Here is a 144,179-nt window from a genome sequence, read left to right on the forward strand (position 1 = left end):
CAGAATTGAGCGGCAAAATCATAGACGTCAAAATGGGTTGTGCTTTTACTGTGGTGATTCAACTCATGTTATCTCAGCATGCTCTAAGCGCGTTAAAAAAATCGCTAAACCTGTCACCATTGGTACTATACAGCCTAAATTCATTTTGTCTGTTACTTTAATTTGTTCTTTGTCATCCTACTCGGTTATGGCTTTTGTGGATTCAGGTGCTGCCCTGAATCTGATGGATTTGTCGTTTGCCAGGCGCTGTGGTTTTGTCCTGGAGCCTTTGGAATTCCCTATTCCACTGAGGGGAATTGATGCTACACCATTGGATGAGAATAAGCCTCAATATTGGACTCAAGCGACCATGTGCATGACTCCTGTACATCAGGAGGTGATTCGCTTTCTTGTGCTGTATAATTTGCATGATGTTGTCATGTTGGGTCTGCCATGGCTGCAGGCCCATAATCCAGTTCTGGATTGGAAAGCTATGTCTGTGTCAAGTTGGGGTTGCCAGGGGATTCATGGCGATGCTCCTTTGGTATCAATTGCTTCTTCCACTCCTTCTGAGGTCCCTGAGTTTTTGTCGGACTACCAGGATGTATTTGATGAGCCCAGATCCGGTGCCCTGCCTCCTCACAGGGATTGTGATTGTGCTATAAATTTGATTCCTGGTAGTAAGTTCCCTAAGGGACGACTTTTTAATTTGTCTGTACCAGAACATGCCGCAATGCGGAGCTATATAAAGGAGTCTTTAGAGAAGGGACATATTCGCCCGTCCTCCTCCCCTCTTGGTGCAGGATTCTTTTTTGTGGCCAAGAAGGATGGTTCTCTGAGAACTTGTATAGATTATCGTCTTCTAAATAAAATCACAGTCAAATTTCAGTATCCTTTGCCATTGTTGTCTGATCTGTTTGCTCGGATTAAGGGGTCCAGTTGGTTCACCAAGATAGATCTTCGTGGTGCGTATAACCTTGTGCGCATTAAGCAGGGGGATGAATGGAAAACAGCATTTAATACGCCCCGAAGGCCATTTTGAGTACTTGGTGATGCCTTTTGGACTCTCTAATGCTCCTTCTGTGTTCCAGTCCTTCATGCATGACATCTTCCGAGAATATCTGGATAAATTTATGATTGTGTATCTGGATGACATTTTGGTCTTTTCTGAGGACTGGGAGTCCCATGTGAAGCAGGTCAGGATGGTATTTCAGGTCCTGCGTGCTAATGCCTTATTTTTGAAGGGCTCAAAATGTCTCTTCGGAGTACAGAAGGTTTCCTTTTTGGGTTTTATTTTTTCTCCTTCTACTATTGAGATGGACCCAGTCAAGGTCCAGGCTATTCATGACTGGACTCAGCCTACATCTGTTAAGAGTCTTCAGAAGTTCTTGGGTTTTGCTAATTTTTACTGTCGCTTCATTGCTAATTTTTCTGGCGTGGTTAAACCCTTGACAGATTTGACCAAGAAGGGTTCTGATGTGACTAATTGGTCTCCTGCGGCCGTGGAAGCCTTTCGGGAGCTGAAGCGCCGGTTTTCTTCGGCTCCAGTTTTGTGTCAGCCTGATGTCTCTCTTCCTTTTCAGGTCGAGGTTGATGCTTCTGAGATTGGAGCAGGGGCTGTTTTGTCGCAGAGAAGCTCTGATTGCTCTGTGATGAAGCCTTGTGCTTTCTTTTCAAGAAAGTTTTCGCCTGCCGAGCGAAATTATTATGTTGGTAATCGGGAGTTGTTGGCTATGAAGTGGGCATTTGAGGAGTGGCGACATTGGCTTGAGGGAGTTAAGCATCGTGTAGTGGTCTTTAGGGTTGAGCGACTTTCATTTTTTTAAGGTCGAGTCGGGTTTTGTGAAACCCGACTTTGTCCAGAGTCGAGTCGAGTGCAGTCGGCCGATTATCGCTAAAAGTCGGGGATCGACCGAAACACGAAACCCAATGCAAGTCAATGGGCAAGCATAGTCAGCATTGAGTGGAGGCCAGGAAAACACCTATAGTGCCCATTTTAATGCCAAAAACATCCATTCTTGTTTCTGAAGCTTGTCAATCTTAATTAACTTTATAATAATAGTTGTTCAATGGAACTTGGGGGTCATTTGGCAAATTTGTGGGGGGTAGGGCTGGTTCAAGGTTTTAGTGGGCCCAGGAATCGTGGACTACGTCACGGCGGTGGAGCAGGGAGAGGAAAGTATTTCAACGTTGCAAGTGCTGTGATCCTGAGCAAGCAGGGGGGCACACTTGTTCGCATTGGCACTGGCACAGGGCCCCTCAAAGTACAGCGGTGTGTTTGCACGGCGGGGGCGCCTCCCACCAGCAGCGACACTTTTGCGTACTCTGAGGTGCCCTGTGCCAGTGACATCGCCAATGAGTATGCCCCCCACCTGATGAAGGAACCTGCACTTTCATCTGCACCTTCCTCTTTGTCCCTGTGTAAGGTGGTATAACATGCGGGAAGGGGAACCTTACTTTCAGCAGGGTCAGATTCTGGCTGTGTAGAGTGCAAGGGGAATGTAGTGGTCTAGGTCAATGTACCAGCAGACTCATCTAGCAGTGGCTGGGCAATGGGCAGGATGAGGAGGAAACAGATATGGGGCCAAAGAATAAAGTAGGCTAAATGCAGTTCAAAATTGGTAACAGGACAGGACTAAACAGGCGGCATTGCTTTGTTCAGTGGAGTAGCAAACCCAGGAGCAGCAGACACTGTTTTAAGGGCCCAACCACACTAGTAGGCCAAATGCAGTTTAATATCTGATACTATAGGCCCAAAGCCAGAAGGTTGAAGCTCAGCTTTCTTCAGTTGAGGGCAAACACCAGGGAGGGGCAGACACCGTTAGTAGGCCCTAACCACCAATTTTTAAAAAAACAGCCCTTAATGAGAGCCAGAAGGTTGAAGCTCAGCTTTATTCAGTTGAGGGCAAACACCAGGGAGGGGCAGACACCGTTAGTAGGCCGTAACCACCAATTTTTAAAAAAACAGCCCTTAATGAGAGCCAGAAGGTTGAAGCTCAGCTTTATTCAGTTGAGGGCAAACACCAGGGAGGGGCAGACACCGTTAGTAGGCCGTAACCAATGTTGAAGGCCAAATGCAGTTTAATATCTGATACTATAGGCCCAAAGCCAGAAGGTTGAAGCTCAGCTTTATTCAGTTGAGAGCAAACACCAGGGAGGGGCAGACACCGTTAGTAGGCCCTAACCACCAATTTTTAAAATAACAGCACTTAATGAGAGCCAGAAGGTTGAAGCTCAGCTTTATTCAGTTGAGGGCAAACACCAGACAGGGGCAGACACCATTAGTAGGCCGTAACCAAAGTTGAAGGCCAAATGCAGTTTAATATCTGATACTATAGGCCCAAAGCCAGAAGGTTGAAGCTCAGCTTTATTCAGTTGAGGGCAAACACCAGGGAGGGGCAGACACCGTTAGTAGGCCCTAACCACCAATTTTTAAAATAACAGCACTTAATAAGAGCCAGAAGGTTGAAGCTCAGCTTTATTCAGTTGAGGGCAAACACCAGGGAGGGGCAGACACCGTTAGTAGGCCGGAACCAACAATCTTTTAAAAAACAGCACTTAATGAGAGCCAGAAGGTGGAAGCTCAGATTTATTCATTTGAGGACAACTTGAATTAGGGACTGCAGACAGACTTACCAGGCTGTCCCCTGTGTGGACCATGCATCCAATACATTAACCCATTGCGCCACAAAGGACACGTAACCTTCCGTGGCCATGCCTACAGGTCCATGTGTCTGTTGTCAGGTGTACCTTTGGACTCACAGATTGACAGAATGCAAGGACAATGTGGTCTTTAACATGCTGGTGGAGGGGTGGGATGGCTTTTCTCGCAAAAGAATTGTCAACTGGGTAGCTCATAGCGTGGTACAGCGTAGTCCATCATGGCTTTATTAATATTAAATAAAATAAAAAAATAGGCTCTATGCACTGTAAAATAGGTTCCAGGGGTACACGGGCAGCAGTGGTCTGGTCAGTGGAGGCCTAGTGGAAGGAGGGACCGCAGACAGGCTTCGAAGGCCTAACATAATAAAATGGGCTGGCTGTAGGCACTTTATAATAGGTTCCAAGGGTACACGGGCAGCAGTGGTCTGGTCAGTGGAGGCCTAGTGGAAGGAGGGACCGCAGACAGGCTTCGAAGGCCTAACATAATAAAATGGCCAGGCTCTATGCACTGTAAAATAGGTTCCAGGGGTACACGGGCAGCAGTGGTCTGGTCAGTGGAGGCCTAGTGGAAGGAGGGACCGCAGACAGGCTTCGAAGGCCTAACATAATAAAATGGGCTGGCTGTAGGCACTTTATAATTGGTTCCAGGGGTACACGGGCAGCAGTGGTCTGGTCAGTGGAGGCCTAGTGGAAGGAGGGACCGCAGACAGGCTTCGAAGGCCTAACATAATAAAATGGGCTGGCTGTAGGCACTTTATAATTGTTTCCAGGGGTACACGGGCAGCAGTGGTCTGGTCAGTGGAGGCCTAGTGGAAGGAGGGACCGCAGACAGGCTTCGAAGGCCTAACATAATAAAATGGGCTGGCTGTAGGCACTTTATAATTGGTTCCAGGGATACACGGGCAGCAGTGGTCTGGTCAGTGGAGGCCTAGTGGAAGGAGGGACCGCAGACAGGCTTCGAAGGCCTAACATAATAAAATGGCCAGGCTCTATGCACTGTAAAATAGGTTCCAGGGGTACATGGGCAGCAGTGGTCTGGTCAGTGGAGGCCTAGTGGAAGGAGGGACCGCAGACAGGCTTCGAAGGCCTAACATAATAAAATGGTCTGGCTGTAAGCACTTTATAATTGGTTCCAGGGGTACACGGGCAGCAGTGGTCTGGTCAGTGGAGGCCTAGTGGAAGGAGGGACCGCAGACAGGCTTCGATGGCCTAACATAAAAAAATGGCCAGGCTCTATGCACTGTAAAATAGGTTCCAGGGGTACATGGGCAGCAGTGGTCTGGTCAGTGGAGGCCTAGTGGAAGGAGGGACCGCAGACAGGCTTCGAAGGCCTAACATAATAAAATGGTCTGGCTGTAAGCACTTTATAATTGGTTCCAGGGGTACACGGGCAGCAGTGGTCTGGTCAGTGGAGGCCTAGTGGAAGGAGGGACCGCAGACAGGCTTCGAAGGCCTAACATAATAAAATGGGCTGGCTGTAGGCACTTTATAATAGGTTCCAGGGGTACACGGGCACCAGTGGTCTGGTCAGTGGAGGCCTAGTGGAAGGAGGGACCGCAGACAGGCTTCGAAGGCCTAACATAATAAAATGGCCAGGCTCTATGCACTGTAAAATAGGTTCCAGGGGTACACGGGCAGCAGTGGTCTGGTCAGTGGAGGCCTAGTGGAAGGAGGGACCGCAGACAGGCTTCGAAGGCCTAACATAATAAAATGGGCAGGCTGTAGGCACTTTATAATTGGTTTCAGGGGTACACGGGCAGCAGTGGTCTGGTCAACGGAGGCCGATTGTAATGAGTGTCTGCCAGTTAGTAGTCCAAAACAACAAATAAATGTGAATGTCTCGCATTAAAACAAAACAAAAACACTAAAGGGTGCAATCATTAGGTTCAGGGGTGGGATCCTCTGCGTTGTTTCAGACCTACTAATTTAGCGCAAAGTATTTACTGTGGTAAATAGAGGACACTGCCCCTGACTATGTTAAGTACCATCATACATGTCAACACAATGGTATTGTCAGTGGCAGGTATGGAAGGATGTCAGCACATAGACTAAACATTGGTGGAAGTGTGAGAGATAACTGTGGAAGTGGTAGAGCAATGTTTGACCTGGGGGTGGGTGAACTCTCTTGTGGCCGGCGGTACAGGCCCAGGGCCCCTCATGTTACAACAGTGTGTCTGACGTTGGGTGCGCACCACCACCGCCAGAGACACTTTATTGTACTATGAGGGACCCAGTAGCAATGCCGTCGACCAAAAGCGAGCACACCCACCTCTTCAGACAAACAGCAGTCTCACGGGTGCTTGCGCCAAGTCGCGATACCACGGCCCCGTGTGGGGAGTTTGGCCATTTAGGGAGGTGTAAACATGTCGTATGCTGGACAATCAGCTGCAGCAAATTAGACATTAGAAAAGTAAATCACAGTAGTCCACAGGCAAGAGCTTTTCATAGGAAAGCTAGGTGTCGGCCGGGCAAGGTGGGGCAAAAGATTTCGAAATCCAGTTGTGGTTCATTTTAATGAATGTTAGATCATCAACATTTTGGGTAGCCAGACGAGTCCTTTTTTCGGTTAATATTGAACCTGCAGCACTGAATACTCTTTCTGATAGGACACTAGCTGCCGGGCAAGCAAGCTCCTGCAATGCATGTTCTGCCAATTCTGGCCAGGTGTCTAATTTTGATGCCCAGTAATCAAATGGGAATGACGGTTGAGGGAGAACATCGATAAGGGATGAAAAATAGTTAGTAACCATACTGGCCAAATGTTGTCTCCTGTCACTTTCAATTGATGCAGCAGTACCTGTCCTGTCTGCGGTCATAGCAAAATCACTCCACAACCTGGTCAGAAAACCCCTCTGTCCAACGCCACTTCTGATGTGTGCACCCCTAACACTCCTAGTCTGCTGGCCCCTGGAGCTCGTGTGAGAACGATCACGTGCGCTGTGTGCTGGGAATGCCTGAAGCAAACGGTCAACAAGAGTTGATTGTTTGGTTGCTAATATTAGTTCCAAGTTCTCATGTGGCATAATATTTTGCAATTTGCCTTTATAGCGTGGATCAAGGAGGCAGGCCAACCAGTAATCGTCATCGTTCATCATTTTCGTAATGCGTGTGTCCCTTTTTAGGATACGTAAGGCATAATCCGCCATGTGGGCCAAAGTTCCAGTTGTCAAATCTCCGGTTGTGATTGGTTGAGGGGCAGTTTCAGGCAAATCTACGTCCCTTGTGTCCCTCAAAAAACCAGAACCCGGCCTTGCCACGCAACCAATTTCCAGTGCCCGCAGGAAAGCTTCCTCATTAAAAATATACTCATCCCCATCATCCTCCTCATCCTCCACCTCCTCTTCGCCCGCTACCTCGTCCTGTACACTGCCCTGACCAGACAATGGCTGACTGTCATCAAGGCTTTCCTCTTCCTCTGGTGCAGACGCCTGATCCTTTATGTGCGTCAAACTTTGCATCAGCAGACACATTAGGGGGATGCTCATGCTTATTATGGCGTTGTCTGCACTAACCAGCCATGTGCATTCCTCAAAACACTGAAGGACTTGACACATGTCTTGTATCTTCGACCACTGCACACCAGACAACTCCATGTCTGCCATCCTACTGCCTGCCCGTGTATGTGTATCCTCCCACAAAAACATAACAGCCCGCCTCTGTTGGCACAGTCTCTGAAGCATGTGCAGTGTTGATTTCCACCTTGTTGCAACGTCTATGATTAGGTGATGCTGGGGAAGGTTCAAAGACCGCTGATAGGTCTGCATACGGCTGGAGTGTACAGGCGAACGTCGGATATGTGAGCAAAGTCCACGCACTTTGAGGAGCAGGTCGGAGAACCCAGGATAAGTTTTCAATAAGCACTGCACCACCAGGTTTAAGGTGTGAGCCAGGCAAGGAATGTGTATCAGTTGGGAAAGGGAGATGGCAGCCATGAAATTCCTTCCGTTATCACTCACTACCTTGCCTGCCTCAAGATCTACTGTGCCCAGCCACGACTGCGTTTCTTGTTGCAAGAACTCGGACAGAACTTCCGCGGTGTGTCTGTTGTCGCCCAAACACTTCATAGCCAATACAGCCTGCTGACGCTTGCCAGTAGCTGGCCCATAATGGGACCACTGGTGTGCAACAGTGTCATCTGCCGATGGAGTGGTTGGCCGACTGCGGTCTGTGGAAGAGCTGTTGCTTCTGCAGGAGGACGAGGAGGAGGGGGTGCGAACGCCTACAGCCAACTGTTTCCTAGACCGTGGGCTAGGCACAACTGTCCCGAAATTGATGTCCCCTGTGGACCCTGCATCCACCACATTCACCCAGTGTGCCGTGATGGACACATAACGTCCCTGGCCATGCCTACTGGTCCATGCATCTGTAGTCAGGTGCACCTTTGTACTCACAGATTGCCTGAGTGCATGGACGATGCGCTGTTTAACATGCTGGTGCAGGGCTGGGATGGCTTTTCTGGCAAAAAAGTGTCGACTGGGTAGCTCGTATCGTGGTTCAGCGTACTCCATCAGGGCTTTGAAAGCTTTGCTTTAAACTAACCGGTAGGGCATCATCTCTAACGAGATTAGTCTAGCTATGTGGGCGTTAAAACCCTGTGTACGCGGATGCGAGGATAAGTACTTCCTTTTTCTAACCAGAGTCTCATGTAGGGTGAGCTGGACTGGAGAGCTGGAGATCGTGGAACTTTAGGGTGTGCCGGTGGACATGGCAGACTGAGAGACGGTTGGAGACGGTATTGTTTCTGCCGGTGCCCTAGATGCAATATTTCCTCATACAAAACTGGTGATTCCCTGACCCTGACTGCTTTTGGCTGGCAAAGAAACCTGCACAGATACTGCCGGTGGTGCGGAAAATGGTGGCCTTACAGTGACGGAAGGGATGTTGCGTTGCTGACTAGCTTCATTGGCCGAGGGTGCTACAACCTTAAGGGACGTTTGGTAGTTAGTCCAGGCTTGAAAATGCATGGTGGTTAAGTGTCTATGCATGCAACTAGTATTGAGACTTTTCAGATTCTGACCTCTGCTTAAGCTAGTTGAACATTTTTGACAGATGACTTTGCGCTGATCAATTGGATGTTGTTTTAAAAAATGCCAGACTGCACTCTTCCTAGCATCGGATCCCTTTTCAGGGATTGCAGACTGAGCTTTAACCAGATGGCCACGCTGTCCTCCAACAGGTTTTGGCTTTGACATGCGTTTTGGCCCAGATACGGGACCGGCAGATGGAACCTGTTGCAATGTTGATGCCTGCTGCGGCCCCTCCTCCACCTCCGCTTCTGAACTACTGCCGCCTGCACCCTGTTCCCCCAATGGCTGCCAATCGGGGTCAACAACTGGGTCATCTATTACCTCCTCTTCGAGCTCGTGTGCAACTTCGTCTGTGTCACCGTGTCGGTCGGTGGTATAGCGTTCGTGGCGGGGCAACATAGTCTCATCAGGGTCTGATTGTGGATCAGTACCCTGAGAGGGCAATGTTGTGGTCTGAGTCAAAGGAGCAGCATAGTACTCTGGCTGTGGCTGTGCATCAGTGCACTCCATGTCAGAATCTACTTGTAATGGGCATGGCCTGTTAAGTGTTTCACTTTCTAAGCCAGGGACGGTATGTGTAAAGAGCTCCATCGAGTAACCCTTTGTGTCGCCTGCTGCATCCTTCTCTCTTGTTGTTGTTTTTGCTGAAGAGGACAAGGAAGCGACTTGTCCCTGACCGTGAACATCCACAAGAGACGCGCTGTTTTTACATTTACCAGTTTCAGAAGAGGAGGCAAAAGAGCTAGAGGCTGAGTCTGCAAGGTAAGCCAAAACTTGCTGTTGCTGCTCCGGCTTTAAAAGCGGTTTTCCTACTCCCAGAAAAGAGAGCGTTCGAGGCCTTGTGTAGCCAGACGACGAACCTGTCTCCACAGCTCCAGACTTAGGTGTAATATTTTTATCCCCACGACCACCTGATGCTCCACTACCACTACCATCATTACCAGCTGACAATGAACGCCCACGGCCACGGCCTCTTGCACCAGACTTCCTCATTGTTTCAAAAACTTAACCAAAGTAACTTTATTTGTTGCTGTCAAACAACTTACACGGTGAGCTATAACTTCAGTATGATTTCAATATCCCTTTACAGGTTGGTGAGACCACAAGGAAAATCAGGCCCAATGTTACACACTCTGTTTTCTGTGGCACCAAATCACAGAGATGCCACACACGCAGGACTGTCACTCACGCACAAATGTCAATATTAATCTCCCACTGTTTTATTTATTTTTTTTTTTTCAGGGAGACTTTAGAAACCAAATAAGATAAAATGATTTTTTCAGGGACAATTTAGAAACCAAATAATAATAATAAAAAAGGCTTTCTATGGCCCACTGAGTGAGAGATGGCACACACAGGAGTCAGGAGTGGCACACAAGCCCTGAGGCCAATATTTTTCTCCCACTGATTGATGTAGTGATTTTTTTTCAGGTAGATTTTAGAACCCAAATCAAGCAAAAAAATAAATAGGCTTTCTATGGCCCACTGAGTGAGAGATGGCACACACAGGAGTCAGGAGTGGCACACAAGCCCTGAGGCCAATATTTTTCTCCCACTGATTGATGTAGTGATTTTTTTTCAGGTAGATTTTAGAACCCAAATCAAGCAAAAAAATAAATAGGCTTTCTATGGCCCACTGAGTGAGAGATGGCACACACAGGAGTCAGGAGTGGCACACAAGCCCTGAGGCCAATATTTTTTCCCACTGATTGATGTAGTGATTTTTTTTCAGGTAGATGTTAGAACCCAAATCAAGCAAAAAAATAAATAGGCTTTCTATGGCCCACTGAGTGAGAGATGGCACACACAGGAGTCAGGAGTGGCACACAAGCCCTGAGGCCAATATTTTTCTCCCAATGATTGATGTAGTGATTTTTTTCAGGTAGATTTTAGAACCCAAATCAAGCAAAAAAATAAATAGGCTTTCTATGGCCCACTGAGTGAGAGATGGCACAAACAGGAGTCAGGCGTGGCACACAAGCCCTGAGGCCAATATTTTTCTCCCAATGATTGATGTAGTGATTTTTTTTCAGGTAGATTTTAGAACCCAAATCAAGCAAAAAAATAAATAGGCTTTCTATGGCCCACTGAGTGAGAGATGGCACACACAGGGATGGTACTCTAGCAGAAATGCCAATCTTAATCTCCCACAAAAAAAAAAAAAACAGGGACTGTCCTACAATTACTATCTCCCTGCAGTAATCTCAGCCAGGTATGGCAGGCAGCAATAAGGAGTGGACTGATGCACAAATTAAATAAAAAGTGTGGACAAACAAAAAAGATAGCTGTGCAGAAAGGAAGGAACAAGAGGATTTGTGCTTTGAAAAAAGCAGTTGGTTTGCACAGTGGCGTACACACAGCAATGCAGCTATCAGGGAGCCTTCTAGGGCAGCCCAATGAGCTACAGCGCTGATGAAAAAAAAAAATGTAGCTTCCACTGTCCCTGCACACCGAAGGTGGTGTTGGACAGTGGAAATCGCTACAGCACAAGCGGTTTGGTGGTTAATGGACCCTGCCTAACGCTCTCCCTGCTTCTGACGAAGTGGCAGCAACCTCTCCCTAAGCTCAGAGCAGCAGCAGTGAGATGGCGGTCGGCGGGAGTGCCCCTTTATAGCCCCTGTGACGCCGCAGACAGCAAGCCAATCACTGCAATGCCCTTCTCTAAGATGGTGGGGACCAGGACCTATGTCATCACGCTGCCCACACTCTGCGTTCACCTTCATTGGCTGAGAAATGGCGCTTTTCGCGTCATTGAAACGCGACTTTGGCACGAAAGTCGCGTACCGCATGGCTGACCACGCACAGGGGTCGGATTGGGTTTCATGAAACCCGACATTGCCAAAAGTCGGCGACTTTTGAAAATGAACGACCCGTTTCGCTCAACCCTAGTGGTCTTAACTGATCACAAAAATCTGATTTATCTCGAGTCTGCCAAGCGGCTGAATCCTAGACAGGCTCGTTGGTCGTTGTTTTTCTCCCGTTTCGATTTCGTGGTCTCGTACCTGCCTGGTTCGAAGAACGTGAAAGCTGATGCTCTTTCTAGGAGTTTTGTGCCTGACTCTCCGGGAGTTTCAGAGCCGGATGGTATCCTCAGAGAGGGAGTGATTTTGTCTGCCATTTCCCCAGATTTGTGACGAGTGCTGCAGAAATTTCAGGCGGATAGACCGGACCGTTGCCCACCAGAGAGACTGTTTGTCCCAGATAGATGGACCAGCAGAGTTATTTCCGAGGTTCATTCTTCGGTGTTGGCAGGACATCCTGGGATTTTTGGTACCAGAGATTTGGTGGCTAGGTCCTTCTGGTGGCCTTCCTTGTCGCGGGATGTGCGTTCCTTTGTGCAGTCCTGTGGGATTTGTGCTCGGGCTAAGCCTTGCTGTTCTCGTGCCAGCGGTTTGCTTTTGCCTTTGCCTGTCCCGAAGAGGCCTTGGACGCACATTTCCATCGATTTTATTTTGGATCTTCCAGTCTCTCAGAGAATGTCTGTCATCTGGGTGGTGTGTGATCGTTTTTCCAAAATGGTCCATTTGGTGCCCTTGACTAAGTTGCCTTCCTCCTCCGATTTGGTTCCTCTATTTTTTCAGAATGTGGTTCGCTTGCACGGCATTCCTGAAAATATTGTGTCTGACAGAGGATCCCAGTTTGTGTCCAGATTTTGGCGGATCTTTTGTGCTAAGATGGGCATTGATTTGTCTTTTTCGTCGGCCTTCCATACTCAGACGAATGGTCAAACCGAGTGAACTAATCAGACCTTGGAAACTTATTTAAGATGTTTTGTTTCGGCTGATCAGGATGATTGGGTGACTTTTTTGCCATTGGCCGAGTTTGCCCTTAATAATCGGTCTAGTTCTGCTACTTTGGTTTCGCCTTTTTTCTGCAATTCTGGTTTTCATCCTCGTTTTTCCTCAGGTCAGGTTGAGCCTTCTGACTGTCCTGGGGTGGATTCTGTGGTGGATAGGTTGCAGCTGATTTGGAACTATGTGGTGGACAATTTGAAGTTGTCACAGGAGAAGGCTCAGCGCTTTGCCAACCGCCGTCGCGGTGTGGGTCCCCAACTTCTTGTTGGGGATTTGGTATGGCTGTCTTCTCGGTATGTTCCTATGAAGGTTTCCTCTCCTAAATTCAAGCCTCGCTTCATCGGTCCTTATAAGATTTTGGAAATCCTTAACCTGGTGTCATTTCGTTTGGACCTCCCAGCGTCGTTTGCCATTCATAACGTGTTCCATAGGTCTTTGTTGCGGAGGTATGTGGTGCCTGTGGTTCCTTCTGTTGAACCCCCTGCTCCGGTGCTGGTTGAGGGCGAATTGGAGTACGTGGTGGAGAAGATCTTGGATTCTCGTATTTCTAGACGGAGGCTTCAGTATTTGGTTAAGTGGAAGGGCTATGGTCAGGAGGATAATTCCTGGGTTGTCGCCTCTGATGTTCATGCGGCCGATTTGGTTCATGCCTTCCATGTGGCTCATCCTGATCGCCCTGGGGGATTTGATGAGGGTTCGGTGACCCCTCCTCAAGGGGGGGTACTGTTGTGAACTCTGTTTTTGGGCTCCCTCTTGTGGTCACAACTGGTACTGTGTGAGTGCTGTCTTTGGGCTCCCTCTGGTGGTTCTTTGTGTCATTCTGCAGGTCTGAGGTAGGATCAGCTGTCTCGTTATCTCTTAGCTGGTTTCCTATTTAGTTCACCTGGACTCTCAGTTGTTGCCTGCTGTCAATGTCTTCAGTGCTCTTTTGGAGCTTTCCTGCAGTCCTTCGTTATCAGTCTCTTCAAGAGAAGCTAAGTTTTGCTTGGTTCATTTTTTGACCATCAGTGGTCACATGTTTCTTGGTTTATTTTTGTCCAGCTTGCTAATATGTGATTTCCTTGCTTGCTGGTAGCTCTAGGGGGCTGAGTTTCTCCCCTCACACCATTAGTTGGTGTGGGGGTTCTTGTATTCTCAGCGTGGATATTTTGCATAGGGTTTTTTACTGACCGCACAGTTCCCTATCTGTCTTCTGCTATCTAGTATTAGCGGGCCTCATTTGCTTAATCTGTTTTCATTTCTACGTTTGTGTTTTCCCCTTACCTCACCGTTATTATTTGTTGGGGGCTTCCTATATCTTTGGGGTGATTTCTCTTGAGGCAAGTGAGGTCTTACTTTCCCTCCAGGAGTAGATAGTTTCTCAGGCTGCGTCGAGACGTTCAGGATTTTAGGCACGTTCACCGGCTTCCTTTAGTGTGTTGGTTAGGATCAGGTTTGCGGTCAGTCCAGTTACCACCTCCCTAGAGCTCGTGTCTATGTTCATAAACTTAGCTAGTCTGTATTGTGATCCTCAGCCACTAGGATCATAACAGGTGTCCACCAAATCTTGACGGATCCGTTGCATGGCGGATGGAACGGACGACCATCCGCCACAATCTATCGCTAATGTATGTCTATGGGAAAATAGCGGATCTGCCCAAGAAAATGGCGGATCTGCTATTTGACGAAAATGGCGGTTTCAGACTGATGCCAAAAGACTGTAGTGTGAAAGAAGCCTAACCCTAATGCCAACCCGATCCATAATCCTAATCACAACCCTAAGGATAATCGCAACCCTAACCCCAAAATAACCATAACCCTAATCAGAACCCTAAATCCAACACACCCCTAATCCTAATCTCAACCCTAACCTCAAACATAACCCTAATCCCAATACACCCCTAAGCCCAACCCTAACCTTAACCCTAATCCCAAACCTAACCCTAATCCCAAATGTAACCCTAATGCCAACCCTAATCCAAACCCTAATCCCAACTCTAACCCTAACTTTAGCCGCAACCCTAGTCCTAACTTTAGCCCCAAACCTAACCCTAATTTTAGCCCCAACTCTAACTCTAGCCCTAACATTAGCCCCAACCCTTACCCTAACCCTAAAATTAGCCCCAGCCCTAACCCTAAATTTAGCCCCAACCCTAACTCTAACCCTAAATTTAGCCCCAACCCTAAACCTAAATTTAGCCCCAACCCTAACCCTAACCCTAGCCCTAACCCTAACCCTAGCCCTAACCCTAACCCTAATTTTAGCCCCAACTCCTCTCTCCTGCCGGCCGGCAGATGGCAGCAGAGAGCATTTTCTTTCCATAGGAAGAAGCCGGCGGGCAGGAGGGGACGCAGGAGGACCCAGGGACACCGGTAAGTATGATAGGGTCCCCGAATCCCCCTATTTCTCTTTCCTCTGATGTGCGATCACATCAGAGGACAGAGAATTACACATCGCTTTTTTTTTTTTTTTTTGCGGTCGCCGGTAAACAGTTAATTACCGGCTATCGCAAAACAGGGGTCGGTAAAAACCGACCCCGATCATGTTCTTTGGGGTCTCGGCTACCCCCAGCAGCTGAGACCCCAAAGATCTCCCGGGTGCCGGCCGGTGGGCGCACTGCGCATGCGCCCGCCATTTTTTTGCCGGAAGAAGATGGCGGCGCCCATCGGGAGACAAGAGGAGCACCGGGGGAGACAGGTGAGTATCGGGGAGCCATCGGGGGCGATCGGGGACCCCATTTCTCTGTCCTCTGATGTGCGATTACATCGGAGGACAGAGAAATTAAATGGGAAATCACATTTTTTTTGGCGACCGCTGGTAAACGGTTAATTACCGGCGATCGCAACTCGGGGGTCAGTAAAAAAACCCCGAATCATGTTCTCTGGGGTCAATTAACGGCGCTGTGGTTTAAGTACCCTTAGCGGCCGCCGTTAAAAGGCGTATCGACGGTCGTTAAGGGGTTAAAGATCATTTTTATGATTAAAAAGTTAAATGTTAATTTTTTCCTTCCATGTTGCTTCTGCTGCTGTGAAACACCTGAAAGGTTAATAAACTTATTGAATGTGGTTTTCATCAGCTTGAGGGGTGCAGTTTTTAGAATGGTGTCACTTTTGGGCATTTTCTGTCATATTGACCCCGCAAAGTCACTTCAAATGTGATTCGGTCCCTAAAGAAAAAATGGTTTTGTAAACTTTGTTGTAAAAATGAGAAATCGATGGTCAACTTTTAACCCTTATAACACCAAACAAAAAAAAAGTTGTTTCCAAAATTGTGCTGATGTAAAGTAGACATGTGGAAAGTGTTATTTATTAACTATTTTGTGTCACATAACTCTCTGGTTTAACAGAATAAAAATTCAAAATTTGAAAATTGCTAAATTTTCTAAATTTTTGCCAAATTTCTATTTTTTTCACAAATAAATGCACAAATTATCAATCTAAATTTACTACTAACGTGAAGCCCAATATGTCACAAAAAACAGTGTCAGAATCACTATAATCTATTAAAGCATTCCTGAGTTATTACCTCATAAAGGGACACTGGTCAGAATTGCAAAAAATGGCCAGGTCATTAAGGTCAAAATAGGCTGGGTCATGAAGGGGTTAAAGCAAGTTTGCAAATACTATTTTTAAATTGGTCAAAGCAACATGGGCTGCTAGCACAGTGAGGTGTCAGGTTAAACAGCATATTCAAGTGGGAAGAGGAAGGGGGTGGGGAGGAAGAGAGAAAAACAGAGTGACAAAACAAGCATAGGGTTGGCTTTTATCCTAAGTCATATTGCACGACTCGTTAAAGGGTTGATTGTGACTTGTAGGATCGCTACTTCCAACAGGTGGCGCTATAGAGTTTAAGTCCTCTTTTTCTCAGAAGAGGCAATTTGAATATATAAAACAAGCAAAGGCAGAAACATGTAGATTTTGCTGAGGAAGTACATGAATTGGTTTATTCTAAAGCTCGATTCACACTTATACTGCTCAGTATGTCTGAATGAAGGTTAAACAAATTAAGAAGCAGGAGTTCCACTCTTCTTGAGTACTGTGTATGGGAGATATCATAGCAGCTAGTGTCCACCCACTAGCTCAGCAAAGAGAACAGAAATCTAGAGATCAAGCCTACAGAAGAGGAAATTGGTAAAAAAAAAATCATCAAGTTATATAATGACCAATGGTATTATTCCTTATGTACACACACAGGACAGCTTAGAGTGAAATGTTAACTGAAGGTAAACTTTCATCTTAGGCTATTTTTAGGCTGGGTGGGCCAATATCCATGGCTCCTTACCAGCCTGGGAATACCAGCCCTCAGCTGTCAGCTTTAGCTTGTCTGGTTGTCAAAAATGGGGGGAACCCCATGCTGTTTTTTAAAATGAATTATTTAAATAATTAAAAAAACAGCATGGGGCCCCTCTATTTTTGATAACCAGCCTTGCTGAAGCTGACAGCTGAGGGTTGCAGCTCCCAGCTACGAGTTTTGCCTGGCTGGTTATAGAAAATACAGGAAACCCCACGCTGTTTTTTTATTTGTTTATTTATTTATAGCACAGGCGGTGGCTAATGAATACCCCCATCAGCCGCTCCTGCTGTCACTGTTATTAGCAGCAGCAGGGATAGGCTGATGGGAGTAATAGTCCCATCAGCCGCCGCCTGCTCTTTTATCACTTAAATGTAACTCATCATTCTCTTCTGCTAGCATCGATCGCCGGCAGTGCAGGGGAGAATGATGAGAGCCGAAAAATATGGTGTGGGGACCCCTCTATTCTTGATAACCAACCTTGCTGAAGCTGAAAGCTGAGGTTTGCAGCCCACAGCTGTCCGTTTTGGCTGACTGGCTATCAAAAATACAGGGGAACCCACATCAATTTTTTTAAATTATTAATTTATAGGACAATTGATGGGAAAATTGATGCCACTTTTCCTGGTGCCTGCCCCTAATTTTAGAAGTTTTAACAGCTTTTAGGCCCGCCTAAAGGTGTTGTCTATGTTTTTGATTCTGGTATGTTTGGCGAACATCTGGACATTTACCGATAGGAGCTGAACCGAGCCTTGAAAATTCATTCAGCTCTAATAAAGATACAGCAACAAAAAAGTCCTTTGTTTGAAATAAAACTCTCCACTCTCTTTTACCCATTATTTTATAATCCATATCTGTCCCACGATGATCCTGATGATTTGAAGAGCAGTTATATCAGTGATGTGACTGCTCTCCAAATCATCCAGATCATTGTGGGACAGATATGGATCTGATGGAGCTCCAGGGGATCTTGCGTAATTTTTTTTATAACCCAACCTTGACTTGTGCTTGTCAACAACTTTTTCCCTGACTTGTTTGGAGATCTCATTGGTGTTGTTTGGTTAGTGGTTCCTCTTAATTGTGTTGCAGCCTCTGTGGCCTTTCAAAAAAGGTATGTATATACTGACTGACAGTGTTTTTATTTACCATATAACTATAGGACTAGTGATGGATAGGTGTCTTATAGACAATTCTCCATTACTAAGCTGTGGGCTTGATGTTACCTAATGGTACAAAGGTGACATCAACCCCACAAATATGGACCCCACTTGCCACCGCTACAAGTCAAGTAAGTAAGAAGAGCCGGGCAAAGCACCAGAATTGGCACATCTAATAGATGTGCCTTTCTGGGCAGCTGTGGGCTGCTGTTTTTAGGCTGGGGGGCCTATATCAATGACCTCTTACCAGCCTGAGAAAACCAACCCCCAGTTATGAGCTTTAGCAAGGCTGGTTGTCAAAAATGGGGGGAACCCACGCCATTTTTTTAATTTATTTAAATAATTTAAAAAACAGCATGGGGACCCCTCTATTCTTGATAACCAACCTTGCTGACAGCTGAAGGTTGCAGCCCCCAGCTGTGAGTTTTGCCTGGTTTGCTAAAGAAAATAGGGGGAAACCCAAGCCGGGTTTTTCATTCATTTAGGTATTTATATCTCAGGCGGCGGGTGAAGAATACCTCGATCATCAGCTCCTACTATCAGTGTTATTAGCAACAGCAGGTGTCAGATGATGAGAGTAACAGTCCCAAAAGTCCCCACCTGCTGTCATTGTTCTGACTTTAATATAACTCTCATCATTCTTCTCTGCTCGCGTTGATAGCTGGCAAAGCAGGGTGAATGATTAGATGTGAAGTCCTCCATAAATCATGCAGAGCAGTTTCCTTCAGGACCGCTCCAAATGGTGCACAATTACCTCCCGGTCTCAACGGCTCCCATCTGCCCCTGTCGCAATGTGTGTCTGGAATGTTGTTTAAATGGCCCATAAAGGATTTGTTCATTTTAATGAGAGGGAGCCTGTCAGCATTCTCAGTTGACAGGCAAAAGTGCCTGTCTGTCATGACCTCCTGGCAGCAATAAAAACGCGCTCAGACAAGATGCTATTGGAAGGGCAGCACTACACCTCCAAGGCACAGAGGGACAGTTTATGCCAGGTGTCCAGCGTTGAAACCTAATAGTTGAAAGTCGCAGCGGAAGTAGAGAGTATGATGGTTTAGTCGACCAGTTATTGCTTGACCATCTTTTAAAAACTTTTCCCTCTTTGTTTAAAATACCCAGTCATCAGGCCCTGAATGTTAGGCTGGTGTCATGAAATTGGCCCACACCTTTGACAGTGTACCCCTGCCTCTGCTGTGTCTCCCTTGACTCTTCTTGGTTGGGCAAGGAAGTTTGCCCCTAGTTATAATGTAGCGAAATATTTAAAAAGCCAAGAGAGGTGAATACTTTTGCAAGCCACTGTATAATAGAAATTGTAATTTTAGTTTAATGATCCTTTAAATGACAGTCTATTGACTTACATCCATCTTTAGGGTAATTACTAGATATCATTAGTACGAGTCTCTGCAGAAAGTACAGTTAGAATGTTTATCAATAATGCTATAGACATTTTGTTACTGGTCTGAAATGATAAAATCAAGTCAGGATTCTATTTTTCTACTTTTCTCCCTGTAGACAGTGACCAGTCATCCAATCTCTGCCTTCAAGCTTTTTCTGAGCTTGAACTTTGATTCACACATTGGTCTTTTCTACCCACAAGGGGACTCCAGCCATGTCAATTTAAATCCCATTGAGTCGATATATGCAATAATAGCTTTGGGCACATTTCCACTGAACTCAGAGGGGAAATGGCCATTTCAATAAATGTAAAGCTGTTCTGCACACAACTTGCTCATTATGTAAACTAGTCCCTAGGGAACAATTCCTCCATTATGATCCTAAATAATGTAAGGAATTATTTCCTCCCCATTTTGTTCCGTCATAAATCTACAGCACAATTTACCTGTGCTGTGCCTTATAATGCATGTATGGATATGTAAAAATATGACAGACTAAATCACAAATGTTTTATGTTTTGTGGAAAATGTACTGTTATTTGTGGAATCTAGCAACATCAAAGAAGAACTGACAAATCTTCTGATATTTTTGTTTAAATAACTTCTCTTTTACTATTTTTTTTTGTTCATTTTTCAAATAAATTTTTTTTGTTCAACTTTGCACAATAATAACTTTATTCAACACATTTTTTTGCTGTAGCATTCAAAGACCTATTAATTGAGCTATGTGATGGTTTTTTTAATGTTGGCCAACTTTTAGTTTTATTTCTCATCATTTTGTGATACATATGGCTTTTTGATAATTATAATTTTCTTAAGATGAGAGGAACAAAAACGGTAAGGAGCAAATAAAGTGTTAATATTGTTACAAGGGTCATTACAGATGTGTTAATACCAGTCATGTCCAGATTTTTTTATTCCAACTTCTTTAACTTCTTTTTGCCCCAATAAAGTAATTTGTAGTGAACAAGTTGTTTTTTTTTAATTTAGATTATTTTTACATTTTTGTCTAAAAATGTGGAACTTTTTCATTTGGTTTTATTTAGTCTGTGTGCGGGACTTGAATGGGCACTGGTAAAGTACTGGAGGGGAGACATGTGTGACTACGCTTAGTGGCATCAGGGATGTGAAACCCAGACTATTTTCCTGCAGCACAATAAGTGCTGTGAGGGGTTAAGCTAAGTTTCATAATGGGCTGCAGGGCCGGCTCCAGGTTTTGGAGGGCCCCGGGCGAAAGAGTCTCAGTGGGCCCACCCCTTTAACACAGCGCAGTATATAACACAGCACAGCGCAGTATATAACACAGCACAGTGCAGTATATAACACAGCACAGCGCAGTATATAGCACAGCGCAGTATATAACACAGCACAGCGCAGTATACAACACAGCCCACGCAGTATACAACACAGCCCATGCAGTATACAACACAGCCCACGCAGTATACAACACAGCCCATGCAGTATACAACACAGCCCACGCAGTATATAACACAGCCCACGTAGTATACAACACAGCCCACGTAGTATACAACACAGCCCACGTAGTATAGCACAGCCCCGTGACGTTGTATATAACACAGCCAGCCATATATATACAGTAGGGAGTAGTCTATGACTATAACTACAAGTCCCACTCCCAGCATTGCTAACATACCAATACCATAGCAGGCTGCATCCCCCCTGCCCCTGCAATGTGTTGGGACCAAAGACTCACTCACTGCTTCACACGGCGCTGCTGCCCCCGTTGTGGACACAGGGACAGGGTGCATGCACCGACCGTGCACTGTCCGCACCTGACTGCAGCTCATCTTCTGCTTGGTGCTGCCGCTGGACCTGTCCTGGACGGTGGACTTGGAATTCTTCTCTGAGCTACTCTCACCGACCGGAAGTGACACAGGACAGATGACCGCCGGCCCGGACTCTCTTCGTATCCATGTTGACAGCGGAGGTGAGTATTGCAGCTGTGCAGCGCCTGCAAAACCCTCAGAGAGCTCTGAGCCGCCTGCTGCCGGGGCGGCGGCGCGGCGGGGATGATGGATGTGCTCTGCCAGGCTCCATGACCTGGCTGGGAGAGGGATTTGAATGACTGCATGTATGTAAGAGTCACACAGCAGGGATGTATTCCGGCTGCGGGGCCCCCAGGAGCGCTGCGCATGTGTGTGTACAGACTCAGTACTTGTATGTTACTACCATAAATGGGCCCCCCCGTCTCACCAGGGCCCCGGCACTTGCCCGGGTGCGCCGGGTGCTGACGCCGGCCCTGATGGGGTGGTTTTTATGTGGACAGAGGCAGTCTTGGTTCCCCAAAGTTGGATTCTCCAGTAGTTTGTGTCCTGAGGAGAAAAAGACTGAATCTGTGTTGCTCCAGAGCAGCTTCTACCTGCATACATATGTACTGTGTTACAGTGTTTTGTTTTCTTTGTTGTTTTACTGTTTTTTTTTGCCTGAAGGGCTGTGTTTACTTTCCCCTTCTTGTTGGTCTATGCAGCTGGAGCGCCCCCATAGGGCGGCGGGGTACTCGGTACTGAGTCCTTCGGTTCTCTCGGTGGGAGATGTCACGGTGGCTGACCCGGTCCGTGGCCCTAGGGGAATGTCCATTGTAGAATAAGGGAAAGGTCCTTAAAGGGGAATGTTCGTGACGACACCTGTGGTATTTGGTCAGGGTGACCGAAGCTGCTTAGGGGTACGCTGGGGTAATGTTATGGCAGCTTGATGGTATACCTTCCCACAGGTGAAGTGTATCCCCAGGGCTTCCCAGAGTGTAGAGGATGAATAGTGTGAGGCGGAGTGAATAACGAGGACACAAGGCTGCAGTCTCTTTACCTTTACTGAAGGCTTCAGTGTCCACAGTCCAGGGTACAGACCACAGGGTAGGCAGAGTCTGGCCGGTCTGAAGGCAAATACAGAGTCCCCTTATCCAGGTGGAATTCAATAGCCTGGGTGTTGTAGTACCTCCCTGCTGAGCTTCTCGGTAAGGTCCTCACAACTATTGGAGATGTTAAGTCTCTTTCTCTCTGTCCCCCTGATGGATAGGATAGGACAAAACCCGTATCACTGGTGGCCTGAGGCTTTTTACAGGGACCCAACGACGCCCCGGCCCCCACAAGTTGCCACCATGCCTCCTGGGTATAAGGTCGGGCAGCTAACTTGGAATTAACTGTCCTGCCAGTCTCTGAAGTAAAGCGTAGAGATCCTTGCTCCCTCGGTATGCTGGCCACCGGAATCCCTGCGCCTCAGAAGGAGGCAGCCTTTCACAGGGCAGAACTCCTGGTTTCCTCTCCTTCTTTTCTCACTCACTGCAATACACTTCTCTTCAATGTCTCTTTCCTAGGATGCTGCTGCACGTGGGGCAGGCGCAGCTCCGTGGACCCTCGTCCTCCTCAGACCAAAGTCTGGATCTGGCTGGAACTCGCTCCAGCCAGCTTCTGCCAAACTCCATCGGGTTCTGACTGGGTGAAGCCCAGTCAACTTCTGACTAACTTTCTAACTAAACCACCAGTTTTACCTAACTGTGAGGAGTGCCCTAATAGATAGAAGCGTAGCTTCTCCTGGCGGCCTTGAGTGTGAAGTGTGTTGTGTGGTTTGTGATACCTGGTAAAGAGATTTCCTTTATTGCGTTCAGACATAATATCACTCCCCTTGGTGGAAGAATGACATTACTGCAACGACCAGGACTCTGGAGCGCTGCACAGCCATGTAATTAACCAACCGGATATTTAAAGAGACAGTGTTCCTGTTTTCTACCTCTGTGTACCACATGATTTGAACTACCACACAATATATAGTATTATGCCTACCACTTTTAAACTGTCAGGTAGCCTCTCAAAATTTCTAATGAGATTCAGTATATGGGAGAAGTAAGGTCTATTATTAGGAACCCAGATGCCAAAGCAAGGTATCAGCACTTCCCATCACAGACGGCCTAACCATAATCCTGACTGGTGTGTCTGAACTAAGCCCTAAAGTAGTGTCAGCAGGTCAGCAGCTGCAGTACTGGTTTCTGCCCAGGAGTGGTATCTGACAGATAACTGATGCACAAGCCTGACCTCACCACTAGAGGCTCCAGTGAACACCACGGTAGACACTTTGTCCCGACCTTTCCTGGGTAGGGGACCCCTTCCTGGGTTCGCAAATCCACGTGCACCACGGCTGGGTGTAACAGTCTGCTCGGCGCAGCCATGACTGCAACACCATGACTACTATTGACTATGAAATCTTAGAGATTAAACAGCAAGGATTAGGCTGCCGTCACACTAGCAGTATTTGTTCAGTATTTTACATCAGTATTTGTAAGCCAAACCCAGCAGTGGGTGATAAATGCAGAACTGGTGCATATGTTTCCATTATACTTTTCCTCTATTTGGTCCACTCCTGGTTTTGGCTTACAAATACTGATGTAAAATACTGACCAAATACTGCTAGTGTGACGGCAGCCTTAGGGTATGTGCACACGTCCGGATTTCTTGCAGAAATTTCCTGAAGAAAAACGGAAATTTTCTGCAAGAAATCCGCATTTTTTTTTTGCGTTTTTTTTCCGTTTTTTTCGCGGTTTTTTTAGCATTCTGCAAGCGTAATTAGCTTGCAGAATGCTAAAGTTTTCCAAGCGATCTGTAGCATCGCTTGGAAAACTGACTGACAAGTTGGTCACACTTGTCAAACATACTGTTTGACAAGTGTGACCAACTTTTTACTATAGATGCTGCTTATGCAGCATCTATAGTAAAAGATAGAATGTTTAAAAATAATAAAAAAAATAAAAAAAATGCTTATACTCACCTGCAGACCTCAGCGGCGTCCGTTCCGTATAGATGGTGTGTGCGCGCAGGACCTTCCATGACGTCGCGGTCACGTGAGCGGTCACATGACCGGTCTCGACCAATCACAGGACCGTGACGTCATCGCAGGTCCTTCACCGCACACCAGCTACAGGAACCGAAGCGGCAGCATGCACCTGAGAGGCGGGAAGACATCGAAGGTGAGTATATCAGTATTTTTAATTTTAATTCTTTTTTTTTTTACCACTTATATGGTGCCCAGTCCGTGGAGGAGAGTCTCCTCTCCTCCACCCTGGGTACCAACCACACATAATCTGCTTACTTCCCGCATGGTGTGCACAGCCCCGTGCGGGAAGTAAGCAGATCAATGGACTCCTAGGTGTGCGGAATCCCCGCAATTCCGCATTTTTAATGAACATGTTGCTTTTTTTTCCGCGATGCGATTTTTTCGCGGAAAAAATCGCAACATTTGCACAAAAAATGCGGAATACACTGTAAATAATAGGAGGCATAGGTTAGCGTTTTTTTCGCGTTTTTATCACGTTTTTATAGCGAAAAAACGCGAAAAAACCGCGAAAAATCCTGAACGTGTGCACATGGCCTTAGAGTGATCTGATCTTTGTCATTAGAAACAGATAATGATTGTATGATACAGCTTTAACCCATAAATGTTTTCAAGGAGGTTCACAAAAACTACATAGTTTTTATTACTTAACAATACACTGTGTGCAAAATGATTAGGCAAGTTGTATTTTGATCACATGATACTTTTTATACATGTTGTCCTACTCCAAGCTGTTCAGGCTTGAGAACCAACTACCAATTAAGTAAATCAGGTGATGTGCATCTCTGAAATGAGGAGGGGTATTGTCTAATGACATCAAAACCCTATATAAGGTGAGCTTAATTGTTAGGCAACTTCCTTTCCTTTGGCAAAATTGGTCAGAAGAGAGATTTGACGGGCTCTGAAAAGTCCAAAATTGTGAGATGTCTCGTAGAAGGATGCAGCAGTCTTGAAATTGCCAAACTTTTGAAGCGTGATCACCGAACAATCAAGCGTTTCATGGCAAATAGCCAACAGGGTCGCAAGAAGCTTGTTGGGCAAAAAAGGCACAAAATAACTGCCCATGAATTGAGGAAAATCAAGTGTGAAGCTGCAAAGATGCCATTTGCCACCAGTTTTGCCATATTTCAGAGCTGCAACGTTACAGGAGTAACAAAAAGCACAAGGTGTGCGATACTCAGGGACATGGCCAAGGTAAGGAAGGCTGAAAAACGACCACCTTTGAACAAGAAACATGAGATAAAAACGTCAAGACTAGGCCAAGAAATATCTTAAGACTGACTTTTCAAGGGTTTTAGGAACTGATGAAATGAGAGTGACTCTTGATGGGCCAGATGGATGGGCCAGAGGCTGGATCAGTAAAGGGCAGAGAGCTCCACTCCAACTCAGACGACAGCAAGGTGGAGGTGGGGTACTGGTATGGGCTGGTATCATCAAGGATGAACTTGTGGGACCTTTTCGGGTTGAGGACGGAGTGAAGCTCAACTCACAAACCTACTGCCAGTTTCTGGAAGACAACTTCTTCAAGCAATGGTACAGGAAAAAGTCGGTATCGTTCAAGAAAAACATGATTTTCATGCAGGACAATGCTCCATCACATGCCTCCAACTACTCCACAGTGTGGCTGGCCAGTAAAGGTCTCAAAGAAGAAAAAATAATGACATGGCCCCCTTATTCACCTGATCTGAACCCCATAAGAACCTGTGGTCCCTCAGAAAATGTGAGATCTACAGGGAGGGAAAACAGTACACCTTTCAGAACAGTGTCTGGAGGCTGTGGTGGCTGCTGCACGCAATGTTGATCGCAAACAGATCAAGCAACTGACAAAATCTATGGATGGAAGGCTATTGAGTGTCATCATAAAGAAAGGTGGCTATATTGGTCACTAATTTTTTGAGCTTTTGTTTTTGCTTGTCAGAAATGTTTATTTCTAAATGTTGTGCAGTTATATTGGTTTACCTGGTGAAAATAAACAAGTGAGATGGGAATATATTTGGTTTTTATTAAGTTGCCTAATGATTCTGCACAGTAATAGTTACCTGCACAACAAATATCCTCTTAAGATAGCCAAATCTGAAAAAAAAAAACACTCCAACTTCCAAAAATATTAAGCTTTGATATTTATGAGTAGTGTTGAGCATTCCGATACCGCAAGTATCGGGTATCGGCCGATACTTGCGGTATCGGAATTCCGTTACCGAGTTCCGATATTTTTGTGATATCGGAAATCGGTATCGGAAGTTCCCAGTGTATGGTTCCCAGGGTCTGGAGGAGAGGAGACTCTCCTTCAGGCCCTGGGATCCATATTCATGTAAAAAATAAAGAATTAAAATAAAAAATATGGATATACTCACCTCTCCGGCGGCCCCTGGACCTTACCGATGTAACCGGGAGCCTCCGTTCCTAAGAATGAGGAGTTTAGGACCTGCGATGACGTCGTGGCTTGTGATTGGTCGCGTGAGCGGTCACATGAGCGGTCACGCGACCAATCACAAGCCGCGACGTCATCGCAGGTCTTTCACTCGCTCATTCTTAGGAACGGAGGCTGCCGGTTACAGCGGTAACTACCAGGGCGCGTCAGAGGGTGAGTATATCCCTATTTTTTTACTTTTATTCTTTATTTTACACATTAATATGGATCCCAGGGCCTGAAGGAGAGTTTCCTCTCCTTCAGACCCTGGGAACCATCCAGGATACCTTCCGATACTTGTGTCCCATTGACTTGTATTGGTATTGGGTATCGGTATCGGCGATATCCGATATTTTTCGGATATCATCCGATATTTTTCGGATATCGGCCGATACCATCCGATACTGATACTTTCACATATCGGAAGGTATCGCTCAACACTATTTATGAGTGTTTTGGGCTGATTGAGAACATAGTTGTTAATCAATAATAAAAATAATGCTTTAAAATACAACTTGTCTAATAATTCTGCACACAGTGTATAGCAAGGGTTGGTAAACAATTAATCTGTTTGGAAAAGTTCAAAACTGCAGTGTGATTTATTGCTATAAGCATTAAGGCCTGTCTTTTTGTCAAATGTAGCTCTGTAGAAGATGAAAAGAGCTAGGGTGCTTGTGAATCTTTCAGAACTTTCCCTATTTCTGCATAAATTTGATATAAATCTGTTTCAGATTTTCATAAAATTGTCATTTTTGAAAAAAATGATCCGATATCACGTGTTAGGCGTTCGGCCACAGACGTTGGTCCCAGCATCTTGCTCAGGCTCGTGCTGTTCATTTGGTTACTGCTGGCTCTCCAGCCACGTCTATGGTAAACAGCGATAGGCAGCGGCGACCAGAGCTCTGGAGTCTAAGTCCAGAAATCACTTTACTGAGCTTGTTTGTGATATGGCATCTACTTATTGGTGGTCGGACGTCTCCAGCTCTGTTGATGTGGCAGCTCATGCTGCGATGTCTCAGCCAACTGGGAGTAAGTGTTTGGGGTGGAGTCTTATGTATAAAAAGCTCCCAGCGGCGCATGCAGGCGCGCTAGTATCATTTATGTATGTCTCTGTAAGTGGAGGCTCTACCACTCTGTCTGCAACTGTTGTATGTCTGTCTAGCTTTGAGACTATACACTTAGGCAGGCAGCTAGTGTCAGGGGGGAAATTAGCCGCTTGGCTTAGCATCTGTTTCTTATATGTGTGCGGTTAGCACAGTAAAGTCTCAGAGCAAGCTCAACCCTAGTCAGGGTATTTTGCAGAGAATTTATTTTGTTTGGGTGCGATTGACACAACTCACTTGCAGAGCATCTGTTTTGTTTCTGTGTGTGAGTGACACAGCTCAGTTACAGAGCTTCTGTTTTGTTTTTGTGTGTGAGTTGAGTTCACGTGCTTGTCCTGTGACGTTTAACAGGACCAGGCACTTAGTATTAATTTGTATTGTTCCTTCCTGTGGAGTAACAGAGTTTGGAACTTGGCGTCCTGTTCACACTGAGTGGCGTTTACCCAGGGTGTACAGATAATCGCTCACCGTGTGTTCCGTCATTGAACACTAGCAGCAGTTTTCCATCTCACAGTGGACCCCAGGTTGTGATTGCGCTTTATTATTTATTTTATTTAATGCAATCCGCCAATCCTAACAACATGTTTGTCTGTGGCAAAAGGATGTGAAACTTTAGTATTAGCAGATAATTTGTAGCTGCAGAGTGTGGTGTTTTCAATCAGCAGAATGACAATAAGGTATAAGTGGGTAACCTGATTTATTTAAAGAACAAGAATCTATCAAAGTATGATTTTCAGAATACATCTTTGTGGAAGTGTACCATGGCACAAACAAAGGATTTCTGAGAACCTTAGAATAAGAGGTATTAATGTTGATCAGGTTTGTAAAGCAGTAATGAGTAGACATGAGGGAATATCTTTGGATCCCTCCTCATTCGGCTCGCTAATAGAGCTTACCGAATAGCTGCAGTGGGAACCTGGATACCTGGATCGCTCTCGATAATCCAGTGTCCGATGCCACAGCTGCATGTGTCACGGCTGTGTGACAGTCACAACACACAGGTTCTCCATGCATGTGCTGTGACTGTCACACTGTCAACCAACCAACATAACAACAGAGTTGAATCCTTTTCGTAGAGAGGTACACTCTAAAATTTGTTAGTTTTTAAAAAAATAATGAAACATTTAGATGCAGTTATTACTGCATAAGGAGGTCCCACCAGTTATCGAAAACAAAGGTTCACATGTAGTTACTAGTCACAGAAATGTGTTACTGGATTATTTTTCAGCAGAAAACAAAAAGAATAAGACTATGTAGCCTCAGCTAGCTCACCGACAGCCACAGGTGCTCGGAACTCAGTCTTGACAGGACGTGAAGCAATCAAAGAAGTTGAGAAGGAAGGTGCTCCAGCTCTTTAAAATAATAGTCTTTATCGTTCCAGTTTAAAATTGTCCATAAATATCCTTGTGTGAAAAAGATCTGTATAAGATTGAAACGTGTTGCTAATCCTTTTCTATCATGTTTGCATCCACTTAACACAAGGATATTTATGGACATTTACTAAATTTTAAAAAGGAACAATAAAGAATATTATTTTAAAGAGCCGGAATGCCTTCCTTCTCAACTTCTTTGATTGGATTATTTTTGTAAGCATAAAAAGACTGAGTCTAATATATTTTTACTCATTTATTTGATTTGGTCCTCTTGATCTACTTTTAGGAATTGTAAGAAAACCTGATGTAGTTATTAGGTCAAGTTTATGCAGAAATATGGAAAATTCTAAATAAGTAAGTAAATTACATACCATACAAGATTATTTAAGTGCCATTGTTAATTCTATTTTTCAACAATATAGTTTTTTCCTTTTTTAATAACAATATTGAAATTAACTTAAGCATCTTTTCCGATTGCATTGTTTACACCTCATGATTTATGAATATGTCAGTTTATATCCCTTTTAAATTCAAAATCAATTATAAAATGGCTTTTCAAATCTTTTATGTGTGCTGATTTTAATTTCTTTGATATAAATGCAGTGCAGTGAATACATCTTGAAAGAAAAGTATCCCCTCCAGCAACATTCTTTTAGTTGTTCTGCCCTGGAGATTTTTACTTTAGGAAGAAACAAGAAAAGTGGAGCAACTAAAATTCAATAGTCCACAAGGTTTTTCTTCAAATGATCTATGTATAACATAACAGTTCAATAGTTCAAAGATCAATAACATAATGGGCCAGCTGAGTGCCTTTAGTTGATCACATTAGTATTAACATTTGATTTAACTTTTTGTACTGGTTTACTATAAATAAAACAAAAAAACATGGATTTTATTTTTTGAAAGCTGTAATTTACTTATTATAAAACCCTAAGTGAATGGATGTATTTATTGTTATGAGAATATTATGAGAAGTTCTCTGGAGCTAAAGTATTGCGGGTCTCCATAGACTGTGTCCCCTTCTTTGTTTACAGGCATAATGATCCATCAGCTGTGAATGATATCAAGAGCAGGAGATGGTGAGAAGAATGTTTTAGATTTTTTTATGCTTTAGAGAACAGAGGCAGAATGGGGACATACATACCAAGAAGGAACTCAGGATGGGGGACGGAAAGTATTTAGACCCTTTAAATTTTTCACTCTTTGTTTCACTGCAGCCATTTGGTAAATTCAAAGAAGTTCTTTTTTTCACATTAATGTACACTCTGCACCCCATCTTGACTGAAAAAAAATAGAAATGTAGACATTTTTTCAAATTTAATAAAAAAGAAAAACTGAAATATCACATGGCCATAAGTATTCAGACCCTTTGCTCAGACACTCATATTTAAGTCACATGCTGTCCATTTCCTCGTGATCCTCCTTGAGATGATTCTACTCCTTCATTGGAGTCCAGCTGTGTTTAACTAAACTGATAGAACTTGATTTGGAAAGGCACATACCTGTCTATATAAGACCTCACAGCTCACAGTGCTTGTCAGACCAAATGAGAGTCATGAAGTCAAAGGAACTGGTCAAGGAGCTCAGAGACAGAATTGTGGCAAGGCACAGATCTGGCCAAGGTTACAACAGAATTTCTGCAGTACTCAAGGTTCCTAAAAGCACAGAGGCCTTCATAATCCTTAAATGGAAGAAGTTTGGGACCAGCAGAAGTCTTCCTAGACCTGGCCATCCAGCCAAACTGAGCAATCGTGGGAGAAAAGCCTTGGTGAGAAAAGTAAAGAAGAACCCAAGTTCACTGTGGCTGAGCTCCAGAGATGCAGTAGGGAGATGGGAGAAAGTTCCACAAAGTCAACTATCATTGCAGCCCTCCACCAGTTGGGCCTTTATGGCAGAGTGGCCAGACGGAAGCCTCTCCATAGTTCAAGACATATGAAAGCCTGCATAGAGTTTGCTAAAAAACACTTGCAGGACTCCTAGACTATGAGAAATAAGATTCTCTTGTCTGATGAGACGAAGATAGACCTTTTTGGTGATAATTCTAAGTGGCATGTGTGGAGAAAACAAGGCACTGCTCATCACCTGCCCAATACAATTCCAACAGTGAAACATGGTTGTGGCAGCATCATGCTATGGGGGTGTTTTCAGCTGCAGGAACAGGAGGACTGGTTGCCATTGAAGGAAACATGAATGCGGCCAAGTACAGAGATATCCTGGATGAAAACCTCTTCCAGACTTGGCCGAAGGTTTACCTTCCAACAAGACAATGACCCTAAGCACACAGCTAAAATAACAAAGGAGTGGCTTCAGAACAACTCTGTGACCATTCTTGACTGGCCCAGCCAGAGCTCTGACCTAAACCCAATTGAGCATCTCTGCAGAGACCTGAAAATGGCTGTCCACCAACGTTCACCAACCAACCTGAAGGAACTGGAGAGGATCTGCAAGGAAGAATGGCAGAAGATCCCCAAATCCAGGTGTGAAAAACTTGTTGCATCATTCCCAAGAAGACTCATGGCTGTACTTGCTCAAAAGGGTGCTTCTACTCAATACCGAGCAAAGGTCTGAATACTTATGACCATGTGATATTTCAGTTTTTCTTTTTTAATAAATTTGCAAAAATTACTACATTTCTTTTTTTTCAGTCAGATGGGGTGCAGAGTGTACATTAATGAGAAAAAAAATGAACTTTTTTGAATTTACCAAATGGCTACAATGACACAGAGAGTGAAAAATGTAAAGGGGTATAAATATTTTCGGTACCCACTGTATACCAGGAAAAAAAGACTCAGAACAGGGCGGCATATGTTCCAGGATGGGGACATATACAGTGTCATGTAAAAGCAGCACTAAGCACCCCTAGTCAAAATTACTGTTGTTAACAGTCAAGCAAGTAGAAGATAAAATGATCACTAAAAGGCCTAGAGTTAAAAATGACACATTTCCTTTGTATTTCAGGCAAAAATGAATAACAATTATAATAATAATAAAAAAATATATAGAGAGAATCCTTTTTACATTTTAAAAATTACAAAAAGGAAAATAGGCAGGTGCAAAAGTTTTGCACCCTTGGAGATTTCTTTGCTCAGATAACATTGAACAATGTTTCAGACCTTAATTAGCCTGTTAGGGTTATGGCTTATTCACTATCTTTATTAGGAAAGGCCATGTGATGCAAATTTCCCAGCTTTATAAAAACTAAGCCTCCTCTAACCTTGTGGCAAAAAACAGCAGCCATGAGTTCGTCTAATCAACTGCCTAGCATTCTCAAAATTAAATGAATGGTGGAGGCCATAATGCAGGAGAAGGCTATAAGAAAATGGCAAGGCATTTTCAAGTTACCCTTGCCTCAGTTTGAAATGTAATTATGAAATGGCAATTAACAGGAACAGTGTAGGTCAAGATAAAGTCTGGAAGACTAAGCAAAATTGCAGTGAAAGCTGCTAGTAGGATTGCTAGAGAAGCAAATTAGAACCCTTGCTTGACTGCAAAAGACCTTCAGAAAAATTTAGCAGACTCTGAATTTGTGGTGCATTGTTCCACTATTCAGAGACACCTGCACAAATATGGCTTTCATGGAAGACTAGTAAGAAGAAAACCTCTTGCATTCTCACCATAAAATTCAGCATCAGAAGTACACAAAAGAACATCTAAACAAGCTTGATGCATTTTAGAAACAAAATAGAACTCTTTGGCCACAATGGCCAAAGGTATTTATGGAGAAAAAGTGGCACAGATTTTTAGAAAAAGAACATCTCCTCAACCATTAAGCATGGGAGTGGATCCATCATGCTTTGGGTTTAGGTTGCAGTTAATGGCACTAGGGACATTTCACAGGTAGAGGAAAGAATGGATTCAATGAAATTTCAACAAATTATTGATGCAAACATTACCCCAGCTTTAAAAAAGTTGAAGTTGAAAAGAGGATGTTAGGGGTCGAGTTCCTGTCTCTGCACAGGGGGAATCTCGGGTCATCTCCGCTGCGGTCTCCCATTCTTCTCCTGCCGCAGTGGAACCTGCTCAGTGGAGACATCGGTCCCAGTGTCTTGCTCAGTCTGACTGTGCAAAGGGCTACTGCTGCTTTTCCAGCTTCTGCCATTGAAGCCAGTGCTGGGCAGTGGCGAGCAGATGCTTTTGGGACTAAGTCTTGCTTTTCCCCTTCTGAGCATGCCCAGGGTAAGATCTCTCACTGGAGATCGAGGGTCACATGCTTAGATACTGCAGCAAAACCCATTGGTTCTCCAGGAAGGTCCTGAAGTTGCTCAGGCTCTGTGGCAGCCTCTCATTGGTCCTTCTAGGAAGGCCCTGTACTGGCTGCAGCTATAAAAGGTTTGCATGGCCGCACGGCCCTGCGCTAGTATCAAATCTAAGTTATGTGCTTTGCGCCAGTGTGGTTACGTATATATGTGTTCAGGGACCCGGCTGAAATAAGCCCCTAGAATACCGGCACCTCCGGAGAGGAGTTTGTGTGTATGGATTCAGTGCCCCGGCTGAAATAAGCCCCTAGAATACCGGCTCCTCCGGTGAGGAGATTGTATGACTGCGTAACCACAAACTGCTCTCTGCTCGGCAGTCGCTGTGTACACCTGTGAGTTTAACAGGACACAGTGCTTTCTTTAGGCGACTCTGTGAAGTAACAGAGTTCGCTTCTACCGCCATATAGGGCCACCATTTGCCAGCAGCAGGTTCTCCTGCATGGTGGACCCTGGGCTGCGAACACACCAAATAACATCTCTCTATTTACTCGGTGCTTCTAGAAATGGATAATGATCCTAAACACACATCAAAATCTACAACAGGCTGCCGTGAAAGTTGCAAGCTGATGGTTTTACAATGGCTTTTACAGTCTGCTGACTGAAAACCTGTGGCTAGACCTCAAAATAGCAGTACATGTAAGATGACCCAGGAACTGGAAAAATTTCCGAAGGAAGAATGGATAAAAATCCCTCAAATAAGAATTGAAAGACTCTTGGCTGGCTGCATAAAACGTTTACAAGCTGTGATACTTTCCAAAGGAGGTGCTACTAGGTACGAACCATTGTATGTTTTATGGTCAATGTGAACATGCGTTTATGTGCTGCATGGATACCAACTCAAACCAAGCTCAATTGTTGTATTTTTGCATTCTGTGCAAGCTGGAGTGTGGCCTCCCTCTCCTGAGCTGGAAATTACATTTAAAGGCTTCCCCAGACTGGTGTCCACTGGTTGGGACCTGGTCCCTTTGTCTGCTCTTATTTACACTCTGAGGTCAACTCTGACACATGGTAAGGTTTTTATTATTAGACAGCGCAGGACCGTCCGGATCAGAGTCACCTTGCCGAGGGTGGGATGGCTTTTATGCAATTTTTGATCAAAAACAGTATTACTAAGAACTCTGTGTTATTTAATGCACTTTTGCTTTTTACTTATTTAGTTACAGCAGGGTTTTTGCTCATTTTGTTACTTGTTTGTTTTGTAGGTACTAACTATGCAGGATGACCAAACTTTTGCACCAGCCCATTCTCCTACTTTGCATCATTTAAACTGTGAAAGATTACAATATATTTTATTTTTTTATCCTAAAATACAAAGTAAATGTATCATGTTTAACTTTAGGCTTTTTAGAGATCATTTAATCTTCTACTTGCTTAACTGTTCACAATAACAGTAATTTTGAATAGGGGTGCCAAAACGTTTGAATGTCACGGTATACCAGGAAGGTGTCCTGGATGAGGGACATATATACCAGGAGGAGGACCATAAATCAAAGCATGGGGCCCATCGGAGTTTAGTTATAGTACTTTATGAAACTGTTGTCCATTCTAGTGTCTTTGCCTATGCAAACAATGAAGGAGATACAGGGCATATGTCACGATTATTGCCACTTTTTTGTGCTTTTTATTAATGCTGTGAAGGAAGGATCAAACTGATCAAACATTGCTAGGCTATCCGGTTTTGGTTTTTTTAGGTAACACAATTACACTAACTGTTCCCACCGGCACTTCCCTTGAAGCTGGGATGATGGACTGTGGAGACCTCAATGAGATCACCGTAAGCACAGTGAGCACAGTGAGTATAATTGTGCCTTTTTATTTTTATTTCAGATTAAGCAGTCTGTGTCTTTCTTTCAATTAAAGGACTTTATTCTGGCTGTGTTTTTTTTTTACAAGCTAACTATGGGGTTAGTAAAGGGGTTATCTCTCCATTACTAACCTGTGGGTTTGATGTCAGTGGCACCAGAATTGGTGTATCTAATTGGCTGCCGAGTGGTATTTTTAGGCTGGGGGGGCCAATTTCTGTGGCCTGTAATTAGCCTGATAATACCAGCCCCCAACTGTCTGCTTTAGGTTGTCTGGTTGTCAAAAATGAAGGGGACCCCATGCCTTTTTTTAATTATTTATTTAAATATTTAAAAAAAAATTGTTGGGACCTCTCTATTCTTGATAAACAGCCATGATAAAGCTGACAGCTGAAAGTTGCAGCCTGCAGCTGTCAGTTTTGCTTCACTGTTTATAAAAAAATAGAAGATTCCCCAAGTCATTATTTTTTATTATTTATTTATAGCCCAGGTACCAGCCGATGAATGCTCACATCAGAGACACCTGCTCTCGCTGTCTTCAGTAATAGCCAGAGTAGACTGATTGGAGTAGTACTCTCTCATCAGTTGACGCCTGTGACCGGAGGTAAACTTTTTACTGCCAGTTACAGCTGCTGGCTCACGCTGTTATCTGACAGTGTGGGAGCCGCAGCACTCTGACAAGCGGTAATGATCTTACCGCTGATCAGAGCCCATGTTTACAACGCTGTCATGAGATGACAGTTTGGCAAACAACAGATGTTCACCCCCTCATTTAATGAATGGGGTCCGGGTCCGAGTTCAGGTACCCAAACCAAATGTCTCTTATATGTTCGGCTGATCCCACTGAATCCGAACATCCACAGGTTTGCCCATGACTAGTTTGCACGAAGAATAGCTGCATGTGCAATGTCAAACAGATTTGAATGGGATCCCCCAAAATATCAAATAGCTGCAAGTACAAAGACAAACGCGTATGAATATCTGTGTAAAAACTTATGGTAATAGAAGTATGACACAACATGGTAGACAAGGAAGAGGGCAATTAAAAGTACCAAATGCACAATATGGTAAATGGTATATGAAATATTACCTGGAGATCAAAGTGTGGCATTCACCACGACGTGGATTTCGGTGCAAGACGTTCATCAGGGGGTTGCGTCATACTGAAACCTGAGGCTTAAAAAGGTTTGCCCAGCTAATTGGAAGAGAGTAGAGTCACCAGGAGGAACCCAGTAGTCAGCCAGCCCTCACTTCATGTGACTGGTGATGTCAGACTACACTATACATTTCTAAATTTATGATGTTAAGTGGAATTTCCTTTCCTCTGTGTCCACTCCTTCTGCATTTGAGATTGGCATCCTATTCTCTTCATTTAAAATATGGCAGCAGAAGAGGCATGGGGAGCATTGCGTTAAGTCTGAACCATGCATCCCCTGCCTTTTTCTTCCTCAGAATGGACAAAGAACAATTGTCATTGTTGCTGATTTCTTCCACACAAAATGTAAAGGCAAGTGTGAAGTTGTGTTTCATACTTGCCACATTGATCCCCATACCACTGACATGACCATTTTGGACAAAAAGAGCATAAGATATCGATCTCAAAAGTGAAAGGATTGGCAGCAGAGCAGAGGCTATTAGGTGCAATTACTACAGTGCCTTGGGAAAGTATTCTGCCCCCTGGAACTTTTCAACTTTGTCCCACATATCATGCTTGAAACATAAAGATACCAAATGTAAATTTTTGGTGAAGAATCAACAACAAGTGGAACACAATTTTTGTGGAAATTCAGAAACTGAAAGGTGGGGTGTACAATATTATTTGGCCCCTTTAACTTAATACTTTGTTGCACCACCTTTTGCTGCAATTACAGCTGCAAGTCGCTTGGGGTATGTCCCTATCAGTTTTGTACATCGAGAGACTGAAATTCTTGCCCATTCTTCCTGGCAAACAGCTCGAGCTCAGTGAGGATTGATGGAGATCATTTGTGAACAGCAGGTTACAGCTCTTTCCACAGATTCTCAATTGGATTAAGGTCTGGACATTGACTTGGCCATTCCAACACCTGGATACATTTATTTGTGAACCATTCCATTGTAGATTTTGCTTTATGTTTGGGATCTTTAGCTTGTTGCAATACAAATCTCCGTCCCAGTCTCAGGTCTTTTGCAGACTCCAACAGGTTTTCTTCAAGAATGGTCCTGCATTTGGCTCCATCCATCTTCCCATCAATTTTAACCAGCTTCCCTGTCCCTGCTGAAGAAAATAAGGCCTAAACCATGATGCTGCCACCACCATGTTTCACAGTGGAGACGGTGTGTTCAGGGTGATGAGCTGTGTTGCCTTTACGTCAAACATATCATTTGGCATTGTTGCCAAAAAGTTTGATTTTGGTTTCATCTGACCAGAGCACCTTCTTTCACATGTTTGGTGTGTCTCCCAGGTGGCTTGTTGCAAACTTTAAGCTACACATTTTATGAATATCTTTGAGAAATGGCTTTCCTCCTACCACTCTTCCATAAAGGCCAGATTTGTGCAGTGTACGACTGTTGTCCTATGGACAGACTGTCCCACTTCAGCTGTAGATCTCTGCAGTTCATCCAGAGTGATCATGGGCCTCTTGGCTGCATCTCTGATCAGTCTTCTCCTTGTTTGAGATGAAAGTTTAGAGGGACGGCCGGGTCTTGGTAGATTTGCAGTGGTATGATACTCCTTCCATTTCAATGTGATCACTTGCACAGTGCTCCTTGGGATGTTTAAAGTTTTGGAAATCATTTTGTATCCAAATCCAGCTTTAAACTTCTCCACAACAGTATCACGGACCTGCCTGTTGTGTTCCTTGTTCTTCATGATGCTCTCTGTGCTTCAAACAGAACCCTGAGGCTATCACAGAGCATGTGTATTTATATGGAGACTTGATTACACACAAGTGGATTATATTTATCATCATTAGGCATTTAGGACAACATTGGATCATTCGGAGATCCACAATCAACTTCTGGAGTTTGCTGCACTAAATGTAAAGGGGCCAAATAATATTGCATGCCCCACTTTTCAGTTTTTGAATTTCCACAAAAATTTAAAATAATCAATAAATTTCGTTCAACTTCACAATTGTGTTCCACTTGTTGTTGATTCTTCAACAAAAATTAACATTTGGTATCTTTATTAGTGATGAACGCATATACTCGTTACTTGAGATTTCTCGAGCATGCTAGGGGGTCCTCCGAGTATTTTTTAGTGCTCGGAGATTTAGTTTTTCTTGCTGCAGCTGAATGATTTACATCTGTTAGCCAGCATAAGTGCATGTGGGGATTCCCTAGCAACCAGGCAACCCCCACATGTACTTATGCTGGCTAACGGATGTAAATCATTCAGCTGCGGCAAGAAAAACGAAATCTCCGAGCACTAAAATAAACTCGGAGGACCACCGAGCATGCTAGAGAAATCTTGAGTAACGAGTATATTCGCTCATCACTAATCTTTATGTTTGACGCATGATATGTGGAAAAAGGTTGAAAAGTTCCAGGGGGCTGAATACTTTTGCAAGGCGCTATATATATTAAAAATGTAAAGTGACATTTAAGATTGGCTGAAAGGTTTGCTTATAAATGCACAATGTGGAGAACCTTAGTAAAGAAATAATAATCATATATTACCAGGGGCCCCAGAGACCCAAACTCAAAGCATTTTGTTAAAGTACTAAGAGAGAAGTAATCAGAAAAAGGTAGGAAACTATTTGCAAAGTTCTATGTGAAGAGAATTTCTCAGGCAGGATATGTGATCAGGGGGGATTAGATGAGAAAGAAGATGGCTCCTTGATTTCTGTGAGATTTTTTTATAAGGATTTTAGAGTAATAAAGAGTCAGGGATGGTGAGCGAGAATAAGAAATGGAGTGAGTTTTTTCCACGAAAAATCTCAAGAATTCAAGACTAGCATGATTTCTATCCTCCCAACTAGCTTTCGCTTCTATTCTACAGATGGGGTCTGCTTTGTTGTACCACAAATGTCTGGTAGAGGCATCTTCACTTCTCTAATTAAATGGGATTAGGAATTTTGCTACTGTCAGTAATTGATGAGATCCCCTTTGGCTTGGTTAAAGGAGGGGTTGGAAGCCCAAATCAATGCAAGGAAAAAAGTAAGACAGTCTTTTGCCCAAGTTATGTGGTAATGATAGATTGAGATGCCAGCCTGCCAGTAGAGTTTAAAAAAGGGGCATTCCCATCAGAAATGTAAGATTGAGCCAATGTCTCTACTACAACGGCAACAAAAGTAAGCAGAAGTTAAAAGGAGTGGAACACTCCATTATTTTATAGAGGTACTGGTAGATTCTGCACCATTGTTTGACTGTCTTATATGAGCTGGGTTTGCCAGGGTTTTCATACATTTTGAAAATCATGAGAGTATTATTAGATTGTGAGTCATGGAGTTCTATTTCTCCAGCGAATAGGAAGCTAGGTTTTGACCAAAAAGAACAATAGATCTGAATTAAGTTTAGTAGGAATGTAAATAAAGATGAGGACAGTGTTAAACAGTGGAAGCTCAGGTAAAGATAGATTATTCTGATTGAATTAGACGCAAATATTCTGAAATCCAGCAGAATTTTTTAAAAAATTGTGTCTTTAAGTGGTTGTATATGGTTCTTCAAAGTTAGAAATTGTCATGTAAAAATCTTATGCAGAGATGTGCTATTAAAAAAAATAATTGGAATTGGTCCCACACGCTTTCCTTAGCCTGTCACGTGAATACTCACATGACCGTGACGTCACGTAAGGTCCTGCAGTAGCAGAGCACCTAACGGCTTAGCCCAGCAATATTAATCCTTTCTACACTGCATGCGAGCGCAGGATCTTCTGCCACCGGCCGGGGCAGTGCCTGCAGCCCGCCATCTGAAAGGCAAAACACGGGATCTATTGGATATTACCCTCTTCTAACAACGGAAGTGCACGGTGACCACGTAAGGTAGTGCGCAACAACGACAGCTTTTTCTGATACATCCGAAGGCAGCACACGGCCCCCTTTTGCTCCGTCACCCCCTTCTGGGTCAGATCATCTGCAGACAGCTGATCCGGGGCTGTGGAGGATCGTGCGCGGCCACTACAGCTTCACCTGACAAAGTTGAAGCTAGCACACGGCACCTTTTTGATATCGCTATCCTCGTCCGGGCCACGTAAGTGCACCACTACTGAACTTTATAGTGGAAGCAGGATTTATATATATATTTTTTTATATCTTTTAACCACTTTTTAACCCTTTCTTCTCTTGATTGTTGACATTCATTTAAACATTGATTCCCCCTATAAAGTGATTGATTTCTAACAGGCATTTATTTAGGTTTTTCACATAAAAACTCTGAACACAGCGCAGATAGTTCTTTTTTGTTTCTTATTAAAAAAAATAGTTGATAAAGTGATTCAAGAAAGGAAGACAACAATATGTATAGACACTGTCAGAGAGAATGACTTAAAGGGTAAGATGTTGATAAATATTTACTGAAGGCTAACATTGCCAACTTTGAAATTGGGCCCATGATAGTCAGATGCATCTTACTCAAGAATTATCACTGTAACATAGTTACATATTTTCATAATTAAAAGAAAAACTATTCTTTTTAATTGCAGGAGCAGTACTGCTAGTGAACAAATATATACTGTCAAAGTAAACCTGCTACTGACAGTGCAGGCTGCTCCTAAACATGTATTAATCCTACACAACAATGGAGCAAAATGCTCTCAATAACTGTGGTGAGACTAATATATATATATATATATATATATATATATAAAAATATGAATTTTATTAATATCTCACTCACAAATACAAATACAATAACCACATTCAAATATATGGACAAGTAAAAAAGAGGGAAGGAAAATGGATACAAATGCCTCCATCTGGTTTCCTCAATGCGTCAAGTAAGGGCACATGATATCAATAATTCATTATAATTGAACTCCACTGGGAGTCAATAGCAGTCAGTAAAAATATCAACATATAGAAGGGTTGGCATAATGCATGTCTGCACACTACTGTTGCTGCCCTACCAAACTATAAAGTGCCAATTATAGTGCAAGACGCAAAGAATTCTTACCCATGTGGGGGGGAAAATCAGAGGATCAGTGATCAAGGATGCGTATATCTGTAGCCCCGACGTGTGTTTCACGTATACGGGCTTCTTCGGGGGGGCTGTGTGGACACCAAGGCCTGTCATCATTTTAGTGAACAAATTGGTAGAAAGCTATCTGATCCCTTAAGCTGAACTCTTTTAAAGAAGTCCTCCCATTAACTTTTTCTGATAATTCTGTGTGTACAGTATTTGTATGTAGTGTGGTGTGTGTGTGTATGCACACCTTCCCCTGTCTTCTTCAGTATCCAGTGCCACTCCGGTTTTCTTTTGAATTATGTCACCATTCTTCAGACTCTCTGAGTCACACTGCTCACTGTGTGGAGCATCAAAATGAGACTCCATAGACTTACATTTTAAAGGAGACTTGCAGCTCACATAGACCATAAAGTGATGGGTATAGTGTGAAGATCGGTGATGTCACTCAGAAGAGGAACGAAACAATGCTGGATTCCACAGACGACAGCGGTAGGTGAGTATATTAAAACAGACACTACATAACATACATATACAAAATTAGTAAAAAAAATGTTCATGGAAGGACTTCTTTGAATTCTGCTACATTATATAATTTACAGGCTTCTGCTTGTTTCATAAAATAATTAAAAACATACAAATGTAATTAATTTTCATATTTTGTGTGTTGTTTATCTTGTGCTTACTAATATATATGATTTTGAATTTTTCCTTAAACCACATAGACACATAGAAAAACTGAAACACAGCAATGGAATCAATACCTTATCCTGGGACTTCACAAGCAGCTTATAGAAATTATTTCACCATATCTACAAATTTTGGTATTTCAAAGACAATGAAGCTGATTAACAAAATGTAATAACATTTCTATTACCTATTTTTTTTCCAATTTCTCACTGTATGGACTAAAGTGTTTAAAAATGTAAAGTTATTCTCACAAGTACAGATGAAACCAATCAGTTCTTATTGGAAAGGGCTAGAAGCTGTGTCCAGAATAAGCAATTAGCTTCTATAGCGCTGTTCAGATCTGGCTAGCCTGTGCCTCCAGCCTTATTCCCTGGGCTGATTGTCCTCTGTCATATTGCTTCAAGTAATGTAAATTGTATCATGTCCCTGGGTAATCGAGATCAGTGTTGTCTTGTCCATCCACTCGCTTTTGATGCCCTTCTCTACGCTGTGATAATAGTTTTGGTGGGCAATCACAGAGGATGGCTCCTTGACTCATTTCTCATAATAGAATGTCCTCCTCAGGCAAAATTGAATAACCCTCAATATGGCCTGAAGGTACTGCAATGAGAATTCAATAAGTCTACAGGGTCAACGTCCTGCCATTTTTTTGGTGAGTAAGTAATTATCGTACACTAACATTTAGAAATAGAAGCAGGAAGCTGTTATATAGGCACCTTCATCCTCGCTCCTACAGATGATACAGTAAAATGATTTTATTCCAAGATGTTTTGTGCATTGCTATTTCTAATGGTTTCAGATGAATTTTTATTGCTGTAAAATCCATACAGAAATAGCAAGAGAAACATTTCACATGTCATTAATACCTGATGATTTTCTTATATTTGTGAGAAAGTTTAAAAACTTGCTGTGTCCATGTGCTATTTTGTGCTTTTATACGAGGACGGCTGCATTGTCTATTTGGTTTTGGTGATTTGTTACATATTTATAAACCAACTTTAAGGAGTACAGCTGTTCTTTTTTGGGATCTGAAATTGCTTGGCAGCTACTAAGTCACAAGCAGAAAAGAAATGGATGAAATGGTAAAAAAGTTTTACAGAATAATTCTAAAATGATCTGGATTGTCTGGATTGTAAGTTGCAGTGCTTGTTCACTCAGGCAAAGCAGATGCAAAAAAGTCATGTCTGCATATCCTTGTGATATTTCATAGATAGGTATGGAAAACAGAATACAGTGTTGAAAAAAAGTATTTATTCAGCCACCAATTGTGCAAGTTCTCCCACTTAAAAAAATGGGAGAGGCCTGTAATTGGCATCATAGGTAGACCACAACTATGAGAGTCAAAATGAGAAAACAAATCCAGAAAATCACCTTGTCTGATTTGGCAAGATGTATTTAGCAAATTATGGTGGGAAATAAGTATTTGGTCACCTAAAAACATGCAAGATTTCTGGCTCTCACAGACCTGTAACTTCTTCTTTAAGAGGCTCCTCTGTCCTCCACTCATTACCTGTAGTAATGGCACCTGTTTGAACTTGTTATCAGTATAAAAGACACCTGTCCACAACCTCAACGGTCACACTCCAAACTCCACTATAGTGAACACCAAAGAGCTGTTGATGGACAAAAGAAACAAAATTGTAGCCCTGCACCAGGCTGGAAAGTCTGAATCTGCAATAGGCAAATCATGAAAACAGCAAATGACATATCCACTTTCCTCATATCCAACCAGTCATGAAGACCATTTGAACAACTTGAGCATATCACATGAGGGGCCCAGCTTATGTCTTGGTCACAAAGTGGACACTTAAAATACATCTGTTACATCTTTTAATATCATCAGTGATTGAATGTACTTAGCCTTTTGGTGTAAAAGAACCACACACCTAGCAGAATCTGTTTGCATGATTTATACACTGTCAGGGCATTTTTCTCCTTTAAATCAGATCAAACAGTAGAGTAAGTTCAGTTCAATGGTGGTGACAAACTCAAAAAAATGCGATGAGCTGGCCAACTATATTAAGATATTTACCCAGAGATGACAGAGAGCTTGCATTTAGAACTGATTTTACTGGCAGTAATCTGTAGATAACTATAAATGGGTCAGCCTATTCCTTACAGATTAATATTTGCACACAGGCAGTTTCTCAGTGTGATATTGGCTGCTTTCAGGTTCTCTCTCTGTGAAGTCCTTCACGTAGTTACACCTCAGTGGCTGAGCTGTTTTCTTCCCTCTGAGGCGGCTGTCCACTGCCTTCCCTTCTATCTCCCTGTGGCAGGGCTCAGATCTCTGTAGAGGCGTGTCTCCTGTCAGAGTCTCACATACTAGTCCTTCCTGCCATAACCATCCTTTTCTGACTGACTCAAATCTTACCACCTCATAACAGTTAGCTCCTCCCCATAACATGTGACTTTCCAAGAAGCAGTCATTGGTTGACTGCACTGTCAATACTCCTTCCCATAAAGCTCACAAAACCTTTACTAATGTTGACCCTGTAAGAAAATTTAAAAGCAAACAGCAGGATCAGAAGTGGCTAAGTATTGAGAGAGCCCCACAGTGGGAGGGCTTAGTGATAGAAGAAGAAATGTTCTTCCTAATTAGAGTGAGATAGAAGTAAGAGTCTGAAGAAGTAACAAATGTGCAGTGCTTCCAAGGGGTGACAGACGGCATAAAGAAATGTACAGATAGGGCTAGTGAGACCATGAAGAGAATTACAGATGAGACAGAGTAGCCTTCCATTTTAATGGAGTCCTTGGATAAGACAACATGCCACAAGATAACTGAGATCTTGTTAGGGCTGAAGGTAACAGAAATCAAGAGGACTGAGAGTGTGACTAGTGGGGGTCCCGAGTGGTGGATGCAGGGTGTCCATAGTAATGGGATGCGGAACCGCTGAGAGATTAGAGAGAAATTCACTTATCAGGACTTTGGCCTAGACACTTGTTTGTGGTGAAGTAGGGTGAAACAGTGTGCTTCACGAGCCCTGGAGTAGACTATAGTGAAAGGAACAAATGTGTATGAAAATGCTTTTCATTGTGAAGAAAACATGCCTAAGACTGTGTACCCACTATCCCTTGAAAATAACCCTTAGAACATTCAGTAAAGTCCCCAAGCTTGAGGGGAAGGCTCCATTATTAATCTGTGGACTTTGTAGTCCTGGCCAACCAACACCATTGGCGAAAGGCGGTCTACACGGGCGGAAGACCCTCACACTACCAATATTCCGCCAGGACCCATCTTTTTCTGTCAAGTGCCTGAGCATTATGAATCAGCAGCTCGGTCATGGCTAGCGTGTGCAGAGACTTTACAGATACTACAGTGAAAAGAAGATGACTGGACAGCAGGCAGCACTTTTCGCTTCCAGTTCCGCAGGGGCTCTTTTTTGTCTCTTATTGCTTCGGCCTCTTCACTTGTGGCATCTGAGGTCAATGCAAGTGGCATATCTGTGACATAATGATGTGCAATGCACAGTGACTTGTGAGGTCTAGTCAGAGTTGATCCTCCACATTATATAGTATTTTTTGGCTGCTTTGCACTTGGCACTTTTTGAGATTATATATTTGTTTAATTTTCACCTTTTTATATATGAATATTTATTAATTTATATATCTTATATTGTATTTTATAATACACCCCCCCCTTTTTTGGTTTTTATACTGTATATGGGTTTTTAAGATTATTATATTTACTGATTGTGGCCCGATTCTAACGCATCGGGTATTCTAGAATATGCATGTCCCCGTAGTATATGGACAATGATGATTCCAGAATTCGTGGCAGACTGTGCTCGTCGCTGATTGGTCGAGGCAACCTTTATGACATCATCATCGCCATGCTGTGCCCGTCGCTGATTGGTCGAGGCCTGGCCTTTATGACATCATCGTCGCCATGCTGTGCCCGTCGCTGATTGGTCGAGGCCTGGCGGCCTCGACCAATCAGAGAGGCGGGATTTCCAGGACAGACAGACAGACAGACAGACAGACAGACAGAAAGACAGACAGACAGACAGACAGACAGACAGACAGACGGAAAAACCCTTAGACAATTATATATATAGATATATATATATATGTTTGGCACATTTTTTTTTCTCTTGGTCCAGCATACATGTGCAATTGTTTTTATTCTTGTATCATTGTGGAATGTTTTAGCCATAATATATTATAATAAAAATTAATTTATAGTTTCACCTATTTTCTTGCCCGGGTCTCTTGTTTATCCATTGCTCTGAATTGCTGCTGTATACACACGTTGGAGTGGGTTCCACTTCTTTCTTCTTTGGCACTATAATTTATTCAATTCCCTTGGATGACACACACATATATATATATATATATATATATATATATATATATATATATATATATATATATATATATATTCCTGAGTAGTGATTTATAAATATTTGTGCCGTTTTGAGTTTTTCTTGGTGGTCAATGTGTGTACGTGGGTTAGGTGTTAATGTGAATGAAATTTCAATTAAACAAACACCATCTCATCCTATCCAAAGACAACTGAAGAACATCTGTTAATGGACTCCCTTTCTTGGGCAGCGGTACGCCTTGTATATGAGGCTCGGAAAGAGCATGTACTCCAGTGGATGACAAATGCTGCATCAATTGGCCTCTCCTCCTCTTCCTCCACCTTACCATCACACACTTTCCTCATAGGTGGCACCAAATCACCTTGTTTCCCCCACGTCACAAATTTCAACCACCCAACTGACTGTGGGGAACCACAGATGGGCCAGTCTGCAGAGCTGTTCACACATTCTATTCTATGAGCATCAGAGGTCTGCTCCAAAGAATCACAGATATCCCCAGTCAACTTTTCCCTGCACCACTCTAGTTAATTGATAATTATCTTCCCTATGTGTGAATAGGACGAGACCTGTCAATCACCTGAAGTGGAGTGTGGAGGAGCCAAGATGGCATGGTGCTAGACTAGTCTTATTTCCGGTTATGGTCCCCCATCAGATCCTCAAACTAAATCATTCCTGCTACAGCTAGGCTTTGGTTCATGTGGTTCGTGGTTTGAGCAGCATGAGTCAGGTGTAGTGTTGAGCATTCCGATACCGCAAGTATCGGGTATCGGCCGATATTTGCGGTATCGGAATTCCGATACCGAGTTCCAATATTTTTGCGATATCGGGAATCGGAATCGGGATGCATATTCATGTGTAAAATAAAGAATAAAAATAAAAAATAGGGATATACTCACCCTCTGACGCACCCTGGTTGTAACCGCTGCAACCGGCAGCCTCCGTTCCTAAGAATGAGCGAGTGAAGGACCTGCGATGACGTCGCGGTCTTGTGATTGGTCGCGTAACCGCTCACATGACCGCTCACGTGACCGTGAAGTCATCGAAGGTCCTTCACTCGCTCATTCTTAGGAACGGAGGCTGCCGGTTGCAGCGGTTACAATCAGGGCGCGTCAGAGGGTGAGTATATCCCTATTTTTTATTTTTATTCTTTATTTTACACATGAATATGGATCCCAGGGCCTGAAGGAGAGATTCCTCTCCTTCAGACCCTGGGAACCATCCAGGATCACTTCCGATATTTGTGTCCCATTGACTTGTATTGGTATCGGGTATCGGTATCGGCGATATCCGATATTTTTCGGATATCGGCTGATACAATCTGATACCGATACTTTCAAATATCGGAAGGTATCGCTCAACACTAGTCAGCTGACAAATTACCTTTAACCCCTTCATGACCCAGCCTATTTTGACCTTAATGACCTGGCCGTTTTTTGCAATTCTGACCAGTGTCTCTTTATGAGGTAATAACTCAGGAACGCTTCAACGGATCCTAGCGCTTCTGAGATTGTTTTTTCGTGACATATTGGGCTTCATGTTAGTGGTAAATTTAGGTCAATAATTTCTGAGTTTATTTGTGAAAAAAATGGAAATTTGGCGAAAATTTTGAAAATTTTGCAATTTTCACATTTTGAATTTTTATTCTGTTAAACCAGAGAGGTATGTGACACAAAATAGTTAATAAATAACATTTCCCACATGTCTACTTTACATCAGCACAATTTTAGAACCAAAATTTTTTTTTGCTAGGAAGTTATAAGGGTTAAAATTTGACCAGTGATTTCTCATTTTTACAACAAAATTTACAAAACCATTTTTTTTAGGGACCACCTCACATTTGAAGTCAGTTTGAGGGTTCTATATGGCTGAAAATACCCAAAAGTGTCACCATTCTAAAAACTGCACCCCTCAAGGTGCTCAAAACCACATTCAAGAAGTTTATTAACCCTTCAGGTGTTTCACAGCAGCAGAAGCAACATGGAAGGAAAAAATTAACATTTACCTTTTTAGTCACAAAAATGATCTTTTAGCAACAATTTTTTCATTTTCCCAAGGGTAAAATGAGAAACTGGACCACGAACGTTGTTGTCCAATTTGTCCTGAGTACGCTGATAGTGAGCACTTCAAACCCCCAGGTGCTTCCCAAATTGATCCGTAAAAATGAAAAAGTACTTTTTTTTCACAAAAAAATTATTTTAGCCTCAATTTTTTCCTTTTCACATGGGCAACAGGATAAAGTGGATCCTAAAATTTGTTGGGCAATTTCTCCTGAGTACGCCGATACCTCATATGTGGGGGTAAACCACTGTTTGGTTGCACGGCAAGGCTTGGAAGGGAAGGCGCGCCATCTGACTTTTTGAATGGAAAATTAGCTCCAATCGTTAGCGGACACCATGTCGCGTTTGGAGAGCCCCTGTGTGCCTAAACATTAGAGCTCCCCTACAAGTGACCCCATTTTGGAAACTAGACCCTCAAGGAACTTATATAGATGCATAGTGAGCACTTTAAACCCCCAGGTGCTTCACAGAAGTTTATACCGCAGAGCCGTGAAAATAAAAAATAATTTTTCTTTCCTCAAAAATTATTTTTAGCCCGGAATTTTTTATTTTCCCAAAGGTAACAGGAGAAATTGGACCCCAAATGTTGTTGTCCAATTTGTCTTGAGTATGCTGATACCCCATATGTGGGGGTAAACCACTGTTTGGGCGCACGGCAGGGCTCGGAAGGGAAGGCACGCCATTTGGCTTTTTGAATGGAAAATTAGCTCCAATCATTAGCGGACACCATGTCGCGTTTGGAGAGCCCCTGTGTGCCAAAACATTGGAGCTCCCCCACAAGTGACCCCATTTTGGAAACTAGACCTCCCAATGAACTAATCTAGATGTGTGGTGAGCACTTTGAACCCCCAAGTGCTTCACAGAAGTTTATAACGCAGAGCCATGAAAATAAAAAATAATTTTTCTTTTCTCAAAAATGATTTTTTAGCCCACAATTTTTTATTTTCCCAAGGGTAAAAGGAGAAATTGGACCACAAAAGTTGTTGTGCAGTTTCTCCTGAGTACACTGATACCCCTATATGGGGGAAAACCACTGTTTAGGCACATGCCAGGGCTCGGAAGGGAAGTAGTGACGTTTTGGAATGCAGACTTTGATGGAATGGTCTGCGGGCATCATGTTACGTTTGCAGAGCCCCTGATGTGCCTAAACAGTAGAAACCCCCAACAAGTGACCCCATTTTGGAAACTACACCCCCCAAAGAACTTATCTAGATATGTGGTGAGCACTTTGAACCCCCAAGTGCTTCACAGAAGTTTACAACGCAGAGCCGTGAAAATAAAAATCATTTTTCTTTCCTAAAAAATGATGTTTTAGCAAGCAATTTTTTATTTTCACAAGGGCAACAGGAGAAATTGGACCCCAATTGTTGTTGCCAAGTTTATCCTGAAAACACTGATACCCTATATGTGGGGGTAAACCACTGTTTGGGCACAAGTCGGGGTTCGGAAGGGAGGTAGTGACGTTTTGAAATGCAGGCTTTGATGGAGTGGCCTGCCGGCGTCACATTCCATTTGCAGAGCCCCTGATGTGCCTAAACAGTAGAAACCCCCCACAAGTGACCCCATTTTGGAAACTAGACCCCCCAAGGAACTTATCTAGATGTGTAGTGAGCACTTAGAACCCCCAAGTGCTTCATAGAAGTTTACAACGCAGAGCCATGAAAATAAAAAATAATTTTTAATTCCTCAAAAATTATGTTTTAGCAAGCAATTTTTTATTTTTGCAAGAGTTACAGGAGAAATTGGACCCCAATAGTTGTTGTCCAGTTTGTCGTGAGTACGCTGGTACCCCATGTGTTGGGATAAACCACTGTTTGGGCACACATCGGGGCTCGGAAGGGAAGCAGTGACGTTTTGAAATGCAAATTTTGATGGAATGGTCTGCGGGTGTCACGTTGCATTTGCAGAGCCCCTGATGTGCCTAAACAGTAGAAACCCCCACAAGTGACCCCATTTTGGTAACTAGACCCCCCAAGGAACTTATCTAGATGTGTGGTGAGCACATTGAACCCCCAAGTGCTTCACAGAAGTTTATAACGCAGAGCCGTGAAAATAAAAAATAATTTTTCATTCCTCTAAAATTATGTTTTAGCAAGCAATTTTTTATTTTCGCAAGGGTAACAGGAGAAATTGGACCCCAATAATTGTTGCCCAGTTTGTCGTGAGTATGCTGGTACCCCATATGTGGGGGGTAAACCACTGTTTGGGTGCACGTCGGGGCTCGGAAGGGAGGGAACACCATTTGACTTTTTGAACGCAAGATTGGCTGGAATCAATGGTGGCGCCATGTTGCGTTTGGAGACCCCTGATGTGCCTAAAGTGGAAACCCCTCAATTCTAACTCCAACACTAACCCCAACACACCCCTAACCTTAATCCCAACTCTAGCCATAACCCTAATCACAACCCTAACCCCAACACACCCCTAACCACAACTCTAACCCTAATCCCAATCCTAACCCTAATCCCAAACATAACCCCAACCCTAACCACAACTTTAACCCCAACACACCCCTAACCCTAACCATAGCCCTAACCACAAGCCTACTCTTAACCCTATTTCCAACCCTAGCCCTAATTCCAACCCTAACTCTAATTCCAACCCTAAGGCTATATGCCCACGTTGCGGATTCGTGTGACATTTTTCTGCACCATTTTTGAAAAATCCGCAGGTAAAAGGCACTGCGTTTTACCTGCGGATTTACCGCGGATTTCCAGTGTGTTTTTTATGCGGATTTCACCTGCGGATTCCTATTGAGGAACAGGTGTAAAACGCTGCAAAATCCGCACAAAGAATTGACATGCTGCGGAAAATACAACGCATTTCCGCGCGGTATTTTCCGCACCATGGGCACAGCGGATTTGGTTTTGCATAGGTTTACATGGTACTGTAAACCTGATGGAACACTGCTACAAATCCGCAGCGGCCAATCCGCTGCAGATCCGCAGCCAAATCCGCACCGTGTGCACATAGCCTAATTCTAATGCTAACTCTAGTTCTAACCCTACCCCTACCCCTAACCCTACCCCTACCCCTAACCCTACCCCTAACCCTACCCCTACCCCTAAACCTACCCCTAACCCTAACCCTACCCCTAACCCTAGTTCTAACCCTAGTTCTAACCCTAGTGGAAAAAAAAATATTTTCTTTATTTTATTATTGTCCCTACCTATGTGTTGTGGATTCTGTTTTTGGGCTCCCTCTGGTGGTTACAACTGGTACTGGGTGACTTTGGTGGGTTGCGGTCTCTGGTTTCCACCTGTCCATCAGTGGCTGGGTGTTTTCTATTTAACCTGGCTTTCCTGTCATTCACTTGCCGGCTATCAATGTATCAGTGTGTGTCTCTGTTACCTGCTCCTAGGCCTTCAAGACAAGCTAAGTCTGTATTTCCCTGTTTCATGATTGCTTTCATGTTTTTTAGTCCAGCTTGCAGATATGTAATTCTCTGCTGCTGGTTGCTCTAGTGGGCTGAAATTACCACTCATGTACCATGAGTTGGCACATGAGTTCAAGTAATTTCAGGATGGTATTTTGAAGGGTTTTTCAGCTGACCGCGCAGTTCACCTTTTGTATCCTCTGCTATCTAGCTTAAGCGGGCCTCATTTTGCTGAATCTGTTTTCATAACTACGTTTGTGCCTTCCTCTCATTTCACCGTCATTATATGTGGGAGGCTGCTATCTCTGTGGGAATATTTCTCTGGAGGCAAGTGAGGTCTGTTATTCTTCTGATAGGGGAAGCTAGATCTCCGGCTGGCGCGAGACGTCTAGGGGCCCCCCAGGAACGTCCCCCGGCTACTGTTAGTTGAGTGTTGAGGTTCAGGATCGCGGTCAGCTCAGGTTCCATCACCCTAGAGCTCGTCCTGTTTTTGCCCGTGTTATGTTGACAAATTCCCTGCCATTGGGAATCATGACACTATGGGGGTGATAAAGGGGGGTTCATTTACTATTTTTTTTATTTTGATCACTGTGATAGGTTTTATCACAGTGATCAACATGTACATGGAACGAATCTGCCGGCCGACAGATTCGGCGGGCGCACTGCGCATGCGCCCACCATTTTGGAAGATGGCGGCGCCCAGGGAGAAGATGGACGGACTCCGGGAGGATCGGTAAGTATGAGGGGGTGGTGGGGGGGGTGGATCGGAGCATGGGGGGGTGGATCGGAGCACGGGGGGAATGGACAGGAGGATGGGGGAGCGGACAGGCGGATGGAGGGGAGTACGGGACAGAACGGAGGACTGGGGAGGAGATCGGTGGCGGTGGGGTGGCAGATCAGGAATTCCAGCCATGGCCGATGATATTGCAGCATCGGCCATGGCTGGATTGCAATATTTCACCATTTTCCTAGGTGAAATATTGCAAATTGCTCTGATTGGCTGTTGCACTTTCAACAGCCAATCAGAGCGATCATAGCCACGTGTGGGCAAAGCCACCCCCCCCTGGGCTAAAGTACAACTCCCCCTGTCCCTGCAGATCGGGTGAAATTGGAGTTAACCCTTTCACCCGATTTGCAGGGACGCAATCATTCCATGACGCCACATAGGCGTCATGGGTCGGATTGGCACCGATTTTCATGACGCCTACGTGGCGTCATGGGTCGGGAAGGGGTTAAGCAGATGGCATGTTTCCATGCACATGAAGGCATATTGATCAATAATGTCCAATTCTTAGACACTGCACACTTAAATGTTAATATGGACCAGGTTTTTCATAGCGGTTCATACTGTTTGATAAGTCTGGCATATCTTAAGTTTACACCATGTATTAGTTGGCTTACATTGTGACAAATTTTGCAACACAATTTTCACTCATTTTTTCAGCACATAACATTTCACATTGGACTTGTTCCTTTGAAACATGTTACATACTTTCCAGTGAGCCCACATTCTCCTTGTAATGCAAGGCACATAACAGATATGATTCAATTTATCAAGTGACTTTTTTGGCACAAATTATGATTTGAAATGATTTGTGCCTTCAGCTTGACAAATTTACCCCATTATTTTCGACTATTTGTCAAATGCATTACAGCTAGTTGGGTGGTTACACAATCGTAATGCATTACCTTTGGGAAACTTTGGGAGCACCAAAGGCAAATTTAAACTTTCTCCAAGTGAATATTATTTTGACTTGATCAGTGTAACTGTCTGGGGAAAATATGTCAAACTGCATGTCATATATAAAACTCCAAAACTCATCAAAGCCCCATTCAATTTGGATTTCATCTTCCCTCCCAGATATTGACAAGAATGAAACATGTTTTTATCTTCAGTGGCTCCTGACATTTGTCTATAATATATGCATTGTTTTCTCTATCAAGCAGGAGGACAAAAAAATTGCAAGAATCTTTGTAAAACAATAAACTGAAGAGGCTAGTGAAGACACCAGTGCCTTTCATGAGAATTATCACTTTCAAGATGACAGCTTTTCTCATGGGACCTGACAATTCTTAGTCGTACCAGTTTGTGACTAATAGGTGGTTTGATGTGACATGAGCTGGCTGCCTGGGGAAATTGAACCATCTTTTGCTCGATACCCTTTGTGTCTTTATTCTTCTGTAGGCTATTGTTGGAATTCTTTTGGGAGCATTTTTACAGTTTGCATTCAAGGACAATATGTGTTCAGCAAAAACTCTGTAGTTTTATTGCTGCTATTGAACCATTGTCATTTAATTCTGTTGCTAATTTGCTTGTTAACAGTAATTTTGAAAGCTATTTAAGTTTGTCAGATGGCCCATTGCTCCGAGGAGAGGTTTTTCTTTTATAAGAATCAAGTAGAAAGCAGAAAAGTAATTGGTTACTTTTATATATACTATAACATATAAAAAATATATATAATATTATTGTGCTATAATTGTTTTTAAATATTGGCTTTACACCAATTTTTTAGTAAAGTTTGCTTTAGACTTTTAGACCATTTCTTCACAGTACAAATTACATTATTGCCGCATTTACAGATAATGTACAGTTGAACATAGAGTCTCTATAGATCACTATTACATACTTTTAGTCACGTTATATGCCTGCATAGTGCACGCATAAAATCTAGAGTATACTACAACATTTTCTTGTTGATCCATATAGAATTCATGACAAACTATTATGGTGTTTCTGTATAAAATCAGTGTCACATTAAGATATGGTACAAAATAAGCTCAGAAAATGATATAGGCGACATATTGCTGTTGATGCATACCGGTCTAATTATAAGTAAATATGGTATTATTTTATGGCTTTTTGATTCACTTTTGTGATTCCTAAAGATTAGTTAGGAGAGAGAAATAACGAAGTATAGAATTCTAGAATTAAATTTTATTTAAAGCAATGTATTATGAGAAAACTCTTTTACGGTATATTGTGATGATTACATTTGTGCAGGGATCTAACATCAGCAAAGAAATAAGAAACATTATTATTATATTGTAAGTGATTTCAAGTTACTTAAACGATATGATGATGGTTGCTCAATCTTATCCTAGAAGGATTTTGCAGCATTTGGTGCTGCTAGAGCCTTATTCATCTCCCTTATTGACTTTAGGTAAGTACATCGTTCATATTACAGATAGATAATCCAGGACTCATATACTGATGGCCTATCCATAACGTGCGTCATTATTATTTAACCAATGGGGGGTCTAACACTCATTAGTCCAAAGTTGTTACCTTTTCCCATGGTGGTAGCATTCACTATACGGCATCTATCTGTGGTGTTCTAGCTTGGTAATGTCAGGACTCTGAACATTTTTATTACCTTTTGTGCATTACTGCCCTTTTCCAAGATGGCGTCTTTGGTCTCATGTGCACTGTGTCTTCCTGCTATAAAACTCCACCCCAGCCTTCAGTCTGTGCTAGAGTATTCTGCCTTGTATCCAGCTCCTGACTCTGATTACTCCCTGGCTATATACCTGCTCCTTTGAACCTGTGTGGTTATCCTGCTACTCTGCTCTGAGTTCCTGCTGCATACACCAATTTCCAGTAATCCTCCTTCTTCTGCTGCTCGTGTTTACTCCCATCTGAATTTGCTGGACATGTAAGCTGTTGCTGCTCTGCTTAAACCTGAGATTATCACCCAGGCCTTCCTGGTTGAGATAAGACATTGCTTGAACTGCCTTATAAGCATATCTATCTATGTTTGGACTAAAGGACTTATTCGTGTCAAGTATCCTCAAGAATAACTGTGCTTCATAGACTTTCTGCATGATTGCATTTTCCTCTGAAGTTTCCTATAGACTGCTAAGCTGCGTTTAATATTTACACCAAGTGTTGTGGACTTGAGTTTCTCTCTGCACCTGTTTGAATCACCGTGTAATAATATAGACTTTACCACTTATAAAACTGTGTCCTGTAGTTGTCTTGTTCCATGCAAAGAGTCTCCTGAGTTATCCCCTGTAATTATTACAGGATACTCTAGCTAGAAAGAGGAGACTGCTGGAACAATGACTGCAGAAAGCAGATTAGAGCATGTGTTTTCCATAATTAGATCACTGCAGAAAGATGTGGAAGGTCTGCAAAAGAAGTTTGGAAGCATTGAACACAATCAACAAGTGTTTGGGCAAACTTTGCAGGACTTAAGCACCCGCATGGCAGCCCAGGAAAACAAACTTGCTGGCATAGATTCTCAGTATGGACAGGCTTTTCAGGACATAAGCACGCAAATAGCTGCACAAGCGACTTTACCCTCTGGGCAACCGCCACCAGCTAGCCCACCTAATTTGCCCCATTCAGATTTAATGGTGATCCAAAGTATTGTGTGTAATAATGCTGCTGACCTCATGAGCGCTCGCCGGGGCGAATCCAATGATTGAGTCACGGTTAAATAACTCGGATGATTTCTTGGCTGCTATGGCATTAATGTTTGATTATCCTAATCGCCGTGCAACCGCTGAATCTGCTTTATTGTCTTTACGCCAGGCTAAACGTTCTGTTATTGAGTATGCCACTGAATTCAGGAGATTAGCGGTGGATACCAATTGGGACAGTTATGCACAATTGCCTATTATTAAAAGGGGTCTGTTTAGTATTGTAAAAGATGAACTAGCTCTCTCTGAGTCACCATAAGAGCTAGAGACATTTATACAGCATTATGTGCGCATAGACATTCGCCTTACTGAGCGTAGGCAGGAGAAATTTGCTGCATACAACTGTATTTCTAACTTTTCCCTTCCTTCCAAAGGGCCTGCAGGTAAAACCTCTTGGGGGGTGGAGGAGGTGCCCATGCAAATTGATTCCGTTCAGAGGCGCGAGATTAATGAGCGCTGGGAGCATCGCCTTCGTGAAAGTCTATGTTTCTACTGCAGTCAGTCTGACCACTTTTTAATCAGCTGTCCCAAGTGTCCCAAGTGGCCTAACAAGGTGCTAGCAGCGGTAGGAGAATATGACAACTGTGATGATGAATCTGACATCTCTGAATGTAGCCTGCCTTTAAACACTGTATTCCATTCACTTTCTATGACTTCACCCCCAAAGAGCTGAAGGAGAAGAACTCTCACTGTTCTCTCCCTATTAAGATCCTGTGTTCAGGACAGTGGATTTCCAGTGCAGCTATGATTAACTCTGGTCCAGGTGGCAATTTCATGGATATCGCATTTGCCAAGGAACATGGTATTGAAATTCAGCAAAGAGCTTCTCCAATTACCATGGAAACAGTGGATGGGTCACCTTTAATCTCTGGGCCTGTGGATAAGGAGACCGTACCCCTTGAAATTTTGTTGGAGCCTAATCATCAGGAGCAACTTTCTTTCTTGCTAATTTCTTCTCCTCATTTTCCTGTGATTTTAGGCATTCCTTGGTTGCATTGTCAGAACCCAATTATCAACTGGGAGACCAAGGAGATTATCTTTCCAACAAGGAGCAACTCAGCGTTAACAGAAGCTGTCCCTGAGTCCACGGCTACGGAACCACATGTACAGGTATTTACTTTACCTTCAGCATATAAAGAGTTCTCTGACATCTGTGACAAGAAGAATGCAGCTTCCTCCACACAGGCATTATGACTGTCCCATTGAGCTGCTTCCTGGGGCAGCTATTCCTTTTGGTAACGTATACCATTTTGCGGCACCTGAGCTTCAAGCCTTAAAGGAGTATATTGATGAAAATCTGGCCAAAGGCTTCATACGTCCTTCTTCCTCACCAGCAGGGGCACCTATATTTTTTGTAAAAAAGAAGTATTGGACCCTGAGACCCTGTGTTAACTATCGGGAACTCAATAAGGTAACTGTACGAAACTGTTACCCTTTGCCTCTGATTCCCAAATTGCTGGAAAGAGTCCACCATGCTAGGGTGTTCTCTAAACTGGATCTTCATGGGGCTTATAATTTGGTGCCTATTTGTCCAGGGGATGAGTGGAAGACAGCATTCAGATGTGGGTATGGACACTTTGAATATCTTGTGATGCCCTTCGGGCTTTGTAACGCCCCTGCAACATTTCAACACCTTGCTAATGACATTTTCAGAGATTTGTTGGACCAGTTTGTGGTGATCTATTTGGACGATATACTAATCTTTTCTGACTCTCTACAGTAACATGAAGAACATGTCAAAACTGTTTTAAGATGTCTGAAAGAGAACCATCTGTATATTAAGCTGGAGAAATGCGAGTTCCATCGTTCTGAGATACAGTTCTTAGGATATATCATCTCTCCCCAGGGGCTGAACATGGAATCTGGTAAGATTCAGGCTATCCTTGACTGGCCGGTACCCAAGAACGTTAAGGATGTCCAACGTTTCATTGGTTTTGCAAAGTTCTACAGACGCTTCATTCGAAATTTTTCTGATATTGTCAATCCCATTACTTCCTTGACAAAGAAGGAAAAGCCCTTTAAGTGGTCATCACAGGCTAAAGAAGCTTTTGATCGGCTTAAGATCTTTTTCACCTCAGCACCCAGATCCAACACTTTCTTTCATTGTGGAGGTGGACGCTTCTGATAATGCCTTGGGGGCTATTCTCTCCCAAAGAACTGGACAGAAGGGTCTGCTACATCCTTGTGCTTTCTTTTCCCGTAGACTAACCTCAACAGAGAAGAATTACAATGTGGGAGACAAGGAACTGCTGGCTTTTATTGCGGCTTTCAAAGAATGGAGGCATCATCTGCAAGGAGCTGCACAACAGATCATAGTGCTAACTGACCATCGCAATTTAGAGTTCCATAGATCCGCTAGATGTCTTTCTCCTCATCAGGCTCGTTGGAACTTATTTTTAAATCAATTTAACTTTGTTATCTCGTACCGTCCAGGTTCTCGTAATGGGAAGGCTGATGCTTTATCCCGAATCCATGCTGCGGGTTCTGTACCTGGAGCCCCGTCCAAGACCATTCTATCTGATGCCAATTTCATCAGAGTTATCCATGATCAGGACTTGTGGAAGGAATGCAGGGAGGCTTATGACGGTGATGTATTTCTGGCCAACCCACCTGTGGATATTAATCTTGTCTTTAAGGGTGGCATGTGGTTCAGAGATCAATGTATCTACGTCCCTGAGGTCGTCCGTCTGCAGATCCTCAAGTTGGTACATGACTCCAAGTTGGCTGGTCACAGGGGGGTACAGAAGACACAAGAGTTCCTGAGCCAATTCTTCTGGTGGCCAACTTGCCTGAAGGATACCAAGGACTATGTTCTCTCTTGCGAGGTATGTGCTCATTACAAGACTCCTCATGTGGCACCTATGGATCTTCTACAACCATTACCTGTTCCGTCCCGCCCTTGGGGGTCTATATCAATGGACTTTATTGTGAAGCTGCCTACATTGGGGGGCATGAAAACAATCATGGTGGTAGTTGATTGCCTGAATAAAGCTGCTCATTTTGTTCCATGTGCCGGCCTCCCTTCAGCTGAAGATACAGTGAACTTGGTTATACAGAATGTCTTTCGGTTGCATGGGGTCCCGGATGAGATCATCTCTGACCGTGGAGTACAGTTCACTTCAAGATTCTGGAAGGGGTTTTTCTCTGCACTCAATATTAATGTCTGTTTCTCTTCCGCTTACCATCCCCAGACAAATGGTCAGACTGAGCGGACCAACCAGACACTGGAACAATATCTAAGATGCTATGTCAGCCATCTCCAGGATGATTGGTTGGAGTTGCAGCCATTAGCCGAATTTTCATATAACAATTCTCAGAGTGCCTCCACTAAATTTACACCTTTCTTTGCCAATCTGGGTTATCATCCATGTATCTTACCTAGGTCTTCAATTAATTCTTCGGTTCCGGCAGTGGAGGAAAGGCTGACTGCAATGAGGCAAAATCTGGAGGTTCTGAAGGAATCCCTGACCACAGCTCAAGAACGTTATAAGAGATCGGCTGATAGATTCCGTAAACCTGCACCCATGTTCAAGGTCGGAGATTCCGTGTGGTTAGCAACTAAGAATCCAAAGTTAAACGTTCCTTCACAAAAACTTGGACAGAAATTCATTGGCCCTTTCAAGATCAACGGTATTGTGAGCTCTGTGGCCTGCCGTCTGAAGCTGCCTAGGACTATGAAAGTACACCCAGTTTTTCATGTATCTTTACTAAAGCCTGTATCTCCTAATACCTTCCAGGGATGTGTTGTGCCACCTCCGCAGCCTGTGGTGATTGATGGGCAAGAACAATTTGTGGTGGAGGAAATTATTGATTCCAGAATTCACAGGAATCGGCTCCAATATCTGATAAGATGGCAGGGATATCCCCCTGAGGAAGACTCTTGGGAACCTGTGGAGAACATCAATGCCCAACAGAAGATTTCTCGTTTTCATCAGAGATTCCCTGAGAAACCAGGTCCAGGATCGTCCTGAGGCCGCTTCTAAGGAGGGAGTAATGTCAGGACTCTGAACATTTTTATTACCTCTTGTGCATTACTGCCCTTTTCCAAGATGGCGTCTTTGGTCTCATGTGAACTTTGTCTTCCTGCTATAAAACTCCACCCCAGCCTTCAGTCTGTGCTAGAGTATTCTGCCTTGCATCCAGCTCCTGACTCTGATTACTCCCTGGCTATATACCTGCTCCTGTGAACCTGTGTGGTTATCCTGCTACTCTGCTCTTAGTTCCTGATGCATACACCAATTTCCAGTAATCCTCCTTCTTCTGCTGCTCGTGTTTACTCCCAGCTGCATTTGCTGGACATGTAAGCTGTTGCTGCTCTGCTTAAACCTGAGATTATCACCCAGGCCTTCCTGGTTGAGATAAGACATTGCTTGAACTGCCTTATAAGCATATCTATCTATGTTTGGACTAAAGGACTTATTCGTGTCAAGTATCCTCAAGGATAACTGTGCTTCATAGACTTTCTGCATGATTGCATTTTCCCCTGAAGTTCCCTATAGACTGCTAAGCTGCATTTAATATTTACACCAAGTTATGTGGACTTGAGTTTCTCTCTGCACCTGTTTGAATCACCGTGTGATAATATAGACTTTACCACTTATAAAACTGTGTCCTGTAGTTGTCTTGTTCCACGCAAAGAGTCTCCTGAGTTATCCCCTGTAATTATTACAGGTAAACTATGAAGTGGCCATTTTTCGGTAATGCATCTTAGCCACTACTCACTTCAACAGCAGAAAAGTTGCAGTGCCCAAGATTGACCACTACACAGTGTATGGAGCTTTGTTGTTCTGACTCTAAACACTGTCTACTTTCAGGAGTGAAAGGACAAGTTAACAACTTATCAGAGGGGTCACAGGTGTCAGACCCCCATCAATCTAATATTGATGACATCCTAAGGGTAGGTCATCAATTTCTTAGTCTTTTAATAATGCATCACAGAAATCAAATTAATAAATGATAAATTAAAGAATGCTGTGATTGCATCATTCACAACAATTCACTATAGCTTGTTAACATCATAGTATAAATCTGATACTGCCTATTTCGGTGCGTGTTTGAGAGCACCTTTGTACCATACTGTAATATTTCTAAAGATTTCCTTGTAAATGAAGAAGAAAGGCTGACTGACAGTCAAGAATCAGAAAAAAAGGATATTGAGAGATTTCAAATTTCAGTAGTGCATGTGACTTTATTGCTAGTGAATTCTTAGGGCCAGGCATTGCAGTACTATATTGGAAATGGGCATAAAAGGACTGAATTTATGCATACATCACATAAGTAGAACATAAGCAGAACAGGTTCGAACTAGATATAGAAAAGATAATATAGTAAAACTTTTTGATTTGGATATTCCATTTTTGATACTAAACTAAGACCTAATGTAAATTATGCAATAGGAATCTCATCAAATATGTACTATTTCTAATAAGGGGTCTTCTTATTTGCCAGAGAGGACCCCTCAGACAGCCGAGTGTCTGAAGGTGACAAGCTATAAACCTTGATGGAAATGTAAGGCCATGTTCACACAGTGCGTTTTTTACCGCGGAACCGCGGCGGTTTTGCCGCTGCGGTTCCGCAGCTGTTTTCCATGCAGGGTACAGTACACTGTACCCTATGGAAAACAGGACACACTGTGCACATGGTCCGGAAATTTAAAAAAAAAAGCCGTGCGGAATAGCTCCCGGAAAAAAGAAGGAGCATGTCAATTCTTCGTCCTGAACCGCAGCGGTTCTGCACCCATAGACCTCCATTGTGAGGTCAAAATCGCAGTAAAACCCGCAGATCAAAAATATATCTGCGGGTTTTACTGCGGTTTGTTGTGCAGAACCGCTGCAGCCGGAAGTGCGGGGAAGCCGGCGGAAGTGCGTGGGCGGAAGTGCTTGGGCGGAGAGACATGGAGGCATAGCGTCGCATGGGGATCGTGTCGGCCGTTTGATTGATTTGGTATGTGTGTCTGTGTGTGTGTGTCTGTGTGTGTGTGTGTGTGTGTGTGTGTGTGTGTGTGTGTGTGTGTGTGTGTCCCCATGCGACGCTAGTGCCTCCATTGTGCTAAGTCGCCGTATGGACTACTACTCCCATCCGGTATTAGGATGGGAGAGTTGTCCCTGTGTCCGGCGACTTAGCACAATGGTAAAGTTACACCAAACACCTACACACAATACACATACATGACACACAGTACAGTACATACAACACATAACATAGAGTGTATACTCACCAACAGCACACTTGTAGGCGAAGCCCTCGATCCTCCAGGAAAAAATCGCAAAATAATAAAGCAAATTCATACTCCCTGTCCGCAGAATCCATAAAACGAGTGTCCCACGCCGATCGGCTGCTCTCCGGCGATACACTGCCAGGAGCGAAGCTCCTAGCAGTGTATCGCGTACTGTCCCGGAGCTCAATGACTCCGGCGTCTCGGTTAACAGCAGTACAGCTGCGTTGAACTTTCCCACGCAGCACTGCCGTTAAGCGAGAGTGCCGGGGTCAATGACCGCCGGTAAACTCGCTCGCGCATGCGCAGTGACACACCGACAGGAACTATGGCTCCTGTCAGTGTGTTGCTGCATCCGTGGAGAGCAGACATATCTCTGGATGTGTCTGTTCTCCATGGAAAATCTTCGTGGGATACGTGGCACTTAAATACGTGGCACTTAAATACGTGACACGTGTCACTTATACGTGATACGTGTCACTTAAATACGTGACACGTGTCACTTATACGTGATACGTGTCACTTAAATACATGATACGTGTCACTTAAATACGTGGCACGTGGCACTGAAATACGTGGCACGTGGCACTTAAATACGTGGCACGTGGCACTTAAATACGTGGCACGTGGCACTTAAATACGTGGCACGTGGCACTGAGATACGTGGCACGTGGCACTTAAATACGTGGCATGTGGCACTTAAATACGTGGCACGTGGCACTGAAATACGTGGCACTGAAATATGTGGCACGTGGCACTTAAATACGTGGCACGTGGCACTTAAATACGTGGCACGTGGCACTTAAATACGTGGCACGTGGCACTGAGATACGTGGCACGTGGCACTTAAATACGTGGCATGTGGCACTTAAATACGTGGCACGTGGCACTGATATACGTGGCACGTGGCACTGAAATATGTGGCACGTGGCACTTAAATACGTGGCACGTGGCACTTAAATACGTGGCACGTGGCACTTAAATACGTGGCACGTGGCACTGAGATACGTGGCACGTGGCACTTAAATACGTGGCACGTGGCACTTAAATACGTGGCACGTGGCACTTAAATACGTGGCACGTGGCACTGAAATACGTGGCACGTGGCACTGAAATATGTGGCACGTGGCACTTAAATACGTGGCACGTGGCACTGAAATACGTGGCACGTGGCACTTAGGCTATGTTCACATTTGCGTTGTGCGCCGCAGCGTCGGCGCCCCAACACACAACGCAAAGTAAAACGCAGCAAAACGCATGCACAACGCTGCGTTTTGCGCCGCATGCGTCCTTTTTTGGATTGATTTTGGACGCAGCAAAAATGCAACTTGCTGCGTCCTCTGCGCCCGGATGCGTGCGCTGCAGTGACGCATGCGGCGCAAAACGCGGAGCGCTGTCATTCAAAACACGTCCACTCATTTTGGTGTTTAGTCCCAAAATGGAGGATGGAAGAAGAAAAGGGTTGGACAAGGAAATGACATCATTTCTTTTTTTTTTTTCCCCCACTGCAGTTAAAGCTTTATTTGTGTCAAACACAGACAATTTGCAGAGAAAACTGCATAAAAAAACGCACAAAAAACCGCACCAAAAAACGCACCAAAAACGCACCAAAAACGCACCAAAAAACGCACCTGCGTTTTCTGCAGAGACCTGCAGATTCAGTCAGGAAAAAAAAAGGATGGAAATCCTGAACGTGTGAACATAGCCTTAGAGGCAGTGACTCATTTCTCACAGTATATTATAGGTTAGAAGAGGCAGAGACTCACTGCTCAATGTATATTACAGAAAGTATTGATTTTGGTTTATCCCTGAGTTGTATTCCTTCAGAGCAAGTAAGAATGCCAGAAAATCTTTATACATGTCAGCTTTTCATTGTTCACCATTAAGAGGCATTCATTTTGACACCATGCTCTTGCTTGGATATATCATAGGTCATGCACTCAGTTAATTAGGGTGATAATTATATCTTGAAATAGTTAACATTGGTCAAGAAATTGGCAGCTACAAAATACAGGAGATAAGGATTTTATTTTATTTTTAAAGTCTCCTAATGTCAGCAGATAAAAACATTTATAACGTAATTAAAGCAAGAAAATGCGCAGGAATTGGCTGATTTGTCTAGTAAAAAGAGCAAAGCATTTTTTGTTCTAAAAGGGAAGTGATAATTAGAAAAATACAAATTTTTTAAAGCAGGGTTTTGTGTTAAATCTGTTTTTCAAACTGTTATTGTCAATTTTATTTTTAATATATTCACAAATATATAGTTATATATATATATTTTCATTCTATATCTTTAATCCTATATACAGTATATATCTATATATATAGATATATATATATTGTGTATAGTATTAAAAATATGAAAACTGATTTTCATTTGATATTTTTAATACTATATACAGTATCTATCTATCTATCTATCTATCTATCTATCTATCTATCTATCTATCTATCTATAGTATTAAAAATATCAAATGAAAATCACTTTTACCACTGGACATTTTGGGGCTTTTGTATACTTTAACTGCCTCAATGAAGATACACTAAAGGCCCCGTCTCACATAGCGAGATCGCTGCTGAGTCACAAGTTTTGTGACGCAACAGCGACCTCAGTAGCGATCTCGCTATGTTTGACACGTACCAGCGACCAGGCCCCTGCTGTGAGGTCACTGGTCGTGTCGGAATGGCCTGGACCTTTTTTTGGTCGTTGAGGTCCCGCTGACATCGCTGAATCGGTGTGTGTGACACGGATTCAGCGATGTCTTCACTGGTAACCAGGGTAAACATCGGGTTACTAAGTGCAGGGCCGCGCTTAGTAACCCGATGTTTACCCTGGTTACCATCGTAAATGTAAAAAAAAACAAACAGTACATACTCACATTCCGGTGTCCGTCAGGTCCCTAGCCGTCTGCTTCCCACTCTGACTGAGATCCGGCCGTAAAGTGAAAGTACAGCACAGCGGTGACGTCACCGCTCTGCTGTTAAGGGCCGGCGCTCAGTCAGTACAGGAAGCGGACGCGGGGGACGCGAAGGTGAGTATGTAGTGTTTGTTTTTTTTACTTTTACGCTGGTAACCAGGGTAAACATCGGGTTACTAAGCGTGGCCCTGCGCTTAGCAACCCGATGTTTACCCTGGTTACCCGGGGACCTCGGCATCGTTGGTCGCTGGAGAGCGGTCTGTGTGACAGCTCCCCAGCGACCACACAGCGACATAACAGCGACGCTGCAGTGATCAGCATCGTTGTCTGTATCGCTGCAGCGTCGCTGTGTGTGACGGGGCCTTTACACTATCTTTTGAATTGAAGCATCTAATGAGTGTGTGCATAGGTCATTGTGAAAAGAGGGGAAGCTGTGACCTCACTTATCATGAATGGTGAATGCTCTGTTATCAGCTCTCTACAGAGTTGTTACCTTTCAATGTAATCCTGCCTCTGATGATAAGGAGCCTTGCTGAAAACTCTTGGATGTATGAATATAAAAAAGCTGAGAAGAAAATTTTCACATCGCTAGGATTTTTTACAAAGTCAAATCAACAGGAGTCTCATAGTGATGCCCATCAAACAAAGTGGGATTGTATCTCCTGACTTGCAAAATTATTTGATTCTGTATAGTTTTCCCATTACAAATAGGGGCTGACTATATGATAGCCCCCAAAAAGCTGAACAGAGCTGAAGTAAAATAATCAAAGCAGCACTTCATTACAGTGATTGTGAGGTTCACATTCCCCCAATTCTGGCTAGTAGGACAATGATGGCATGTTCTCCTGATAAGCCACCAATGTCTAACAGCTAAAGCAAATGTTTGCCAATGTCAAATACTGTCATTTAAGGTACCGTCACACTCAGCGACGCTGCAGCGATATAGACAACGAGCCGATCGCTGCAGCGTCGCTGTTTAGGTCGCTGTAGAGATGTCAAACACAGCAGCTCCAGAACGATGCAGGAGCGATCCTGTGACGTAACGGTGACTCATTTATCGTTCTCACAGGTCGTTACCTCCATGTAAAACATTGCTGACATAGTTGCTTTTGCTGTCAAACACGACGATACACGCCGATCTGACGACCAAATAAAGTTCTGGACTTCTAGCTCCGACCAACGATATCACAGCGGGATGCAGATCGCTGCTGCGTGTCAAACACAAGGAGATCGCTATCCAGGACGCTGCAACGTCACGGATCGTTGTTATTCTCGTTGTAAAGTAGCTCAGTGTGAAGGTACCTTTACTGTATTAAAACATCAGTTTTATTGAGGATATGATAAAAAGATAATACTAAACAAACAACAATATAATATGGTGACCAAAAAACGGTCACTCACCTAAAAAGCATTAATGAGGTATAGATGCACCCTACCATTGGTCTAATATGACCCTGCCTTGCTGAGTAGGTTGGCACCCTTCACCTGCGCAATGGCATCCCTGCTCAGACGTTGACTTTCCCTGTGTGACACTATGAGACCCTACCAGGGGAGGCAAGGTAGAATAACAACACAACAAATGTGTTGTATAATAATATCCTATAATTGAATACTGGTACCACCACAGGATTCAACAAACCCATATGAAAGTTGCATTACATCTGTAACCTGCACAGCCATATCACCCAGTATAACGTAAGAATGGCTCATATAAAGGAAACAGAATCAATTCCCTATATCAAAATAATATAGCCCTACTGTGTTGTGGAATTTGGCACCTTACACCTGCACAATGGTGCCGCCACTCAGACGTCGACTCTCTCTGTCTGGCCCTATAAAGATCTGTAAGGGAAAGGAGGTCAGAAAGGAGAGTGACTAGTGATGAGCGAGCACTAAAATGCTCGGTTACTCATTAAATTGTAATACTCAGCTGCTTGACCCAAGTATCGAGTATAATGGAAGTCAAAGGGAAACTCGAGAATTTTTCCGGTGGCCCCCTTATCCCCAGAGGTCTTGAGGGGGTTTAAAATTTGCTGAAGACTATGGTAGCAGCGCTGATGTCACAGCGTAACCCGACCTAACGGGTGGTCGGTCAATAGGCGGCACAATGCAAAAACAACGGGATGGAAAAGGTGAATGGGGGATGGTCACCACCTGATCTCAAACCTTGATAAGAGTCAGCCTGTCAGCATTTTCAGTTGACAGGCGCATGCGCCTATCAGTTATAATACCTCTGGTAGCACTAAAAAAGCACTCTGACAAAATGCAAGTGGTAGGCCAGGCCAGGACCTCCAAGGCATAGAGAGACAGTTTATGCCATGTGTCTAGCTTAGATACCCAATAGTTGTAAGGCACTGAGGAATCACAGAGGACGATAGCACGGTCAGCAAGTTACTCCTTCAGCATCTTTCAAAACTCAAAACTTTTCCCTTCCTGTCAGAGTACCCTGCACATCAGGGCCTGAAAAAACTGTCCCAGACTTTTGAAAGTGTTCCCCAGCCTCTGTTGCATCTGATGTGTGTCTCCTTAGACTCCACTCCTTCGTTGTCCAAGGAACTATGACCTCTGCCACCAGCATTTTCAGATGGGAATTTTTAAATTATTTAAAATTCTTCAACTAGGGCCTTCTGGAACTGCAACATTTTTTTAGACCTCTCTACCACAGGAAGGGGAGATGTAATATTATCTTTGTAGAATGGGTCTTGATGTTAGAAAGATGAAGTGAGTTAATTGTCTGTGTAATCCCTGGACGTCTCTGATGGCACCGCGAGCAGGAGAACTTTCTCACACTTGCGGTGCCGTCAGACAGGGAATAGGAGTTCACAGGGAGCCACTGAGCACAAACTGCTCAGTGTCTCTGCTGGATGACAGTCTGTATGTTTGCATCATGCAACCATGCAGCATGCCATCTAGATGTAGCAGAGTTAGACTTGTCATGGGACAAATGGATTATCATCTGTGCATAAAGGTGAGGAATATGTTTGTTTTTTAAACTCTTTTGCAGAAGACGATTGCGTCGGTGGAATGGGTGAGTTTGTAAGTATGGTTTAATTAAGATTTATTAAAGGAGTCTGTGTCATTCTTTCAATTAAAGGACTTTTTCTGGGTGTCTATGTTTTTATATAATACTAGATGGCAGCCTGATTCTAAAGAATCGGGAGTCTAGAATCCATATATACTTTATTTATTCAAATGTAAGAATAATTTGGTGGGCGGGGACCCTCGGCCTCCGATTTGGTTGGCGGGGCCCCACGGCCTCTGATTTGGTGGGCGGGGTCCCTCTGCCTCCGCTTTGGTAGGCGGGGCCGCTCGGCCTTCGATTTGGTGGGTGGGGCTCCTCGGCCTCCGATTTGGTTGGTGGGGCCCCTCGGCCTCCGATTTGGTGGGCGGGGCCCCTTATCCTCCGATTTGGTGGGTGGGGACCCTCGGCCTCCGATTTGGTGGGCGGGGCCCCTCGGCCTCCGATTTGGTGGGCGGGGCCCCTCGGCCTCCGATTTGGTTGGCGGGGCCCCTCGGCCTCCGATTTGGTGGGCGGGGACCCCCGGCCTCCGATTTGGTTGGCGGGGCTCCTCGGCCTCCGATTTGGTTGGTGGGGCCCCTCGGCCTCCGATTTGGTGGGCGGGGCCCCTTATCCTCCGATTTGGTGGGTGGGGACCCTCGGCCTCTGATTTGGTGGGCGGGGCCCCTCGGCCTCCGATTTGGTGGGCGGGGCCCCTCGGCCTCCGATTTGGTTGGCGGGGCCCCTCGGCCTCCGATTTGGTGGGCGGGGACCCCCGGCCTCCGATTTGGTTGGCGGGGCCCCTCGGCCTCCGATTTGGTGTGCGGGGACCCCCGGCCTCTGATTTGGTGGGTGGGGCCCCTCGGCCTCCGATTTGGTGGGCGGGGACCCTCGGCCTCCGATTTGGTGGGCGGGGACCCTCGGCCTCCGATTTGGTGGGCGGGGACCCTCGGCCTCCGATTTGGTAGGCGGGGCCCCTCGGCCTCCGATTTGGATGGTGTGGACCCTCGGCCTCCGATTTGGTGGGCGTGGAACCTCGGCCTCCGATTTGGTGGGCGCGGACCCTCGGCCTCCGATTTGGTGGGCGGGGCCCCTCGGCCTCCGATTTGGTGGGCGGGGACCCTCGGCCTCCGATTTGGAGGGCGGGGACCCTCGGCCTCCGATTTGGTGGGCGGGGCCCCTCGGCCTCCGATTTGGTGGGCGGGGCCCCTCGGCCTCCGATGTGGTGGTTGGGGCCCCTCGGCCTCCGCTTTGGTGGGTGGGGCCGCTCGGCCTTCGATTTGTTGGGCGGGGCTCCTCGGCCTCCGATTTGGTGAGCGGGGACCCTCGGCCTCCGATTTGGTGGGCGGGGACCCTCGGCCTCCGATTTGGTGGGCGGGGACCCTCGGCCTCTGATTTGGTGGGCGGGGCCCCTCGGCCTCCGATTTGGTGGGCGGGGCCCCTCGGCCTCCGATGTGGTGGTTGGGGCCCCTCGGCCTCCGCTTTGGTGGGTGGGGCCGCTCGGCCTTCGATTTGTTGGGCGGGGCTCCTCGGCCTCCGATTTGGTGAGCGGGGACCCTCGGCCTCCGATTTGGTGGGCGGGGACCCTCGGCCTCCGATTTGGTGGGCGGGGACCCTTGGCCTCCGATTTGGTGGGCGGGGACCCTCGGCCTCCGATTTGGTGGGCGGGGACCCTCGGCCTCTGATTTGGTGGGCGAGGACCCTCGGCTTCCGATTTGGTGGGCGGGGACCCTCGGCCTCCGATTTGGTGGGCGGGGCCCCTCGGCCTCCGATGTGGTGGGCGGGGCTCCTCGGCCTCCGATTTGGTTGGCGAAGCCCCTCGGCCTCCGATTTGGTTGGCGGGGCCCCTCGGCCTCCGATTTGGTGGGCGGGGACTCTCGGCCTCCGATTTGGTGGGCGGGGCCCCTCGGCCTCCGATTTGGTGGTTGGGGCCCCTCGGCCTCCGCTTTGTTGGGCGGGGCTCCTCGGCCTCCGATTTGGTGAGCGGGGACCCTCGGCCTCCGATGTGGTGGTTGGGGCCCCTCGGCCTCCGCTTTGGTGGGTGGGGCCGCTCGGCCTTCGATTTGTTGGGCGGGGCTCCTCGGCCTCTGATTTGGTGGGCGGGGCCCCTCGGCCTCCGATTTGGTGGGCGGGGCCCCTCGGCCTCCGATGTGGTGGTTGGGGCCCCTCGGCCTCCGCTTTGGTGGGTGGGGCCGCTCGGCCTTCGATTTGTTGGGCGGGGCTCCTCGGCCTCCGATTTGGTGAGCGGGGACCCTCGGCCTCCGATTTGGTGGGCGGGGACCCTCGGCCTCCGATTTGGTGGGCGGGGACCCTTGGCCTCCGATTTGGTGGGCGGGGACCCTCGGCCTCCGATTTGGTGGGCGGGGACCCTCGGCCTCTGATTTGGTGGGCGAGGACCCTCGGCTTCCGATTTGGTGGGCGGGGACCCTCGGCCTCCGATTTGGTGGGCGGGGCCCCTCGGCCTCCGATGTGGTGGGCGGGGCTCCTCGGCCTCCGATTTGGTTGGCGAAGCCCCTCGGCCTCCGATTTGGTTGGCGGGGCCCCTCGGCCTCCGATTTGGTGGGCGGGGACTCTCGGCCTCCGATTTGGTGGGCGGGGACCCTCGGCCTCCGATTTGGTGGGCGGGGACCCTTGGCCTCCGATTTGGTGGGCAGGGACCCTCGGCCTCCGATTTGGTGGTCGGGGACCCTCGGCCTCCGATTTGGTGGGTGGGGCCCCTCGGCCTCCGATTTGGTGGGCGGGGACCCTCGGCCTCCGATTTGGTGGTCGGGGACCCTCGGCCTCCGATTTGGTGGGCGGGGCCCCTCGGCCTCCGATTTGGTGGGCGGGGTCTCTCTGCCTCCGATTTGGTGTGCGGGGACCCTCGGCCTCCGCTTTGGTGGGTGGGGCCCGTCGGCCTCCGATTTGGTGGGTGGGGCCCCTCGGCCTCCGATTTGGATGGTGTGGACCCTCGGCCTCCGATTTGGTGGGTGGGGACCCTCGGCCTCCGATTTGGTGGGCGGGGACCCTCGGCCTCCGATTTGGTGGGCGGGGACCCTCGGCCTCCGATGTGGTGGGCGGGGCCCCTCGGCCTCCGATTTGGTGGGCGGGGCCCCTCGGCCTCCGATTTGGTGGGCGGGGACCCTCGGCCTCCGATTTGGTGGGCGGGGACCCTCGGCCTCCGATTTGGTGGGCGGGGACCCTCGGCCTCCGATTTGGTGGGCGGGGCCCCTCGGCCTCCGATGTGGTGGTCGGGGCCCCTCGGCCTCTGCTTTGGTGGGCGGGGCCGGGCCCCTCGGCCACCGCTTTGGTGGGCGGGGCCGCTCGGCCTTCGATTTGGTGGGCGGGGCTCCTTGGCCTCCGATTTGGTTGGCGGGGCCCCTCGGCCTCCGATTTGGTTGGCGGGGCCCCTCGGCCTCCGATTTGGTGTGTGCTCTGCCTGGGGCCACTGTGCTCTGCCTGGGGCCCCATATGCTGCCTGGGGCCCCTGTGCTCTGCCTGGGGCCCCATATGCTGCCTGGGGCCCCTGTGCTCTGCCTGGGGCCCCATATGCTGCCTGGGGCCCCTGTGCTCTGCCTGGGGCCCCTGTGCTCTGCCTGGGGCCCCATGTTCTGCCTGGGGCCCCTGTGCTCTGCCTGGGGCCACTGTGCTCTGCCTGGGGCCCCATGTTCTGCCTGGGGCCACTGTGCTCTGCCTGGGGCCCCATAAGCTGCCTGGGGCCCCTGTGCTCTGCCTGGGACCACTGTGCTCTGCCTGGGGCCCCATATGCTGCCTGGGGCCCCTGTGCTCTGCCTGGGGCCACTGTGCTCTGCCTGGGGCCCCATATGCTGCCTGGGGCCACTGTGCTCTGCCTGGGGCCCCATATGCTGCCTGGGGCCCCTGTGCTCTGCCTGGGGCCCCCATATGCTGCCTGGGGCCCCTGTGCTCTGCCTGGGGCCCCATGTTCTGCCTGGGGCCCCTGTGCTCTGCCTGGGGCCACTGTGCTCTGCTTGGGGCCCCATATGCTGCCTGTGGCCCCTGTGCTCTGCCTGGGGCCCCATATGCTGCCTGGGGCCCCTGTGCTCTGCCTGGGGCCCCTGTGCTCTGCCTGGGGCCGCATATGCTGCCTGGGGCCCCTGTGCTCTGCCTGGGGCCACTGTGCTCTGCCTGGGGCCCCATATGCTGCCTGGGGCCCCTGTGCTCTGCCTGGGTGTAGGACACTGGTGACGTCACTTATCTCCGGACATTAGCTCCGGACATTAGCTCCGGACATTAGCTCCGGACATTAGCTCCGGACATTAGCTCCGGACAAAGCCACGGAAGTTGGCACAAATTGCAGGAAGTAGTATTCTAGGCAATTATATATTAGATGAGTATGAGGTAAGTAATGGGGGCATCTTATTGACACTTCTCCATTACTAACCTAGGGGCTTGATGTCACCTGACAATACAAAGGTGACATCAACCCCCCAATTATCACCCCACTTGCAACCACTACAGGGCAAGTGGGAAGAGCAAGGCTAAGTGCCAGAATTGGCATATCTTAGAGATGTGCCTTTTCTGTGGCGGCAGAGAGCTGATGTTTTTAGCCTGGGGGGGGGGTTAAGTATCCATGGCCTTTCCTAGGCTATTAATATTAGCCCACAGCTGTCTGCATATACTTTGCTGGTTATTAATTATAGGGGAACCTTACATCTTTTTTTAAGGTCCCACATTTTAGTTGCCAAAAGGCTAAGTATCCAGATGTGAACTGTTATTAATAGCCTGGAAAGCACCATGGGTATTACCCCTTTCCCAGGCTATAAACATCGGCCCCCAGCAGCCTTTTACGAAAATTACAAGTGAGCCCACACCATTTTTTCTGAAAAATAATCTTTTATTAATTAAATATATGTACAGTAAGCTGCACACACACTGTACTATTTGTATATGTCAATACAAATCAAAGCAAGGAAGCATAAGCCAAATGTAATAAAATACCAAATTCATTATTCATAAATGATTCTGAAAAATAGGATAAAAATAGAGACACAATTACACAAACACTGCCTACTGGAGGCATATACCAGTTCCTAGTATGTATCAGAAAAATCACAAAGGAACACTCAGAAAACTTTCCAATATAGGATATACTGATCAAATAATGTATTCATACATATAGTAGGAGTTAACACTCCTAAAGATTAGATGATTCTCACTCTAAGGGAGTGCCGGGACAGGCTCTTTTATAATCAGCATGAAAAAGTTATTTCAGTAATCTAATTGAAGCTATATCCTACCAACATAAATTGCATAAAGTGCCTAGTGCTTACATATAAATATGTCTAAACAAATTGCATAAAGTGCCTAGTGCATATAAGTAAATGTGTCAAAACAGACTGCAACAGCCACATGGATATTCCTGGAAAATTAGTATATATATAATCCCAGGGACCAATATCCCATGTAGTGTATAGCATAGTAAGGTATTAATGCACAGTAGCAGCAGAAGTGGATAAAGTATAAAGGTTAGAAGAGAAGGTACATGACCTGGTGGAGGCAGTGCAGATCCCCGAAGTGCGTTTCGCGTATTGCTTTTTCCTTGGGGGGTTTGACACATTTACTTTGTGTGTCAGTGTTTGTGTAATTGTGTCTTTATTTTTATCCTATTTTTTAGAATAATTTATGAATAAAGAATTTTGTACTTTATTACATTTGGCTTATCCTTCCTTGCTTTGTTTTGGATTGGTATACATTTGGAAGTGCCATATATTAAGTCGTCCCTTTGTAGGTTATTTATTTGCATATGTTACTGACATCTATATATCTATTCTATGTGTATATACTGTATGTAATCCATCTTACTGTATTCTATCCTGTCTGCTCCTGATGTGACTCTACACTACCTGGCTGCTGAATTGCCGGCTTTTCTTCTATCTATCTATCTATCTATCTATCTATCTATCTATCTATCTATCTATCTATCTATCTATCTGTGTCACTGAACTCTATATATCTAGGTATTCTATGTGTACCTATCTATTCTATCTACACTTTTCTAACCTGTTATGTTGTGGTTTTGCTGTACTCGACATATGGACATTGGTGCGTAAAAATCAGAAATCACTCGCATGGTCCGTGTGGCGTCCGAGTTTGTCTTGCACCCATAGGCTTGCATTGGCGAGTCTCAGGCGATACACAAGTAGAATCACAGCATGTTGTGATTTTACACACACGTCAAATATGGCTGAGAAAAAAAACACTGATGTGAGCTGCCAAATAGAGAAACACTGGGCCGAGTGCTATCTGATGTATTCTCACATATCACTTGGCCTTACTATATGGTAGTGTGACTCCGGCATAAAAATAGGTATTGGAAATAGACTGTACAATATAGTATTTAGTAGACATATATCTGAATAAGTCCATCAATTACCAAGAGCATTGTAAAGCACTGTTTTTGTGTTTTAATTTGGTGTTGCATAATTTACTGGTTTATAATTTGAAGTTTAGCACATCACCTTTTTATCCTTAATTAGAACACAGCAAACCTTTAACATGGTATAATATTAAAGTGTCAGGAAGATAAACAGAAGTCTACTTTCAGTCAAAGATCATTTACAGTCCCGCAGTTACTGAGTTTACACGTTTTACAGGATTTTACAGTGGGTAGAGATGATCAAATCTTTTAAAATTCAAACTCACCAGTTTCAACAAATGTTTCCCAAAAATTGGTGTAGCAGCGAATCGATTTGTCTTGAATAGCAAATACTGCAAAGGCTCCCATTGTTCTGAAAACATATATGTTGCAATCTGGGTTCTACTAGGACTGTACTGAACTCTTCTTCAGTCTTTTTAATGCTTCACTCCCATGCTATTTTCTATTTTTTCATTTTCGTTTTCTTCCTCCCCTTCTTTTAAGAAACATAACTTTTTTATTTGTGCATCCACATAGCCATATGAAAGCTTGTTTTTAGGGGGACAAGTTGTACTTTTCATTGACACCATTCATTTTATAATGTGATGCACTAGAAAGCAAGAAAAAAATAATATACAAATAAAATGCAATATCACAATTTTGGGGGGTGTTTTTATTGATTACATTCACTATACGGTAAAACTGACCTGGCAATATGACTATCTAGGTCAGTACAATTATGCAGACACCAAACATGTAGTTTTTTTGCATTTAAATGGTGAAAAAAAATTGGAAATTTGTACAAAAAAACAACAACAATTTTTCTTGTTTCTCACTTTTCACAAGACCTGTAACCCTTTAAATTTTCAGGATATAAGGGTGTGTGAGGGCATATTTTTGGTTCTCTGAGCTGATGTTTTTACTGCTATCATTTTGGGGTAGATGCAATGTTTTGATCTTCCTCTTATTGCATTTTATTCCAAATGTTGTGAAGGCCAAAAAACTTAATTCTGGAGGTTTTGATTTTTTTTCTATCATTACGCCATTTACCGATCAGATTAATTTGCTTTATATTTTGATAGATCGAACTTCTATAAATGCAGTGATACCAAATATGTGTAGTATTCATTTTTTTTTACTGCTTTATTTTAAACTAGATGGCAGCCCGATTCTAAAGAATCGGGAGTCTAGAATCCATATATACTTTATTTATTCAAATGTAAGAATAATACAATTAATAAATAATAGTAAGAAAGAACAAAAAATGGCTGCACTCACCAGCTCTTGACAATTCTTGACAGTACAGCACATTTCTGATTGGTCGCTCGCGGCAGGCGGCAACCAATCAGAAAAGTGCCGCGCACCACGAAGGCATATATCTTTGTCCACCCTGAGCGGGTGTAGGACGCTGGTGACGTCACTTATCTCCGGACATTATCTCCGGACAAAGCCACGGAAGTTGGCACAAATTGCCGGAAGTAGTATTCTAGGCAATTATATATTAGATTTTAATGTTATCAGTGTTTACCTTTGAACGTTTATATTGTATTGTCCTGTCACCAGCCATGTGTACGATTATCGTCCGAAAGCCTCTCTGGAACCAATAATCACCCCATGTAAAGGTATCTTTATAAGTTAAAGATTCAGAATACTATGACTTTTATCATATCCTGAACAGTCAAGTTTTTTATGAACCGTTAAGGTTTTCTGGTTGAAGTAAAAAAAACTCTGAGTGTTTACAGTTTGAAACCATAAAATGTAGAAAAATTATGTCATTCTTGAGTATATCACTCAATGGTGCTCATAAACGTGTCAAATTTGATTTATAATATACTTTAATATACGTTACTTTAATCTATAATATACTTAAGAACAGGGCCCCAGACATCACACAGGGGGTCTTAAACACCGCACAGTGGTCCAAAATATCGCTGTGCTCTGCCTGGGGCCCCATATGCTGCCTGGGGCTCCTGTGCTCTGCCTGGGGCCCCATATGCTGCCTGGGGCCCCTGTGCTCTGCCTGGGGCCCCTGTGCTCTGCCTGGGGCCCCATGTTCTGCCTGGGGCCCCTGTGCTCTGCCTGGGGCCACTGTGCTCTGCCTGGGGCCCCATATGCTGCCTGGGGCCCCTGTGTTCTGCCTGGGGCCCCATATGCTGCCTGGGGCCCCATAGGCTGCCTGGGGCCCCTGTGCTCTACCTGGGACCACTGTGCTCTGCCTGGGGCCCCATATGCTGCCTGGGGTCCCTGTGCTCTGCCTGGGGCCCCTGTGCTCTGCCTGGGGCCTCATGTTCTGTCTGGGGCCACTGTGCTCTGCCTGGGGCCCCATAGGCTGCCTGGGGCCCCTGTGCTCTGCCTGGGACCACTGTGCTCTGCCTGGGGCTCCATATGCTGCCTGGGGCCCCTGTGCTCTGCCTGGGGCCCCTGTGCTCTGCCTGGGGCCCCATATGCTGCCAGGGGCCCCTGTGCTCTGCCTGGGGCTCCATATGCTGCCTGGGGCCCCTGTGCTCTGCCTGGGGCCCCTGTGCTCTTCCTGGGGCCCCATGTTCTGCCTGGGGCCCCTGTGCTCTGCCTGGGGCCACTGTGCTCTGCCTGGGGCCCCATGTTCTGCCTGGGGCCACTGTGCTCTGCCTGGGGCCCCATAAGCTGCCTGGGGCCCCTGTGCTCTGCCTGGGACCACTGTGCTCTGCCTGGGGCCTCATATGCTGCCTGGGGCCCCTGTGCTCTGCCTGGGGCCACTGTGCTCTGCCTGGGGCCCCATATGCTGCCTGGGGCCACTGTGCTCTGCCTGGGGCCCCATATGCTGCCTGGGGCCCCTGTGCTCTGCCTGGGGCCCATGTGCTCTGCCTGGGGCCCCATGTTCTGCCTGGGGCCCCTGTGCTCTGCCTGGGGCAACTGTGCTCTGCCTGGGGCCCCATATGCTGCCTGGGGCCCCTGTGCTCTGCCTGGGGCCCCATATGCTGCCTGGGGCCCCTGTGCTCTGCCTGGGGCCCCATATGCTGCCTGGGGCCCCTGTGCTCTACCTGGGACCACTGTGCTCTGCCTGGGGCACCTGTGCTCTGCCTGGGGCCCCTGTGCTCTGCCTGGGGCCCCATGTTCTGCCTGGGGCCACTGTGCTCTGCCTGGGGCCCCATAGGCTGCCTGGGGCCCCTGTGCTCTGCCTGGGACCACTGTGCTCTGCCTGGGGCCCCATATGCTGCTTGGGGCCCCTGTGCTCTGCCTGGGGCCCCTGTGCTCTGCCTGGGGCCCCATATGCTGCCTGGGGCCCCTGTGCTCTGCCTGGGGCCCCTGTGCTCTGCCTGGGGCCCCATGTTCTGCCTGGGGCCCCTGTGCTCTTCCTGGGGCCACTGTGCTCTGCCTGGGGCCCCATGTTCTGCCTGGGGCCACTGTGCTCTGCCTGGGGCCCCATAAGCTGCCTGGGGCCCCTGTGCTCTGCCTGGGACCACTGTGCTCTGCCTGGGGCCCCATATGCTGCCTGGGGCCCCTGTGCTCTGCCTGGGGCCCCATATGCTGCCTGGGGCCATTGTGCTCTGCCTGGGGCCCCATATGCTGCCTGGGGCCCCTGTGCTCTGCCTGGGGCCCCATATGCTGCCTGGGGCCCCTGTGCTCTGCCTGGGGCCCCTGTGCTCTGCCTGGGGCCCCATGTTTTGCCTGGGGCCCCTGTGCTCTGCCTGGGGCCACTGTGCTCTGCCTGGGGCCCCATATGCTGCCTGGGGCCCCTGTGCTCTGCCTGGGGCCCCATATGCTGCCTGGGGCCCCTGTGCTCTGCCTGGGGCCCCTGTGCTCTGCCTGGGGCCCTATATGCTGCCTGGGGCCCCTGTGCTCTGCCTGGGCCCCCTGTGCTCTGCCTGGGGCCCCATGTTCTGCCTGGGGCCCCTGTTGTGGATTCTGTTTGTGGGCTCCCTCTGGTGGTTACTGCTGGTACTGGGTGACTTTGGTGGGTTGTGGCCTTTGGTTTCCACCTGTCCATCAGAGGCTGGGTGTTTCCTATTTTACCTGGCCTTTCTGTCATTTCCTTGCCGGCTATCAATGTATTCAGATGTGCTCTGTTTGGTTCCTGCCTACCTGCTCCCAGATCTTTCAGGATAAGCTAAGTGCTGATTTTCAGTTGTTTGTTTTTTTGTCCAGCTTGCTTATTATGTCTCTATGCTAGCTGGTAGCTCTAGTGGACTGAGGTTCTCCCCATGTGCCATGAGTTGGCACATGGGTTCTTGTAATCTCAGGATGGTTTTTTGATTAGGGTTTTTTGCTGACCGCTCAGTCCCCTTTTGTATCGTTCTGCTTTCTAGTTTACAGCGGGCCTCAATTTGCTGAATCTATATATATCATCTCTATGTGTGTGCCTTCCTCTCATTTCACCGTCAATACATGTGAGGGGGCAACTATATCTTTTGGGGTTCATTCCTCTGGAGGCAAGTGAGGTCTTTATTTTCTCTGCAGTACTAGTTAGCTCTTAGGCTGGTGCGTGGCGTCTAGAACCAACGTAGGCACGCTCCCTGGCTATCTCTAGTTGCGTTTGTCAGGCGTAGGGCAGCGGTCAGCCCAGGTTCCATCACCCTAGAGCTCGTCCGTTATTTATTTGTACTTTGCTTGTCCTGTGCTATCCCTAGCCATTGGGGATTCATGACAGTATAGCCGGCCCACAAAGTGTTAATTGTTTGGGCTGAAGCAGGAGAAAAAGAAGTGTTTAAGGTTTTTTTTTTTTTTTTCCCTTCAGAGTTTTGCTGCCTAGCCCTTAATTGCTGTCTAGCTGCTTCTTATCTCCTCTTAACCCTTGAATGGCTCTGATCTTAGCTGTTTAACATGGATGTCCAGAGTTTGGCTTCCAGCCTGAGTAATCTCGCGGCAAAAGTTCAAAACATACAGGATTTTGTTGTTCACACTCCCATGTCTGAACCTAGAATTCCTATTCCAGAGTTCTTCTCTGGAGATAGATCTACCTTCCTAAATTTCAGGAACAATTGTAAATTGTTTCTTTCTTTAAAATCTCGCTCCTCTGGAGACCCTGCTCAACAGGTCAGGATTGTAATATCTTTCCTGCGGGGCGACCCTCAGAATTGGGCATTTGCATTGGCACCAGGGGATCCTGCATTGCTCAGTGTGGATGCATTTTTTCTGGCATTGGGATTGCTCTATGAGGAACCCAACCTGGAGATTCAGGCTGAAAAGGCTTTATTAGCCCTCTCTCAGGGGCATGATGAAGCGGAAATATATTGTCAAAAATTTCGGAAATGGTCGGTGCTTACTCAGTGGAATGAGTGCGCCCTGGCTGCAAACTTCAGAAATGGTCTTTCTGAGGCCATTAAGGATATTATGGTGGGGTTCCCTACGCCTACAGGTCTGAATGAGTCTATGGCTATGGCCATTCAGATTGATCGGCGTTTGCGGGAGCGCAAACCCGTGCACCAGTTGGCGGTGTCTTCTGAACAGGCACCTGAGACTATGCAATGTGATAGAATTTAGTCCAGAAGTGAACGGCAAAATTATAGGCGGAAAAATGGATTGTGTTTTTATTGTGGTGATTCAGCTCATGTTATATCAGCATGCTCTAAACGCACAAAAAAGCTTGATAAATCTTTTGCCATTGGTACTCTGCAGCCTAAGTTCATTTTGTCTGTGACTCTGATTTTTTCACTGTCTTCCATTTCCGTTGATGCCTATGTGGATTCGGGCGCTGCCCTGAGTCTTATGGATTGGTCATTTGCTAAAAGCTGCGGTTTTAGTCTGGAGCCTCTGGAAGTCCCTATTCCTCTGAAGGGAATTGACTCTACACCATTGGCTATGAATAAACCGCAGTATTGGACACAAGTGACCATGCGCATGACTCCCGTTCATCAGGAGGTGATTCGCTTCCTTGTACTGTATAATTTACATGATGTACTAGTGCTGGGTCTGCCATGGTTACAAACTCATAATCCTGTCCTGGACTGGAAAACAATGTCTGTGTTAAGCTGGGGATGTCAGGGGGTTCATGATGATGCACCTCCGATTTCTATCGCTTCATCTACTCCTTCTGAGATCCCTGAGTTTTTGTCTGACTATAGGGATGTTTTTGAGGAGCCTAAGCTCAATTCGCTCCCTCCTCATAGAGATTGTGACTCTGCTATAGAATTGATTCCTGGCAGTAAGTTCCCTAAGGGTCGTTTATTTAATCTGTCACTGCCAGAGCATACTGCTATGCGGAATTATATTAAGGAGTCCTTGGAAAAGGGACATATTCGTCCATCTTCGTCCCCTCTGGGAGCAGGGTTTTTTTTCGTGGCAAAAAAAGATGGTTCCCTGAGGCCTTGTATAGATTATCGCCTTCTGAATAAGATTACAGTCAAATATCAGTATCCATTGCCATTATTGACTGACTTGTTTGCTCGCATTAAGGGGGCTAGGTGGTTCACTAAGATAGATCTTCGCGGTGCGTATAATCTGGTGCGGATAAAACAAGGTGATGAGTGGAAAACCGCATTTAATACGCCTGAGGGCCATTTTGAGTATTTGGTAATGCCTTTTGGACTCTCCAATGCTCCGTCAGTCTTTCAGTCCTTTATGCACAATATTTTCCGTGAATATCTGGATAAGTTTATGATTGTGTATTTGGATGATATTTTGGTGTTTTCTGATGACTGGGAGTCTCATGTTCTACAGGTCAGGAAGGTGTTTCAGGTTCTGCGGGCCAATTCTCTGTTTGTGAAGGGCTCAAAGTGTCTCTTCGGAGTCCAGAAGATTTCTTTTTTGGGGTACATTTTTTCTCCTTCTACTATTGAGATGGATCCCGTTAAGGTTCAGGCAATTTGTGACTGGACACAACCTACATCTGTTAAGAGCCTACAGAAGTTCTTGGGGTTTGCTAATTTTTATCGTCGGTTCATTGCAAATTTTTCCAGTATTGTTAAACCTTTGACTGATTTAACTAAAAAGGGTGCTGATGTTGCTAATTGGTCTCCTGCGGCTGTGGGGGCCTTTCAGGAACTTAAGCGCCGGTTTTCTTCTGCTCCTGTGTTGTGTCAACCAGATGTTTTACTTCCTTTTCAGGTTGAGGTTGATGCTTCCGAGATTGGAGCGGGGGCGGTTTTGTCACAGAGAAGTTCTGATGGCTCGGTGATGAAGCCATGTGCATTCTTCTCTAGAAAATTCTCGCCCGCCGAGCGCAATTATGATGTGGGTAATCGGGAGCTTTTGGCCATGAAGTGGGCATTTGGGGAGTGGCGTCATTGGCTTGAGGGTGCTAAACATCGTGTGGTGGTCTTGACTGATCACAAGAATCTCATTTACCTTGAGTCTGCCAGGCGTTTGAATCCTAGACAGGCTCGTTGGTCGTTGTTTTTTTCTCGTTTCAATTTCGTGGTTTCATACCTGCCAGGTTCAAAGAATGTGAAGGCAGATGCTCTTTCCAGGAGTTTTGTGCCTAACTCTCCTGGAGACTCTGGGCCTACTGGTATCCTTAGGGATGGGGTAATATTGTCCGCCGTATCCCCAGACTTGCGACGTGCATTGCAGGAGTTTCAGGTGGATAAACCGGATCGTTGTCCACCAGAAAGACTGTTTGTTCCGGATGATTGGACCAGTAGAGTCATCTCCGAGGTCCATTCTTCTGTGTTGGCTGGTCATCCTGGAATATTTGGTACTAGAGACTTGGTGGCCAGGTCTTTTTGGTGGCCTTCCTTGTCTAGGGATGTGCGTACCTTTGTGCAGTCTTGTGAAGTGTGTGCTCGAGCTAAGCCTTGCTGTTCTCGGGCCAGTGGGTTGTTGTTATCCTTGCCCATCCCGAGGAGGCCTTGGACGCACATTTCCATGGATTTTATTTCTGATCTCCCGGTTTCACAGAAAATGTCCGTTATCTGGGTTGTGTGTGACCGCTTTTCTAAGATGGTTCATTTGGTGCCCTTGCCTAAGTTGCCTTCCTCCTCTGAGTTGGTCCCTTTATTTTTTCAGAACGTGGTTCGTTTGCATGGGATTCCGGAGAATATCGTTTCTGACAGGGGACCCCAGTTTGTGTCTAGATTTTGGTGGACGTTTTGTGCCAAGATGGGCATTGATTTGTCTTTCTCGTCTGCATTCCATCCTCAGACGAATGGCCAGACGGAGCGAACTAATCAGACCTTGGAAACTTATTTGAGGTGTTTTGTTTCTGCTGACCAAGATGACTGGGTTGCTTTTTTGCCACTGGCCGAATTTGCTCTTAATAATCGGGCTAGTTCTGCCACGTTGGTCTCTCCTTTTTTTTGTAATTCGGGGTTTCATCCTCGTTTTTCCTCTGGTCAGGTGGAGTCTTCGGATTGTCCTGGAGTGGACATGGTGGTGGACAGGCTACATCAGATTTGGAATCAGGTGGTGGACAATTTGAAGTTATCTCAGGAGAAGACTCAGCAGTTTGCTAATCGCCGTCGCCGCGTGGGTCCCCGACTTCTTGTTGGGGATTTGGTGTGGTTGTCTTCTCGTTTTGTCCCTATGAAGGTCTCTTCTCCTAAGTTCAAGCCTCGGTTCATCGGTCCTTATAGGATCTCGGAGATTCTTAACCCTGTATCTTTTCGTTTGGATCTCCCAGCATCGTTTGCTATTCATAATGTGTTCCATCGGTCGTTGTTGCGGAGGTATGAGGTGCCCGTTGTTCCTTCGGTTGAGCCTCCTGCTCCGGTGCTGGTGGAGGGAGAATTGGAGTATGTTGTTGAGAAGATCTTGGATTCTCGTGTTTCCAGACGCAAACTCCAGTATTTGGTTAAGTGGAAGGGTTATGGTCAGGAGGATAATTCCTGGGTGATCGCCTCCGATGTTCATGCGACTGATTTGGTTCGCGCCTTCCATAGAGCTCACCCTGATCGCCCTGGGGGTTCTCGTGAGGGTTCGGTGACCCCTCCTCAAGGGGGGGGGTACTGTTGTGGATTCTGTTTGTGGGCTCCCTCTGGTGGTTACTGCTGGTACTGGGTGACTTTGGTGGGTTGCGGCCTTTGGTTTCCACCTGTCCATCAGAGGCTGGGTGTTTCCTATTTTACCTGGCCTTTCTGTCATTTCCTTGCTGGCTATCAATGTATTCAGATGTGCTCTGTTTGGTTCCTGCCTACCTGCTCCCAGATCTTTCAGGATAAGCTAAGTGCTGATTTTCAGTTGTTTGGTTTTTTGTCCAGCTTGCTTATTATGTCTCTATGCTAGCTGGTAGCTCTAGTGGACTGAGGTTCTCCCCATGTGCCATGAGTTGGCACATGGGTTCTTGTAATCTCAGGATGGTTTTTTGATTAGGGTTTTTTGCTGACCGCTCAGTCCCCTTTTGTATCGTTCTGCTCTCTAGTTTACAGCGGGCCTCAATTTGCTGAATCTATATATATCATCTCTATGTGTGTGCCTTCCTCTCATTTCACCGTCAATACATGTGAGGGGGCAACTATATCTTTTGGGGTTCATTCCTCTGGAGGCAAGTGAGGTCTTTATTTTCTCTGCAGTACTAGTTAGCTCTTAGGCTGGTGCGTGGCGTCTAGAACCAACGTAGGCACGCTCCCTGGCTATCTCTAGTTGCGTTTGTCAGGCGTAGGGCAGCGGTCAGCCCAGGTTCCATCACCCTAGAGCTCGTCCGTTATTTATTTGTACTTTGCTTGTCCTGTGCTATCCCTAGCCATTGGGGATTCATGACAGGCCCCTGTGCTCTGCCTGGGGCCACTGTGCTCTGCCTGGGGCCCCATATGCTGCCTGGGGCCCCTGTGCTCTGCCTGGGGCCCCATATGCTGCCTGGGGCCCCTGTGCTCTGCCTGGGGCCACTGTGCTCTGCCTGGGGCCCCATAGGCTGCCTGGGGCCCCTGTGCTCTGCCTGGGACCACTGTGCTCTGCCTGGGGCCCCATATGCTGCCTGGGGCCCCTGTGCTCTGCCTGGGGCCACTGTGCTCTGCCTGGGGCCCCATATGCTGCCTGGGGCCCCTGTGCTCTGCCTGGGTGTAGGACACTGGTGACGTCACTTATCTCCGGACATTAGCTCCAGACATTAGCTCCGGACATTATCTCCGGACATTAGCTCCGGACATTATCTCCGGACATTAGCTCCGGACAAAGCCACGGAAGTTGGCACAAATTGCAGGAAGTAGTATTCTAGGCAATTATATATTAGATGGGCATTTCCTGAAGGAAATACATGGTGCTTGAACAGCGCTACCAGCTTTACAGCAGCACTTTTCACACACGGGACTGGGGGGCGCGCTTACTTTTGCACCCGGGGCCGGGGGCGCACTTACTTTTGCACCCGGGGGTGCACTTACTTTTGCACCCGGGGCGCACTTACTTTTGCACCCAGGGGCGCACTTACTTTTGGGGCCGCACTTACTTTTGGTGGGCGGGGCTCCTCGGCCTCCGATTTGGTTGGTGGGGTGTTGTGAAATTGGATTCTGGGCTCCCCCGGTGGCCACTTGTGGAATTGAACTTGTGTGCATCATCCCCTCTGTTCACCTGCTCCTATCAGGATTTGGGAGTCGCTATATAACCTTGCTCCTCTGTCAGTTTCTTGCCGGTCAACAATGTAATCAGAAGCCTTCTGTGCTTGTTCCTGCTACTAGACAACTCCCAGCTAAGTTGGACTTTTGTCCTTGTGTGTTTTTGCACTTAGTTCCTGTTCACAGCTGCTGTTTCGTTACTGTGTCTGGAAAGCTCTTGTGATCGGAAATTGCCACTCTGGTGTTATGAGTTAATGCTAGAGTCTTAAAGGAATTTCTGGATGGTGTTTTGTTAGGGTTTTCTGCTGACCATGAAAGTGTCCTTTCTGTCTTCCTGCTATCTAGAAAGCGGACCTCGATTTTGCTAAACCTATTTTCATACTACGTTTGTCATTTCGTCTAAAATCACCGCCAATATATGTGGGGGCCTCTGTCTGCCTTTTGGGAAAATTTCTCTAGAGGTGAGCCAGGACTGTCTTTTCCTCTGCTAGGATTAGGTAGTTCTCCGGCTGGCGCTGGGCATCTAGGGTTAAAAAACGTAGGCATGCTACCCGGCCACTTCTAGTTGTGCGGCAGGTTTAGTTCATGGTCAGTATAGTTTCCATCTTCCAAGAGCTAGTTCTCATATATGCTGGGCTATGTTCTCTCGCCATTGAGAATCATGACAGTTTGACCGGCCCAAAAAAGGGTTAAATTTCTGGCTGAGAAAGGAGAGAAAAAAGAAGTCTGCTACAATTTTTTTTTTTTTTTTTTTTCCCTCTAGTTCTGAGTGTGCTCTTAATTGAATCACTTGCTAGTCTGCCTATACTGCAGCCTTCCTCTCTTTCTCTCCTTCTAATCCTTGAATGGCTCTGTGTTCACCTGTTTCAAATGGATCTTCAGAGTGTAGCTACAGGTTTGAATAATCTCGCCACAAAGGTACAAAATTTGCAAGATTTTGTTGTTCATGCACCTATGTCTGAGCCTAGAATTCCTTTGCCTGAATTCTTCTCGGGGAATAGATCTCACTTTCAAAATTTTAAAAATAATTGCAAATTGTTTTTGTCCCTGAAGTCTCGCTCTGCCGGAGACCCTGCACAGCAGGTCAGGATTGTAATTTCCTTGCTCCGGGGCGACCCTCAAGACTGGGCTTTTGCATTGGCACCAGGGGATCCTGCGTTGCTCAATGTGGATGCGTTTTTTCTGGCCTTGGGGTTGCTTTATGAGGAACCTCATTTAGAGCTTCAGGCGGAAAAGGCCTTGATGTCCTTGTCTCAGGGGCAAGATGAAGCTGAAATATACTGCCAAAAATTCCGCAAATGGTCTGTGCTTACTCAGTGGAATGAGTGCGCCCTGGCGGCGATTTTCAGAGAAGGTCTCTCTGATGCCATTAAGGATGTTATGGTGGGGTTCCCTGTGCCTGCGAGTCTGAATGAGTCCATGACGATGGCTATTCAGATCGATAGGCGTCTGCGGGAGCGCAAACCTGTGCACCATTTGGCGGTGTCTACTGAGAAAACGCCAGAAAATATGCAATGTGATAGAATTCTGTCCAGAAGCGAGCGGCAGAATTTTAGACGAAAAAATGGGTTGTGCTTCTATTGTGGTGATTCAACTCATGTTATATCAGCATGCTTTAAGCGTACTAAGAAGCCTGACAAGTCTGTTTCAATTAGCACTTTACAGTCTAAGTTTATTCTATCTGTGACCCTGATTTGTTCTTTGTCATCTATTACCGCGGACGCCTATGTCGACTCTGGCGCTGCTTTGAGTCTTATGGATTGGTCCTTTGCCAAACGCTGTGGGTATGATTTGGAGCCACTGGAGGCTCCGATACCTCTGAAAGGGATTGACTCCACCCCATTGGCTAGTAATAAACCACAATACTGGACACAAGTGACTATGAGTGTTAATCCGGATCACCAGGAGGTTATTCGCTTTCTGGTGCTGTATAATCTACATGATGTTTTGGTGCTGGGATTGCCATGGCTGCAATCTCATAACCCAGTCCTCGACTGGAGAGCTATGTCTGTGTTAAGCTGGGGATGTAAAGGAACTCATGGGGACGTACCTTTGGTTTCCATTTCATCATCTATTCCCTCTGAGATTCCTGAATTCTTGTCTGACTTTCGTGACGTTTTTGAAGAACCCAAGGTTGGTTCACTACCTCCGCACCGGGAGTGCGATTGTGCCATAGACTTGATTCCGGGTAGTAAATACCCTAAGGGTCGTTTATTTAATCTGTCTGTGCCTGAACACGCTGCTATGCGAGAATATATAAAGGAGTCCTTGGAAAAGGGACATATTCGTCCTTCGTCATCTCCCTTAGGAGCCGGTTTTTTCTTTGTGTCTAAGAAAGACGGCTCTTTGAGGCCGTGTATTGATTATCGACTTTTGAATAAAATCACGGTTAAATATCAATATCCGTTACCACTGCTTACTGATTTGTTTGCTCGTATAAAGGGGGCCAAGTGGTTCTCTAAGATTGATCTCCGTGGTGCGTATAATTTGGTGCGAATCAAGCAGGGGGATGAGTGGAAAACCGCATTTAATACGCCCGAGGGCCATTTTGAGTATTTGGTGATGCCTTTCGGTCTTTCAAATGCCCCTTCAGTCTTCCAGTCCTTTATGCATGACATTTTCCGCGATTATTTGGATAAATTTATGATTGTGTATCTGGATGATATTCTGATTTTTTCGGATGACTGGGACTCTCATGTCCAGCAGGTCAGGAGGGTTTTTCAGGTTTTGCGGTCTAATTCCTTGTGTGTGAAGGGTTCTAAGTGTGTTTTTGGGGTTCAAAAGATTTCTTTCTTGGGATACATTTTTTCCCCCTCTTCCATCGAGATGGATCCTGTCAAGGTTCAGGCTATTGGTGATTGGACGCAACCCTCTTCTCTTAAGAGTCTTCAGAAATTTTTGGGCTTTGCTAACTTTTATCGTCGATTTATTGCTGGTTTTTCTGATGTTGTAAAACCATTGACTGATTTGACTAAGAAGGGTGCTGATGTTGCTGATTGGTCCCCTAATGCTGTGGAGGCCTTTCGGGAGCTCAAGCGCCGCTTTTCTTCCGCCCCAGTGTTGCGTCAGCCTGATGTTGCTCTTCCTTTTCAGGTTGAGGTCGACGCTTCTGAAATCGGAGCTGGGGCGGTGTTGTCGCAGAGAAGTTCCGACTGCTCTGTGATGAGACCTTGTGCTTTTTTTTCCCGTAAATTTTCGCCCGCCGAGCGGAATTATGATATTGGGAATCGGGAGCTTTTGGCCATGAAGTGGGCTTTTGAGGAGTGGCGTCACTGGCTTGAGGGGGCCAGACATCAGGTGGTGGTATTGACTGACCACAAAAATTTAATTTACCTTGAGTCTGCCAGGCGCTGTAATCCTAGACAGGCGCGCTGGTCGTTGTTTTTCTCTCGGTTTAATTTTGTGATGTCGTACCTACCGGGTTCTAAGAATGTTAAGGCGGATGCCCTTTCTAGGAGTTTTGAGCCTGACTCCCCTGGTAATTCTGAGCCCACAGGTATCCTTAAAGATGGAGTGATATTGTCTGCCGTTTCTCCAGACCTGCGGCGGGCCTTGCAGGAGTTTCAGGCGGATAGACCTGATCGTTGCCCACCTGGTAGACTGTTTGTTCCTGATGATTGGACCAGTAGAGTCATCTCTGAGGTTCATTCTTCTGCGTTGGCAGGTCATCCTGGAATCTTTGGTACCAGGGATTTGGTGGCAAGGTCCTTCTGGTGGCCTTCCCTGTCACGAGATGTGCGAGGCTTTGTGCAGTCTTGTGACGTTTGTGCTCGGGCCAAGCCTTGTTGTTCTCGGGCTAGTGGATTGTTGTTGCCCTTGCCTATCCCGAAGAGGCCTTGGACACACATCTCGATGGATTTTATTTCGGATCTGCCTGTTTCTCAGAAGATGTCTGTCATCTGGGTGGTGTGTGACCGTTTCTCTAAGATGGTCCATCTGGTTCCCTTGCCTAAGTTGCCTTCTTCTTCCGAGTTGGTTCCTCTGTTTTTTCAAAATGTTGTTCGTTTGCATGGTATTCCTGAGAATATCGTTTCTGACAGAGGGACCCAATTCGTGTCTAGATTTTGGCGGGCATTCTGTGCTAGGATGGGCATAGATTTGTCTTTTTCGTCTGCTTTCCATCCTCAGACTAATGGCCAGACCGAGCGGACTAATCAGACCTTGGAGACATATTTGAGGTGTTTTGTGTCTGCGGATCGGGATGATTGGGTTGCTTTTTTGCCTTTGGCGGAGTTCGCCCTCAATAATCGGGCCAGCTCTGCAACCTTGGTGTCCCCGTTTTTCTGTAATTTGGGGTTTCATCCTCGATTTTCCTCCGGTCAAGTGGAATCTTCGGATTGTCCTGGAGTGGATGCTGTGGTGGAGAGGTTGCATCAGATTTGGGGGCAGGTGGTGGACAATTTGAAGTTGTCCCAGGAGAAGACTCAGCTTTTTGCCAACCGCCGTCGTCGTGTTGGTCCTCGGCTTTGTGTTGGGGACTTGGTGTGGTTGTATTCTCGTTTTGTCCCTATGAGGGTTTCTTCTCCTAAGTTTAAGCCTCGGTTCATCGGCCTGTACAAGATATTGGAGATTCTTAACCCTGTGTCCTTCCGTTTGGACCTCCCTGCATCCTTTTCGATTCATAATGTTTTTCATCGGTCATTGTTGCGCAGGTATGAGGTACCGGTTGTGCCTTCCGTTGAGCCTCCTGCTCCGGTGTTGGTTGAGGGTGAGTTGGAGTACGTTGTGGAAAAGATCTTAGACTCTCGTGTTTCCAGACGGAGACTCCAGTATCTGGTCAAATGGAAGGGATACGGTCAGGAGAATAATTCTTGGGTCACTGCCTCTGATGTTCATGCCTCCGATCTTGTCCGTGCCTTTCATAGGGCTCATCCTGATCGCCCTGGTGGTTCTGGTGAGGGTTCGGTGCCCCCTCCTTGAGGGGGGGGTACTGTTGTGAAATTGGATTCTGGGCTCCCCCGGTGGCCACTTGTGGAATTGAACTTGTGTGCATCATCCCCTCTGTTCACCTGCTCCTATCAGGATTTGGGAGTCGCTATATAACCTTGCTCCTCTGTCAGTTTCTTGCCGGTCAACAATGTAATCAGAAGCCTTCTGTGCTTGTTCCTGCTACTAGACAACTCCCAGCTAAGTTGGACTTTTGTCCTTGTGTGTTTTTGCACTTAGTTCCTGTTCACAGCTGCTGTTTCGTTACTGTGTCTGGAAAGCTCTTGTGATCGGAAATTGCCACTCTGGTGTTATGAGTTAATGCTAGAGTCTTAAAGGAATTTCTGGATGGTGTTTTGTTAGGGTTTTCTGCTGACCATGAAAGTGTCCTTTCTGTCTTCCTGCTATCTAGAAAGCGGACCTCGATTTTGCTAAACCTATTTTCATACTACGTTTGTCATTTCGTCTAAAATCACCGCCAATATATGTGGGGGCCTCTGTCTGCCTTTTGGGAAAATTTCTCTAGAGGTGAGCCAGGACTGTCTTTTCCTCTGCTAGGATTAGGTAGTTCTCCGGCTGGCGCTGGGCATCTAGGGTTAAAAAACGTAGGCATGCTACCCGGCCACTTCTAGTTGTGCGGCAGGTTTAGTTCATGGTCAGTATAGTTTCCATCTTCCAAGAGCTAGTTCTCATATATGCTGGGCTATGTTCTCTCGCCATTGAGAATCATGACAGTGGGGCCCCTCGTCCTCCGATTTGGTGGGTGGGGACCCTCGACCTCCGATTTGGTGGGCGGGGACCAGCCTCCGATTTGGTGGGCGGGGACCCTTGGCCTCCGATTTGGTGGGCGGGGACCCTCGACCTTCGATTTGGTGGGCGGGGACCCTCGGCCTCCAATTTGGTGGGCGGGGACTCTCGGCCTCCGCTTTGGTGGGTGGGGCCGCTCGGCCTTCGATTTGTTGGGCGGGGCCGCTCGGCCTCCGATTTGGTTGGCGGGGCCCCTCGGCCTCCGATTTGGTTGGCGGGGCCCCTTATCCTCCGATTTGGTGGGCGGGGACTCTCGGCCTCCGATTTGGTGGGCGGGGCCCCTTGGCCTCCGATTTGGTGGGCGGGGCCCCTCGGCCTCCGATTTGGTTGGCGAGGCCCCTCGGCCTCCGATTTGGTGGGCGGGGACCCTCGGCCTCCGATTTGGTGGGCGGGGCCCCTCGGCCTCTGATTTGGTTGGTGGGGCCCCTCGGCCTCCGATTTGGTGGGCGGGGACCCTCGGCCTCCGATTTGGTGGGCGGGGACCCTCGGCCTCCAATTTGGTGGGCGGGGACCCTCGGCCTCCGATTTGGTGGGCGGGGACCCTCGGCCTCCAATTTGTTGGGCGGGGACCCTCGGCCTCCGATTTGGTGGGCGGGGCCCCTCGGCCTCCGATGTGGTGGGCGGGGGCACTCGGCCTTCGATTTGGTGGGCGGGGCTCCTCGGCCTCCGATTTGGTTGGCGAAGCCCCTCGGCCTCCGATTTGGTTGGCGGGGCCCCTCGGCCTCCGATTTGGTGGGCGGGGACTCTCGGCCTCCGATTTGGTGGGTGGGGACCCTCGGCCTCCGATTTGGTGGGCGGGGACCCTCGGCCTCCGATTTGGTGGGCAGGGACCCTCGGCCTCCGATTTGGTGGTCGGGGACCCTCGGCCTCCGCTTTGGTGGGCGGGGCCCCTCGGCCTCCGATTTGGTGGGCGGGGTCCCTCTGCCTCCGATTTGGTGTGCGGGGACCCTCGGCCCCCGCTTTCGTGGGCGGGGCCCCTCGACCTTCGATTTGGTGGGCGGGGCTCCTTGGCCTCCGATTTGGTTGGTGGGGCCCCTCGGCCTCCAATTTGGTGGGCGGGGACCCTCGGCCTCCGATTTGGTGGGCGGAGACCCTCGGCTTCCGATTTGGTGGGCGGGGACCCTCGGCCTCCGATTTGGTGGGCGGGGCCCCTCGGCCTCCGATTTGGTGGGCGGGGCCCCTCGGCCTCCGATTTGGATGGTGTGGACCCTCGGCCTCCGATTTGGTGGGCGTGGAACCTCGGCCTCCGATTTGGTGGGCGGGGACCCTCGGCCTCCGATTTGGTGGGCGGGGCCCCTCGGCCTCCGATTTGGTGGGCGGGGACCCTCGGCCTCCGATTTGGAGGGCGGGGACCCCCGGCCTCCGATTTGGTGGGCGGGGACCCTCGGCCTCCGATTTGGTGGGCGGGGACCCTCGGCCTCCGATTTGGTGGGCGGGGACCCTCGGCCTCCGATTTGGTGGGCGGGGACCCTCGGCCTCCGATTTTTCTGGGCGGGGACCCTCGGCCTCCAATTTGGTGGGCGGGGACCCTCGGCCTCCGATTTGGTGGGCGGGGACCCTCGGCCTCCGATTTGGTGGGCGGGGACCCTCGGCCTCCGATTTGGTGGGCGGGGCCCCTCGGCCTCCGATGTGGTGGTCGGGGCCCCTCGGCCTCCGCTTTGGTGGGTGGGGCCGGGCCCCTCGGCCTCCGCTTTGGTGGGCGGGGCCGCTCGGCCTTCGATTTGGTGGGCGGGGCTCCTCGGCCTCCGATTTGGTTGGCGGGGCCCCTCGGCCTCCGATTTGGTGTGTGCTCTGCCTGGGGCCACTGTGCTCTGCCTGGGGCCCCATATGCTGCCTGTGGCCCCTGTGCTCTGCCTGGGGCCCCATATGCTGCCTGGGGCCCCTGTGCTCTGCCTGGGGCCCCTGTGCTCTGCCTGGGGCCCCATGTTCTGCCTGGGGCCCCTGTGCTCTGCCTGGGGCCACTGCTCTGCCTGGGTGTAGGACACTGGTGACGTCACTTATCTCCAGACATTAGCTCCGGACATTAGCTACGGATATTAGCTACGGACATTAGCTACGGACATTAGCTACGGACATTAGCTCCGGACATTAGCTCTGGACAAAGCCACGGAAGTTGGCACAAATTGCAGGAAGTAGTATTCTAGGCAATTATATATTAGATGGAGAAAAGGGGAGGTGATTTGAACTTTTGTGGCTTTTAAGGTTTTTTATATTATTAAAACCTTTTTTTTTACTTTTTACTGTATTTTAATAGTCTCCTTAGGGGACTTGAAGCTGAGATCTTTTCAAAGCTGGTTCTATACATAGCAGTACACTAGCACTGCCGGCATGTGTTAAATGTCGATGTTAGAGGTCCACCAGCTCCTGTTAAAGGTACATGATGGCTTATTAAATCAGCCACCATCTGCCTTGAAAGATGCGGGCTCGGTGTGCGAGCCAGCATCAAAGTCATGGACACTACATATGATGTAAATGTATGTCATGTCGTGAAGGGATTTATGCAAACAGCCTTGGAAATATCTAATTGACCCAACATATCTGTATATTGGTAAGTGGATGCTATCTGATGGTAACTAACAGCTTGCTTAGTAACACACTCCACAGGCAGATTTTCTATGGTTTCTCTACTACAAAAAAAGTACAAATAATATTATCTTTCTGTTTTTTCCTCAGGCAGACCATTAGTAAAAAAAGAAGCAAAAAAAATAAAAAAACTCAGGGCAGCAGTAAGAATTAAATAAGAGCAAAAACAGAACATTGTTGACCTGGCGACAGGTGCTCTTTTACAAAATGAAATATCTTAATATATACTTACCTTGTAATGTCTTCACATCCTGTTCCATCCAGATGTGTGCAGATCCCAGAATTCCAAGCGGTGGAAGTTCACCGACCTCCATATTGGGACACCCAAGTGATGGGTGTCCCAATATGGAAACTACTGGTGGTACCAGCCTCTTGCACGGTACCACCAGAGGAACACCGTCGCACCACACACACACATACACACACACTGTATATGTTGTATGCACCACACACACACTGTATATGCCGTATGCAGCCTCTTGCACAGTACCACCAGCGGGGCACCGTTGCGAACACGCCACCTCCAGGATCAGCTGAATGATTCACTGACCACCGCCATCTTTGTACAGGAGGAGCACATGTACAGTTTTAATGTGACAGCCGCTATCTATCTGCATAAAGATGGCGGCGGTGTGACTTACTGCGCCTGTACGAATTCCATGCATGCACAGTGAATCATTCGGTGGGGGAGAGATTCTCAATGCTGCAAAGCCTGCCCCCATCATGACATTACCGCCCTCCCATTGTGATAGCATCGGACCTCCATCTAGTTCCTTATAAACATAAACTCAAAACTGTAAAAGAAGTCACCTCTGCATACAATACTGACTTGAAAGGGGTGAATAGTGATGCGTTTTAATTCTTTATTTTCTTTAATAAATGTTGATGACTGTAACTTAGTAAAGGTTTTCATTAAAAAAACAAATTTTTTGTTTACTATTGTTTCATGAGCACTATGACTTTAAAATAAGAAGTAGCAGATGACTTCATGGAAAATTTAGTTTTTCTCTGCTTTAGTTTTTCTAAATGTCGAAGCCTTTTAAAGTTAATCATTAACAGTCCGCTTTAATTTGGAACCATATCAATTATTGCAAGACAGAATAATCAATAGTGTGATGCAATATTAAAGAGTCAAGGGGACAATCACAGAGAATATAGTATGTTCTAAAGTAATGAGCCCACTGTACATGAAAGAGCAATAAAACCTCACACTATTAATGTCACTTCTAATTGGTCTCAATGAAAATGAATGACTTACTCTAGTTAAATGAGAAACATATATAAAACCTTGGATGAATATATAATAAAACCTTATTATATTTACAGGTGCATCTCACAAAATTAGAATATCATCAAAAAGTTGGTTAATTCAGTTCTTCAATACAAAAAGTGAAACTCATATATTCTATAGAGTCATTACAAACAGAGTGATCTATTTCAAGTTTTTATTTCTGTCAATGTTGATGTTCATTGCTTACAGCCAACGAAAACCCAAAAGTCATTATCTCAGTAAATTAGAATACTTTAATACACAAGCTTGAAAAACGATTTTAAAATCCAAAATGTTGGCCTACTGAAATATACATTCAGTAAATGCACTCAATACATGGTCGGGGCTCCTTTGGCATCAATTAATGCATCCAGGCATATCATGGAGGTGATCAGCCTGTGGCACTGCTGAGGTGTTATGGAAGACCAGGTTGTTTTGATAGCAGTCTGCAGCTCGTCTGCATTGTTGGATCTGGGGTCTTTCATCTTCCTCTTGACAATACCCCATAGATTCTCTATGGGGTTAAGGTCAGGTGAGTTTGCTGGCCAATCAAACACAATGATACTGTTGTTTTTAAACAAGGTATTTGTACTTTTGACAGCGTGGAGAGGTGCCAAGTCCTGCTGGAGAATGAAATTTACATCTCTAAAAAGCTTGTTGGCAGAGGGAAGCATGAACTGCTTTAAAATTTCCTGTACTTTGGTCTTGATAAATCACAGTGGACCTACACCAGCAGATGACATAGCTCCCTAAACCATCACTGATTGTGGAAACTTCACACTAGACCTAAAGCAGCTCAGATTGTCTGTCTCTCCACTCTTCCTCCAGACTCTGGGACCTTGATTTCCAAGGTCTAGCGTGAAGTATCCACAATTAATGATGGTTTAGGGAGCCATGTCATCTGCTGGTGTAGGTCCACTGTGTTTTATCAAGACCAAAGTCAGCGCAGCCATCTACCAGGAAATTTTAGAGCACTTCATGCTTCCCACTGCCTACAAGCTTTTTGGAGATGGAAATTTCATTTTCCAGCAGGACATGGGTATTTTCAAGAGGAAGATGAGAGACACCAGACACAACAATGCAGATGAGCTGAAGGCTGCAATCAAAGCAACCTGGGCTTCCATAACACCTCTGCAGTGCCACAGTCTGATCGCTTCAATGCCCCGTCGCATTGATGCAGTAAGGCTAGTTTCACAGTAGCGTTCAACAGGGCTGCGGACTTCCTCCACCGAGCGCAACGAGTTGCAATTTCATGAGGTTGAATCACCGTCAAAACGACACATGTGGCAGCATATGCATACATCCACATGGCCTGTATACACAACGTTAAAGATAGGGTACGCACGCCGCATGCAGCCGTAGGCAGAGTTGAATGAAGAGGTGCGGCAGTGGGCGGGGCTTCACAGAGGAAGTCCTCAGCCCTCCACAGCCCTGCTGAATGCTAGTGTGAAACTAGCCTAATTGATGCAAAAGGTGCCTCGATCAAGTATTGAGTGCTTTTCCTGGACATACTTTTCAGTAAGCCAGCATTTCAGATTTTAAAATCATTTTTTCAAGCTGGTGTTATAAAGTATTCTATTTTCCTGAGATAATGACTTTGGGGTTTTCATTGGCTGTAAGCCATAGTCATCAACATTAACATAAATAAACCCTTGAAATAGATCACTCTGTTTGTAATGAGTCTATATAATATATGAGATTCACTTTTTGTATTGAAGAACTGAAATAAATTTACTTTTCGATGATATTCTAATTTTGTGAAATGCACCTGTATATACCTTGTGTTGCTATAATTACTTTTCATTTTATTTTTAAATAATTGACTATTAGAAATAACAAATGATAATAACTATAATAATCGCACAATGTCTGTCAGCTATTTCATCCTTCTTCTCTGCTAGATTTCTAAAACATGGACAAAACAGAATTCATCATCTTTCCCCCATCTCATGCGACTCTCCCAACAAACCTATCCATTAAAGTAAATGGCTGCTCACTCTCTCCAGTCCCACAGGCTCGCTGCCTCAGTGTAATCCTTGACTCTGATCTCTCCTTCAAACTACATATCCAGGCCCTTTCCACCTCCTGCCGACTTCAACTCAAAAACATTTCCCGGATCTGTACATTCCTCAACCTAGAATCTGCAAAAACTGTAGTGCATGCCCTCATCATCTCCCATCTTGACAACTGCAACGTCCTGCTGTGTGGCCTCCCCTCTAACACTCTCGCGCCCCTCCAATCTATCTTAAACTCTGCTGCCTGACTAATCCACCTACCCCCCTGCTATTCCCTGGCCTCTCCTCTCTGTCAATCCCTTCACTGGCTCCCCCATTACCCAGAGACTCCAGTTCAAAACCCTAACCATGGCATACAAAGCCATCCACAACCTATCTCCTCCATACATCTGTGCCCCAGTGCTTTCACAGTAGCAGCATGACACTATCAGTGTCATAATATGGCACCGCATGGTCATAGGAGATAACAGATGGACTCCGACCCTATCTATTGTAATAGAACTGTCACTGCTGTGAACTGGGTATGCCTCTGTGGGCTGCACAATTCACAGTAGTGGGAGTGTTCTGCTGCCATATGCATGGAGACCTCAGATCTGCTAACATAAGCAGTGCTGCTTCCAACAGAACATATCCTAGATTAACAGGAGTAAAAACAGGAGAAAAGCCAGGGCAGAGTATCAGAGACTGCAAAGACATCAAGGAGGAATAGTGTACCATTAGCATTATTGGAGCAGCAGCTGTCAGCTGCTGGGCAGGAGTTGTGATTAATCCCTCAGATAAGATAAGAAGGAGCTGCAGGTCTGCAGTGTACTTGTGGAGGGGGTTGAGAGATACATGTAATCTGGGTGAGAGAGACTGATGGGAGAGAGACCGTAACTGCTGGTGATAGCAGATCACAGGGCAGTCACCCACAAAATGGTGCTGCCCTGTGATGCTACTCTTCATTCTGCCCCAGGGATACTAGAACACACAAAAGGGGATGGAAATGGTGATGTCAGCAGTTACTGCCCCAGTTTTACAGATAACAGTAAAGCTGGTCTTACTATAGCTGCATGAGGTCTAAAACGAAAAATGTTCCACCTAGTGAAAATTATATATATTTGTAAAAAATATATAATATTTTTCATATAGAAATGTTTGCAAACAGTGCAAATACATTAATAAATATTAATACATTTTAATTACTATTTTAAGCTTAATTTCACATAAAACAACCTACAAGAATACTGGTGGCACCTTCCCTTTAAAGAAACTCGGCAGGGAGGTTGTTCCAAACAACACGTAGAACTAACCACAGATCTTCTGTTAATGTAATCTTGTGCAAATTATTCAGTCTCCATATGCTTTCCCGACAGACCTGATAATGTTGAGATCAGGGTTCTGTGGGGGGCATAACATCACTTACAGAATTCCTTTCTCCAGTTAAAGGGGCTATCTGGGTCTTTGGGATGTTTTTGCTGTGGGGCTAAAAACTTACCGGGGAGTAGTTGCTCCACACTGCCTACCTATCTAGTATTTCTTATTACATTCTTAGTGTTATACAAAATGTATCATAAAAGAAAAAGTTGCAATGATCAGGTAGTGTAAGGGTGCTTTCACATGGCATTCAGGCATATTCGCTCTGCCGGCACCATTATAGTCTATGGCCCCATTGGCGCATGCATCGGAATCCCGTTTTGAGGAGAATCCAGATGTAAGCCCGTCAGGGCCACCAAACACGTGCTGAAACGCAATATGAAAGCACACTATCAGAAAAAGAAAAACTTCATAACAGGGCTAAATATGTGGGAGTCTCTAGCAGCAGCATTAGCACCATCACTATCACTATCCAGGCAGCCGTAGTAGTGACCTCCTTTGCCTTTAGCAAGTTTATAAGTGGGAATGGTGGTATGGAATATATATCACAGAATTTGTCTAAGTAACAACGGGATGATGTTGTCTCTAAAAGCAACACTGTAAGTTTGACATGCTGTTCTAGACAAAATCGTGTAGCTGATCACAAATGACTAAAAGGGATAATTTTTGGACCATTTTCTTAATTTTTAAACAAGTGAAAAGTCTGTCAGTGCCCTGTGTTATTAAATAGGCTGCTGATTACTGCCAGGCTACTATCCATTATCATGGTAAGGTGACTTTGACATTACTAAGGCAGTGTTTGCATTAAGGTGATTAAAATGGGTTGAATACAGTTCTAGGAGAACTCAGAGTGTTATACACATATTTTCAGGTCAATTAGAACACCTACAATTTGTGGTAATTTTTAATGAATACTGCCTTAAATTTATGGTACGGTTCATATAGGCACTTCCAATTGTTATATACAGTATATTTGTAAGGGTATTTAGAAAATAACATATAATAAATTTGCATCAGCGATCCCCCATGTCAAGTTAATGAAGCTGCATATAAGCGCACTTTTGCCTGTGTGTGCACATAAACTACATTAATAATGAGAAAGAACTCTTATATGTGCTACAAAACACTGGTACTTATAGACGCCTACCTGTGCTTCTATGTGTCTGTGATCTGGCATCCTCTCTTGGGTTGCACCCAAAAGAGGAGAGACGAGATGAGATAATTCGGCTGTCCTGGGTCCACCAGAGGCGGTGAATCAGCTGTCCTGGATTCATGCTTGATCCTCCACAGATCGCGTAGACAGCGTTCCGGCTGGTTATGTCTGTCTTTGCACTAGTTGGCATAAATCTGCCATCCTGTGCTCATTTGACGTCACTAAAGCCAAAGGCTTTCCTTCACGCAGAGAGAGAGAAAGTCTGGATGTTTATCCAATGCGTTTCTGAGGTTCCGACCTCCCTTGTCAGGAGTTCTTTCTCATTATAAATATGTATTTAGAAAATAATAATAACAATCTCCAAAATTTCTGAACACATTTCCGGCTTAGTGTCTAAACCTATGCTCAAGAGTTTCCCAGACATTACTGTGTATTCCATCCTTGGACAAATGTAAAGTTTTGTATATGAGAAAATGGAATTCTTCTGTTCTGGCACATTAATATTCTTGAGACAAGCAGTGTAATAAATCAGGTAACATCAGAAAGTCTCACTAATGTTATTGATGCATAAATATATTTTCAATACAAATGGCAAAAGCATTTGTCTGCCTTGCTGCTCTGTGCCTTACAATGATTGTAATATGAGTCTTTGAGAAATGCACAATGCATTAGACATGGACAGCATATGTGTCATTTATTATGCTATGTCTCTATTCGTGGATCCAATAACTACAAAGGCAACATTTGCACCTGATATGTTTATAACTCACTTTTACATTTATCTATGCTGAGTCTCATTTATCTTTTACTATGCATACCTAATCCAACTTTATAATTAAATCCATAATCTAGGATATAGACTGGTCCAATTGAAAATGAGCTAAGAAATATTGTTTAGCTAAAATAATTATAAAAGTATATTTCCATTTATCATAAAGTAGTTCAATTATGCATTTTTGAAAACTCCCATATAGATTTTTTCTGATACAATTCTCCAATACAAACCTCTTGCAAAGTCATGCATACCATAGAGACAGTCCATGTGGCTGCTATGGGACAAGTGTAGAAAATGGGTTTGGTCCTGATTGATCTTATCCTCTTGGTCTGACTCCTAGAGGTACCTTCACATTAAGCGACGCTGCAGCGATAGCGACAACGATGCCGATCGCTGCAGCGTCACTGTTTGATCGCTGGAGAGCTGTAACACAGACCACTCTCCAGCGACCAACGATGCCGAGGTCCCCAGGTAACCAGGGTAAACATCGGGTTACTAAGCGCAGGGCCGCGCTTAGTAACCTGATGTTTACCCTGGTTACCAGCGTAAAATGTAAAAAAAACAAACAGTACATACTTACATTCGCGTCCCCCGGCGTCCGCTTCCTGCACTTACTGAGCGCCGGCCCTAACAGCAGAGCGGTGACGTCACCGCTGTGCTGTACTTTCACTTTCACTTTACGGCGCTCAGTCAGTGTGGGAAGCGGACGCCGGGGGACGCGAATGTAAGTATGTACTGTTTGTTTTTTTTACATTTTACGCTGGTAACCAGGGTAAACATCGGGTTACTAAGCGCGGCCCTGCGCTTAGTAACCCGATGTTTACCCTGGTTACCAGTGTAAAACATCGCTGGTATCATTGCTTTTGGTGTCAAACACGACGATACACGCCGGTCTGACGACCAAAAAAAGTTCTGAACTTTGTTCAACGACCAGCGATATCCCAGCAGGATCCTGATCGCTGCTGCGTGTCAAACTAAACGATATCGCTAGCCAGGACGCTGCAACGTCACGGATCGCTAGCGATATCGTTTAGTGTGAAGGTACCTTAAGTGGAAGACATCTAAATATGGTGCTTTTTAGAGAAACTGCATTATTATTGTTCAGGGTAGGGCCGTATTTGCCACTAAGCTTTGAGGGCACGTGCCTAGGGCAGGACCATGCGAGGGGGCGGCACCTGTTGTGGATTCTGTTTGTGGGCTCCCTCTGGTGGTTACTGCTGGTACTGGGTGACTTTGGTGGGTTGCGGCCTTTGGTTTCCACCTGTCCATCGGAGGCTGGGTGTTTCCTATTTTACCTGGCCTTTCTGTCATTCCCTTGCCGGCTATCAATGTATTCAGATGTGCTCTGTTTAGTTCCTGCATACCTGCTCCCAGATCTTTCAGGATAAGCTAAGTGCTGATTTTCAGTTGTTTGGTTTTTTAGTCCAGCTTGCTTATTATGTCTCTATGCTAGCTGGTAGCTCTAGTGGACTGAGGTTCTCCCCATGTGCCATGAGTTGGCACATGGGTTCTTGTAATCTCAGGATGGTTTTTGATTAGGGTTTTTTGCTGACCGCTCAGACCCCTTTTGTATCGTTCTGCTTTCTAGTTTACAGCGGGCCTCAATTTGCTAAACCTATATATATCATCTCTATGTGTGTGCCTTCCTCTCATTTCACCGTCAATACATGTGGGGGGCAACTATACCTTTTGGGGTTCATTCCTCTGGAGGCAAGTGAGGTCTTTATTTTCTCTGCAGTACTAGTTAGCTCTTAGGCTGGTGCGTGGCGTCTAGAACCAACGTAGGCACGCTCCCTGGCTATCTCTAGTTGCGTTTGTCAGGCGTAGGGCAGCGGTCAGCCCAGGTTCCATCACCCTAGAGCTCGTCCGTTATTTATTTGTACCTTGCTTGTCCTGTGCTATCCCCTAGCCATTGGGATTCATGACAGGCACCTGAGCAAGTTTTTTGTTCTGTTCTGTTTTTTTTAAATTTAAGTCCAGGGTCTCCTCCCCGCTTGCGCCCGCACGCCTCCCACCTCACAACCCCCCTGCTTGAGGACATCATACTCACCTACTCCAGTGATGACTGGTCTTAGCGCCTGCAGCTCATCCTGTGTGAGCGGTCACGTGATACCGCTCATTAAGGTGATGATTATGAACGCATATTCATCACCTTAATGAGCGGTACCACGTGACCGCTCACGCAGGAAGAAGCTGCAGCGCAGGGACAGAGCTGAGTTCGGCGCGTTGTGGAATGGTGAGTATGACAGCCAGGGAGGATGGGGGGAGGATGAAGGAGGGCGGAAGGAGGATGGGGGAGCGAGCCATGCGTGCAAGATGGGAGCAGGAGCCGGGGAAAGCTGAGCCATTCATACAAGGGGGGAGAGCTGAGCCATTCATACAAGGGGGAGGAAACTGAGCCATTCATGCAAGGGGGGACAAAAGCTGGGCCACTCATACAAGGGGGAGGAAACTGAGCCATTCATACAAGGGGGGAAAGCTGGGCCATTCATACAAGGGGGAGGAAACTGAGCCATTCATACAAGGGGGAGGAAACTGAGCCATTCATACAAGGGGGGAGAGCTGAGCCATTCACACAAGGGGGAGGAAAGCTGAGCCATTCATACAAGGGGGAGAGCTGAGCCATTCATACAAGGGGGGAGAGCTGAGCCATTCATACAAGGGGGGAAGCTGAGACATTCATACAAGGGGGAGGAAAGTTGAGCCATTCATACAAGGGGGGAGAGCTGAGCCATTCATACAAGGGGGGGAAGCTGGGCCATTCATACAAGGGAGGAAAGCTGGGCCATTCATACAAGGGGGGGAAACTGAGCCATTCATACAAGGGGGAGGAAAGCTGGGCCATTCATACAAGGGGGAGGAAAGCTGGGCCATTCATACAAGGGGGAAAGCTGGGCCATTCATACAAGGGGGGGAAGCTGAGCCATTCATACAAGGGGGAGGAAAGCTGGGCCATTCATACAAGGGGGAGGAAAGCTGGGCCATTCATACAAGGGGGAAAGATGAGCCATTCATAGAAGGTGGGGAAAGCTGGGCCATTCATACAAGGGGGGAAGCTGAGCCATTCATACAAGATGGGGGGGAAGCTGAGCCATTCATACAAGATGGGAGGGGGGAACAATTTGAGTGGGGATGGGGGATTTATTATGTGTGTGGTGAGTTTGAGTGGGGATGAGGGGATTTATTATGTGTGGGGACAATTGGAGTGGGGATGGAGGGATTTATTGTGTGTGGGGACAATTTGAGTGAGGATAGGGGGATTTATTATGTGTGGGGAGAATTGGATTGAGGATGGGAGATTTAATGTGTGGGGGGAAATTTGAGGACCCAAAATGAAGAGCAAAGGGGGAGATGCGGAAACAGTATGGGGAAATGGGGGCATGTATGAGGAAACAGTACTGGGGAAAGGGGGGCATGTATGAGGAAACAGTACTAGGCAATGGGGGGCATATTTGAGGAAACAGTACTAGGCAATGGGGGCATGTATGAGGAAACAGTATGGGGGAATGGGGGCATGTATGAGGAAACAGTACTGGGGAATGGGGGGCATGTATGGGCAATGGGGGGCATGTATGAGGAAACAGTACTGGGGGATGGGTGCAGACAGTATGGGGAGAGAACGGGGGAATGTATGCGGGCACAGTATGAGTAGCAATGTGAAAAATGTATGTGGATAGAGCACGGGGAGTGAGGGTGATGGGATGTGTGCAGACACAGTATGGAGAGTCAGGTGAGCAGGCAGTATAGAAAGCAAGAGAGTAAATATATGAGGAGACAGTATGGTGAACAGGAGGGATGTGAGAGGAGACAGTATGAGGAGGGAGGGGAATAGTGTGATGAGAGTATGGGGGGAGAAAATTGAGTGGGCACAGAATAGAAACTGAGAAGTGGGTTCCTAGCATTGGGGGACAGTGTAAGGGCACAGCCAGGAACAGACAGTATAACAAGGAGAGGGAGTGTGATGAGAGAGTACAGTATAAATACTGGGCCTTATAGGGGGGACACAGTGTGAGTGGACAGTGTGAAGAGGGGGCTGGTATGGAAAGGAGAGGTCAGTGTAAAGAGCATGTACCCTAAGAGGGACAGTGTGGGAGTCATGTTTTGTGCAGATGATATATTGAGAGGCAATTTTTCATTCAGGAGCATTATAATGACACTTGTATCTTTAAGGGCATCATGTGGAGCTTTTCTGCAAAAGACCGGAGAAGATGGGAGTCTGCAGAGATGGCTGTGGATGAGAAAACTCATCATGAGGTCTGAACAAGATGAAGAAAAGAAGTAGAATGGCTCCAGAGACGACATCATCTATAAGGTACCTGGATGTAAATGTTATTTGTGATACTAACTAACTCTCATGTTTTATTTATGTTAGGAGCATTAAAGGGGATGTCCAGGTTTGTAATGAGTCTGCAGTCATTCTTTGTGACTGCAGACATCTGACTTCTCACAGTGCGCCCTGCACGCTGTCAGGAATCTCTCATGCCGGCGATTTACATACATTCGGTCACATGCTGACTAGACATGTGTGGCCTCATTCTATGAAAATGAACTGAGCGAGGCCGGGAACGTCTAGTCAGAATGTAGTCAGAAGTATACAAATCACATGCTTGTGCTGACATGACTTTCCACCGGCAAGGGAGAATCCTAAAAGTGTGTAGTGCATGCATTGTGAGAATTCAGAAGCCTGTGATGTCAGGATTCAGCTCTGCAGGTTCCAGTAGTTGTCACATGGACACTTCACTCATATGTGACTTTCACACTCATGGTCCTGTGACAACGAGCTTCTCTTCCTGCTTCTCTCAGTTTTTCACTGAACATTGAGAGTATTAGGAAGAGAAGCTCGTCGGTACATGACTAAGTGTGCAAATCGCATGTGTGCTGGGGGGGCGCCAAAATGAATTCTTGCCCCGGGTGCCAGAAAACCGACATACACCTCTGCTGGTATGCTACTGCAAGCGGTGATTGCCGGGTCCGGTGGAGGGAGGTCTATGCACAGGCAGTGAGGCAGGGACTGAGGGTGTGCACAGAGAGAATGGAGACCCGGAGACTGCCCGTCCCAGTCTACGCCGTAGCCTGGAGCCCTCATTATCATAGGAATATGTCAGTTAATAAATTGTTTTTGTAAAGCTTTATAGTGTACTTTTAGGCCAGAGAGGAATGGTTAAGGATGAGCTAGCAAGGTGCAGGGACAGGTAGTGATTTCTATTTGCGGACATATGCAGCACTTGCGATTTTGCACTTGCGGTGAGACAAAAAAACACTGCTAGCAGCGTTTTTTCCCATTGCTGCAAGTACCGCATTTGCTGGATCGCGGCAAAACCGCAAGTGCTGCACATGTCCTCAAGTCCCATAGGGAATAAATGAGGCCAAACGCAGTGTTGCCGTAAGTGATTTGTTACACGCCAGATGCGGAAAAACTGATGGGTCTGCTGCAAAAGGCTCCTTTCACATCAGCGATTTATGGCAAAGTCACTGCCGATAGTGTCATACTCACCAAAGGGGGAGGCAGCACTAAAAGTGCCTAGGGCAGCAGAAACTCTAAAGATGGCCCTGGTTCAGGGAATTAGGCAAAGAGTTATAGAGCAGGAAAAAATACCAGGTATTTTCCATCCTTATTGTGCTCATACAATATAAATATTACAAACAAGTAAAACTTGGAGTTCTGTCATGCATTTTTCTATGCAGGACACTGTCAAAAGTAAGTTTTTTTTGTCAAGTACCAATGCATTTTTATCTAGTTTTAATATATATGGGTGACAGTTAGTGATGGGTGAGCATGCTCACTGCTGCTTGATTGAGTACTGAGCAGTGTCAAGTATTGCATGGTGCCCTGAGCCGCTCAGCACTGAAGCCAGGAACTCTCTCTCTTTGTAAGGACTGAAAATAAAACATTCAAAATCAGAGGGAAATTGGAGTTTACAGAAAAAAAAATGTTAAGAAACATTCTTCCCTGTATAATGACTTGTATAAAAGGCAACATTTAAAAAGGATTAAAAAAATAAAAATTAAAGTAAACCAAAATTGAAAGTTTTGTAAAAAAAAAAACAGGATATTTCAGTCTAAGTTATGAAGAAAGCAGAAACTGCCAAAAATGTGATGGAAGAGGGAATCAGATACACTATTTATTAGACATTTAGGAGGACCTCATACACATTCTGGTCAAATTGTCATGTAGTGGTACTCCTAGACTCATAAAGGCTATGCACTAAGTGCAAAGCCTGTCAAAAATTACAAACAGGTCCATCCATACAACTTTGAAGGCACCAACTGGAGTGTCTCATAAAAAAATTAGGAATGTGTAGTTGTGGTACTTCTACACTCATAAAGGGTCTGAACACAGGGGAAAGTCAGAAAAAATTCCAAGGAGGGTCATCCATACGTCCTTAAATGGACCAACTGGAGGGCCTCATTAATACATTAAGAACATGTAGTTGTGATACTTCTACACTCATAAAGACTGCACATACTTGAAGGCAACAACTGAAAGGCCTCATTCAAATATTAAAGATAAAAAACATTTTATGTGCTGCTGTCATCTAGTGGAAAAGTTGGGGCTAATGCAGATTTTGTTCAAATTTTATCAGAGTGAGCCTGTCAACATTTTCTGTTGATAGATGAAAGCACCTGTCTGTTATGACCCCCAGTGACACTGAAAAACAGCTCTGACAAAATGCTATCAGAAGGGCAGCACAATACCTCTAAGGCATAGTGCCAGGTGTACAACTTTGCGTTCCAACAGTTGAAGATCACAGAAGAATTAGGGAATACGGTGGTTTTGTTGACCAGGTGTTGCTTGATCATCTTTAAAAACTTTTCCCTCTTTGTCAAAAATACCCAGACATCAGGATACACTGGGACTGTGTCATAAAATAGGCCCAGGCATTTTACAGTGTACCCCTACCTCTGCTGTATCTGGTGTGGATCTCCCTCGCCTCTTTTCTTTGCTTGGACAAGGAAGCTTGACCCCTGCCAATACTATTGTCTGATCGGAATTTTTTTCAACACATTTTCCACAATGACATTCTGGTTTAGCACCATTTTAGAAGACCTCTCTGCCTCAGGAAGGAGAGATGCAAAGTTTTCCTTGTAGCATAGGTATAGCAGGCTGACCAATCAATACTCTTTTTTGCCCAAGATCAATATAACACAAGGTTCAAAGGAAAGGCAGCAGTACATAAAGTCAAGGTCCCTACAGACAACACTTTTCTTGTGTCTACCATGATAACGACTCTCCAGTTCCTCCTCCCCTTCTCTCTTCCTCCTCATTCCTCTCCTCAGCCCACCCATGTAGGATAGACAATATGAAGCTTGTGTGGGTACTAGCCTTTGTTGCACTAGCAACCAGCTCCTATTTCTCCTCCTCAGCCTCCACCTTATTGTTACCTAATCTGCGCTGAGTAGATGAGATGAGGCTGGGCTGGATAATATCTCCCTGTCACATGTCTTCTTCCATCTCTACCTGGTCTGCATGCAAAGCTTCATGTTTAATTGTCAGCAGCAACTGTTTAAGTAGGCACAGAAGTGGGATCATTGCTCCAATAGTGGCGTCATCACCGCTCACCATTTTCATGGAGTCTTCAAAGTCTAAGAAAACTGCACAAATATCAGACATCCATTTCCACTCTTCAGTTGTTATTTGAAGTTGTTATGTGAAGCTGACAAGCGTGTTGGAGCTGTTGTTCCACAACTGGCCTCTGCTGCTCACAAAGCCTTGCCAGTATGTGCAGTGTGGACTTCTAGCACGTGGAGACATTGCACACCTGTCAATGAGCTGGTATTTGCATGCACTGCTGCCTCACTGCCAGAGCAGCTGCAGCTGTAGCTGACTTGCAAAAATGGGCATTTCCACAGCGTACCTTGACCAGAAGCTCTGGCAAATATGGTATGGTTGAAGGCTCAGTGGCGAGACCCACAGATCTGTCTGGTCTGTTATTCATTTCAATAACTCTGATGTAGTGTGTCTTCTAGACAAATTAGCTTCAGGAGAGCCTGTTGCTGCTTCTCTGAGGCAGTGCTGCAGAGCTTTCAGCTTCCTGCTGATGTGGATAACATGCTCTGAGATAACACATCGGAGATGGGAGATGATGAGGAGCAGTAGGGGGTGCATTAACTGGTGTAAGAGGCGATGGAAACCCTGATACAAATAGGGCCCGCAATCCTCGGCGTTGGTAACACTTGTGCCGTGCCAGGGTGGGACGTGGTCCCGGCTTCCACATTGCTCACCATGTGTGCCATCTGAGAAATATAGTGTCCCTTGCCACAAGCACTAGATGCATTGGTAAGGGCACAGATGATGTTCCTGCACGAGACGGGGATGCCACACAGGAGAAATAGTGTCTGCTGACAACCAAGAACCGAGGGACGGCTGATGCCATGCATTGACAGAAATCCTCTGCGTCTACAAGCAGCCTGGAAATGTGCCCATTTAGCATTTGGGCCTGTGGGTGGCTGGGAACTTCCCTTTTCATTCTAGGGCCTAGGGTAGGAACAGCTGAACGCTGTGCTGGGACCAAGATTTGGAATTGCCTGATGATGGTGCCTGAGAATGGACAGATGCAAGGCAGGAGGCATTTGCACATGTGGAAAAAAGGGAATCCAGCTCCAAGAGATAAAATCACTTAACTTTAATAGTATTCATTTAAAATAGAAATAGGCTATAAGACATACAAAAAACAGATATACCGGAAGTATAGTGTCTGTATTATCTGTACGTGTTTCGAACACACAAGTGCTCTTAGTCTCAGTACTGAGACACAGAACTGAGACTAAGAGCACTTGTGTGTTCAAAACGCATACAGTTTATACAGGCACTGGGGAAGAGGCAGTGGTGTCACCCTCTGCCATCAATTGTGGACTCAGGTGTTCGGCTCACTGAGTTCGGTGCTTAGATGACATGTGCTTGATCATGCTGGTGGTGGTTAAGTTTTTCTTGGTCAGACCCCTGGTGATCTTGGCATGGCACAATTTGCAAATAACCTTTTTTTTGCTCAGAACTCTCTTTCGAAAATGCAGGGGAGAAGGCCAAAAACAAGAAATAATGATGTAAAGAGCTCTTCAGAGTGTCCTAGTGTGGGTTCACTAGTCTCCTGGGACTCAACATAGTCGGAGGAAGGAGGAATCAGGGTGAGGATTAAGTGATCCAGACGCTTTGAAGATGAGACTGGACCATGTGGAAGACTGGGTGATGCTGACAAGCATGCTGTAAGCATTATCTGCTATCCAACCAACCAGCTATTTGCACTAGTGTGGCTTCAGAAGTGGTGTCTCATGGAAGCTTTGTGTCATGGATGAGTGTATTGCATGTGCTTCAGCAACTGGCACTGTCGCATCTGCCCCACATCCTCAGCATCTGCGTGCACCCTCATCAGTCCTTCGACTTTCCCGTCCCTTACCACACGCTCTATGCATTTTGTAATTGCTAGGTCTATGGAAACCAAGTTTCCTTGATCAATTGAAACTATTTTTTTTTTTGCCATTGGCTGGCCAAACTTTTTTTTATTATTTAAAATTACTGTAATTTTACATAAAGCTTAGTAAACTGTATGAGCGACAGTAGTAACTTTTTCTAAAAAAAATTTTGTGGACTGTAGTAGGCCCAACGTTTTTTACAAATTTTGAACCACTGTAATTTTACAAAAAAGACGTTAAACTGTATGGTTGACTATTGTCAAGTTTTGAAATAAAAAAATTGGTGAACTCTAGCAGATCAAACGGTTTTTACAAATTTTAAACCACCGTAATTTTTCAAAAAGCACTTTCAACTGTATGGACGACAATAGTAAATTTGTGGAAAAAAAATGTTGTGAACTGTAGTAGGACAAGCGATTTTTAAACATTTTACACCACTGTAATTTTACACAAACTAAGTTAAACTGTTTGGATGGCAATATAGTGAATTTTTTCCAAAGCAAAAAAAAAAGTGTTCACCTGCAAGAGCTATATATTTAGCGGTGTGCTGCAAAGCCCTAAGTCCTGTCTAGAGGCTGTATTCAGCCACTCTTTTCACTCCAGCACCAGACTAAATGCAGAATATATTGCATAGAAACATAAAAAAAGAGCAAGATGAGCCTTAAGAATGTTAGTATGATGATTCAGCATCCACACCAGTTGGACCACTATAGGACTCTGATTAATGAAACTGTGCACATATAGGCCTGGAAAATGACTCTTTCCCTCCTGTTGTGGTAATATGGCCAGACAATCACAGTAATCCTACTAGCAAGATGGCTACATCATTACAGTGACCGGGAGGAAATCCCCCATGTTTGTTGGCTGTGTAACAGGTGATAAACATACAAGGTGGGGATTTGAGCATTTAATCCAAGAACTAGCAAATGCTCGATGAGTGCGGAGCATATCAGAGCAGCCAGATACTCAAGTGATATCCAAGTATCACCGAGCATGTTCGCTCATCGCAAGTTACAACCAATATAAGTCATAATATGAGAATAAAAGATCCTTGTGAGCTGCACCAATCAAAATCATGCATTATATAAAAAATACTGAAGTGATTAACATCTATTATCTCAATGCAATGCCACCTATTAATGGGTGGCATATACAGTACAAGAAAGTAAGTGGATAATTATTTCTTAATGTTGATTTGTTGGAAGTATAAAAATGGGCACAAATAAGGTTATGATCACATTTGACAAATTTTAAATTGTGATGAGTAGATGAATGATCTTAAAACATCTCCAAAATACCAGATCTTACAGGGTGTTTCTGTTGATTCCTATCAAAAAATTACCAAGAGAGGACAACTAGTGGACTGGCAACAGATTACTGTCTGCCCAAGTCTGATTGATGAGCACGCGGTATGAAGACTGGTTAGGGCGTCTGAAGAAAGAATTAATCACATTTTGCTGCAAGTGGGCAGATTAAACCACAGACCTCATCAGAATTCCCAAACTGATTCATACTAATTGCTGAAAGTAACTTTAATAGACATCTGATCATCAGAATTGGATCATGGAACAATGGAAGAAAGTATCCTGGTCTGATCAATAATGTTTTATTTTAACCAAGTGGAGAGCTGTGTTACCTGGAAAAAGATTGTACAAATTTGTGGAATGGAGGAAGGCAAGGTGGCAGAGACAATGTTATGCTTTTGGCAATGTTCTCCTTTTTGATGGAAAACCTGATGTCCTTGTATTTTTCAGAATATTACTTTGACACGTACAACCTACCTAGACATTGTTGCAAATCAAGTACTCCCATTCACTGTAATGCCATTCTTTCACAGCAGTGACCTCTTTCAGCAGGAATAAGGTTCCCTGTCATAATCAAGCATTTATTGTAAAGTGCGAAATAAAAAAGGCCGCTCATTGAACCCACATTTTATGTTTTACAAGACGGTACATCCTAACAGAACTTGTATTTGTTTTAATGAGCCAAAGATGGTTTATTAGCATGAGGGAGACTAGGGATGATCAAATTGATCCTCTGTGAATTGACTTCAAGTCTAATTTCTTGAAATTTGCACATTTTGCGACTCACATAGAGAGGAACGCGTAAATGACTGCTGTCATTTTACACACTGGTGAAGAGAGAGCAGGCTCACGTGAGGTCATGCACAATTGTGCAAACTCCCGCATGATGCCTAGCTATCACATCACATGGTATATCGTAGTCATTCATGGGGATCTATTACAGGTGCTTTAAAACATGAGGGTAGTAAAAGCAGTTTCTTTTCTAGCATTTTACAACCTAGGGATAGCAGACCAGTAGAGATGAGTGGATCAGGTAATATACAAATTTGTGTGTTTGCAGGTTTTTTCCCATGAAATTGAATTAAATTGAATGTAATGTTCCTTATTATGATCTGGGGTCTTTCCAAACCCCATAATATATTAAGCGTAATATGTAAAAAAATAACAAAAATTGTTATACTCACCCTCACCACATTTGCGCCTCCCATCCTCACTGCCACCAATACAGATCCTTGATGCATCATCTGATACTCTGTGGCTTGTGTTAGAATCTTTGGTCCTCTCCCACTGTGCCAGATATCCAAGTCTCATGGCACCTAGGAAGATTTGGCACAGAAGCACGTAAGTTCAACAGCCTCATGACGTCACAACATATGCCATGACTTCCCACACACCTGCGTACAACCCTCCCAGGTTGCATGACACGTTGGAAGTCAGGCACAGTGTGAGAGGACAGAAGATTTCATCACAAGCAACAGGGGATCCTAAGATGAGGACTAGATGGGTGTCATTGAGTAGTGGAGGGGCCGTAGATGTGAGCAGTGAGGTGGGTGTAATGATTTTCTATTTTTTTAAAACTATTTATGGCATTTTAGTGAATCTGCAAGGAAGGAAATTACAAAAATCCAGATTTTGGTGCAAACGGATTCTTAACAATTAATGTATATCTCAATTCCACTTGTGCATCAGGATTAAGAGTTGAAAAAATAAAAACAAAGCTTTTTTTATCTATGCCCCTTCCTCCAGGCCCCATATCAAAACTGGGGTGTTAGTGGAGGAAGATTAAATGCATTAATTTTTATGTGACTTTAAGAGTCTTACACAGTGCCAGAAAGTAGGGAGGAGGGGTGGTATGGGGGCTTATTATGGAGAAGAGTCAGCATGGGAGGCTCAGCATGGAAAGAGTTTAGTATTGGGGGCTCAGTGAGAATAAGGGGCAGCATCTATACTTTCTTCAGAAGCTCAGGTCGTTCAATGTGTGCAGTGAAATGCTGGAAATGTTCTACCAGTCCGTTGTGGCAAGTGCCATTTTTTTTGCTATCAAGAAGGCAAGCGCGGTTGTTGGCCTCCATCTGGACTCTTTTGAGGAGGCATTGAAGGATAGGATTCAGAAGAAGTGGGCTATAATGATCAATAATACACACCAACTATATGAGCTGTTCTTGAAGCAGAAGAGCACATTCAGCAGCCGTCTAATCCTACTAAGGTGCAAGAAGGAGAAATTCAGGAAATCGTTTGTTCATACTGCTATGGGGATGTATAATAATTTCCTAAGGGTGGTAGACAACAATGACTGATTGATGGTGTATTAAGGTTAACTAACAGTGACTTAGGGTACCGTCACACAGTGCCATTTTGATCGCTACGACGGTACGATTCGTGACGTTCTAGCGATATCGTTACGATATCGCAGTGTCTGACACGCAGCAGCGATCAGGGACCCTGCTGAGAATCGTACGTCGTAGCAGATCGTTTGGAACTTTCTTTCGTCGCTTGATCACCCGCTGACATCGCTGGATCGTTGTGTGTGACACCGATCCAGCGATGTGTTCGCTTGTAACCAGGGTAAACATCGGGTAACTAAGCGCAGGGCCGCGCTTAGTAACCCGATGTTTACCGTGGTTACCAGCGTAAAAGTAAAAAAACAAACAGTACATACTTACATTCCGGTGTCTGTCCTCTGGCGTCTCAGCTTCTCTGCACTGTGAGCGCCGGCCAGCCAGAAAGCGAGCACAGCGGTGACGTCTGACGTCACCGCTCTGCTTTCCGGCCGCTGTGCTTACACAGTGCAGAGAAGCTGAGACGCCGGAGGACAGACACCGGAATGTAAGTATGTACTGTTTGTTTTTTTTACGTTTACGCTGGTAACCAGGGTAAACATCGGGTAACTAAGCGCGGCCCTGCGCTTAGTAACCCGATGTTTACCCTGGTTACCCGGGGACTTCGGCATCGCTCCAGTGCCGTGATTGCAATGTGTGACCGCAGTCTACGACGCTGGAGCGATAATCATACGATCGCTGCGATGTCACGGATCGTGCCGTCGTAGCGATCAAAATGGTACTGTGTGACGGTACCCTTACATACCTGAACTACCTACATTTATTTGTTATGTAATGTTGGTATACTTGTGCAAGATTTGTGTCCTAATATGTTATGTACTGCTGTTTGTATTGCTGCTGTAATACCTTCATTTCCCCCAGGATCAGTAAAGTGTATCGTGTTGTGAAATTGGATTCTGGGCTCCCCCGGTGGCCACTTGTGGAATTGTACTTGTGTGCATCATCCCCTCTGTTCACCTGCTCCTATCAGGATGTGGGAGTCGCTATATAACCTTGCTCCTCTGTCAGTTTCATGCCGGTCAACAATGTAATCAGAAGCCTTTCTGTGCATGTTCCTGCTACTAGACAACTCCCAGCTAAGTTGGACTTTTGTCCTTGTGTGTTTTTGCATTTTGTTCCTGTTCACAGCTGCTGTTTCGTTACTGTGTCTGGAAAGCTCTTGTGAGCGGAAATTGCCACTCTGGTGTTATGAGTTAATGCTAGAGTCTTAAAGTAATTTCTGGATGGTGTTTTGATAGGGTTTTCTGCTGACCATGAAAGTGCCCTTTCTGTCTTCTTGCTATCTAGTAAGCGGACCTCGATTTTTGCTAAACCTATTTTCATACTACGTTTGTCATTTCATCTAAAATCACCGCCAATATATGTGGGGGCCTCTGTCTGCCTTTTGGGAAAATTTCTCTAGAGGTGAGCCAGGACTGTCTTTTCCTCTGCTAGGATTAGGTAGTTCTCCGGCTGGCGCTGGGCATCTAGGGATAAAAAAAACGTAGGCATGCTACCCGGCCACTTCTAGTTGTGCGGCAGGTTTAGTTCATGGTCAGTATAGTTTCCATCTTCCAAGAGCTAGTTCTCATATATGCTGGGCTATGTTCTCTCGCCATTGAGAATCATGACAGTTTGACCGGCCAAAAAAAAAGGGTTAAATTACTGGCTGAGAAAGGAGAGAAAAAAGAAGTCTGCTACAATTTTTTTTTTTTTTTCCTCTAGTTCTGAGTGTGCTCTTAATTGAATCACTTGCTAGTCTGCCTATACTGCAGCCTTCCTCTCTTTCTCTCCCTCTTATCCTTGAATGGCTCTGTGTTCACCTGTTTCAAATGGATCTTCAGAGTGTAGCTACAGGTTTGAATAATCTCGCCACAAAGGTACAAAATTTGCAAGATTTTGTTGTTCATGCACCTATGTCTGAGCCTAGAATTCCTTTGCCTGAATTCTTCTCGGGGAATAGATCTCACTTTCAAAATTTTAAAAATAATTGCAAATTGTTTTTGTCCCTGAAGTCTCGCTCTGCCGGAGACCCTGCACAGCAGGTCAGGATTGTAATTTCCTTGCTCCGGGGCGACCCTCAAGACTGGGCTTTTGCATTGGCACCAGGGGATCCTGCGTTGCTCAATGTGGATGCGTTTTTTCTGGCCTTGGGGTTGCTTTATGAGGAACCTCATTTAGAGCTTCAGGCGGAAAAGGCCTTGATGTCCTTGTCTCAGGGGCAAGATGAAGCTGAAATATACTGCCAAAAATTCCGCAAATGGTCTGTGCTTACTCAGTGGAATGAGTGCGCCCTGGCGGCGATTTTCAGAGAAGGTCTCTCTGATGCCATTAAGGATGTTATGGTGGGGTTCCCTGTGCCTGCGAGTCTGAATGAGTCCATGACGATGGCTATTCAGATCGATAGGCGTCTGCGGGAGCGCAAACCTGTGCACCATTTGGCGGTGTCTACTGAGAAAACGCCAGAAAATATGCAATGTGATAGAATTCTGTCCAGAAGCGAGCGGCAGAATTTTAGACGAAAAAATGGGTTGTGCTTCTATTGTGGTGATTCAACTCATGTTATATCAGCATGCTTTAAGCGTACTAAGAAGCCTGACAAGTCTGTTTCAATTAGCACTTTACAGTCTAAGTTTATTCTATCTGTGACCCTGATTTGTTCTTTGTTATCAATTACCGCGGACGCCTATGTCGACTCTGGCGCTGCTTTAAGTCTTATGGATTGGTCCTTTGCCAAACGCTGTGGGTATGATTTGGAGCCATTGGAGGCTCCGATACCTCTGAAAGGGATTGACTCCACCCCATTGGCTAGTAATAAACCACAATACTGGACACAAGTGACTATGCGTGTTAATCCGGATCACCAGGAGGTTATTCGCTTTCTGGTGCTGTATAATCTACATGATGTTTTGGTGCTGGGATTGCCATGGCTGCAATCTCATAACCCAGTCCTCGACTGGAGAGCTATGTCTGTGTTAAGCTGGGGATGTAAAGGAACTCATGGGGACGTACCTTTGGTTTCCATTTCATCATCTATTCCCTCTGAGATTCCTGAATTCTTGTCTGACTTTCGTGACGTTTTTGAAGAACCCAAGGTTGGTTCACTACCTCCGCACCGGGAGTGCGATTGTGCCATAGACTTGATCCCGGGTAGTAAATACCCTAAGGGTCGTTTATTTAATCTGTCTGTGCCTGAACACGCGGCTATGCGAGAATATATAAAGGAGTCCTTGGAAAAGGGACATATTCGTCCTTCGTCATCTCCCTTAGGAGCCGGTTTTTTCTTTGTGTCTAAGAAAGACGGCTCTTTGAGGCCGTGTATTGATTATCGACTTTTGAATAAAATCACGGTTAAATATCAATATCCGTTACCACTGCTTACTGATTTGTTTGCTCGTATAAAGGGGGCCAAGTGGTTCTCTAAGATTGATCTCCGTGGGGCGTATAATTTGGTGCGAATCAAGCAGGGGGATGAGTGGAAAACCGCATTTAATACGCCCGAGGGCCATTTTGAGTATTTGGTGATGCCTTTTGGTCTTTCAAATGCCCCTTCAGTCTTCCAGTCCTTTATGCATGACATTTTCCGCGATTATTTGGACAAATTTATGATTGTGTATCTGGATGATATTCTGATTTTTTCGGATCACTGGGACTCTCATGTCCAGCAGGTCAGGAGGGTTTTTCAGGTTTTGCGGTCTAATTCCTTGTGTGTGAAGGGTTCTAAGTGTGTTTTTGGGGTTCAAAAGATTTCCTTCTTGGGATACATTTTTTCCCCCTCTTCCATCGAGATGGATCCTGTCAAGGTTCAGGCTATTGGTGATTGGACGCAACCCTCTTCTCTTAAGAGTCTTCAGAAATTTTTGGGCTTTGCTAACTTTTATCGTCGATTTATTGCTGGTTTTTCTGATGTTGTAAAACCATTGACTGATTTGACTAAGAAGGGTGCTGATGTTGCTGATTGGTCCCCTGATGCTGTGGAGGCCTTTCGGGAGCTCAAGCGCCGCTTTTCTTCCTCCCCAGTGTTGCGTCAGCCTGATGTTGCTCTTCCTTTTCAGGTTGAGGTCGACGCTTCTGAAATCGGAGCTGGGGCGGTGTTGTCGCAGAGAAGTTCCGACTGCTCCGTGATGAGACCTTGTGCTTTTTTTTCCCGTAAATTTTCGCCCGCCGAGCGGAATTATGATATTGGGAATCGGGAGCTTTTGGCCATGAAGTGGGCTTTTGAGGAGTGGCGTCACTGGCTTGAGGGGGCCAGACATCAGGTGGTGGTATTGACTGACCACAAAAATTTAATTTACCTTGAGTCTGCCAGGCGCCTGAATCCTAGACAGGCGCGCTGGTCGTTGTTTTTCTCTCAGTTTAATTTTGTGGTGTCTTACCTACCGGGTTCTAAGAATGTTAAGGCGGATGCCCTTTCTAGGAGTTTTGAGCCTGACTCCCCTGGTAATTCTGAGCCCACAGGTATCCTTAAAGATGGAGTGATATTGTCTGCCGTTTCTCCAGACCTGCGGCGGGCCTTGCAGGAGTTTCAGGCGGATAGACCTGATCGTTGCCCACCTGGTAGACTGTTTGTTCCTGATGATTGGACCAGTAGAGTCATCTCTGAGGTTCATTCTTCTGCGTTGGCAGGTCATCCTGGAATCTTTGGTACCAGGGATTTGGTGGCAAGGTCCTTCTGGTGGCCTTCCCTGTCACGAGATGTGCGAGGCTTTGTGCAGTCTTGTGACGTTTGTGCTCGGGCCAAGCCTTGTTGTTCTCGGGCTAGTGGATTGTTGTTACCCTTGCCTATCCCGAAGAGGCCTTGGACGCACATCTCGATGGATTTTATTTCGGATCTGCCTGTTTCTCATAAGATGTCTGTCATCTGGGTGGTGTGTGACCGTTTCTCTAAGATGGTCCATCTGGTTCCCTTGCCTAAGTTGCCTTCTTCTTCCGAGTTGGTTCCTCTGTTTTTTCAAAATGTTGTTCGTTTGCATGGTATTCCGGAGAATATCGTTTCTGACAGAGGGACCCAATTCGTGTCTAGATTTTGGCGGGCATTCTGTGCTAGGATGGGCATAGATTTGTCTTTTTTGTCTGCTTTCCATCCTCAGACTAATGGCCAGACCGAGCGGACTAATCAGACCTTGGAGACATATTTGAGGTGTTTTGTGTCTGCGGATCAGGATGATTGGGTTGCTTTTTTGCCTTTGGCGGAGTTCGCCCTCAATAATCAGGCCAGCTCTGCCACCTTGGTGTCCCCGTTTTTCTGTAATTCGGGGTTTCATCCTCGATTTTCCTCCGGTCAAGTGGAATCTTCGGATTGTCCTGGAGTGGATGCTGTGGTGGAGAGGTTGCATCAGATTTGGGGGCAGGTGGTGGACAATTTGAAGTTGTCCCAGGAGAAGACTCAGCTTTTTGCCAACCGCCGTCGTCGTGTTGGTCCTCGGCTTTGTGTTGGGGACTTGGTGTGGTTGTCTTCTCGTTTTGTCCCTATGAGGGTTTCTTCTCCTAAGTTTAAGCCTCGGTTCATCGGCCCGTACAAGATATTGGAGATTCTTAACCCTGTGTCCTTCCGTTTGGACCTCCCTGCATCCTTTTCGATTCATAATGTTTTTCATCGGTCATTGTTGCGCAGGTATGAGGTACCGGCTGTGCCTTCCGTTGAGCCTCCTGCTCCGGTGTTGGTTGAGGGTGAGTTGGAGTACGTTGTGGAAAAGATCTTGGACTCTCGTGTTTCCAGACGGAAACTCCAGTATCTGGTCAAATGGAAGGGATACGGTCAGGAGGATAATTCTTGGGTCACTGCCTCTGATGTTCATGCCTCCGATCTTGTCCGTGCCTTTCATAGGGCTCATCCTGATCGCCCTGGTGGTTCTGGTGAGGGTTCGGTGCCCCCTCCTTGAGGGGGGGGTACTGTTGTGAAATTGGATTCTGGGCTCCCCCGGTGGCCACTTGTGGAATTGTACTTGTGTGCATCATCCCCTCTGTTCACCTGCTCCTATCAGGATGTGGGAGTCGCTATATAACCTTGCTCCTCTGTCAGTTTCATGCCGGTCAACAATGTAATCAGAAGCCTTTCTGTGCATGTTCCTGCTACTAGACAACTCCCAGCTAAGTTGGACTTTTGTCCTTGTGTGTTTTTGCATTTTGTTCCTGTTCACAGCTGCTGTTTCGTTACTGTGTCTGGAAAGCTCTTGTGAGCGGAAATTGCCACTCTGGTGTTATGAGTTAATGCTAGAGTCTTAAAGTAATTTCTGGATGGTGTTTTGATAGGGTTTTCTGCTGACCATGAAAGTGCCCTTTCTGTCTTCTTGCTATCTAGTAAGCGGACCTCGATTTTTGCTAAACCTATTTTCATACTACGTTTGTCATTTCATCTAAAATCACCGCCAATATATGTGGGGGCCTCTGTCTGCCTTTTGGGAAAATTTCTCTAGAGGTGAGCCAGGACTGTCTTTTCCTCTGCTAGGATTAGGTAGTTCTCCGGCTGGCGCTGGGCATCTAGGGATAAAAAAAACGTAGGCATGCTACCCGGCCACTTCTAGTTGTGCGGCAGGTTTAGTTCATGGTCAGTATAGTTTCCATCTTCCAAGAGCTAGTTCTCATATATGCTGGGCTATGTTCTCTCGCCATTGAGAATCATGACAGTATCGTATCGTATATCGGGCTCAGTATGAAGAAGGGAAAAATGAGAGGCTTAGTATAGAGAAAGGGCTATATGAAGAGAGGGCAGTTTCAAGGACTCAATAAGGAAAAGGGACAGCACAGAGGCTCAGCATGGAGGGCTCAGTATGGAGCAGAGGTAGCATGGGGGCTCAATATGGAGAAGGAGCAATATGGGGTTTCTGTATGGAGAACAGGTTGCGTGGTTGGCTCAATCAGGAGAAGGAGCAGTGTGAGGAGCTCATTAAGGAAAAGTGGCTTTTCTCTAAAGATCCACCTCTACCCGAACCCCTTATATGTACCAGTCCAACCACCATGGTGTTGAAGCATCTACCTGCATGGTGAGTTAGAAAATGGGATGCCACCATGGTAAGAGTCTTACCTTTACGGGCATCCACAGAGGCAGTATTTATCGTTGAGAAGTGCCTTTGAATTCTCCAGCATAATTCCTGCGAAGTCTGCCCTACATAAATCTGTGGGCATGGACAGATGATAGCATAGATGACATTAGCCGTTTTGCAGTTAATGTATGTCTACAATCTATGCTCTGTCTGACCAGTGGGATTGCAAAAATGTCCCTTGTAGGATGCATATATTGGCAGATATTGCAATCCCCACAAGGGAAATAACCCTTCAAGGAAATGCCCCGATTTAATCTGCATGTCGGCCTGGTTTAATGACTCCTCGTGAGAATATCCCTCAAATTAGGCTCTCTTCTTACCTGATTTGTCTTACCTGAGACCAATGAGTGTTGAAACTCATAATAAAATGAATGTGGTTGTCTGGTGCTTTCTTTGTAGAGACCAATAGAGATGCTTGTGACTGAAGATTAGCCCTCTGATAGGCACGGGAAATACATTTGCTAGGATAACTTCTTTTATTGAACCTAGCAGTGAGATCACGGGCTTCTCTGCAAAAATCCTCATCCCGCGTTCAGTTCCTCCTGGTCCTCAGAAATTGCCCGATAGGAACACCCTTCTTGGTATGTGGTGGAAGAAAACTGTGATACTTAAGCAAATTGTTGGTGGCTGTTGGTTTATGGTATAGACAGGTAGATAAAGAGTCATCTTGGTACATGATGTTGAGGTCCAAAAAATTTACTGAAAAGGATGAACAAGTATGAGTCAAAAAATATTGAGAGAGTTGTCATTCAAGGAATCTAAAAATGCTGACCATTCCTCAGGAGAACCAGACCAGATTAAGAAAATATCATCTATGAACCTCGACCAGTGTCGTACCTTGTTTTTTAACCACCTGGAGTTGTACACAATCGTGAACTCCCACCATCCCAAAAAGAGATGAGCCAGAGCCGGGGCTCATCTCGCCCCCATCACCACACCTGAAGTTTGGAGGGAAAAATGTCTTGTCAAACAAAAAGAAATTATGTTTAAGGGAAAAATTGAGTAAATCAATGATAAAGGAATCATGCATCCTATCTGAGTTCTGCTGCTGATCCAAGATAAAGAGCACCGCCTGCATACAGTCCTCATGGTTGATATTCGAATACAACGATTCAACATCACACGTAACCATAATCTCATCAGGAGAGAGAGAGTCACCCCCTGATAAGACATAATGAAATGTGACAAATCCCTGATGTAAGAAGGCAGTTTGAGTACCAATGGCTGCAAAAAGAAATCAATGTATATAAAATCCCTCTCACACAGGCTGCCTATGCTGGATACAATAGGTTGGCCTCATAGTCTGTTGACATCTTTGTAGATTTTGGGCAGCATATAAAAAGTTGATGCAATGGATTGTTCAACCCAGATAAAATCACGTTCCCCTGAGCTGATGATGCCCAATTCAAGGTCCCTGTCAATGAGTGCTCTCAATTTGGTGAAATAGAGACCAGTAGGATTGGAGGGGAGTCTGCGGTAGAATTTTTGATTATCCAATTGTCTATGTGCTTCTTCCTTATAAAGATTATGAGGCCACAGAGCTATATTGCCCCTTTTGTCGGCCTCCCTTAAAATGAATTCACTATTGGATCTCAAGTTGGAAAGAGCACGTTTTTCAGGAGGTGTGAGGTTCGCCATCATGGGGACCGTGGTGGGTAATGCCTCAATATCTTTTTTTACCATCTTGAAGAAAATTCTTATAGCTGGTACGATGGAAAAAGGGGGGGGACACAGGATACGTTTCTATGTGGGAATCTGGGCCTACCTGTGTCCATCTCCCCCTCACGCCAAAGATCCATAAGATCCTGAAAAACTCTTTGATTTATCAGTGTAAATTTATCCATTTGTTGTACTGGCAAAAATGTCAGACCTTTTCTTAGGACAGAGATCTCAGTCTGGGGCTCCATGCCAGATCGCACCTCGTGGGGTAAGGATGATCCTGACAAAGGTCAGGAATCCATCCAGAACTACAAGGAAGTACCTTGTCAATGACCTGAAGAGAGCTGGGACCACAGTCTCAAATATTCCCATTAGTAACACCCTACACCATCATATATTAAAAGCCTACAGGCCAAGCAAGGTCCCCCTGCTCACGCCAGCACATGTCCAGGCTCATTGGAAGTTTGCAATGACCATCTGGATGATCCAAAGGAGGCATGAGAGAAGGTCATGTGGTCAGATGAGACCAAAATAGAACATTTAGGTATCAACTCCACTCGTCATGTTTGGAGAAAGAAGAAGGATGAGTACAACCCCAAGAACACTGTCCCAACTGTGAAGCATGGTTGGAGAAACATCATACTGTAGGGGTGCTTTTCTGCAAAGGGGAGAAGATGACTGTGAGTCACCCGCTAGGGCCGTGGGATACTCAGTACTGGGTTCGGTCACAATTACAAAAGGGTAGTCATGATGGCAGCGACCCGATCTGTGGCCCTGGGCGCCCAAGTAAAAGGGATGGTCTTTAATGGGGTTGTGGAAATAATGAAAGTTTGTGACGCCACCTGTGGTTTTCGGCCAGAGGTGACTGACACTGCTTAAAGGGGTCCTCTGGGGGCAATGGTGCTGCAGCAAAGATGGTGTCGCTTCTCACAGGTGAAGCAGGGTCCCCAGGGCTCCCAGTGTGTTTGGCAGGGATGGTGAATGCCGGTAAATAAATGGAGGACACAGGGTTGCAGTCTATACCTGGTTTACTGGTGTTAAGCAGCCTCAATCCAGGGTACCAGCAACAGGTACCTGAAGACAAGTGGAAATCCCCTTGACAGGGCAGTTAGGGAGCCTTCCACTATACCCTGGTCTGTAGTCCCTTGATGCCTGTAGTTGACTTACAAGGTCCTCTTTTTACACTGTCTAGGGACAGTACCTGCATGGTAGGCAACTTGAGCCGTCCCTTTGGGGTCTCTTTACACGGTGACTCTGGGCTCTAATTGTTGCTGTACGTCAGGTGTAATCTGGGCAAGTCCCTCTCAGTTTCCTGCCCTCTGGTTCTGCCATGGAACCTGTAGTTCCTCACAACCTTGGGCTCCCGGTGCCCGGTTCCTGCTCTCTAGCTTAGGGGGCCCAATCACAGCCCTCCTCTAGCTCTTAAGTTCCTCTGTGCTCCTTTACAGTGGACAGTTGGTCTGCTACCAACTGTCAACTGCCTGCTTGTCTGCACCAGGCTAACTGACTCCTCCTCCAGACCAGGATATAAATAGGGAAGTTCCCCTTAAACCGGGTTTAGAGCTCCCACTTCTGGCTTGGAGTCAGAATATGTTGCATGTAAGATTACCTGCCGGTGGGATCCCTTCTGTCTCCAGGCATGGCACTACCCTCCCCAAGAGGAAGGCAATACCACTGTGGTATCTGAACTCCTGTGGTGCCACATCTGTGTAAGGGGCTGCAAAGACTGATATTCGTCCCTTTCCCTTTAATTGCATCCTGCTTAAATGTGATCTATTATTACTGTATGCATATCATTGTTTAGTACTGTGTATGTTATATTATATGTGACAATGTGACAGGTGTATTTATGTATAGTATTTCAGCTGCTGCTGCACAGTGTATATTTTTTTACTATAGGGAAAGTGCAGTGCTTAATTCAGCCACTAGATGGGGGCACAGAGATCATTGGACCGTACATAGTATAGTAAGAAAAGAGCATAGGAGTTTCACATAGTAAATAGGTAATGTAGGAGGGGCACGGTGGATAAGACAGGAAGGACATCCTTTTAGATATCAGTTGGGACCAGGGCACCCGTGCAGCGCACTGGGGCTAGTCAGCCTGGGCAACACCATGCCACACAATGTTAAAGAAGAATAGGGCACAGCCATAAAGCATCCCTGGTCTGGACCACATCAAGAGAAGCAACAGTGCTAGCGGTGCAGTGTTAGTGGGATTGCAGTTGCTAGAAGAGGCTAAGCAGTACGGACAGGTCGCTCATCATGTGGCAGCTTATTGCATGGGCTAATGCCCTCAGAACCAGGGCAAAATAGCTGAGGAAGTCCACAAATGGAGTAAGGCTGAGCAGAGAGGCCGCTGAGGGATCGAAAGGTATGGTCCGTCCCGGAAGCGAGCTTAGCGACAGAGAGAAAAGGACAGGGACAGAAGAGGAATTGCCTGTTGCTAAACTTGACATGGATGCTGGAAATATCTCGGATGTGCTGTGTAAAGAACCAAGTAAAGCAGTTGTTGTTAAAGTTGAGCTGGACTGTCTCTCTCTTTGTGTGATACCGACAACAAGGAGCCTTCAGCAGCCCAGAGAGGAACCTGATGGCGCAGAGACCCAGAACGCAGGTATGCTGAAGGAAAGGCACTACTGTACTGTGAGGAGAGGCCTGGGTGTGATACCGGGATTACTCTCAGCCGTGACTACTGCCTTGGCCCACCCTCATAACTGCACAATATTGAAAAGAGGAAGGATGGGGTCATGTATCATGGTATTTTTGCCAACAACCTTCTTCCCCCAGAAGGAGCATTGAAGATGGGTTATGGCTTGGTCTTCCAGCATGGCAATGATCTAAAACACACAGCCAGGGCAAGTAAAGAGTGGCTCCATAAAAAGCATTTCAAGTCCTGAAGTGACCTAGCCAGTTTCCAGAACTGAACCCAAAAGAAGATCTTTGGAGGGAGCTGAAATTCAATGTTGCCCAGCAAAAGCCCCAAAACCTGAAATATCTGGTGAAGATCTGCATGGAGGAATGGGCCAAAATCCCTGCTGCAGTGTGTGCAAACTTGGTCAAGAACTGCAAGAAACGTCTTACCTCTGTTATTGCAAACAAAGGTTTCTGTACCAAATATTAATTTCTGTTTTTCTATTGTATTAAATGCTTATTTCGTGCAATAAAATACAAATTAATTATGTAAAAATCATATAATGTGATTTTCTGTTTTTTTAAGATTCTGTCTCTCACAGTTGGATTGTATATACGAAACAAATTAGAGACCTCACTCTTTGTCGGCAGTGTATCAAATATTATTTTCCCCACTGTATGTACTTGTGCCTTGACTTCTGTCTAAAGGGTATTAGCACTTATAGGTTAGGCTCACAATAAATAGACAGTTTGTAAACAAATGTTTTGTATCTGTGTGGCCGCGAGACACTGAGTCTTTTGGTAGGCTACAGTGGTCACAAGGGGCATATGTGATATCATAGCTCCCGCCAGGTAACCTGAAGACCAGTGGGCTGGACAAGTGAATCAGAGCTAAAACAGCAGGGATTAAATGAGTGTGTGTACAAGGTTTTTTTTTCAGCTATTTTATCTGCCCCTGTCATTTTTGGACAATTTTCTTTAAATAAAAAAACCCTTTTAAATCCTTTCTCCCTCATGACAATTTAAAGTAAAATGCCAGCCACATTACCATGATTAGTAAAAAGAGAAATGTTTTAGTGATTTAACAAATCAAGGCCATTTATTCTTTTTCTTGGATCCATTATACCATAGGATACTATACAAATCTTCAGTTTTTTTACATAGAATGTATCCGTGCAAAACACAAAGACATGTCCGTTTTCTTCTGGCATCATGGATGACAAGGGTCAATACAAGTCTGTCGGTCTGTGAAAAACACGTACAGTGATGACCACGGTAACGGTTTTTCACATATGTGTTTTATACAGACATGTGAAGGAGCTCTGTGTACTAGGACTGTTCACACGTCAGTATTTGATCAGTTTTTTTTCAGTGTTTATATGCCATAAGCAGGAGTGGAACTTACAGAGAAAAACTATAATTGAAAGACTGACACCTGCTTTGTGTTTTAGAGACACTCCTAGTTTTGGCACACAAGTACTGATGAAATACCGATGTGGGAATAAAGCCTTACAACTATCATGTAAGATATGCTTTCTAACAAAATATACTGTACAAAGTATTTACATACTTACAATTAGATGACAGTTAAATACAGTAACTATTTCCCTGTTATGTTAAATGACCCAAGTAGGGTGTCTACTTTGACATTTTCATACACTTTTAATAAATATTATAGTTAATTTATTTTATGTATATCTTTTGATGAAAAATATGTATTTCTATTTTCGAGGGGTTTTTTGTAAAGCATTTTGAAGTCTACATAAAAGGAAATTTTAGCTCAATTCCAGATTTTGAAAATGTCAAAAAAATGTTCTGCTCCTAAAGTTTCTTAACAGTTTATCTCATGAACATTCTTAATGTAATTTTCCAGTACAGTTTAATTTATTTAGTTGTCAAAGTGTTTTATAGAAAGGGCTGAGTTTTTCCCTGGCTGTGTCATGGTAGTATATCACATTTCTGCTAACAGTGAATGAGAGTGGGAAATCTACTGCATTTTTATTTTTACCATTAAGTTTATTGACCCAATATCTAAAGACCACCTGTATCTGTGATCTATAAAATATACATAAATTCAATCAATCTGCAGGAATATTTTTCATCAGCGAATGTTTTTTCAGAAGCGATCTAACATGAGAAAGAACTTCTAAATACAAACATATCTAACTACAGTAAATCTCATAAAATCTGCTGAAATATATTTAGAATTGAGAGTCCTCAGTGGTTGAGACCATTTAATGGCTAACTGAAAAGATGGTATCAAATTGCAAGCTTTCGTGACTACTTCGATCCCTTCATCAGGTCTATGCCTGATGAAGGGACCGGAGTAGTCTCAAAAGCTTGCAATTTGTTACCATCTTTTCAGCTAGCCATTAAATGGTCTCAACCACTGAGGACTCTCAATTCTAAATATTTTTCTATCCACTGGCTAACACGGTACCAAGATCTATATCTTTCCTGTATAAAATCAACTGCACATTGTAACCTTGTGTGGCCAGGGCTGTATCCTAATGAATCAACTACACTCACTGGCCACTTTATTAGGTACACCTGTCCAACTTCTTGTTAACACTTAATTTCTAATCAGCCAATCACATGGCGGCAACTCAGTGCATTTAGGCATGTAGACATGGTCAAGACAATCTCCTGCAGTTCAAACCGAGCATCAGTATGGGGAAGAAAGGTGATTTGAGTGCCTTTGAACGTGGCATGGTTGTTGGTGCCAGAAGGGCTGGTCTGAGTATTTCAGAAACTGCTGATCTACTGGGATTTTCACGCACAACCATCTCTAGGGTTTACAGAGAATGGTCCGAAAAAGAAAAAAAATCCAGTGAGCGGCAGTTCTGTGGGCGGAAATGCCTTGTTGATGCCAGAGGTCAGAGGAGAATGGGCAGACTGGTTCGAGCTGATAGAAAGGCAACAGTGACTCAAATCGCCACCCGTTACAACCAAGGTAGGCCTAAGAGCATCTCTGAACGCACAGTGCGTCGAACTTTGAGGCAGATGGGCTACAGCAGCAGAAGACCACACCGGGTACCACTCCTTTCAGCTAAGAACAGGAAACTGAGGCTACAATTTGTACAAGCTCATCGAAATTGGACAGTAGAAGATTGGAAAAACGTTGCTTGGTCTGATGAGTCTCGATTTCTGCTGCGACATTCGGATGGTAGGGTCAGAATTTGGCGTAAACAACATGAAAGCATGGATCCATCCTGCCTTGTATGGAGCATCTTTGGGATGTGCAGCCGACAAATCTGCGGCAACTGTGTGATGCCATCATGTCAATATGGACCAAAATCTCTGAGGAATGCTTCCAGCACCTTGTTGAATCTATGCCATGAAGAATTGAGGCAGTTCTGAAGGCAAAAGGGGGTCCAACCCGTTACTAGCATGGTGTACCTAATAAAGTGGCCGGTGAGTGTATATGATTTGTATTATATGACACACTTTAACATATAATAGGGTCGAAATAATTTTCCCTCTTAAACTCCACAAAATTTTACAGTTCACATTTATCAAGGTGATTTAAAAGGTGGTGCTTGTACAGGGAGTTGCTGAGAGGAAACCATGGAGAATAACTAAAATGAACTGATCGAACCTTGGAGGATTGAGTTTGAGAAGAAATTCATGCTGCACCGGCCTCCATTATACCATGCACAGTGGTGGTCAGTACTTGGGTCATCACAGACCGGCAGTTGCAAGTGGAGAACAAGTTGTACTATAGAGTCATTTTCCATGTCCACAGTCACTGTGTAAGATTCTCTCTTCTGTATAGTATAAGCTCTTATTGTTAACCAGAACCTCTCTATCTAGTGTGAAAACCTAAGGGTACTGTCACACAGTGCAATTTTGATCGCTACAACGGCACGATTCGTGACGTTCTAGCGATATCGTTACGATATCGCTGTGTCTGACACGCTACTGCGATCAGACATCACGCTGAGAATCGTACGTCGTAGCAGATCGTTTGGAACTTTCTTTCGTCGCTTGATCACCCGCTGACATCGCTGGATCGTTGTGTGTGACAGCGATCCAGCGATGTGTTCGCTTGTAACCAGGGTAAACATTGGGTAACTAAGCGCAGGGCCGCACATAGTAACCCGATGTTTACCCTGGTTACCAGCGTAAACGTTAAAAAAACAAACAGTACATACTTACATTCCGGTGTCTGTCCTCCGGCGTCTCAGCTTCTCTGCACTGTGTGAGCGCCTGCCGGCTGGAAAGCGAGCACAGCGGTGACGTCACTGCTCTGCTTTCCGGCTATGGTGCTTACACAGTGCAGAGAAGCTGAGACGCCGGAGGACAGACACTGGAATGTAAGTATGTACTGTTTGTTTTTTTAACGTTTACGCTGGTAACCAGGGGAAACATCGGGTTACTATGCGTGGCCCTGCGCTTAGTAACCCGATGTTTACCCTGGTTACCTGGGGACTTCGGCATCGCTCCAGCGCCGTGATTGCAAAGTGTGACCGCAGTCTACGATGCTGGAGCGATAATGATACGACGCTGCGACGTCACGGATCGTGCCGTCGTAGCAACGAAAATTGCACTGTGTGACAGTAACCTAAGCTCTTAAGATCAACAAGATACAATCTCTGTACTCTATATTCTGTAAGCTCTTATAGTCAGCGGGTTCCTCTATCTCAGTCTCCAGTGGCATGTAAAAGTTTAGGCACCCTTGGTCAAAATTTTTATTATTGTGAACAGTTAAGCAAGTAGAAGATGAAATGAAAAGGCCTAAAGTTAAAAATAACACATTTCCTTTGTATTTTGAGCAAAAAATATATTTTTTTTATTTTATCTTTTACATTTTAAAAATTACAAAAAGAAAAATGGGCTGTTGCAAAAATTTGCCACATAAGTGAAAACTTATGTTCAGATCAGGGGACTGTGAGGGCCGTTGTAAAACCTTCAGCTGCACCTTTTGAGGTAGTTTATTGTGGATTCTGACATGTGTTGATGATCATTATCCATTGGTAGCAGCCATCCTCTGTAACATCCCTACTGGCATCAGTGCATGGCTTCCCATCTCCCCTCTTACTCACCACTCTGGGCCATGCTGTGAGCTCTGTCCTCTGCCGGCTCCATACTTTGGGCCTCATGTCCTTGCTTGCTGCATACTTCCTGGCTGTATGCTTATGGCGGCAGCTCCGGCACTTCCTGTTTCTTATAAAGACTGTGTGCACCTTCCTAAGGTGTCCCCTGCCAGTTGCCAAGAGGCATCAGGTACTTAAGGTATTCCCACCCCTAGGGGGATGCCTGAGCAACAAACTCTGTCAGTCTGTTTTTGGCTACCGAGTTGCCAGGTCCTGTCCTGCTATTTCTCTTGTTTCTGCCACCCAGGGGGGCTTCGTACCCTGGCCTGTGCCTGTATCCTGTGTCTCTTGTTTCTGCCTTCCCAGGGGGCTGCATACCCTGGTCTGAATCCTTGTTCCCATACCTTATCCAGTCTGAACTGAGTCCTATACCTGTGTCCATTTGTATCCCTGTCTGTAACCTTTCCTATTCCGCTGTGTGTTTCCTTGTGTTCACTCCTTCTACTCTTTGCTCCACCTCCTCCGGCTCTGCTCTTTGCTCCGCCACCTGTGGCTCTGCTCTTTGCTCTGCCACCTGCAGCTCTGCTCTTTTCTCCGCATCCTGTGGCTCTGCTCTTTGCTCCGCATCCTGTGGCTCTGCTCTTTGCTCTGCATCCTGAGGCTCTGCTTTGCTCCCGCTCCGCTCCCTGCAGTTCCTGTTCCATTAGTCTGTACTGTCTCCTACCAGTTCCTATCCCTCCAGTATGAACTGGTTCCTACCTGCCTGCCAGAGTGCCAGACATGCCTGCCTGCCTGTCAGAGTGCCATCCATGCCGGCCCACCTGCCAGAATGCCGGCCATGCCCGCCTGCCTCCAAGAGTGCCAGTCATGTCGCCAGAGTACCAGTTGTGCTCATCTGTACTTGCTCGCACCTGTTACTAGAATTTCATCCCGCAGTGGGATAAGCTGCTACAGCCAGACACCGCCCTGGAGTGGTATCTGGCAGGTACCTGCTGCACAAGCCTGACCTCCCCATCAGAGGCTCCAGTGAACACCAAGGTAGCTGCTTAGTTATGCCCATTCCAGGGTAGTCTGGTTTTTGGCACAGTGGGGTCAAAATCTCCATGCTCACGTCAGGTCGTGAGCTTTACATCCTCTTTTAAACTTCAGCTTTTTTTGCAGATGGTGCTATGTTTGCATCAATAATTAGTTGAAATGTCATTGAGTCCATTCTTTCCTCTACCTGTGAAATGTTCCCCATGCCATTGGCTGCAACACAACCCAAAAACACAATTGATCTACCCCCAGGCTTAATGGTTTGAGATATTATTTTCCTGAAATTCTTTTTCCTTTTTTTTCCACACATACATTCGATCATTGTGGCCAAAGAGTTCTATTTTAACCTCATTGGTCCACAGAACTTGTTTCCAAAAGGCATCAGGCTTGATTAGATGTTCTTTTCCATACTTTTGACTCTGATTTGTATGGAGAGGACTCAGAAGAGCTTGTCTTCTGATGATTCTTCCAAGATGACCTTAATTGAGCAGGGGTCTCTGAACAGTAGAATAATGTACCACAATGTACCAGAGTCTGCAAAATTATTCTGATGGTTTTTTGCAGTAAAGCGAGTGTTCTGCCTCTCTAGCAGAGTCGGCGTTAGGGTCACGCAGACCAGGTAGCTGCCTAGGGCCCCCACTCCCCCAGGGGCCCCCAGCTAGTGGCACATCACGCAGCCACTATGGGGCCCCTGTGAGGCAGGGGGGCCAGCACCGACTCCTCTGCCACCGCCGCATTGAACTACACCAGCGTCTGCCGCTACAGTTCAAAGCAATGATGGAGGAGAGAGGATCAGCCTCTGACACTGCGGGTGTGTGATGACGTCATTACGCACTCACTGTGTGCCAAGCAGTGCAGCTGCTGAGACAGGAGCAAGGAGCAGTGCAGGCACGAGGAGAGGTGAGGATTGTGTGATTTTTTTTACTATAACAGTGAGTATTGGACTGCGGGGCCATTCTCGGGGGAGATGTGGGCTGTGTTATATACTATGCAGGCTGTGTTATATACTATGCGGGCTGTGTTATATACTATGCGGGCTCTGCTATTTACTATGTGGGCTGTGCTATATACTATGTGGACTGTGTTATATACTATGCGGGCTGTGCTATATATTATGTGGGCTGTGCTATATTATATGTGGGCTGTGTTATATACTATGCGGGCTGTGCTATATGCTATGAAAGCTGTGCTATATACTATGCTATATACTATGCGAGCTGTGTTATATGCTATACGGGCTGTGTCATATACTATGCAGGTTGTGCTATATGCTATGCGGGCTGTACTATATACTATGCGGACTGTGCTATATACTATGCAGGCTGTATTATGCACTATGCGAGTTGTGCTATATGCAATGCGGGCTGTGTTATATACTATGTGGGCTGTGCTATATACTAGGCGGGCTGTGCTATATACTACCACTTCCCGTGGTTGTTCCTTCCCGGTGAAAGACCTGGCTATTCATTGCTTGCGTTGAGAAACACGTGATGGTGTCTCCGCGGCTTTTCTACATGCATTTGTATATTTCCCATAAGGGATGGGGGCAGTGTTCTGGATCACTGTGTTGAGAAACACGTGATGGTGTCTCCACGGTGTTGGATGTTTTGATCTCCCCAAGGTCATTCATCCTTATGTTTATAGCCCTTTCACTAGGCACTGCTCCTAATAGACAGTTTCCTACTCCACACTGATGAGGGGCAAATACCCCGAAACAGCTGTCTGTGGATGGATACCATGTTTTGGTATAGGTGGTTTTCCTTTATTGGATGCTGCCCTTCCCGTGGTTGTTCCTTCTCGGTGAAAGACCTGGCTATTCATTGCTGCGTTGAGAAACACGTGATGGTGTCTCTGCGGCTTTTCTACATGCATTTGCATATTTCCCATAAGGGATGGGGCAGTGTTCTGGATCACTGCGTTGAGAAACACGTGATGGTGTCTCCGCGGTGTTGGATGTTTTGATCTCCCCGAGGTCATTCATCCTTATGTTTATAGCCTTTTCACTAGGCACTGCTCCTAATAGCCAGTTTCCTACTCCACACTGATGAGGGGCAAATACCCCGAAACAGCTGTCTGTGGATGGATACCATGTTTTGGCATAAGTGGTTTTGCTTTATTGGATGCTGCCCTTCCCGTAGTTGTTCCTTCCCGGTGAAAGACCTGGCTATTCATTGCTTGCGTTGAGAAACACGTGATGGTGACTCCGCAGCTTTTCTACATGCATCTATATACTATGTGTGTGTTATATACTATGTGGGTTGTGATATTATACTATGTGGGCTGTGTTATATTCTATGCGGGCTGTGCTATATACTATGAGGCTGTGCTATACACTATGCGGGCTGTGTTATATACTATGCGGGCTGTTACATACCATGGGGGTATATTATATTCTATGAGGGAGGCTGTGTTATATACTATGTGGTGGTGTATACTATAGGGGGTATATTATATGCTATGGGGGAGGCTGTTCTATATACTATGGGGGTATATTATATTCTATGGAGGAGGCAGTGTTATATACTATGTGGCTGTATTATATACTATGGGGGTTACATTATATTCTATGGGGGAGGCTGTGTTATATATTATGGGGGCTGCATTATATTCTATGGGGGCTACATTATATACTATGGGGAGGTGGGCTGTATTATATTCTATGGGGGCTACATTATATTCTATGGGGCTATATTATATTGTATGAGGGAGGATTGCATCATGCTCTTTGATGGGGCTACATTATATTCTATGAGGAGGTAGGTGGGCTGTATTATATTCTATTTGGGGCTACATTATATTCTATGGGGGCTGTATTATATTTATAGTCTATGAGGGGTGATTGCATCATACTCTCTGAGGGGGCTACATTATACTATATGAGGGGGCTGCATTATATTCTTTGGGGGTTACATTATACTTTGTGGGCTGGTTGCATTATACTCTGTGGGGTGGCTGCATTATACTATATGTGGGCTGCATTATAATGTATCGAGGACTGTGGGGAATAAATTATACTATATGAAGAATTATGGGGTGCATTATACTTTGGGAAGTGAATTGTACTACATGGATGACTATGGCGGTGCACTATATTATATGGAGCACTATAAGGAGTGTATTATACTATGTAGAGGACTGAGCAGTGTATTTTAATATATGGAGGAATATGAGGAGTATATTATACTATATGGAGGACTATGGGAAGTGTATAATACGTTATGGAGGACTGAGGAGTGTATTATACTATATGAAGGACTATGGGGCATATTATGTTATATGGAGGACTATGGGGTGTGCATTTTACAATATTGAAGACTGTAGTGCACATCATACTATGTGGAGGACTATGGGGTGTATTATACTAAACAAGCAAAATGCTGCATATTCATCGAGTGATTGGATTGTTTATGCAGGAACAAAAATCATTGTTCTCAGCAGCACATCGCCAGTGTAAACTGCAGATATGCTGCTGATAACATGATACTGTATGGTAAGCTGTTAGTGATCTATTAGTGATCATTCTGTCCCCATTATTCTGTCTCAGACAGTGGAAAAAGGCCGGGAAACAAGTGTTGAACAATTTCAATATTGTCGATCACACTCATTTAGCGGCCTGAACTCAGCCCATGTAAATACAACCGAAATGCTTCTGTGTGATGTGCAATATGTTAGCATTCGGGGCCCCATTTTAAACTTTTCCTAGCGCCCCTGCTTTCTAGCAATCCTGCAAGTAGCTCTCGCTGAAATTTTGCTTTCTCTTCCAGACCTTATATTGACCTCCACTGTTAACTGACAATACTTTATTACATTTTGAACTGAGGAAAGAGCAACTTGAAAACACTTTGCTATCTTCTTATAGCTTTTTCCGGCTTTGAGGGCCTCCACTATTTTCATTTTCAGGGTTCTAGGCAGCTGCTGAAAAGAACTCATGGCTGCATGAGGCATCAAAACTATGAATTAACACTTAACAAAAAATTGTGAAACAACTGAAATTATGCCTTATATTCAAGGTTCTTCAAAGTAGCCACCTTTTGCTTTGATGACTGCTTTGCACACTCTTGGTATTCTCTTGATGAGCTTCAAGAGGTAGTCACCGGGAATGGTCTTCCAACCACACCATCACACCTCCTCCTCCATGCTTCATGGTGGGAACCAGGCGTGTAGAGTCCATCCGTTCACAAAGACACGGTGGTTGGAGCCAAAGATTTCAAATTTGGACTCATCAGACCAAAGCACAGATTTCCACTGGTCTAAAGTCCATTCCTTGTGTTCTTTAGCCCAAACAAGTCTCTTCTGCTTGTTGCCTGTCCTTAGCAGTGGTTTCCTAGCAGCTATTTTACCATGAAGGTCTGCTGCACAAAGTCTCCTCTTAACAGTTGTTGTAGAGATGTGTCTGCTGCTAGAACTCTGTGTGGCATTGACCTGGTCTCTAATCTGAGCTGCTGTTAACCTGCGATTTTTGAGGCTGGTGACTTGGATAAACTTATCCTCAGAAGCAGAGGTGACTCTTGGTCTTCCTTTCCTGGGGCGGTCCTCAAGTGATCCAGTTTCTTTGTAGCGCTTGATGGTTTTTGCCACTGCACTTGGGGACATTTTTAAAGTTTGCCCAATTTTTCAGACTGACTGACCATCATTTCTTAAAGTAATGATGGCCACCCATTTTTCTTTACTTAGCTGCTTTTTTCTTGCCATAATACACCTGGCCTCCACAGTCACCAGACCTGAACCCAATTGAGATGGTTTGGGGTGAGCTGGACCGCAGAGTGAAGGCTAAAGGGCCAACAAGTGCTAAGCATCTCTGGGAACTCCTTCAAGATTGTTGGAAGACCTTTCACGGTGACTATCTCTTGAAGCTCATCAAGAGAATGCCAAGAGTGTACAAAGCAGTCATCAAAGCAAAAGGTGGCTACTTTGAAGAACCTAGAATATAAGACATAATTTCAGTTGTTTCACACTTTTTTGTTAAGTATATAATTCCACATGTGTTAATTCATAGTTTTGATGCCTTCAGTGTGAATGTACAATTTTCATAGTCATGAAAATACAGCAAAATCTTTAAATGAGAAGGTGTGTCCAAACTGTTGGTCTGTACTGTATATATATACACAGTATATATCTTTATATTGCATAGAGATATAGATAGAAGACTAGCCAGTAGGGTTGAGCGAAACGGGTCGATCATTTTCAAAAGTCGCCGACTTTTGGCTAAGTCGGCGTCTCATGAAACCCGATCCGACCCCTGTGCTTGTCGGCCATGCGGTACGCGACTTTCGCGCCAAAGTCGCGTTTCAATGACGCGAAAAGCGCCATTTCTCAGCCAATGAAGGTGAACGCAGAGTGTGGGCAGCGTGATGACATAGATCCTGGTCCCCACCATCTTAGAGAAGGGCATTGCAGTGATTGGCTTGCTGTCTGCGGCGTCACAGGGGCTATAAAGGGGCGTTCCCGCCGACCGCCATCTTACTGCTGCTGATCTGAGCTTAGGGAGAGGTTGCTGCCGCTTCGTCAGAAGCAGGGATAGCGTTAGGCAGGGTCCACTAACCACCAAACCGCTTGTGCTGCAGCGATTTCCACTGTCCAACACCACCTTCGGTGTGCAGGAACAGTGGAAGCTATTTTTTTTTTTTTTTTCCTCAGCGCTGTAGCTCATTGGGCTGCCCTAGAAGGCTCCGTGATAGCTGTATTGCTGTGTGTACGCCACTGTGGAAACCAACTGCTTTTTTCAAAGCACATATCCTCTTGTTCCTTTCTGCACAGCTATCTTTTTTGTTTGTCCACACTTTTTATTTAATTTGTGCATCAGTCCACTCCTATTGCTGCCTGCCATACCTGGCTTAGATTACTGCAGGGAGATAGTAATTGTAGGACAGTCCCTGTTTTTTTTTTTTTTTTTTTTTGTGGGAGATTAAGATTGGCATTTCTGCTACAGTGCCATCCCTGTGTGTGCCATATCTCACTGAGTGGGCCATAGAAAGCCTATTTATTTTTTCCGTGATTTGTGTTCTAAATTCTACCTCAACACAAAAACACTACATCAGTCAGTGGTAGAAAAATATTGGCCTCAGTCAGGGCTTGTGTGCCACTGCTGTGTGTGCTATCTCTCATTCAGTGGGCTATAGAAAGCCTATTTATTTATTTATTTTTTTTTCTTATTATTTGGTTTCTAAAGTCTCCCTGAAAAAAAAAAAAAAAACAGTGGGAGAGTAATATTGCCCTTTCAGCTTGTGTGCCAGTCTTGACTCCTGGGTGTGCCACCTCTCTCTCATTCAGTGGGCCATAGAAAGGCTATTTATTTTTTTGTTTTTTTTTAATATTATTTGGTTTCTAAAGTCTCCCTGAAAATAAAAGAAAAAAAACTTAAAAAAACAGTGGGAGAGTAATATTGCCCTTTCAGCTTGTGCGCCAGTCTTGACTCCTGGGTGTGCCACCTCTCTCATTCAGTGGGCCATAGAAAGCCTATTTATTTATTTTTTTAAATATTATTGGGTTTCTAAAGTCTCCCTTAAAAAACAAAAAATACATAAAAAAACAGTGGGAGAGTAATATTGCCCTTTCAGCTTGTGTGCCAGTCTTGACTCCTGGGTGTGCCACCTCTCTCATTCAGTGGGCCATAGAAAGCCTATTTATTTATTTTTTTAAATATTATTGGGTTTCTAAAGTCTCCCTTAAAAAACAAAAAATACATAAAAAAACAGTGGGAGAGTAATATTGCCCTTTCAGCTTGTGTGCCAGTCTTGACTCCTGGGTGTGCCACCTCTCTCTCATTCAGTGGGCCATAGAAAGGCTATTTATTTTTTTGGTTTTTTTAATATTATTTGGTTTCTAAAGTCTCCCTGAAAAAAAAAAAACATAAAAAAACAGTGGGAGAGTAATATTGCCCTTTCAGCTTGTGTGCCAGTCTTGACTCCTGGGTGTGCCACCTCTCTCTCTCATTCAGTGGGCCATAGAAAGGCTATTTATTTTTTTGGTTTTTTTAATATTATTTGGTTTCTAAAGTCTCCCTGAAAATAAAAAAAATAAAAAATAAAAAAACAGTGGGAGAGTAATATTGCCCTTTCAGCTTGTGTGCCAGTCTTGACTCCTGGGTGTGCCACCTCTCTCTCATTCAGTGGGCCATAGAAAGCCTATTTATTTTTTTGGTTTTTTTAATATTATTTGGTTTCTAAAGTCTCCCTGAAAAAAAAAAAAACATAAAAAAACAGTGGGAGAGTAATATTGCCCTTTCAGCTTGTGTGCCAGTCTTGACTCCTGGGTGTGCCACCTCTCTCTCTCATTCAGTGGGCCATAGAAAGCATTTTTTTTTTTCCTTGATTTGTGTTCTAAAATCTACCTCAACACAAAAACACTACATCAATCAGTGGGAGAAAAATATTGGCCTCAGTCAGGGCTTGTGTGCCACTGCTGTGTGTGCTATCTCTCATTCAGTGGGCTATAGAAAGCCTATTTATTTATTTATTTTTTTTCTTATTATTTGGTTTCTAAAGTCTCCCTGAAAAAAAAAAAAAAAAAAAAACAGTGGGAGAGTAATATTGCCCTTTCAGCTTGTGTGCCAGTCTTGACTCCTGGGTGTGCCACCTCTCTCTCATTCAGTGGGCCATAGAAAGGCTATTTATTTTTTTGGTTTTTTTAATATTATTTGGTTTCTAAAGTCTCCCTGAAAAAAAAAAACATAAAAAAACAGTGGGAGAGTAATATTGCCCTTTCAGCTTGTGTGCCAGTCTTGACTCCTGGGTGTGCCACCTCTCTCTCTCATTCAGTGGGCCATAGAAAGGCTATTTATTTTTTTGGTTTTTTTAATATTATTTGGTTTCTAAAGTCTCCCTGAAAATAAAAAAAATAAAAAATAAAAAAACAGTGGGAGAGTAATATTGCCCTTTCAGCTTGTGTGCCAGTCTTGACTCCTGGGTGTGCCACCTCTCTCTCATTCAGTGGGCCATAGAAAGCCTATTTATTTTTTTGGTTTTTTTAATATTATTTGGTTTCTAAAGTCTCCCTGAAAAAAAAAAAAACATAAAAAAACAGTGGGAGAGTAATATTGCCCTTTCAGCTTGTGTGCCAGTCTTGACTCCTGGGTGTGCCACCTCTCTCTCTCATTCAGTGGGCCATAGAAAGCCTTTTTTTTTTTTTTTTTAAATATTATTGGGTTTCTAAAGTCTCCCTTAAAAAACAAAAAATACATAAAAAAACAGTGGGAGAGTAATATTGCCCTTTCAGCTTGTGCGCCAGTCTTGACTCCTGGGTGTGCCACCTCTCTCTCTCTAATTGTGGGCCATAGGAAGCCTTTTTTTTTTTGTTTTTTTTTTAATATTATTTGGTTTCTAAAGTCTCCCTTAAAAAACAAAAAATACATAAAAAAACAGTGGGAGAGTAATATTGCCCTTTCAGCTTGTGTGCCAGTCTTGACTCCTGGGTGTGCCACCTCTCTCTCTCATTCAGTGGGCCATAGAAAGGCTATTTATTTTTTTGTTTTTTTTAATATTATTTGGTTTCTAAAGTCTCCCTGAAAATAAAAATAAAAAAACTTAAAAAAACAGTGGGAGAGTAATATTGCCCTTTCAGCTTGTGTGCCAGTCTTGACTCCTGGGTGTGCCACCTCTCTCTCTCATTCAGTGGGCCATAGAAAGGCTATTTATTTTTTTGGTTTTTTTAATATTATTTGGTTTCTAAAGTCTCCCTGAAAATAATAAAAAAAAAACTTAAAAAAACAGTGGGAGAGTAATATTGCCCTTTCAGCTTGTGCGCCAGTCTTGACTCCTGGGTGTGCCACCTCTCTCTCTCTAATTGTGGGCCATAGAAAGCCTTTTTTTTTTTGTTTTTTTTTTTGTTTTTGTTTTAATATTATTTGGTTTCTAAAGTCTCCCTGAGAAAAAAAAAAATAAATTAGGTGGGAGATTAATATTGACATTAGTGCTTGAGTGACAGTCCTGCGTGTGTGTCATCTCTGTGATTTTGTGCCACAGAAAACAGAGTGTGTAACATTGTGCCTGATTTTCCTTGTGGTCTCACCAACCTGTTAAGGGATATTGAAATCATACTGAAGTTATAGCTCACCGTGTAAGTTGTTTGACAGCAACAAATAAAGTTACTTTGGTTAAGATTTTAAAACAATGAGGAAGTCTGGTGCAAGAGGTCGTCGTGGGCGTTCATTGTCAGCTGGTAATGATGGTAGTGGTAGTGGAGCATCAGGTGGTCGTGGGGATAAAAATATTCCACCTAAGTCTGGAGCTGTGGAGCCAGTTTCGTCGTCAGGCTACACAAGGCCTCGAACGCTCTCTTTTCTGGGAGTAGGAAAACCGCTTTTAAAGGCGGAGCAGCAACAGCAAGTTTTGGCTTACATTGCAGACTCAGCCTCTAGCTCTTTTGCCTCCTCTTCCGAAACTGGTAAATGTAAAAGCAGCGCGTCGCTTGTGGATGTTCACGGTCAGGGACAAGTCGCTTCCTTGTCCTCCTCAGCAAAAACTACAACAAGAGAGAAGGATGCAGCAGGCGACACAACGGGTCACTCCATGGAGCTCTTTACACATACCGTCCCTGGCTTAGAAAGTGAAACATTTAACAGGCCATGCCCATTAAAAGTATATTCTGACATGGAGTGCACTGATGCACAGCCACAGCCAGAGTACTATGCTGCTCCTTTGACTCAGACCACCACATTGCCCTCTCAGGGTACAGATCCACAATCAGACCCTGATGAGACTATGTTGCCCCGCCACGAACGCTATACCACCGACCGACACAGTGACACAGACGAAGTTGCACACGAGCTCGAAGAGGAATTAATAATAGACCCAGTTATTGACCCCGATTGGCAGCCATTGGGGGAACAGGGTGCAGGCGGCAGTAGTTCAGAAGCGGAGGTGGAGGAGGGGCCGCAGCAGGCATCAACATCGCAACAGGTTCCATCTGCCGGGCCCCTATCTGGCCCAAAACGCGTGTCAAAGCCAAAACCTGTTGGAGGACAGCGTGGCCATCCGGTTAAAGCTCAGTCTGCAATCCCTGAAAAGGGATCCGAGTCTAGGAAGAGTGCAGTCTGGCATTTTTTTAAACAACATCCAACTGATCAGCGCAAAGTCATCTGTCAAAAATGTTCAACTAGCTTAAGCAGAGGTCAGAATCTGAAAAGTCTAAATACTAGTTGCATGCATAGACACTTAACCACCATGCATTTTCAAGCCTGGACTAACTACCAAACGTCCCTTAAGGTTGTAGCACCCTCGGCCAATGAAGCTAGTCAGCAACGCAACATCCCTTCCGTCACTGTAAGGCCACCATTTTCCGCACCACCGGCACTATCTGTGCAGGTTTCTTTGCCAGCCAAAAGCAGTCAGGGTCAGGGAACCACCAGTTTTGTAGGAGGAAATATTGCATCTAGGGCACCGGCGGAAACAATACCGTCTCCAACCGTCTCTCAGTCTGCCATTTACACCGGCACACCCGAAAGTTCCACGATCTCCAGCTCTCCAGTCCAGCTCACCCTACATGAGACTCTGGTTAGAAAAAGGAAGTACTTATCCTCGCATCCGCGTACACAGGGTTTTAACGCCCACATAGCTAGACTAATCTCGTTAGAGATGATGCCCTACCGGTTAGTTGAAAGCGAAGCTTTCAAAGCCCTGATGGAGTACGCTGAACCACGATACGAGCTACCCAGTCGACACTTTTTTTCCAGAAAAGCCATCCCAGCCCTGCACCAGCATGTTAAACAGCGCATCGTCCATGCACTCAGGCAATCTGTGAGTACAAAGGTGCACCTGACTACAGATGCATGGACCAGTAGGCATGGCCAGGGACGTTATGTGTCCATCACGGCACACTGGGTGAATGTGGTGGATGCAGGGTCCACAGGCGACATCAATTTAGGGACAGTTGTGCCTAGCCCACGGTCTAGGAAACAGTTAGCTGTAGGCGTTCGCACCCCCTCCTCCTCCTCCTCCTCGTCCTCCTGCAGAAGCTACAGCTCTTCCACAGAACGCAGTCTGCCAACCACTCCATCGGCAGATGACACTGTTGCACACCAGTTGTCCCATTATGGGCCAGCTACTGCCAAGCGTCAGCAGGCTGTATTGGCTATGAAGTGTTTGGGCGACAACAGACACACCGCGGAAGTTCTATCCGAGTTCTTGCAACAAGAAACGCAGTCGTGGCTGGGCACAGTAGATCTTGAGGCAGGCAAGGTAGTGAGTGATAACGGAAGGAATTTCATGGCTGCCATCTCCCTTTCCCAACTGAAACACATTCCTTGCCTGGCTCACACCTTAAACCTGGTGGTGCAGTGCTTATTGAAAACTTATCCTGGGTTCTCCGACCTGCTCCTCAAAGTGCGTGCACTTTGCTCACATATCCGACGTTCGCCTGTACACGCCAGCCGTATGCAGACCTATCAGCGGTCTTTGAACCTTCCCCAGCATCGCCTAATCATAGACGTTGCAACAAGGTGGAACTCAACACTGCACATGCTTCAGAGACTGTGCGAACAGAGGCGTGCTGTTATTTATTTGTGGGAGGATACACGGGCAGGCAGTAGGATGGCAGACATGGAGTTGTCAGGTGTGCAGTGGTCTAAGATACAAGACATGTGTCAAGTCCTTCAGTGTTTTGAGGAATGCACACGGCTGGTTAGTGCAGACAACGCCGTAATAAGCATGAGCATCCCCCTAATGCGTCTGCTGATGCAAAGTTTGACGCACATAAAGGAGCAGGCGTCTGCACCAGAGGAAGAGGAAAGCCTTGATGACAGTCAGCCATTGTCTGGTCAGGGCAGTGTACAGGACGAGGTAGCGGGCGAAGAGGAGGTGGAGGACGAGGAGGATGATGGGGATGAGTATATTTTTAATGCCGAACCTTTCCCGGGGGCACAGGAAATTGGTTGCGTGTCACGGCCGGGTTCTGGTTTTTTGAGGGACACAAGTGACGTAGATTTGCCTGCAACTGCCCCTCAACCAATCACAACCGGAGATTTGACAACTGGAACTTTGGCCCACATGGCGGATTATGCCTTACGTATCCTAAAAAGGGACACATGCATTACGAAAATGATGAACGATGACGATTACTGGTTGGCCTGCCTCCTTGATCCACGCTATAAAGGCAAATTGCAAAATATTATGCCACATGAGAACTTGGAACTAATATTAGCAACCAAACAATCAACTCTTGTTGACCGTTTGCTTCAGGCATTCCCAGCACACAGCGCACGTGATCGTTCTCACACGAGCTCCAGGGGGCAGCAGACTAGGAGTGTTAGGGGTGCACACATCAGAAGTGGCGTTGGACAGAGGGGTTTTCTGACCAGGTTGTGGAGTGATTTTGCTATGACCGCAGACAGGACAGGTACTGCTGCATCAATTGAAAGTGACAGGAGACAACATTTGTCCAGTATGGTTACTAACTATTTTTCATCCCTTATCGATGTTCTCCCTCAACCGTCATTCCCATTTGATTACTGGGCCTCCAAATTAGACACCTGGCCAGAATTGGCAGAATATGCATTGCAGGAGCTTGCTTGCCCGGCAGCAAGTGTCCTATCAGAAAGAGTATTCAGTGCTGCAGGTTCAATATTAACCGAAAAAAGGACTCGTCTGGCTACCCAAAATGTTGACGATCTAACATTCATTAAAATGAACCACAACTGGATTTCGAAATCTTTTGCCCCACCTTGCCCGGCCGACACCTAGCTTTCCTATGAAAAGCTCTTGCCTGTGAATTACTTTTCTAATGTCTAATTTGCTGCAGCTGATTGTACAGCATACGACATGTTTACACCTCCCTAAATGGCAAAACTCCCCACACGGGGCCGTGGTATCGCGACTTGGCGCAAGCACCCGTGAGACTGCTGTTTGTCTGAAGAGGTGGGTGTGCTCGCTTTTGGTTGACGGCATTGCTACTGGGTCCCTCATAGTACAATGTAGTGTCTCTGGCGGTGGTGGTGCGCACCCAACGTCAGACACACCGTTGTAACATGAGGGGCCCTGGGGCGGTCCCGCCGGCCTCAAGAGAGTTCCCCCCTACCCCAGCTCAAAATGTGCTCTACCACGTGCAAAATTATGTCGCACAGCTCCACCAATCTTTAGTCTATTCGCTGACATCATTCAATGTCTGGCACTGACAATACAAATTTGTAGACATCTATGATGCAACTTAAAGTAGTCTGTGTCTGTGTCCTATATTGGCACCATTAAATAGTTACTGCCAAATTACTATGTCAGAAACTCAGTAGATGAGCCCACCCCTGTACCTAAGTATGCCACCTTTTTTTTTGTTTTGGTTGTTTTGCGAGACATTAACATCTATTTATATTTTGGGAGTACTGGGACAGACACTCCTTGCACTACTCCTCCACTCACCACCAAGCTGCCCGTGTATCCATGTAACCGCTGTAAAGCTGCCATGACGCCTATTGTTTGTTATTTTAGGCCTTTGATAGCCTGTCTGCGGTCCCTACTTTAAATACTCCTCCACTCATCACCAAGCTGCCTGTGTATCCATGTAACCGCTGTAAAGCTGCCATGAGCCTATTGTTTGTTATTTTAGGCCTTTGATAGCCTGTCTGCGGTCCCTACTTTAAATACTCCTCCACTCATCACCAAGCTGCCCGTGTATCCATGTAACCGCTGTAAAACTGCCATAAGCCTATTGTTTGTTATTTTAGGCCTTTGATAGCCTGTCTGCGGTCCCTACTTTAAATACTCCTCCACTGACCACCAAGCTGCCTGCCCGTGTATCCATGTAACCGCTGTAAAACTGCCATAAGCCTATTGTTTGTTATTTTAGGCCTTTGATAGCCTGTCTGCGGTCCCTACTTTAAATACTCCTCCACTCATCACCAGCTGCCTGCCCGTGTATCCATGTAACCGCTGTAAAGCTGCCATGAGCCTATTGTTTGTTATTTTAGGCCTTTGATAGCCTGTCTGCGGTCCCTACTTTAAATACTCCTCCACTCATC

The sequence above is a fragment of the Ranitomeya variabilis genome, chromosome 1, assembly GCF_051348905.1.
Source record: "Ranitomeya variabilis isolate aRanVar5 chromosome 1, aRanVar5.hap1, whole genome shotgun sequence".
In the NCBI taxonomy this organism is placed as follows: Eukaryota; Metazoa; Chordata; class Amphibia; order Anura; family Dendrobatidae; genus Ranitomeya; species Ranitomeya variabilis.